General features: G+C 38.9%; 2 protein-coding genes across 2 annotated transcripts; both read left to right on the forward strand.

Annotated features, from left to right (window-relative positions):
• The first annotated feature begins 38,565 nt into the window (after window positions 1-38,565).
• LOC124737634 (piggyBac transposable element-derived protein 4-like) lies at window positions 38,566-113,104 on the forward strand. Its single transcript, XM_047248593.1, has 3 exons — window positions 38,566-40,223; window positions 40,667-40,774; window positions 112,993-113,104. Exons 1-3 carry the CDS (start codon window positions 38,566-38,568, stop codon window positions 113,102-113,104), a joined length of 1,878 nt encoding a protein of 625 aa, XP_047104549.1.
• Window positions 113,105-113,144: 40 nt separating this feature from the next.
• On the forward strand, window positions 113,145-115,359 carry LOC124737636 (piggyBac transposable element-derived protein 4-like; the record flags this gene model as incomplete). The annotated part of the gene is made up of 2 exons (XM_047248594.1): window positions 113,145-114,808; window positions 115,252-115,359. Coding segments are annotated over exons 1-2 (1,772 nt in total), but the record flags the coding sequence as incomplete, so codon positions are not given.
• Window positions 115,360-144,179: the final 28,820 nt, after the last annotated feature.

Raw genomic sequence — 144,179 nt, forward strand, 5'->3', positions numbered from 1 at the left:
TCTTCCTACTGACTATGATTTGAACCATTCCTGTGACACTAGTTATAGATCCGATGCTTCACTCCAGGTTTACTGTATCCCTTGGACCTTGTTATTGACGATCAAACACAGAAATTGCATCGGAATTAAATACAAAATGCACAATGCCGACTTAACGACAAGAAGAATGACTCTTCTTACTGTCTATGTTTGAACCATTCCTGTGACACTAGTTATAGATTCCGATGCTTCACTTCAGGTTTACTGTATCCCTCTGACCTTCTTATTGACGGTGAAGCACAGAAATTGCATCGGAATTAAATACGAAAACCACAATGCCCAATTAAGTACAAGAAGACTGACTCTTCTTTCTGACAATGTTTTGAACCGTTCCTGTGACACTAGTTATAGATTCCGATGCTTCACTTCAGGTTTACTGTATCCCTCTGACCTTCTTATTGACGATGAAACACAGAAATTGCATCGGTATTAAATAGTAAAGGCACAATGCCGACTTAAGTACAAGAAGACTGACTCTTCTTACTGTCTATATTTTGAACCATTACTGTGACTCTAGTTATAGATTCCGATGCTTCACTTAAGGTTTGCTGTATCCCTTGGACCTTCTAATTGACGATGAAACACAGAAATTGCATCGCAATTAAATTCAAAACGCACAATGCCGACTCAAGTACATAAAGACCGACTCTTCCTACTGACTATGATTTGAACCATTCCTGTGACACTAGTTATAGATTCCGATGCTTCACTTTAGGTTTACTGTATCCCTTGGACCTTCTTATTGACGATGAAACACAGAAATTGCATCGGAATTAAATACAAAAGGCACAATGCCGACTTAAGTATAAGAAGACTAACTCTTCCTACTGTCTATGTTTTGATCAATTTCTGTGACACTAGTTATAGAGTCCGATGCTTCACTTCATGTTTACTGTATCCCTTGGACCTTCTTATTGACGATGAATCACAGAAATTGCATCGGAATTAAATACAAAATGCACAATGCCGACTTAAGTACAAGAAGACTGACTCTTCTTACTGTCTATATTTTGAACCATTACTGTGACTCTAGTTATAGATTCCGATGCTTCACTCCAGGTTTACTGTATCCCTTGGACCTTCTTATTGACGATCAAACACAGAAATTGCATCGGTATTAAATTCAAAATGCACAATGCCGACTTAAGGACAAGAAGAATGACTCTTCTTACTGTCTATGTTTGAACCATTCCTGTGACACTAGTTATAGATTCCGATGCTTCACTTCAGGTTTACTGTATCCCTCTGACCTTCTTATTGACGGTGAAGCACAGAAATTGCATCGGAATTAAATACGAAAACCACAATGCCCAATTAAGTACAAGAAGACTGACTCTTCTTTCTGACAATGTTTTGAACCATTCCTGTGACACTAGTTATAGATTCCGATGCTTCACTTCAGGTTTACTCTATCCCTCTGACCTTCTTATTGACGATGAAACACAGAAATTGCATCGGTATTAAATAGAAAAGGCACAATGCCGACTTAAGTACAAGAAGACTGACTCTTCTTACTGTCTATGCTTTGAACCAATCCTGTGACACTAGTTGTAGATTCAGATGCTTCACTTTAGTTTTACTGTATCCCTTGGACCTTCTTATTGACGATGAAACACAGAAATTGCATCGGAATTAAATACAAAAGGCACAATGAGGACTTAAGTACATGAGGACCAACTCTTCTTATTGACAATGATTTGAACCATTCCTGTGACACTAGTTATAGATTCCGATGCTTCACTACAGGTTTACTGTGTCCCTTGGACATTCTTATTGACGATGAAACACAAAATTGCATCGGAATTAAGTGCAAAAGGCACAATGCCGACTTAAGGACAAGAAGACTGACTCTTCTTACTGACGATGTCTTGAACCATTCCTGTGACACTAGTTATAGATTCCGATGCTTTACTTCCGGTTTACTGTATCCCTCTGACCTTCTTATTGACGATGAAACACAGAAATTGCATCGGTTTTAAATAGGAAAGGAAGATTGCCGACTTAAGTACAAGAAGACTGACTCTTCTTACTGTCTATGTTTTGAACCAATCCTGTGACACTAGTTGTAGATTCCGATGCCTCACTTCAGGTTAACTGTATCCCTTGGACCTTCTTATTGACGATGAAACACAGATATTGCATCGGAATTAAACACAAATGGCACAATGCCGACTTAAGTACAAAAACACTGACTCTTCCTACAGTCTATGTTTTGAACCATTCCTGTGACACTAGTTATAGATTCCGATGCTTCACTTCAGGTTTACTGTATCCCTTCTACTTTCTTATTGACGAAGAAACACAGAAATTGCATCGGAATTAAATACAAAAGGCACAAAGCCGACTTAAGTACATGAAGACCGACTCTTGTTATTGACAATGATTTTAACCATTCCTGTGACACTAGTTATAGATTCCGATGCTTCACTTCAGGTTTACTGTATCCCTTGGACATTCTTATTGACGATGAAACACAGAAATTCCATCGGAATTAAATATAAAAGGCACAATGCCGACTTAAGGATAAGAAGACTGACTTCTCTTACTGACTTTGTTTTGAACCATTAGTGTGATACTAGTTATAGATTCCGATGCTTCACTTCCGGTTTACTGTATCGCTTGGACCATCTTATTGACGAAGAAACACAGAAATTGCATCGGAATTAAATACAAAAGGCACAATGCCGACTTAATTACATGAAGACCGACTCTTCTTATTGACAATGATTTGAACCATTCCTGTGACACTAGTTATAGATTCCGATGCCTCACTTCAGGTTTACTATCCTGTGACACTAGTTATAGATTCCGATGCCTCACTTCAGGTTTACTATATCCCTTGTACTTTCGTATTGACGATGAAACACAAAAAATTCCATCGGAATTAAATACAAAAGGCACAATGAGGACTTAAGTACATGAGGACCAACTCTTCTTATTGACAATGATTTGAACCATTCCTGTGACACTAGTTATAGATTCCGATGCTTCACTACAGGTTTACTGTATCCCTTGGACATTCTTATTGACGATGAAACACAAAATTGCATCGGAATTAAGTGCAAAAGGCACAATGCCGACTTAAGGACAAGAAGACTGACTCTTCTTACTGACGATGTCTTGAACCATTCCTGTGACACTAGTTATAGATTCCGATGCTTCACTTCCGGTTTACTGTATCCCTCTGACCTTCTTATTGACGATGAAACACAGAATTTGCATCGGTTTTAAATAGGAAAGGAACATTGCCGACTTAAGTACAAGAAGACTGACTCTTCTTACTGAATTTGATTTGAACCATTAGTGTGACACTATTTATAGATTCCGATGCTTAACTTCCGGTTTACTGTATCGCTTGGACCTTCTAATTGACGATGAAACACAGAAATTGCATCGCATTTAAATTCAAAACGCACAATGCCGACTCAAGTACATGAAGACCGACTCTTCCTACTGTCTATGATTTGAACCATTCCTGTGACACTAGTTATAGATTCCGATGCTTCACTTCAGGTTTACTGTATCCCTCTGACCTTCTTATTGACGGTGAAGCACAGAAATTGCATCGGAATTAAATACGAAAACCACAATGCCCAATTAAGTACAAGAAGACTGACTCTTCTTTCTGACAATGTTTTGAACCGTTCCTGTGACACTAGTTATAGATTCCGATGCTTCACTTCAGGTTTACTGTATCCCTCTGACCTTCTTATTGACGATGAAACACAGAAATTGCATCGGTATTAAATAGTAAAGGCACAATGCCGACTTAAGTACAAGAAGACTGACTCTTCTTACTGTCTATATTTTGAACCATTACTGTGACTCTAGTTATAGATTCCGATGCTTCACTTAAGGTTTGCTGTATCCCTTGGACCTTCTAATTGACGATGAAACACAGAAATTGCATCGCAATTAAATTCAAAACGCACAATGCCGACTCAAGTACATAAAGACCGACTCTTCCTACTGACTATGATTTGAACCATTCCTGTGACACTAGTTATAGATTCCGATGCTTCACTTTAGGTTTACTGTATCCCTTGGACCTTCTTATTGACGATGAAACACAGAAATTGCATCGGAATTAAATACAAAAGGCACAATGCCGACTTAAGTATAAGAAGACTAACTCTTCCTACTGTCTATGTTTTGATCAATTTCTGTGACACTAGTTATAGAGTCCGATGCTTCATTCATGTTTACTGTATCCCTTGGACCTTCTTATTGACGATGAATCACAGAAATTGCATCGGAATTAAATACAAAATGCACAATGCCGACTTAAGTACAAGAAGACTGACTCTTCTTACTGTCTATATTTTGAACCATTACTGTGACTCTAGTTATAGATTCCGATGCTTCACTCCAGGTTTACTGTATCCCTTGGACCTTCTTATTGACGATCAAACACAGAAATTGCATCGGTATTAAATACAAAATGCACAATGCCGACTTAAGGACAAGAAGAATGACTCTTCTTACTGTCTATGTTTGAACCATTCCTGTGACACTAGTTATAGATTCCGATGCTTCACTTCAGGTTTACTGTATCCCTCTGACCTTCTTATTGACGGTGAAGCACAGAAATTGCATCGGAATTAAATACGAAAACCACAATGCCCAATTAAGTACAAGAAGACTGACTCTTCTTTCTGACAATGTTTTGAACCATTCCTGTGACACTAGTTATAGATTCCGATGCTTCACTTCAGGTTTACTGTATCCCTCTGACCTTCTTATTGACGATGAAACACAGAAATTGCATCGGTATTAAATAGAAAAGGCACAATGCCGACTTAAGTACAAGAAGACTGACTCTTCTTACTGTCTATGTTTTGAACCAATCCTGTGACACTAGTTGTAGATTCAGATGCTTCACTTTAGTTTTACTGTATCCCTTGGACCTTCTTATTGACGATGAAACACAGAAATTGCATCGGAATTAAATACAAAAGGCACAATGAGGACTTAAGTACATGAGGACCAACTCTTCTTATTGACAATGATTTGAACCATTCCTGTGACACTAGTTATAGATTCCGATGCTTCACTACAGGTTTACTGTGTCCCTTGGACATTCTTATTGACGATGAAACACAAAATTGCATCGGAATTAAGTGCAAAAGGCACAATGCCGACTTAAGGACAAGAAGACTGACTCTTCTTACTGACGATGTCTTGAACCATTCCTGTGACACTAGTTATAGATTCCGATGCTTCACTTCCGGTTTACTGTATCCCTCTGACCTTCTTATTGACGATGAAACACAGAAATTGCATCGGTTTTAAATAGGAAAGGAAGATTGCCGACTTAAGTACAAGAAGACTGACTCTTCTTACTGTCTATGTTTTGAACCAATCCTGTGACACTAGTTGTAGATTCCGATGCCTCACTTCAGGTTAACTGTATCCCTTGGACCTTCTTATTGACGATGAAACACAGATATTGCATCGGAATTAAACACAAATGGCACAATGCCGACTTAAGTACAAAAACACTGACTCTTCCTACAGTCTATGTTTTGAACCATTCCTGTGACACTAGTTATAGATTCCGATGCTTCACTTCAGGTTTACTGTATCCCTTCTACTTTCTTATTGACGAAGAAACACAGAAATTGCATCGGAATTAAATACAAAAGGCACAAAGCCGACTTAAGTACATGAAGACCGACTCTTGTTATTGACAATGATTTTAACCATTCCTGTGACACTAGTTATAGATTCCGATGCTTCACTTCAGGTTTACTGTATCCCTTGGACATTCTTATTGACGATGAAACACAGAAATTCCATCGGAATTAAATATAAAAGGCACAATGCCGACTTAAGGATAAGAAGACTGACTTCTCTTACTGACTTTGTTTTGAACCATTAGTGTGATACTAGTTATAGATTCCGATGCTTCACTTCCGGTTTACTGTATCGCTTGGACCATCTTATTGACGAAGAAACACAGAAATTGCATCGGAATTAAATACAAAAGGCACAATGCCGACTTAATTACATGAAGACCGACTCTTCTTATTGACAATGATTTGAACCATTCCTGTGACACTAGTTATAGATTCCGATGGTTCACTTCCGGTTTACTGTATCCCTCTGACCATCTTATTGACGATGTCACACAGAAATTGCATCGGGATTAAATACAAAAGGCACAATGCCGACTTAAGTACATGAAGACTGACTCTTCTTACTGTCTATGTTTGAACCAATCCTGTGACACTAGTTAGAGATTCCGATGCTTCACTTCAGGTTTACTGTATCCCCCTGACATTCTTATTGTCGGTGAAACACAGAAATTGAATCGGAATTCAATACGAAAGGCACAATGCCGAATTAAGTACAAGAAGACTGACTCTTCTTCCTGACTATGTTTTGAACAATTTCTGTGACACTAGTTATAGATTCTGATGCTCACTTCAGGTTTACTGTATCGCTTGGACCTTCTTATTGACGATGAAACACAGAAACTGCATCGGAATTAAATACAAAAGGCACAATTCCGACTTAAGTACAAGAAGACTGACTCTTCTTACTGCCTATGTTTTGAACCATTCCTGTGATACTAGTTATAGATTCCGAAGCTTCACTTCAGGTTTACTGTTTCCCTTGTACTTTCTTATTGACGATGAAACACAGATATTGCATCGGAATTAAATACAAAAGGCACAATTCCGACTTAAGTACATGAAGACCGACTCTTCTTATTGACAAGATTTGAACCATTCCTGTGACACTAGTTATAGATTCCGATGCTTCACTTCAGGTATACTGTACATCTTGGACATTCTTATTGACGATGAAACACAGAAATTGCATCGGAATTAAATATAAAAGGCACAATGCCGACTTAAGGATAAGAAGACTAACTCTTCTTACTGACTTTGTTTTGAACCATTAGTGTGACACCAGTTATAGATTCCGATGCTTCACTTCCGCTTTACTGTATCGCTTGGACCTTCTTGTTTACGATGAAACACAGAAATTGCATCGGAATTAAATACAAAAGGCACAATGCCGATTTTAGTACATGAAGACCGACTCTTCTTATTGACAATGATTTGAACCATTCCTGTGACACTGGTTATAGATTCCGACGCTTCACTTCATGTTTACTGAATCCCTTGGACATTCTTATTGACGATGAAACACAAAATTGCATCGGAATTAAATACAAAAGGCACAATGCCGACTTATGGATAAGAAGACTGACTCTTCTTACTGATTATGTTTTGAACCATTCCTGTGACACTAGTTATAGATTCCGATGCTTCACTTCAGGTTTACTGTATCCCTCTGACATTGTTATTGGCGGTGAATCACAGAAATTGCATCGGAATTCAATACGAAAGGCACAATGCCGAATTAAGTACAAGAAGATTGACTCTTCTTCCTGACTATGTTTTGAACCATTCCTGTGACACTAGTTATAGATTCTGATGCTTCACTTCAGGTTTACTGTATCCCTCTGACCTTCTTATTGACGACGAAACACAGAAATTGCATCGGTTTTAAATAGAAAAGGCATAATAACGACTTAAGTTCAAGAAGACTGACTCTTCTTACTGTCTATGTTTTGAACCTATCCTGTGACACTAGTTGTAGATTCCGATGCTTCACTTCAGGTTTACTATATCCCTTGGACCTTCTTATTGACGATGAAACACAGAAATTGCGTCGGAATTAAATACAAAAGGCACAATGCCGACTTAAGTACATGAAGACCGACTCTTCTTATTGACAATGATTTGAACCATTCCTGTGACCCAAGTTACAGATTCCGATGCTTCACTTCAGGTTTACAGTATCTCTTGGACATTCTTATTGACGATGAAACACAGAAATTGCATCGGAATTAAATACAAAAGGCACAATGCCGACTTAAGGACAAGAAGACTGACTCTTCTTACTGAATTTGATTTGAACCATTAGTGTGACACTATTTATAGATTCCGATGCTTCACTTCCGGTTTACTGTATCGCTTGCACCTTCTAATTGACGATGAAACACAGAAATTTCATCGGAATTAAATACAAAATGCACAATGTCGACTTAAGTACATGAGGACCAACTCTTCTTATTGACTATGATTTGAACCATTCCTGTGACACTAGTTATAGATTCCGATGCTTCACTACAGGTTTACTGTATCCCTTGGACATTCTTATTGACGATGAAACACAAAATTGCATCGGAATTAAATGCAAAAGGCACAATGCCGACTTAAGGACAAGAAGACTGACTCTCCTTACTGACTATGTTTTGACCCATTCCTGTGACACTAGTTATAGATTCCGATGCTTCACTTCCGGTTTACTGTATCCCTCTGACCTTCTTATTGACGATGAAACACAGAAATTGCATCGGTTTTAAATAGGAAAGGAACAATGCCGACTTAAGTTCAAGAAGACTGACTCTTCTTACTGTCTATGATTTGAACCTATCCTGTGACACTAGTTGTAGATTCCGATGCTTCACTTCAGGTTTACTGTATCCCTTGGACCTTCTTATTGACGATGAAACACAGAAATTGCATCGGAATTAAATAGAAAAGGCACAATGCCGACTTAAGTACATGATGACCGACTCTTCTTATTGACAATGATTTGAACCGTTCCTGTGACACTAGTTATAGATTCCGATGCTTCACTTCAGGTTTACAGTATCTCTTGGACATTCTTATTGACGATGAAACACAGAAATTGCATCGGATTTAAATACAAAAGGCACAATGCCGACTTAAGTACAAGAAAACTGACTCTTCCTGCTGTCTATGATTTGAACCATTCCTGTGACACTAGTTATAGATTCCGATGTTTCACTTAAGGTTTACTGTATCCCTCAGACCTTCCTATTGACGATGAAACACGGAATTAAGTACAAAATTCACAATGCCAACTTAAGTACAAGAAGACTGACTCTTCTTACTGTCTATATTTTGAACCATTACTGTGACTCTAGTTAGAGATTGCGATGCTTCACTCCAGGTTTACTGTATCCCTTGGACCTTCTTATTGACGATCAAACACAGAAATTGCATCGGAATTAAATACAAAATGCACAATGCCGACTTAAGGACAAGAAGACTGACTCTTCTTACTGTCTATTTTTGAACCGTTCCTGTGACACTAGTTATAGATTCCGATGCTTCACTTCAGGTTCACTGTATCCCTCTGACCTTCGTATTGACGGTGAAGCACAGAAATTGCATCGGAATTAAATACGAAAACCACAATGCCCAATTAAGTACAAGAAGACTGACTCTTCTTTCTGACTATGTTTTGAACCATTCCTGTGACACTAGTTATAGATTCCGATGCTTCACTTCAGGTTTATTGTATCCCTCTGACCTTCTTATTGACGATGAAACACAGAAAATGCATCGGTATTAAATAGAAAAGGCACAATGCCGACTTAAGTACAAGAAGACTGACTCTTCTTACTGTCTATGTTTTGAACCAATCCTGTGACACTAGTTGTAGATTCAGATGCTTCACTTCAGTTTTACTGTATCCCTTGGACCTTCTTATTGACGATGAAACACAGAAATTGCATCGGAATTAAATACAAAAGGCACAATGCCGACTTAAGTACAAGAACACTGACTCTTCCTACTGTCTATGTTTTGAACCATTCCTGTGACGCTAGTTATAGATTCCGATGCTTCACTTCAGGTTTACTGTATCCCTTGTACTTTCGTATTGACGATGAAACACAGAAATTGCATCGGAATTAAATACAAAAGGCACAATGCCGACTTAAGTACAAGAACACTGACTCTTCCTACTGTCTATGTTTTGAAACATTCCTGTGACACTAGTTATATCTTCTGGTAAACCTTGCGGGATGTAAGGTCGTGGTCCATGAAACTCTTCAGCTCCTAACGTTTCGTCCAGTGCTTCGCTTGACATCTTCAGAGGGGTGTTTCTCCTCCGGTGAGTCTTGCCGACTGACGGGTTGGACGTCTGAGAGCGACTTATGTATCGTAGAAAGTGGGCGTGACCAGAGTTACACGTGATATGCAGAGATAACCTTTGTCAGGGATAAAACTTAACTATCGATCGTAATCTTGCCACGGATAAAACTGTCTAGCAATCCTGTAGTGCTACTGTCCAAATATCACATAGCTTCAGTCTTCAATAAAGCTCTTTTTTCTTCTTTTTGAATAGAAGTGGCCGATTTTATCAAATTATTTGTTTTCCGTAGTACGCTGGGTGTAGGATCTTTCTTAAGTTTTTTGTATTCAAAAAGAAGAAAAAAGAGCTTTATTGAAGACTGAAGCTATGTGTCCTAGACTCTATGGCCTACCCAAGGTACATAAGAAGGACCTTCCTCTGAGACCGATTGTTAGTGCTATCAATTCTCCTACGTACGAAATAGCAAGATATCTAACAACTCGCTTACAACCATATTTAGGAAAAACGGACTCATATATAAAGGACTCACGTCATTTTATAGAGAAAATTGAAGGTTTAATTCTGACTCCTGAAGATATTTTAGTAAGTTTCGATGTAGTATCTTTATTTACTATGATTCCAGTTAATGAAGTTATGGATTTTATAACGGATATTTTTCCAGAAGATCTGACTGCTCTTTTCAGACACTGTCTCACTTCCAGTCATTTCCAGTGGAATAATGAATTTTACGAACAACTTAATGGCGTAGCAATGGGTAACCCATTGGGTCCTGCAGTAGCTAATTTCTACATGGAGAAATTCGAACAGTCAGCCTTGGAAAAAGCAGATAAGAAACCATCTCGCTGGTATCGGTATGTAGACGATACATTTGTGGTCTGGCCACATGGTAGAGAAGCCTTAGGCGAATTTTTTGAGTACCTTAATAATATAAATCCAAGAATCCAGTTTACCATGGAGAGAGAAAATGATAACAAAATGCCGTTTTTGGATGTTTTAGTTATGAGACAGACGGATGGAAGCTTGAAACAACAGATTTTTAGAAAAATAACGCACACAGACAGATACTTACATAAAAGCTCTAACCACCATCCAAAACAAAAAAGAGGTGTGATTACAAGTCTCATTGACAGAGCCAGACGGATTTGCACGCCGGAGTATCTAGACGACGAATTAAAACATCTGAAGCACGCTTTTGAGAAAAATGGCTACTCAAAGAAAGAAGTAAGCAGAATTCTGCACCCAAACAACAAAAAGCTTAAGGACAAGTCCGAAAAACGATGGAAGAATACAGTCTCTCTCCCTTTTATAAAGAAAGTAACGGATCAGATTGGAAAGATTTTAAGTAAACATGATATTAGACCTGTTTTTAGACCAACGAAGAAAATTTGTCATGTTCTTCGGTCTGTAAAAGATAAACGCGCTCCTCTATCAGCCAGTGGCGTATATAAAATTCCGTGTACATGTGGAAAAGTTTATGTTGGAACAACAAAAAGAAGCGTAAATACACGGTTAAAAGAACACAGAAGTCTTTGCCGATTAGGAAAAACAGATAAATCGGCTGTAGCAGAACACGCTTTTCAGCCAGGAAATCATCAAGTGAAGTTTTCCGGAACAAAAATTTTATCTACGACGACTAACTATTACCCACGGCTTTGTAGAGAAGCAATTGAAATACACTCCTGGAAATGGAAAAAAGAACACATTGACACCGGTGTGTCAGACCCACCATACTTGCTCCGGACACTGCGAGAGGGCTGTACAAGCAATGATCACACGCACGGCACAGCGGACACACCAGGAACCGCGGTGTTGGCCGTCGAATGGCGCTAGCTGCGCAGCATTTGTGCACCGCCGCCGTCAGTGTCAGCCAGTTGGCCGTGGCATACGGAGCTCCATCGCAGTCTTTAACACTGGTAGCATGCCGCGACAGCGTGGACGTGAACCGTATGTGCAGTTGACGGACTTTGAGCGAGGGCATATAGTGGGCATGCGGGAGGCCGGGTGGACGTACCGCCGAATTGCTCAACACGTGGGGCGTGAGGTCTCCACAGTACATCGATGTTGTCGCCAGTGGTCGGCGGAAGGTGCACGTGCCCGTCGACCTGGTACCGGACCGCAGCGACGCACGGATGCACGCCAAGACCGTAGGATCCTACGCAGTGCCGTAGGGGACCGCACCGCCACTTCCCAGCAAATTAGGGACACTGTTGCTCCTGGGGTATCGGCGAGGACCATTCGCAACCGTCTCCATGAAGCTGGGCTACGGTCCCGCACACCTTTAGGCCGTCTTCCGCTCACGCCCCAACATCGTGCAGCCCGCCTCCAGTGGTGTCGCGACAGGCGTGAATGGAGGGACGAATGGAGACGTGTCGTCTTCAGCGATGAGAGTCGCTTCTGCCTTGGTGCCAATGATGGTCGTATGCGTGTTTGGCGCCGTGCAGGTGAGCGCCACAATCAGGACTACATACGACCGAGGCACACAGGGCCAACACCCGGCATCATGGTGTGGGGAACGATCTCCTACACTGGCCGTACACCACTGGTGATCGTCGAGGGGACACTGAATAGTGCACGGTACATCCAAACCGTCATCGAACCCATCGTTCTACCATTCCTAGACCGGCAAGAAAACTTGCTGTTCCAACAGGACAATGCACGTCCGCATGTATCCCGTGCCACCCAACGTGCTCTAGAAGGTGTAAGTCAACTACCCTGGCCAGCAAGATCTTCGGATCTGTCCCCCATTGAGCATGTTTGGGACTGGATGAAGCGTCGTCTCACGCGGTCTGCACGTCCAGCACGAACGCTGGTCCAACTGAGGCGCCAGGTGGAAATTGCATGGCAAGCCGTTAAACAGGACTACATCCAGCATCTCTACGATCGTCTCCATCGGAGAATAGCAGCCTGCATTGCTGCGAAAGGTGGATATACACTGTACTAGTGCCGACATTGTGCATGCTCTGTTGCCTGTGTCTATGTGACTGTGGTTCTGTCAGTGTGATCGTGTGATGTATCTGACCCCAGGAATGTGTCAATAAAGTTTCCCCTTCCTCGGACAATGAATTCACGGTGTTCTTATTTCAATTTCCAGGAGTGTATATAAACATAGTGATAATTTTAATCGGAAAGAAGAGACCATGATACTTAGTGATATTTGGACAGTAGCACTACAGAATTGCTAGACAGTTTTATCCATGACAAGATTACGATCGATAGTTAAGTTTTATCTCTGACAAAGGTTATCTCTGCATATCACGTGTAACTCTGGTCACGCCCACTTTCTACGATACATAAGCCGCTCTCAGACGTCCGACCCGTCAGTCGGCAAGACTCACCGGAGGAGAAACACCCCTCTGAAGATGTCAAGCGAAGCACTGGACGAAACGTTAGGAGCTGAAGAGTTTCATGGACCACGACCTTACATCCCGCAAGGTTTACCAGAAGATATGTCATCCGGTCGTGAAAGCCTTCATACTATGAACACTAGTTATAGATTCCGATGCTTCACTTCAGGTTTACTGTATCCCTTGTACTTTCTTATTGACGATGAAACACAGAAATTGCATCGGAATGAAATACAAAAGGCACAATGCCGACTTAAGTACATGAAGACCGACTCTTCTTATTGACAATGATGTGAACCATTCCTGTGACACTAGTTATAGATTCCGATGCTTCACTTGAGGTTTACAGTATCCCTTGGACCTTCTTATTGACGATGAAACACAGAAATTGCATCGGAAATAAATACAAAAGGCACAATGCCGACTGAAGTACAAGAATACTGACACACCTTACTGTCTATGTTTTGAACCGTCCCTGTGACACTAGTTATAGATTCCGAGGCTTCACTCCAGGTTTACTGTATCCTTTGGACCATCTTACTGACGATGAAACACAGAAATTGCATCGGAATTAAATACAAAAGGCACAATGCCGACTTAAGTACAAGAAGACTGTCTCTTCTTACTGACTATGTTTTGAACCATTCCTGTGACACTAGTTACAGATTCCGATGCTTCACTTCAGGTTTACTGTATCCCTGTGACCTTCTTATTGACGAAGGAACACAGAAATTGCATCGGAATTAAATACAAAAGGCACAATGGCGACTTAAGTACAAGAAGCCAGACTCTTCCTACTGTCTATGTTTTGAACCATTCCTGTGACACTAGTTTTAGATTCCGATGCTTCACTACAGGTTTACTGTATCCCTCAGACCTTCCTATTGACGATGAAACACAGAAATTGCATCGGAATTAAATACAAAAGGCACAATGCCGACTTAAGGACAAGAAGACTGACTCTTCTTACTGACTATGTTTTGAACCATTCCTGTGACACTAGTTATAGATTCCGATGCTTCACCTCAGGTTTACTGTTTCCCTTGGACCTTCTTATTGACGTTGAAACACAGAAATTGCATCGGAATTAAATACAAAAGGCGCAATGCCGACTTAAGTACACGAAGACTGACTCTTCTACTGACTATGTTTTGAACCACTTCTGTGACACTAGTTATAGATTCCGATGCTTCAGTTCAGGTTTACTGTATCCGTTGGACATTCTTATTGACGATGAAACACAGCAATTGCATCGGAATTAAATACAAAAGGCAAAATGCCGACTTAAGGACAAGAAGACTGACTCTTCTTACTAACTATGAATTGAATAATTCCTGTGACACTAGTTAAATATTCCGATGCTTCAGTTCAGGTTTACTGTATCCGTTGGACATTCTTATTGACGATGAAGCACAGCAATTGCATCGGAATTAAATACAAAAGGCAGAATGCCGACTTAAGGACAAGAAGACTGACTCTTCTTACTGACGTTGTTTTGAACCATTCCTGTGACACTAGTTATAGATTCCGATGCTTCACTCCAGGTTTACTGTATCCCTTGGACCTTCGTATTGACGATGAAACACAGAAATTGCATCGGAATTAAATAGAAAAGGCACAATGCCGACTTAAGTACAAGAAGACTGACTCTTCTTACTGACTATGTATTGAACCATTCCTGTGAAACTAGTTATAGATTCCGATGCTTCACTTCAGGTTTACTGTATACCTTGGACCGTCTTATTGACGATGAAACACAGAAATTGCATCGGAATTAAATACAAAAGGCACAATGCCGACTTACGTACAAGAAGACTGGTTCTTCCTACTGTCTATGTTTTTAACCATTCCTGTGACACTAGTTTTGGATTCCGATGCTTCACTTCAGGTTTACTGTATCCCTCTGACTTTCTTATTGGCGATGAAACTCAGAAATTGCATCGGAATTAAATACAAAAGGCACAATGCCGACTTAAGTACATGAAGACCGACACTTCTTATTGACAATGACTTGAACCATTCCTGTGACACTATTTATAGATTCCGATGCTTCACTTGAGGTTTACAGTGTCCTTAGGACCTTCTTATTGACGATGAAACACAGAAATAGCATCGGAAATAAATACAAAAAGCACAATGCCGACTTAAGTACAAGAATACTGACTCATCTTACTGTCTATGTTTTGAACCGTCCCTGTGACGCTGGTTATAGATTCCGATGCTTCACTCCAGGTTTACTGTATCTCGTGGACCATCTTATTGACGATGAAACACAGAAATTGCATCGGAATTAAATACAAAAGGCAAAATGCCGACTTAAGTCCAAGAAGACTGTCTCTTCTTACTGACTATGTTTTGAACCAATCCTGTGACACTAGTTATGGATTCCGATGCTTCACTTCAGGTTTACTGTATCCCTGTGACCTTCTTATTGACGATGAAACACAGAAATTGCATCGGAATTAAATACAAAAGGCACAATGCCTACTAAAGTACAAGAAGACTTACTCTTCCTACTGTCTATGTTTTGAACCATTTCTGTGACACTAGTTATAAATTCCGATGCTTCACTTCAGGTTTACTGTATCCCTCTGACCTTATTGCCGATGATACACAGAAATTGCATCCGAATTAAATACATAGGGCACAATGCCTACATAAGTACAAGAAGACTGACTCATCCTACTGTCTATGCTTTGAACCATTTCTGTGACACTAGTTATAGATTCCGATGCTTCACTCCAGGTTTATTGTATCCCTTGGACCTTGTTATTGACGATGAAACACAGAAATTGCATCGGAATTAAATAGAAAAGGCAAAATGCTGACTTAAGTACAAGAAGACTGACTCTTCTTACTGACTATGAATTGAACAATTCCTGTGACACTAGTTGTAGATTCCGATGCATCAGTTCAGGTTTACTGTATCCGTTGGACATTCTTATTGACGATGAAACACAGCAATTGCATCAGAATTAAATACAAAAGGCAAAATGCCGACTTAAGGACAAGAAGACTGACTCTTCTTACTGACTTTGTTTTGAAACATTCCTGTGACACTAGTTTTGGATTCCGATGCTTCACTTTAGGTTTACTGTATCCCTCTGACCTTCTTATTGACGATGAATTACAGAAATTGCATCGGAATTAAATACAAAAGGCACAATGCCGACTTAAGTACAAGAAGACTGACTCTTCCTACTGTCTATGTTTTGAACAATTTCTGTGACACTAGTTATAGATTCCGATGCTTCACTTCAGGATTACTGTATCCCTGTGACCTTCGTATTGACGATGAAACACAGAAATTGCATCGGAATTAAATACAAAAGGCACAATGCCTACTTAAGTACAAGAAGACTTACTCTTCTTACTGACTATGATTTAAACCATTCCTGTGACACTAGTTATAGATTGCGATGCTTCACTTCAGGTTTACAGTATCCCTCTGACCTTCTTATTGACGATGAAACACAGAAATTGCATCGGAAATAAATACAATATCCAAAATGCCGACTTATGTACATGAAGACAGACTCTTCGTACTGTCTATGCTTTGAACCATTCCTCTGACACTAGTTATAGATTCCGATGCTTCACTTCTGGTTTATTGTATCCCTCTGACATTCTTATTGACGAAGAAACACAGAAATTGCATTGGAATTAAATACAAAAGGCACAATGTCGACTTAAGTAATGAAGTTTGACTCTTCTTACCGTCTATGTTTTAAACCATTCCTGTGACACTAGTTATAGATTCCGATGCTTCACTCCAGGTTTACTGTATCCCTTGGACCTTCTTATCGACGATGAAACACAGAAATTGCATCGGAAATAAATACAAAAGGCACAACGCCGACTTACGTACAAGATGACTGGTTCTTCCTACTGTCTATGTTTTGAACCATTCCTGTGACACTAGTTTTGGATTCCGATGCATCACTTCAGGTTTACTGTATCCATCTGACCTTCTTATTGACGATGAAACACAGAAATTGCATCGGACTGAAATACAAAAGGCACAATGCCGACTTAAGTACAAGAAGACTGACTCTTCCTACTGTCTATGTTTTGAACCATTGCTGTGACACCAGTTATAGATTCCTATGCTTCACTTCAGGTTTACTGTATCCCTCTGACCTTATTGCCGATGAATCACAGAAATTGCATCGGAATTAAATACAAAAGCACAATGCCGACTTAAGGAATAGAAGACTGACTCCTCTTACTGACTATGTTTTGAACCATTCCTGTGACACTAGTTATAGATTCCGATGCTTCACTTCAGGTTTACAGTACCCCTCTGACCTTCTTATTGACGATGAAACACAGAAATTGCATCGGAATTAAATACAAACGCCACAATGGCGACTTATGTACATGATGACTGACTCTTCGTACTGTCTATGTTTTGAACCATTCCTGTGACACTAGTTATAGATTCCGAAGCTTTACTTCAGGTTTACCGCTTCCGTTGGACCTTCTTATTGACGATGAAACACAGAAATTGCATCGGAATTAAATACAAAAGGCACAATGCCGACTTAAGTATAAGAAGACAGACTCTTCCTACTGTCTATGTTTTGATCCATTTCTGTGACACTAGTTATAGAGTCCGATGCTTCACTTCAGTTTTACTGTATCCCTTGGACCTTCTTATTGACGATGAATCACAGAAATTGCATCGGAATTAAATACAAAAGGCACACTGCCGACTTAAGTACAAGAAGACTGACTCTTCTTACTGTCTATATTTTGAACCATTCCAGTGACACTAGTTATAGATTCCGATGCATCGCTTCAGGTTTACTGCATCCCTGTGAACTTCTTATTGACGGAGAAGCGCAGAAATTGCATCGGAATTAAATACGAAAGGCACAATGCCCAATTAAGTACAAGAAGACTGACTCTTCTTTCTGACTATGTTTTGAACCATTCCTGTGACACTAGTTATAGATTCCGATGCTTCACTTCAGGTTTACTGTATCCCTCTGACCTTCTTATTGACGATGAAACACAGAAATTGCATCAGTATTAAATAGAAAAGGCACAATGCCGACTGAAGTACAAGAAGACTGACTCTTCTTATTGTCTATGCCTTGAACCAATCCTGTGACACTAGTTGTAGATTCAGATGCTTCACTTCAGGTTTACTGTATCCCTTGGACCTTCTTATTGACGATGAAACACTGAAACTGCATCGGAATTAAATACAAAAGGCACAATGCCGACTTAAGTACAAGAAGACTGACTCTTCTTACTGTCTATGTTTTGAACCATTCGTGTCACACTTTTTATAGATTCCGATGCTCACTTCAGGTTTACTGTTTCCCTTGTACTTTCTTATTGACGATGAAACACAGAAATTGCATCGGAATTAAATTCAAAAGGCACAATGCCGACTTAAGTACATGAAGACCGACTATTTTTATTGACAATGATTTGAACCATTCCTGTGACACTAGTTATAGATTCCGATGTTTCACTGGAGGTTTACAGTATCCCTTGGACCTTCTTATTGACGATGAAACACAGAAATTTCATCGAAAATAAATACAAAAAGCACAATGCCGACTGAAGTACAAGAATACTGACTCATCTTATTGTCTATGATTTGAACCGTCCCTGTGACACTAGTTATGGATTCCGATGCTTCACTCCAGGTTTACTGTATCCCTTGGACCATCTTATTGACGATGAAACACAGAAATTGCATCGGAATCAAATACAAAAGGCACAATGCCGACTTAAGTACAAGTAGACTGTCTCTTCTTACTGACTATGCTTTGAACCATTCCTGTGACACTAGTTATGGATTTCGAAGCTTCACATCAGGTTTACTGTATCACTGTGACCCTCTTATTGACGAAGAAACACAGAAATTGCATCGGAATTAAATACAAAAGGCGCAATGGCGACTTAAGTACAAGAAGGCTGACTCTTCCTACTGTCTATGTTTTGAACCATTCCTGTGTCACTAGTTTTAGATTCCGATGCTTTACTTCAGGTTTACTGTATCCCTCTGACCTTCTTATTGACGATGAAACACAGAAATTGCATCGGAATTAAATACGACAGGCACAATGCCCAATTAAGTTCAAGATGACTTACTTTTCTTACTGACTATGCTTTGAATCATTTCTGTGACACTAGTTATAGATTCCGATACTTCACTTCGGGTTTACTGAATCCCTCTAACCTTCTTATTGACGATGAAACACACAAATTGCATCGGAATTAAATATAAAAGGTACAATGCCGATCTAAGGATAAGAAGACTGACTCTTCTTACTGACTTTGTTTTGACTCATTAGTGTGACACTAGTTATAGATTCGGATGCTTCACTTCGAGTTTACTGTATCGCTTGGACCTTCTTATTGACGATGAAACACAGAAATTGCATCGGAATTAAATACAAAAGGCACAATGCCGACTTAAGTACATGAAGACCGACTCTTCTTATTGACAACGATTTCAACCATTCCTGTGACACTAGTTATAGATTCCGATGCTTCACTTCAGGTATACTGTATCCCTTGGACCTTCTTATTGACGATGAAACACAGAAATTGCATCGGAATTTAATACAAAAGGCACAATGCCGATGTAAGTACATGAAGACCGACTCTTCGTACTGACTATGATTTGAACCATTCCTGTGACACTAGTTATAGATTCCAATGCTTCACTTCAGGTTTACTGTATCCCTCTGACATTGTTATTGGCGGTGAATCACAGAAATTGCATCGGAATTCGATACGAAAGGCACAATGCCGAATTAAGTACAAGAAGATTGACTCTTCTTCCTGACTATGTTTTGAACCATTCCTGTGACACTAGTTATAGATTCCGATGCTTCACTTCAGGTTCACTGTATCCCTCTGACCTTCTTATTGACGACGAATCACAGAAATTGCATCGGTATTAAATAGAAAAGGCATAATAACAACTTATGTTCAAGAAGACTGACTCTTCTTACTGTCTATGTTTTGAACCTATCCTGTGACACTAGTTGTAGATTCCGATGCTTTTCTTCAGGTTTACTGTATCCCTTGGACCTTCTTATTGACGATGAAACACAGAAATTGCGTCGGAATTAAATACAAAAGGCACAATGCCGACATAAGTACATGAAGACCGACTCTTCTATTTCACAATGATTTGAACCATTCCTGTGACACTAGTTATAGATTCCGATGCTTCACTTAAGGTTTACTGTATCCCTTGGACCTTCTAATTGACGATGAATCCCAGAAATTGCATTGCAATTAAATACAAAAGGCACAATGCCGACTCAAGTACATGAAGACCGACTCTTCCTACTGACTATGATTTGAACCATTCCTGTGACACTAGTTATAGATTCCGATGCTTCACTTTAGGTTTACTGTATCCCTTGGACCTTCTTATTGACGATGAAACACAGAAATTGCATCGGAATTAAATACAAAAGGCACACAGCCGACTTAAGTATAAGAAGACTGACTCTTTCTACTGTCTATGTTTTGATCCATTTCTGTGACACTAGTTATAGAGTCCGATGCTTCACTTCAGGTTTACTGTATCCCTTGGACCTTCTTATTGACGATGAATCACAGAAATTGCATCGGAATTAAATACAAAATGCACAATGCCGACTTAAGTACAAGAAGACTGACTCTTCTTACTGTCTATATTTTGAACCATTACTGTGACTCTAGTTATAGATTCCGATGCTTCACTCCAGGTTTACTGGATCCCCTGGACCTTCTTATTGACGATGAAACACAGAAATTGCATCGGAATTAAATACAAAAGGCACAATGCCGACTTAAGGACAAGAAGACTGACTCTTCTTACTGTCCATGTTTGAACCATTCCTGTGACACTAGTTATAGATTCCAATGCTTCACTTCAGGTTTACTGTATCCCTGTGACCTTCTTATTGACGGTGAAGAGCAGAAATTGCATCGGAATTAAATACGAAAGGAACAATGCCCAATTAAGTACAAGAAGACTGACTCTTCTTTCTGACTATGTTTTGAACCATTCCTGTGACACTAGTTATAGATTCCGATGCTTCACTTCAGGTTTACTGCATCCCTCTGACCTTCTTATTGACGATGAAACACAGAAATTGCATCAGTATTAAATAGAAAAGGCACAATGCCGACTGAAGTACAAGAAGACTGACTCTTCTTATTGTCTATGCCTTGAACCAATCCTGTGACACTAGTTGTAGATTCAGATGCTTCACTTCAGGTTTACTGTATCCCTTGGACCTTCTTATTGACGATGAAACACTGAAACTGCATCGGAATTAAATACAAAAGGCACAATGCCGACTTAAGTACAAGAAGACTGACTCTTCTTACTGTCTATGTTTTGAACCATTCCTGTGACACTAGTTATAGATTCCGATGCTCACTTCAGGTTTACTGTTTCCCTTGTACTTTCTTATTGACGATGAAACACAGAAATTGCATCGGAATTAAATACCAAAAGCACAATGCCGACTTAAGTACATGAAGACCGACTATTTTTATTGACAATGATTTGAACCATTCCTGTGACACTAGTTATAGATTCCGATGTTTCACTGGAGGTTTACAGTATCCCTTGGACCTTCTTATTGACGATGAAACACAGAAATTGCATCGGAAATAAATACAAAAAGCACAATGCCGACTTAAGTACAAGAATACTGACTCATCTTACTGTCTATGTTTTGAACCGTCCCTGTGACACTACTTATAAATTCCGATGCTTCGCTCCCGGTTTACTGTATCCCTTGGACCATCTTATTGACGATGAAACACAGAAATTGCATCGGAATCAAATACAAAAGGCACAATGCCGACTTAAGTACAAGAAGACTGTCTCTTCTTACTGACTATGTTTTGAACCATTCCTGTGACACTAGTTATGGATTTCGAAGCTTCACATCAGGTTTACTGTATTCCTGTGACCATCTTATTGACGAAGAAACACAGAAATTGCATCGGAATTAAATACAAAAGGCGCAAGTGCGACTTAAGTACAAGAAGGCTGACTCTTCCTACTGTCTATGTTTTGAACCATTCCTGTGACACTAGTTTTAGATTCCGATGCTTCACTTCAGGTTTACTGTATCTCTCTGACCTTCTTATTGACGATGAAACACAGAAATTGCATCGGAATTAAATACGACAGGCACAATGCCCAATTAAGTTCAAGATGACTTACTCTTCTTACTGACTATGCTTTGAATCATTTCTGTGACACTAGTTATAGATTCCGATACTTCACTTCGGGTTTACTGTATCCCTCTAACCTTCTTATTGACGATGAAACACACAAATTGCATCGGAATTAAATATAAAAGGCACAATGCCGATTTAAGGATAAGAAGACTGACTCTTCTTACTGACTTTGCTTTGACCCATTAGTGTGACACTAGTTATAGATTCCGATTCTTCACTTCCGGTTTACTGTATCGCTTGGACCTTCTTATTGACGATGAAACACAGAAATTGCATCGGGATTAAATACAAAAGGCACAATGCCGACTTAAGTACATGAAGACCGACTCTTCTTATTGACAACGATTTCAACCATTCCTGTGACACTAGTTATAGATTCCGATGCTTCACTTCAGGTATACTGTATCCCTTGGACCTTCTTATTGACGATGAAACACAGAAATTGCATCGGAATTTAATACAAAAGGCACAATGCCGATTTAAGTACATGAAGACCGACTCTTCCTACTGACTATGATTTGAACCATTCCTGTGACACTAGTTATAGATTCCGATGCTTCACTTCAGGTTTACTGTATCCCTCTGACATTGTTATTGGCGGTGAATCACAGAAATTGCATCGGAATTCAATACGAAAGGCACAATGACGAATTAAGTACAAGAAGATTGACTCTTCTTCCTGACTATGTTTTGAACCATTCCTGTGACACTAGTTATAGATTCCGAAGCTTCACTTCAGGTTCACTGTATCCCTCTGACCTTCTTATTGACGACGAATCACAGAAATTGCATCGGTATTAAATAGGAAAGGCATAATAACAACTTAAGTTCAAGAAGACTGACTCTTCTTACTGTCTATGTTTTGAACCTATCCTGTGACACTAGTTGTAGATTCCGATGCTTCACTTCAGATTTACTGTATACCATGGACCTTCTTATTGACGATGAAACACAGAAATTGCGTCGGAATTAAATACAAAAGGTACAATGCCGACATAAGTACATGAAGACCGACTCTTCTTATTGACAATGATTTGAACCATTCCTGTGACACTAGTTATAGATTCCGATGCTTCACTTAAGGTTTACAGTATCCCTTGGACATTCTTATTGACGATGAAACACAGAAATTGAATCGGAATTAAATACAAAAGGCACAATGCCGACTTAAGGACAAGAAGACTGACTCTTCTTACTGAATTTGATTTGAACCATTAGTGTGAAACTATTTGTTGATTCCGATGCTTCACTTCCGGTTTACTGTATCGCTTGCACCTTGTAATTGACGATGAAACACAGAAATTGCATCGGAATTAAATACAAAAGGCACAATGACGACTTAAGTACAAGAAGACTGACTCTTCTTACTGACTATGTTTTGAACCATTCCTGTGACACTAGTTATAGATTCCGATGCTTCACTTCAGGTTTACTGTATCCCTTGGACCTTCTTATTGACGATGAAACACAGAAATTGCATCGGAATTAAATACAAAAGGCACAATGCCGACTTAAGTATAAGAAGACTGACTATTCCTACTGTCTATGTTTTGATCCATTTCTTTGACACTAGTTATAGAGTCCGATGCTTCACATCAGGTTTACTGTATCCCTTGGACCTTCTTATTGACGATGAATCACAGAAATTGCATCGGAATTAAATACAAAATGCACAATGCCGACTTAAGTACAAGAAGACTGACTCTTCTTACTGTCTATATTTTGAACCATTACTGTGACTCTAGTTATAGATTCCGATGCTTCACTCCAGGTTTCCTGTATCCCCTGGACCTTCTTTTTGACGATGAAACACAGAAATTGCATCGGAATTAAATACAAAAGGCACAATGCCGACTTAAGGACAAGAAGACTGACTCTTCTTACTGTCTATGTTTGAACCATTCCTGTGACACTAGTTATAGATTCCAATGCTTCACTTCAGGTTTACTGTATCCCTGTGACCTTCTTATTGACGGTGAAGCGCAGAAATTGCATCGGAATTAAATACGAAAGGCACAATGCCCAATTAAGTACAAGAAGACTGACTCTTCTTTCTGACTATGATTTGAACCATTCCTGTGACACTAGTTATAGATTCCGATGCTTCACTTCAGGTTTACTGTATCCCTCTGACCTTCTTATTGACGATGAAACACAGAAATTGCATCAGTATTAAATAGAAAAGGCACAATGCCGACTGAAGAACAAGAAGACTGACTCTTCTTATTGTCTATGCCTGGAACCAATCCTGTGACACTAGTTGTAGACTCAGATGCATCACTTCAGGTTTACTGTATCCCTTGGACCTTCTTATTGACGATGAAACACTGAAACTGCATCGGAATTAAATACAAAAGGCACAATGCCGACTTAAGTACAAGAAGACTGACTCTTCTTACTGTCTATGTTTTGAACCATTCCTGTGACACTAGTTATAGATTCCGATGCTCACTTCAGGTTTACTGTTTCCCTTGTACTTTCTTATTGACGATGAAACACAGAAATTGCATCGGAATCAAATACAAAAGGCACAATGCCGACTTAAGTACAAGAAGACTGTCTCTTCTTACTGACTATGCTTTGAACCATTCCTGTGACACTAGTTATGGATTTCGAAGTTTCACATCAGGTTTACTGTATCCCTGTGACCTTCTTATTGACGAAGAAACACAGAAATTGCATCGGAATTAAATACAAAAGGCGCAATGGCGACTTAAGTACAAGAAGGCTGACTCTTCCTACTGTCTATGTTTGAACCATTCCTGTGACACTAGTTTTAGATTCCGATGCTTCACTTCAGGTTTACTGTATCCCTCTGACCTTCTTATTGACGATGAAACACAGAAATTGCATCGGAATTAAATACGACAGGCACAATGCCCAATTAAGTTCAAGATGACTTACTCTTCTTACTGACTATGCATTGAATCATTTCTGTGACACTAGTTATAGATTCCGATACTTCACTTCGGGTTTACTGTATCCCTCTAACCTTCTTATTGACGATGAAACACACAAATTGCATCGGAATTAAATATAAAAGGCACAATGCCGATTTAAGGATAAGAAGACTGACTCTTCTCACTGACTATGTTTTGACCCATTAGTGTGACACTAGTTATAGATTCCGATGCTTCACTTAAGGTTTACAGTATCCCTTGGACATTCTTATTGACGATGAAACACAGAAATTGCATCGGAATTAAAAACAAAAGGCACAATGCCGACATAAGGACAAGAAGACTGACTCTTCTTACTGAATTTGATTTGAACCATTAGTGTGAAACTATTTGTTGATTCCGATGCTTCACTTCCGGTTTACTGTATCGCTTGCACCTTCTAATTGACGATGAAACACAGAAATCGCATCGGAATTAAATACAATAGGCACAATGACGACTTAAGTACAAGAAGACTGACTCTTCTTACTGACTATGTTTTGAACCATTCCTGTGACACTAGTTACAGATTCCGATGCTTCACTTCAGGTTTACTGTATACCTTGGACTATCTTATTGACGATGAAACAGAGAAATTGCATCGGAATTAAATACAAAAGGCACAATGCTGACTTAAGTACAAGAAAATTGACTCTTCCTGCTGTCTATGATTTGAACCATTCCTGTGACACTAGTTATAGATTCCGATGCTTCACTGAAGGTTTACTGTCTCCCTTGGAACTTCTAATTGACGATGAAACACAGAAATTGCATCGCAATTAAATACAAAAGGCACAATGCCGACTCAAGTACATGAAGACCGACTCTTCCTACTGACTATGATTTGAACCATTCCTGTGACACTAGTTATAGATTCCGATGCTTCACTTCAGGTTTACTGTATCCCTTGGACCATCTTATTGACGATGAATCACAGAAATTGCATCCGAATTAAATACAAAATGCACAATGCCGACTTAAGTACAAGAAGACTGACTCTTCTTACTGTCTATACTTTGAACCATTACTGTGACTCTAGTTATAGATTCCGATGTTTCACTCCAGGTTTACTGTATCCCCTGGACCTTCTTATAGACGATCAAACACAGAAATTGCATCGGAATTAAATACAAAATGCACAATGCCGACTTAAGGACAAGAAGACTGACTTTTCTTACTGTCTATGTTTGAACCATTCCTGTGACACTAGTTATAGATTCCGATGCTTCACTTCAGGTTTACTGTATCCCTCTGACCTTCTTATTGACGGTGAAGCACAGAAATTGCATCGGAATTAAATACGAAAACCACAATGCCCAATTAAGTACAAGAAGACTGACTCTTCTTACTGACTATGCTTTGAATCATTTCTGTGACACTAGTTATAGATTCCGATACTTCACTTCGGGTTTACTGTATCCCTCTAACCTTCTTATTGACGATGAAACACACAAATTGCATCGGAATTAAATATAAAAGGCACAATGCCGATTTAAGGATAAGAAGACTGACTCTTCTTACTGACTTTGTTTTGACCCATTAGTGTGACACTAGTTATAGATTCCGATGCTTCACTTCCGGTTTACTGTTTCGCTTGGACCTTCTTATTGACGATGAAACACAGATATTGCATCGGAATTAAATACAAAAGGCACAATGCCGACTTAAGTACATGAAGACCGACTCTTCTTATTGACAATGATTTGAACCATTCCTGTGACACTACTTATAGATTCCGATGCTTCACTTCAGGTTTACTGTATCCCTCTGACATTGTTATTGGCGGTGAATCACAGAAATTGCATCGGAATTCAATACGAAAGGCACAATGACGAATTAAGTACAAGAAGATTGACTCTTCCTCCTGACTATGTTTTGAACCATTCCTGTGACACTAGTTATAGATTCCGAAGCTTCACTTCAGGTTCACTGTATCCCTCTGACCTTCTTATTGACGACGAATCACAGAAATTGCATCGGTATTAAATAGGAAAGGCATAATAACAACTTAAGTTCAAGAAGACTGACTCTTCTTACTGTCTATGTTTTGAACCTATCCTGTGACACTAGTTGTAGATTCCGATGCTTCACTTCAGGTTTACTGTATACCATGGACCTTCTTATTGACGATGAAACACAGAAATTGCGTCGGAATTAAATACAAATGGTACAATGCCGACATAAGTACATGAAGACCGACTCTTCTTATTGACAATGATTTGAACCATTCCTGTGACACTAGTTATAGATTCCGATGCTTCACTTAAGGTTCACAGTATCCCTTGGACATTCTTATTGACGATGAAACACAGAAATTGAATCGGAATTAAATACAAAAGGCACAATGCCGACTTAAGGACAAGAAGACTGACTCTTCTTACTGAATTTGATTTGAACCATTAGTGTGAAACTATTTGTTGATTCCGATGCTTCACTTCCGGTTTACTGTATCGCTTGCACCTTGTAATTGACGATGAAACATAGAAATTGCATCGGAATTAAATACAAAAGGCACAATGACGACTTAAGTACAAGAAGACTGACTCTTCTTACTGACTATGTTTTGAACCATTCCTGTGACACTAGTTATAGATTCCGATGCTTCACTTCAGGTTTACTGTATCCCTTGGACCTTCTTATTGACGATGAAACACAGAAATTGCATCGGAATTAAATACAAAAGGCACAATGCCGACTTAAGTATAAGAAGACTGACTCTTCCTACTGTCTATGTTTTGATCCATTTCTTTGACACTAGTTATAGAGTCCGATGCTTCACTTCAGGTTTACTGTATCCCTTGGACCTTCTTATTGACGATGAATCACAGAAATTGCATCGGAATTAAATACAAAATGCACAATGCCGACTTAAGTACAAGAAGACTGACTCTTCTTACTGTCTATATTTTGAACCATTACTGTGACTCTAGTTATAGATTCCGATGCTTCACTCCAGGTGTCCTGTATCCCCTGGACCTTCTTTTTGACGATGAAACACAGAAATTGCATCGGAATTAAATACAAAAGGCACAATGCTGACTTAAGGACAAGAAGACTGACTCTTCTTACTGTCTATGTTTGAACCATTCCTGTGACACTAGTTATAGATTCCAATGCTTCACTTCAGGTTTACTGTATCCCTGTGACCTTCTTATTGACGGTGAAGCGCAGAAATTGCATCGGAATTAAATACGAAAGGCACAATGCCCAATTAAGTACAAGAAGACTGACTCTTCTTTCTGACTATGATTTGAACCATTCCTGTGACACTAGTTATAGATTCCGATGCTTCACTTCAGGTTTACTGTATCCCTCTGACCTTCTTATTGACGATGAAACACAGAAATTGCATCAGTATTAAATAGAAAAGGCACAATGCCGACTGAAGTACAAGAAGACTGACTCTTCTTATTGTCTATGCCTGGAACCAATCCTGTGACACTAGTTGTAGACTCAGATGCATCACTTCAGGTTTACTGTATCCCTTGGACCTTCTTATTGACGATGAAACACTGAAACTGCATCGGAATTAAATACAAAAGGCACAATGCCGACTTAAGTACAAGAAGACTGACTCTTCTTACTGTCTATGTTTTGAACCATTCCTGTGACACTAGTTATAGATTCCGATGCTCACTTCAGGTTTACTGTTTCCCTTGTACTTTCTTATTGACGATGAAACACAGAAATTGCATCGGAATCAAATACAAAAGGCACAATGCCGACTTAAGTACAAGAAGACTGTCTCTTCTTACTGACTATGCTTTGAACCATTCCTGTGACACTAGTTATGGATTTCGAAGTTTCACATCAGGTTTACTGTATCCCTGTGACCTTCTTATTGACGAAGAAACACAGAAATTGCATCGGAATTAAATACAAAAGGCGCAATAGCGACTTAAGTACAAGAAGGCTGACTCTTCCTACTGTCTATGTTTGAACCATTCCTGTGACACTAGTTTTTGATTCCGATGCTTCACTTCAGGTTTACTGTATCCCTCTGACCTTCTTATTGACGATGAAACACAGAAATTGCATCGGAATTAAATACGACAGGCACAATGCCCAATTAAGTTCAAGATGACTTACTCTTCTTACTGACTATGCATTGAATCATTTCTGTGACACTAGTTATAGATTCCAATACTTCACTTCGGGTTTACTGTATCCCTCTAACCTTCTTATTGACGATGAAACACACAAATTGCATCGGAATTAAATATAAAAGGCACAATGCCGATTTAAGGATAAGAAGACTGACTCTTCTCACTGACTATGTTTTGACCCATTAGTGTGACACTAGTTATAGATTCCGATGCTTCACTTAAGGTTTACAGTATCCCTTGGACATTCTTATTGACGATGAAACACAGAAATTGCATCGGAATTAAAAACAAAAGGCACAATGCCGACATAAGGACAAGAAGACTGACTCTTCTTACTGAATTTGATTTGAACCATTAGTGTGAAACTATTTGTTGATTCCGATGCTTCACTTCCGGTTTACTGTATCGCTTGCACCTTCTAATTGACGATGAAACACAGAAATCGCATCGGAATTAAATACAATAGGCACAATGACGACTTAAGTACAAGAAGACTGACTCTTCTTACTGACTATGTTTTGAACCATTCCTGTGACACTAGTTACAGATTCCGATGCTTCACTTCAGGTTTACTGTATACCTTGGACTATCTTATTGACGATGAAACAGAGAAATTGCATCGGAATTAAATACAAAAGGCACAATGCTGACTTAAGTACAAGAAAATTGACTCTTCCTGCTGTCTATGATTTGAACCATTCCTGTGACACTAGTTATAGATTCCGATGCTTCACTTAAGGTTTACTGTCTCCCTTGGACCTTCTAATTGACGATGAAACACAGAAATTGCATCGCAATTAAATACAAAAGGCACAATGCCGACTCAAGTACATGAAGACCGACTCTTCCTACTGACTATGATTTGAACCATTCCTGTGACACTAGTTATAGATTCCGATGCTTCACTTCAGGTTTACTGTATCCCTTGGACCTTCTTATTGACGATGAATCACAGAAATTGCATCCGAATTAAATACAAAATGCACAATGCCGACTTAAGTACAAGAAGACTGACTCTTCTTACTGTCTATACTTTGAACCATTACTGTGACTCTAGTTATAGATTCCGATGTTTCACTCCAGGTTTACTGTATCCCCTGGACCTTCTTATAGACGATCAAACACAGAAATTGCATCGGAATTAAATACAAAATGCACAATGCCGACTTAAGGACAAGAAGACTGACTTTTCTTACTGTCTATGTTTGAACCATTCCTGTGACACTAGTTATAGATTCCGATGCTTCACTTCAGGTTTACTGTATCCCTCTGACCTTCTTATTGACGGTGAAGCACAGAAATTGCATCGGAATTAAATACGAAAACCACAATGCCCAATTAAGTACAAGAAGACTGACTCTTCTTACTGACTATGCTTTGAATCATTTCTGTGACACTAGTTATAGATTCCGATACTTCACTTCGGGTTTACTGTATCCCTCTAACCTTCTTATTGACGATGAAACACACAAATTGCATCGGAATTAAATATAAAAGGCACAATGCCGATTTAAGGATAAGAAGACTGACTCTTCTTACTGACTTTGTTTTGACCCATTAGTGTGACACTAGTTATAGATTCCGATGCTTCACTTCCGGTTTACTGTTTCGCTTGGACCTTCATATTGACGATGAAACACAGATATTGCATCGGAATTAAATACAAAAGGCACAATGCCGACTTAAGTACATGAAGACCGACTCTTCTTATTGACAATGGTTTGAACCATTCCTGTGACACTACTTATAGATTCCGATGCTTCACTTCAGGTATACTGTATCCCTTGGACATTCTTATTGACGATGAAACACAGAAATTGCATCGGAATTAAATATAAAAGGCACAATGCCGACTTAAGGATAAGAAGACTAACTCTTCTTACTGACTTTGTTTTGAACCATTAGTGTGACACTAGTTATAGATTCCGATGCTTTACTTCCGGTTTACTGTATCGCTTGGACCTTCTTATTGACGATGAAACACAGAAATTGTATCGGAATTAATTACAAAAGGCACAATGCCGATTTAAGTACATGAAGACCGACTCTTCTTACTGACTATGATTTGAACCATTCCTGTGACACTAGTTATAGATTCCGATGCTTCACTTCAGGTTCACTGTATCCCTCTGACCTTCTTATTGACGACGAATCACAGAAATTGCATCGGTATTAAATAGAAAAGGCATAATAAGAACTTAAGTTCAAGAAGACTGACTCTTCTTAATGTCTATGTTTTGAACCTATGCTGTGACACTAGTTGTAGATTCCGATGCTTCACTTCAGGTTTACTGTATCCCTTGGACCTTCTTATTGACGATGAAACACAGAAATTGCGTCGGAATTAAATACAAAAGGCACAATGCCGACATAAGTACATGAAGACCGACTCTGCTTATTGACAATGATTTGAACCATTCCTGTGACACTAGTTATAGATTCCGATGATTCACTTAAGGTTTACATTATCTCTTGGACATTCTTATAGACGATGAAACACAGAAATTGCATCGGAATTAAATACAAAAGGCACAATGCCGACTTAAGGACAAGAAGACTGACTCTTCTTACTGAATTTGATTTGAACCATTAGTGTGAAACTATTTGTTGATTCCGATGCTTCACTTCCGGTTTACTGTATCTCTTGCACCTTCTAATTGACGATGAAACACAGAAATTGCATCGGAATTAAATACAAAAGGCACAATGACGACATAAGTACAAGAAGACTGACTCTTCTTACTGACTATGTTTTGAACCATTCCTGTGACACTAGTTATATATTCCGATGCTTCACTTCAGGTTTACTGTATACCTTGGACTATCTTATTGACGATGAAACAGAGAAATTGCATCGGAATTAAATACAAAAGGCACAATGCTGACTTAAGTACAAGAAAATTGACTCTTCCTGCTGTCTATGATTTGAACCATTCCTGTGACACTAGTTATAGATTCCGATGCTTCACCTAAGGTTTACTGTCTCCCTTGGACCTTCTAATTGACGATGAAACACAGAAATTGCATCGCAATTAAATACAAAAGGCACAATGCCGACTCAAGTACATGAAGACCGACTCTTCCTACTGACTATGATTTGAACCATTCCTGTGACACTAGTTATAGATTCCGATGCTTCACTTTAGGTTTACTGTATCCCTTGGACCTTATTATTGATGATGAAACACAGAAATTGCATCGGAATTAAATACAAAAGGCACAATGCCGACTTAAGTATAAGAAGACTGACTCTTCCTACTGTCTATGTTTTGATCCATTTCTGTGACACTAGTTATAGAGTCCGATGCTTCACTTCAGGTTTACTGTATCCCTTGGACCTTCTTATTGACGATGAATCACAGAAATTGCATCGGAATTAAATACAAAATGCACAATGCCGACTTAAGTACAAGAAGACTGACTCTTCTTACTGTCTATACTTTGAACCATTACTGTGACTCTAGTTATAGATTCCGATGTTTCACTCCAGGTTTACTGTATCCCCTGGACCTTCTTATAGACGATCAAACACAGAAATTGCATCGGAATTAAATACAAAATGCACAATGCCGACTTAAGGACAAGAAGACTGATTTTTCTTACTGTCTATGTTTGAACCATTCCTGTGACACTAGTTATAGACTCCGATGCTTCATTTCAGGTTTACTGTATCCCTCTGACCTTCTTATTGACGGTGAAGCACAGAAATTGCATCGGAATTAAATACGAAAACCACAATGCCCAATTAAGTACAAGAAGACTGACTCTTCTTACTGACTATGCTTTGAATCATTTCTGTGACACTAGTTATAGATTCCGATACTTCACTTCGGGTTTACTGTATCCCTCTAACCTTCTTATTGACGATGAAACACACAAATTGCATCGGAATTAAATATAAAAGGCACAATGCCGATTTTAGGATAAGAAGACTGACTCTTCTTACTGACTTTGTTTTGACCCATTAGTGTGACAGTAGTTATAGATTCCGATGCTTCACTTCCGGTTTACTGTTTCGCTTTGACCTTCTTATTGACGATGAAACACAGATATTGCATCGGAATTAAATACAAAAGGCACAATGCCGACTTAAGTACATGAAGACCGACTCTTCTTATTGACAATGATTTGAACCATTCCTGTGACACTAGTTATAGATTCTGATGCTTCACTTCAGGTTTACTGTATCCCTCTGGCATTGTTATTGGCGATGAATCACAGAAATTGCATCGGAATTCAATACGAAAGGCACAATGCCGAATTAAGTACAAGAAGATTGACTCTTCTTCCTGACTATGTTTTGAACCATTCCTGTGACACTTGTTATAGATTCCGATGCTTCACTTCAGGTTCACTGTATCCCTCTGACCTTCTTATTGACGACGAATCACAGAAATTGCATCGGTATTAAATAGAAAAGGCATAATAACAACTTAAGTTCAAGAAGACTGACTCTTCTTAATGTCTATGTTTTGAACCTATGCTGTGACACTAGTTGTAGATTCCGATGCTTCACTTCAGGTTTACTGTATCCCTTGGACCTTCTTATTGACGATGAAACACAGAAATTGCGTCGGAATTAAATACAAAAGGCACAATGCCGACATAAGTACATGAAGACCGACTCTGCTTATTGACAATGATTTGAACCATTCCTGTGACACTAGTTATAGATTCCGATGCTTCACTTAAGGTTTACATTATCTCTTGGACATTCTTATAGACGATGAAACACAGAAATTGCATCGGAATTAAATACAAAAGGCACAATGCCGACTCAAGTACATGAAGACCGACTCTTCCTACTGACTATGATTTGAACCTTTCCTGTGACACTAGTTATAGATTCCGATGCTTCACTTTAGGTTTACTGTATCCCTTGGACCTTCTTATTGACGATGAAACACAGAAATTGCATCGGAATTAAATACAAAAGGCACAATGCCGACTTAAGTATAAGAAGACTGACTCTAACTACTGTCTATGTTTTGATCCATTTCTGTGACACTAGTTATAGAGTCCGATGCTACACTTCGGGTTTACTGTATCCCTTGGACCTTCTTATTGACTTTGAATCACAGAAATTGCATCGGAATTAAATACAAAATGCACAATGCCGACTTAAGTACAAGAAGACTGACTCTTCTTACTGTCTATGATTCGTACCATTCCTGTGACACTAGTTATAGATTCCGATGCTTCACTTAAGGTTTACTGTATCCCTTGGACCTTCTAATTGACGATGAAACACAGAAATTGCATCGCAATTAAATACAAAAAGCACAATGCCGACTCAAGTACATGAAGACCGACTCTTCCTACTGACTATGATTTGAACCACTCCTGTGACACTAGTTATAGATTCCGATGCTTCACTTTAGGTTTACTGTATCCCTTGGACCTTCTTATTGACGATGAAACACAGAAATTGCATCGGAATTAAATACAAAAGGCACAATGCCGACTTAAGTATAAGAAGACTGACTCTAACTACTGTCTATGTTTTGATCCATTTCTGTGACACTAGTTATAGAGTCCGATGCTACACTTCGGGTTTACTGTATCCCTTGGACCTTCTTATTGACTTTGAATCACAGAAATTGCATCGGAATTAAATACAAAATGCACAATGCCGACTTAAGTACAAGAAGACTGACTCTTCTTACTGTCTATATTTTGAACCATTACTGTGACTCTAGTTATAGATTCCGATGCTTCACTCCAGGTTTACTGTATCCCCTGGACCTTCTTATAGACGATCAAACACAGAAATTGCATCGGAATTAAATACAAAATGCACAATGCCGACTTAAGGACAAGAAGACTGACTTTTCTTACTGTCTATGTTTGAACCATTCCTGTGACACTAGTTATAGTTTCCGATGCATCGCTTCAGGTTTACTGTATCCCTTGGACCTTCTCATTGACGATGCAACACAGAAAATGCATCGGAATTAAATTCAAAAGGCACAATGCCGACTTAAGTGCAAGAAGACTGACTCTTCTTACTGACTATGTTTTAAACCATTCCTGTGACACTAGTTATAGATTCCGATGCTTCACGTCCGGTTTACTGTATCCCTTGGACCTTCTTATTGACGATGAAACACAGAAATTGCATCGGAATTAAATACAATAGGCACAATGCCGACTTAAGGACAAGAAGACTGACTCTTCTTACTGTCTATGTTTGAACCATTCCTGTGACACTAGTTATAGATTCCAATGCTTCACTTCAGGTTTACTGTATCCCTGTGACCTTCTTATTGACGGTGAAGCGCAGAAATTGCATCGGAATTAAATACGAAAGGCACAATGCCCAATTAAGTACAAGAAGACTGACTCTTCTTTCTGACTATGTTTTTAACCATTCCTGTGACACTAGTTAGAGATTCCGATGCTTCACTTCAGGTTTACTGTATCCCTCTGACCTTCTTATTGACGATGAAACACAGAAATTGCATCAGTATTAAATAGAAAAGGCACAATGCCGACTGAAGTACAAGAAGACTGACTCTTCTTATTGTCTATGCCTTGAACCAATCCAGTGACACTAGTTGTAGATTCAGATGCTTCACTTCAGGTTTACTGTATCCCTTGGACCTTCTTATTGACGATGAAACACTGAAACTGCATCGGAATTAAATACAAAAGGCACAATGCCGACTTAAGAACAAGAACACTGACTCTTCTTACTGTCTATGTTTTGAACCATTCCTGTGACACTAGTTATAGATTCCGATGCTCACTTCAGGTTTACTGTTTCCCTTGTACTTTCTTATTGACGATGAAACACAGAAATTGCATCGGAATTAAATACAAAAGGCACAATGCCGACTTAAGTACATGAAGACCGACTATTTTTATTGACAATGATTTGAACCATTCCTGTGACACTAGTTATAGATTCCGATGTTTCACTGGAGGTTTACAGTATCCCTTGGACCTTCTTATTGACGATGAAACACAGAAATTGCATCGGAAATAAATACAAAAAGCACAATGCCGACTTAAGTACAAGAATACTGACTCATCTTACTGTCTATGTTTTGAACCGTCCCTGTGACACTAGTTATAGATTCCGATGCTTCACTCCAGGTTTACTGTATCCCTTGGACCATCTTATTGACGATGAAACACAGAAATTGCATCGGAATCAAATACAAAAGGCACAATGCCGACTTAAGTACTAGAAGACTGTCTCTTCTTACTGACTATGCTTTGAACCATTCCTGTGACACTAGTTATGGATTTCGAAGCTTCACATCAGGTTCACTGTATCCCTGTGACCTTCTTATTGACGAAGTAACACAGAAATTGCATCGGAATTAAATACAAAAGGCGCAATGGCGACTTAAGTACAAGAAGGCTGACTCTTCCTACTGTCTATGTTTTGAACCATTCCTGTGACACTACTTTTAGATTCCGATGCTTCACTTCAGGTTTACTGTATCCCTCTGACCTTCTTATTGACGATGAAACACAGAAATTGCATCGGAATTAAATACGACAGGCCCAATTCCGAATTAAGTTCAAGATGACTTACTCTTCTTACTGACTATGCTTTGAATCATTTCTGTGACACTAGTTATAGATTCCGATACTTCACTTCGGGTTTACTGTATCCCTCTAACCTTCTTATTGACGATGAAACACACAAATTGCATCGGAATTAAATATAAAAGGCACAATGCCGATTTAAGGATAAGAAGACTGACTCTTCTTACTGACTTTGTTTTGACCCATTAGTGTGACACTAGTTATAGATTCCGATGCTTCACTTCCGGTTTACTGTATCGCTTGGACCTTCTTATTGACGATGAAACACAGAAATTGCATCGGAATTAAATACAAAAGGCACAATGCCGACTTAAGTAGATGAAGACCGACTCTTCTTATTGACAATGATTTGAACCATTCCTGTGACACTAGTTATAGATTCCGATGCTTCACTTCAGGTATACTATATCCCTTGGACATTCTTATTGACGATGAAACACAGAAATTGCATCGGAATTAAATATAAAAGGCACAATGCCGACTTAAGGATAAGAAGACTAACTCTTCTTACTGACTTTGTTTTGAACCATTAGTGTGACACTAGTTATAGATTCCGATGCTTTACTTCCGGTTTACTGTATCGCTTGGACCTTCTTATTGACGATGAAACACAGAAATTGCATCGGAATTAAATACAAAAGCCACAATGCCGACTTAAGTACATGAAGACCGACTCTTCCTACTGACTATGATTTGAACCATTCCTGTGACACTAGTTATATATTCCGATGCTTCACTTCAGGTTTACTGTATCCCTCTGACATTGTTATTGGCGATGAATCACAGAAATTGCATCGGAATTCAATACGAAAGGCACAATGCCGAATTAAGTACAAGAAGATTGACTCTTCTTCCTGACTATGCTTTGAACCATTCCTGTGACACTAGTTATATTTTCCGATGCTTCACTTCAGGTTCACTGTATCCCTCTGACCTTCTTATTGACGACGAATCACTGAAATTGCATCGGTATTAACCCTGCTGTTCTGTTCGGGTCTATATGACCCGAAACGAATATGAACGTTATTTTACATTATGTAAATACCAATATATATTTATGAAACTTTGTGACTTTGTCTGAAAATGGATGAGCAGCATGTGTTTTAAAAGGTTTTAAAAAAGTTTAAGAAGTTTGGGCTTCAACTGTAATAGTTGCATATGTAATGTTCGGGTCATAATGACCCGACACAAATATGTTTAGTGTAACTCGTATTTATTTCTAAAATCTGGAAATGGCGAAAATTATTTTTGTTGTGTTGTGTGGGAATAGTGACTGCATCATTCCAACTTACTCTCAACAATCACCTAAAGCTCCATGCGTTCACAACAATGGGCTTGTTTGTTGCTTTCCCCAGGAAATAATAATTGGCAGTTCTCAATAATTGGAATGCTTTGTTTCTGCCCAGTTTGACTTGTGACACCATGGCGATGAGACCATTGAATGATCGTGAGTTGGAAGAAATAGTAAATGCCTCACCAGATGAAGGATCACTTTCTGAGTTTGAAGATCACATCAGCAATGCATCTGAAAGCGAGTGTTCCGATGACAGTTACGACAGTCCACAGCCCATACAAAATAGTGTAGAGACTTTTCTTTCTAAAAATGGGAATATAGAATGGCAGTTGCATCCACCAGCACAACATGGTCGCCTACCAGCTTCGAACATCATCAAGAGTACCCCAGGAGTTACCAGGTATGCAGTCAGCAGAATATCTGATGTAAAATGTTCATTTGAAGCAGTATTTCACACAGCGCTTCAAAATGAAATAATAGAGATGACAAATATTGAAGGGCAGCGAGTTTATGGTGAACAGTGGACAGATATTGATGGTTCTGTTTTCCATGCATACTTAGGACTCTTACTCCTAGCGGGTGTATATCGATCTCATGGGGAGTCTACAAAAAGTTTGTGGGATAAAGATACTGGGCGAAACATATTTCGAGCAACCATGTCTCATGAAACATTCTGTAAGATATCACGTGTCCTGCGATTTGACAAGAAATCTACTAGAGAGGAAAGACGACGTACTGACAAACTTGCCGCAATTCGTAGTATTTGGGAGAAGTGGGTAGAGGTCCTTCCTAAACTGTATAATCCAGGAGAAAATGTTACTGTTGACGAGCAGTTAGTAGCATTTAGAGGTCGCTGTCCATTCAAGCAGTATATCCCAAGTAAACCGGCAAAATATGGGATCAAAATATGGACCATGTGTGACAGCAAAACTTCATACGTACTGAAAGCCCAAATTTATACAGGAAAGGTGAGTGGAGCGGCACCAGAAAGAAATCAGGGAATGAGGGTGGTATCTGATCTCACTTCTGAGTTACGTGGTCAGAATATCACGTGTGACAACTTTTTTACGTCGTACAATTTGGGGCAGCTGCTTCTGAAAAGGAAATTGACTATGTTGGGAACTATACGGAAAAATAAGCCGGAGCTTCCACACAAAATGACCAACAAGGAGGTACACAGCTCTTCATTTTACTTCACAAATGACACTACTGTGGTTAATTATATTCCTAAGAGACACAAGAATGTTGTACTTATGAGCACTCTCCACCATGATGCGGAAATCAGTGACAGGGCTGATAAGAAGCCAAAAATGATTTTGGACTATAATTCAACCAAAGGTGCTGTAGACACGCTTGATCAGTTATTAGGTACATATACATGCAAACGAAAAAGTAATAGGTGGCCAATGATAGTTTTCTACAATATTCTTGATGTTTCTGCTTATAATGCATACGTTTTGTGGATTTCGGTTGACCCTAATTGGAATGCAAGCAAATTGACTAGAAGGAGAATATTCTTGGAGGAACTTGGAAAGTCACTGATAAAAGAACATATTGCATCAAGAACGCATTTCCCAAGAACAGAAGATTCTTTGAGAATGGTCACAAGCATCCAAAACCCGAATGATGTGGGTGGTGTGTCAGAATCGGTAACAACAAGAAAATCTACAAAACGTGCACGCTGTAAGTTCTGTCCATCAAGTAATGACAATAAAACAAACATGGTGTGTGGAAAATGTAGTAAACATATTTGCAAGAAACATGTAACCTACTTGTGTCCACAGTGCAAGCAGTAAGAAAAGAACTGTAGTATTTTATAAGATGATTGTATTGAAAATTCTGTTGTTTCAAATTTATGTGAATACTTGTGCCTAAACTACAATCAGTAAGAAGAGAGGATTCTAAAGTTGTAGTGCTTTCTATGTTGGAATGTAATAAAAAAACTGTAGTGTGTTCTGTACTGTAGTGTGCTCTAAGATGAATATCTGTAATGACAACTGTCTGTTGTTAGAAAATGTCAATACTTACGTCTAAACTGTCAACAATAAGAATAGAAGTATGGAAAAACTGTAGTGCTTTCTAAGTTGAATGCCTGTAATGGAAACTGTCTGTTGTTTCAAATTTATGTGCATATTTAAATGAAAAATATCCCTCAATAAAGTTGTATGCATTGTTATTATTATTATTATTACCATTATTATTATTATTATTATTATTATTATTATTACTAACAAGGTACTGGAATAGAACAACAATGTCGATAGCTAAAACTGTACCAAAATTTATGTTTCTAAAGCATTTTGATATGTCGGGTCATATTGACCCGAACAGTATATATGTCAAGTAAAAGTGAACAGAACAGCAGGGTTAAATAGAAAAGGCATAATAACAACTTAAGTTCAAGAAGACTGACTCTTCTTACTCTCTATGTTTTGAACCTATCCTGTGACACTAGTTGTAGATTCCGATGCTTCACTTCAGGTTTACTGTATCCCTTGGACCTTCTTATTGACGATGAAACACAGAAATTGCGTCGGAATTAAATACAAAAGGCACAATGCCGACATAAGTACATGAAGAACGACTCTTCTTATTGACAATGATTTGAACCATTCCTGTGACACTAGTTATAGATTCCGATGCTTCACTTAAGGTTTACAGTATCTCTTGGACATTGTTATTGACGATGAAACACAGAAATTGCATCGGAATAAATACAAAAGGCACAATGCCGACTTAAGGACAAGAAGACTGACTCTTCTTACTGAATTTGATTTGAACCATTAGTGTGAAACTATTTGTTGATTCCGATGCTTCACTTCCGGTTTACTGTATCGCTTGGACCTTCTTATTGACGATGAAACACAGAAATTGCATCGGAATTAAATACAAGAGGCACAATGCCGACTTAAGTACATGAAGACCGACTCTTCTTATTGACAATGATTTGAACCATTCCTGTGACACTAGTTATAGATTCCGATGCTTCACTTCAGGTATACTGTATCCCTTGGACATTCTTATTGACGATGAAACACAGAAATTGCATCGGAATTAAATATAAAAGGCACAATGCCGACTTAAGGATAAGAAGACTAACTCTTCTTACTGACTTTGTTTTGAACCATTAGTGTGACACTAGTTATAGATTCCGATGCTTTACTTCCGGTTTACTGTATCGCTTGGACCATCTTATTGACGATGAAACACAGAAATTGCATCGGAATTAAATACAAAAGCCACAATGCCGATTTAAGTACATGAAGACCGACTCTTTCTACTGACTATGATTTGAAGCATTCCTGTGACACTAGTTATAGATTCCGATGCTTCACTTCAGGTTTACTGTATCCCTCTGACATTGTTATTGGCGGTGAATCACAGAAATTGCATCGGAATTCAATACGAAAGGCACAATGCCGAATTAAGTACAAGAAGATTGACTCTTCTTCCTGACTATGCTTTGAACCATTCCTGTGACACTAGTTATATTTTCCGATGCTTCACTTCAGGTTCACTGTATCCCTCTGACCTTCTTATTGACGACGAATCACAGAAATTGCATCGGTATTAAATAGAAAAGGCATAATAACAACTTAAGTTCAAGAAGACTGACTCTTCTTACTGTCTATGTTTTGAACCTATCCTGTGACACTAGTTGTAGATTCCGATGCTTCACTTCAGGTTTACTGTATCCCTTGGACCTTCTTATTGACGATGAAACACAGAAATTGCGTCGGAATTAAATACAAAAGGCACAATGCCGACATAAGTACATGAAGAACGACTCTTCTTATTGACAATGATTTGAACCATTCCTGTGACACTAGTTATAGATTCCGATGCTTCACTTAAGGTTTACAGTATCTCTTGGACATTGTTATTGACGATGAAACACAGAAATTGCATCGGAATTAAATACAAAAGGCACAATGCCGACTTAAGGACAAGAAGACTGACTCTTCTTACTGAATTTGATTTGAACCATTAGTGTGAAACTATTTGTTGATTCCGATGCTTCACTTCCGGTTTACTGTATCGCTTGCACCTTCTAATTGACGATGAAACACATAAATTGCATCGGAATTAAATACAAAAGGCACAATGACGACTTAAATACAAGAAGACTGACTCTTCTTACTGACTATGTTTTGAACCATTCCTGTGACACTAGTTATAGATTCCGATGCTTCACTTCAGGTTTACTGTTTACCTTGGGCTATCTTATTGACGATGAAAAACAGAAATTGCATCGGAATTAAATACAAAAGGCACAATGCTGACTTAAGTACAAGAAAATTGACTCTTCCTGCTGTCTATGATTTGAACCATTCCTGTGACGCTAGTTATAGATTCCGATGCTTCACTTAAGGTTTACTGTATCCCTTGGACCTTCTAATTGACGATGAAACACAGAAATTGCATCGCAATTAAATACAAAAGGCACAATGCCGACTCAAGTACATGAAGACCGACTCTTCCTACTGACAATGATTTGAACCATTCCTGTGACACTAGTTATAGATTCCGATGCTTCACTTTAGGTTTACTGTATCCCTTGGACCTTCTTATTGACGATGAAACACAGAAATTGCATCGGAATTAATTACAAAAGGCACAATGCCGACTTAAGTATAAGAAGACTGACTCTTCCTACTGTCTATGTTTTGATCCATTTCTGTGACACTAGTTATAGAGTCCGATGCTTCACTTCAGGTTTACTGTATCCTTTGGACCTTCTTATTGACGATGAATCACAGAAATTGTATCGGAATTAAATACAAAATGCACAATGCCGACTTAAGTACAAGAAGACTGACTCTTCTTACTGTCTATATTTTGAACCATTACTGTGACTCTAGTTATAGATTCCGATGCTTCACTCCAGGTTTACTGTATCCCCTGGACCTTCTTATAGACGATCAAATACAGAAATTGCATCGGAATTAAATACAAAATGCACAATGCCGACTTAAGTACAAGAAGACTGACTTTTCTTACTGTCTATGTTTGAACCATTCATGTGACACTAGTTATAGATTCCGATGCTTCACTTCAGGTTTAGTGTACCCCTCTGACCTTCTTATTGACGGTGAAGCACAGAAATTGCATCGGAATTAAATACGAAAACCACAATGCACAATTAAGTACAAGAAGACTGACTCTTCTCTCTGACTATGTTTTGAACCATTCCTGTGACACTAGTTATAGATTCCGATGCTTCACTTCAGGTTTACTGTATCCCTCTGACCTTTTTATTGACGATGAAATACAGAAATTGCATCGGTATTAAATAGAAAAGGCACAATGCCGACTTAAGTACAAGAAGACTGACTCTTCTTACTGTCTATGTTTTGAACCAATCCTGTGAAACTAGTTGTAGATTCAGATGCTTCACTTCAGTTTTCCTGTATCCCTTGGACCTTCTTATTGACGATGAAACACAGAAATTGCATCGGAATTCAATACAAAAGGCACAATGCCGACTTAAGTACAAGAACACTGACTCTTCCTACTGTCTATGTTTTGAACCATTCCTGTGACACTAGTTATAGATTCCGATGCTTCACTTCAGGTTTACTGTATCCCTTGTACTTTCGTATTGACGATGAAACACAAAATTGCATCGGAATTAAATGCAAAAGGCACAATGCCGACTTAAGGACAAGAAGACTGACTCTTCTTACTGACTATGCTTTGAACCATTCCTGTGACACTAGTTATAGATTCCGATGCTTCACTTTCGGTTTACTGTATCCCTCTGACCTTCTTATTGACGATGAAACACAGAAATTGCATCGGGATTAAATACAAAAGGCACAATGCCGACTTAAGTACATGAAGACTGACTCTTCTTTCTGTCTATGTTTGAACCATTCCTGTGACACTAGTTATAGATTCCGATGCTTCACTTCAGGTTTACTGTATCCCTCTGACCTTCTTATTGATGATGAAACACAGAAATTGCATCGGGATTAAATAGAAAAGGCACAATGCCGACCTAAGTACAAGAAGACTGACTCTTCTTACTGTCTATGTTTTGAACCAATCCTGTGACACTAGTTGTAGATTCCGATGCTTAACTTGAGGTTTACTGTATCCCTTGGACCTTCTTATTGACGTTGAAACACTAAAATTGCATCGGAATTAAAAACAAAAGGCACAATGCCGACTTAAGTACAAGAACACTGACTCTTCCTACTGTCTGTGTTTTGAACCATTCCTGTGACACTAGTTATATCTTCTGGTAAACCTTGCGGGATGTAAGGTCGTGGTCCATGAAACTCTTCAGCTCCTAACGTTTTGTCCAGTGCTTCGCTTGACATCTTCAGAGGGGTGTTTCCCCTCCGGTGAGTCTTGCCGACTGACGGGTTGGACGTCTGAGAGCGACTTATGTATCGTAGGAAGTGGGCGTGACCAGAGTTACACGTGATATGCAGAGATAACCTTTGTCAGGGATAAAACTTAACTATCGATCGTAATCTTGCCACGGATAAAACTGTCTAGCAATTCTGTAGTGCTACTGTCCAAATATCACTAAGTTTCATGTTCTCTTCTTTCCGATTAAAATTATCCCTATGTTTATATATTTCAATTGCTTCTCTACAAAGCCGTGGGTAATAGTTCGTCGTCGTAGATAAAATTTTTGTTTCGGAAAACTTCACTTGATGATTTCCTGGCTGAAAAGCGTGTTCTGCTACAGCCGATTTATCTGTTTTTCCTAATCGGCAAAGACTTCTGTGTTCTTTTAACCGTGTATTTACGCTTCTTTTTGTTGTTCCAACATAAACTTTTCCACATGTACACGGAATTTTATATACGCCACTGGCTGATAGAGGAGCGCGTTTATCTTTTACAGACCGAAGAACATGACAAATTTTCTTCGTTGGTCTAAAAACAGGTCTAATATCATGTTTACTTAAAATCTTTCCAATCTGATCCGTTACTTTCTTTATAAAAGGGAGAGAGACTGTATTCTTCCATCGTTTTTCGGACTTGTCCTTAAGCTTTTTGTTGTTTGGGTGCAGAATTCTGCTTACTTCTTTCTTTGAGTAGCCATTTTTCTCAAAAGCGTGCTTCAGATGTTTTAATTCGTCGTCTAGATACTCCGGCGTGCAAATCCGTCTGGCTCTGTCAACGAGACTTGTAATCACACCTCTTTTTTGTTTTGGATGGTGGTTAGAGTTTTTATGTAAGTATCTGTCTGTGTGCGTTATTTTTCTAAAAATCTGTTGTTTCAAGCTTCCATCCGTCTGTCTCATAACTAAAACATCCAAAAACGGCATTTTGTTATCATTTTCTCTCTCCATGGTAAACTGGATTCTTGGATTTATATTATTAAGGTACTCAAAAAATTCGCCTAAGGCTTCTCTGCCATGTGGCCAGACCACAAATGTATCGTCTACATACCGATACCAGCGAGATGGTTTCTTATCTGCTTTTTCCAAGGCTGACTGTTCGAATTTCTCCATGTAGAAATTAGCTACTGCAGGACCCAATGGGTTACCCATTGCTACGCCATTAAGTTGTTCGTAAAATTCATTATTCCACTGGAAATGACTGGAAGTGAGACAGTGTCTGAAAAGAGCAGTCAGATCTTCTGGAAAAATATCCGTTTTAAATCCATAACTTCATTAACTGGAATCATAGTAATAAAGATACTACATCGAAACTTACTAAAATATCTTCAGGAGTCAGAATTAAACCTTCAATTTTCTCTATAAAATGACGTGAGTCCTTTATATGTGAGTCCGTTTTTCCTAAATATGGTTGTAAGCGAGTTGTTAGATATCTTGCTATTTCGTACGTAGGAGAATTGATAGCACTAACAATCGGTCTCAGAGGAAGGTCCTTCTTATGTACCTTGGGTAGGCCATAGAGTCTAGGACACATAGCTTCAGTCTTCAATAAAGCTCTTTTTTCTTCTTTTTGAATAGAAGTGGCCGATTTTATCAAATTATTTGTTTTCCGTAGTATGCTGGCTGTAGGATCTTTCTTAAGTTTTTTGTATTCAAAAAGAAGAAAAAAGAGCTTTATTGAAGACTGAAGCTATGTGTCCTAGACTCTATGGCCCACCCAAGGTACATAAGAAGGACCTTCCTCTGAGACCGATTGTTAGTGCTATCAATTCTCCTACGTACGAAATAGCAAGATATCTAACAACTCGCTTACAACCATATTTAGGAAAAACGGACTCATATATAAAGGACTCACATCATTTTATAGAGAAAATTGAAGGTTTAATTCTGACTCCTGAAGATATTTTAGTAAGTTTCGATGTAGTATCTTTATTTACTATGATTCCAGTTAATGAAGTTATGGATTTTATAACGGATATTTTTCCAGAAGATCTGACTGCTCTTTTCAGACACTGTCTCACGTCCAGTCATTTCCAGTGGAATAATGAATTTTACGAACAACTTAATGGCGTAGCAATGGGTAACCCATTGGGTCCTGCAGTAGCTAATTTCTACATGGAGAAATTCGAACAGTCAGCCTTGGAAAAAGCAGATAAGAAACCATCTCGCTGGTATCGGTATGTAGACGATACATTTGTGGTCTGGCCACATGGTTGAGAAGCCTTAGGCGAATTTTTTGAGTACCTTAATAATATAAATCCAAGAATCCAGTTTACCATGGAGAGGGAAAATGATAACAAAATGCCGTTTTTGGATGTTTTAGTTATGAGACAGACGGATGGAAGCTTGAAACAACAGATTTTTAGAAAAATAACGCACACAGACAGATACTTACATAAAAACTCTAACCACCATCCAAAACAAAAGAGAGGTGTGATTACAAGTCTCGTTGACAGAGCCAGACGGATTTGCACGCCGGAGTATCTAGACGACGAATTAAAACATCTGAAGCACGCTTTTGAGAAAAATGGCTACTCAAAGAAAGAAGTAAGCAGAATTCTGCACCCAAACAACAAAAAGCTTAAGGACAAGTCCGAAAAACGATTGAAGAATACAGTCTCTCTCCCTTTTATAAAGAAAGTAACGGATCAGATTGGAAAGATTTTAAGTAAACATGATATTAGACCTGTTTTTAGACCAACGAAGAAAATTTGTCATGTTCTTCGGTCTGTAAAAGATAAACGCGCTCCTCTATCAGCCAGTGGCGTATATAAAATTCCGTGTACATGTGGAAAAGTTTATGTTGGAACAACAAAAAGAAGCGTAAATACACGGTTAAAAGAACACAGAAGTCTTTGCCGATTAGGAAAAACAGATAAATCGGCTGTAGCAGAACACGCTTTTCAGCCAGGAAATCATCAAGTGAAGTTTTCCGAAACAAAAATTTTATCTACGACGACGAACTATTACCCACGGCTTTGTAGAGAAGCAATTGAAATATATAAACATAGTGATAATTTTAATCGGAAAGAAGAGACCATGATACTTAGTGATATTTGGACGGTAGCACTACAGAATTGCTAGACAGTTTTATCAACGACAAGATTACGATCGATAGTTAAGTTTTATCTCTGACAAAGGTTATCTCTGCATATCACGTGTAACTAGGGTCACGCCCACTTTCTACGATACATAAGTGGCTCTCAGACGTCCGACCCATCAGTCGGCAAGACTCACCGGAGGAGAAACACCCCTCTGAAGATGTCAAGCGAAGCACTGGACGAAACGTTAGGAGCTGAAGAGATTCATGGACCACGACCTTACATCCCGCAAGGTTTACCAGAAGATATGTCATCCGGTCGTAAAAGCCTTCATACTATGAACACTAGTTATATATTCCGATGTTTCACTTCAGGTTTACTGTATCCCTTGTACTTTCTTATTGACGATGAAACACAGAAATTGCATCGGAATGAAATACAAAAGGCACAATGCCGACTTAAGTATATGAAGACCGACTCTTCTTATTGACAATGATTTGAACCATTCCTGCGACACTAGTTATAGATTCCGATGCTTCACTTGAGGTTTACAGTATCCCTTGGACCTTCTTATTGACGATGAAACACAGAAATTGCATCGGAAGTAAATACTAAAAGCACAATGCCGACTGAAGTACAAGAATACTGACACATCTTACTGTCTATGTTTTGAACCGCCCTGTGACACTAGTTATAGATTCCGAGGCTTCACTCCAGGTTTACTGTATCCCTTGGACCATCTTACTGACGATGAAACACAGAAATTGCATCGGAATTAATTACAACAGGCACAATGCCGACTTAAGTACAAGAAGACTGTCTCTTCTTACTGACTATGTTTTGACCCATTCCTGTGACACTAGTTACAGATTCTGATGCTTCACTTCAGGTTTACTGTATCCCTGTGACCTTCTTATTGACGATGAAACACAGAAATTGCATCGGAATTAAATACAAAAGGCACAATGGCGACTTAAGTACAAGAAGCCTGGCTCTTCCTACTGTTTAAGTTTTGAACCATTCCTTTGACACTAGTTTTAGATTCCGATGCTTCACTTCAGGTTTACTGTATCCCTCTGACTTTCCTATTGACGATGAAACACAGAAATTGCATCGGAATTAAATACAAAAGGCACAATGCCTACTTAACTACAAGAAGACTGACTCTTCCTACTGTCTATGTTTTGAACCATTCCTTTGACACTAGTTATAGATACCGATGCTTCACTTCAGGTTTACTGTATCCCTCTGACCTCATTGCCGATGAAACACAGAAATTGCATCGGAATTAAATACAAAAGGCGCAATGCCGACTTAAGTACACAAAGACTGACTCTTCTACTGTCTATGTTTTGAACCACTTCTGTGACACTAGTTATAGAGTCCGATGCTTCACTTCAGGTTTACTGTATCCCTTGGGCCTTCTTATTGACGATGAATCACAGAAATTGCATCGGAATTAAATACAAAGGGCACAATGCCGACTTAAGTACAAGAAGACTGACTCTTCTTACTGTCTATATTTTGAACCACTCCAGTGACACTAGTTATAGATTCCGATGCTTCAGTTCAGGTTTACTGTATCCGTTGGACATTCTTATTGACGATGAAACACAGCAATTGCATCGGAATTAAATACAAAAGGCAAAATGCCGACTTAAGGACAAGAAGACTGACTCTTCTTACTGACTATGAATTGAACAATTCCTGTGAAACTAGTTATATATTCCGATGCTTCAGTTCAGGTTTACTGTATCCGTTGGACATTCTTATTGACGATGAAGCACAGCAATTGCATCGGAATTAAATACAAAAGGCAAAATGCCGACTTAAGGACAAGTAGACTGACTCTTCTTACTGACGTTGTTTTGAACCATTCCTGTGACACTAGTTATAGATTCCGCTGCTGCACTCCAGGTTCATTGTATCCCTTGGACCTTGTTATTGACGATGAAACACAGAAATTGCATCGGAATTAAATAGAAAAGGCAAAATGCCGACTTAAGTACAAGAAGACTGACTCTTCTTACTGACTATGTTTTGAACCATTCCTGTGAAACTAGTTATAGATTCCGATGCTTCACTTCAGATTTACTGTATAACTTGGACCTTCTTACTGACGATGAAACACAGAAATTGCATCGGAATTAAATACAAAAGGCACAATGCCGACTTAAGTACAAGAGGACTGGTTCTTCCAACTGTCTATGTTTTGAACCATTCCTGTGACACTAGTTTTGGATTCCGATGCTGCACTTTAGGTTTACTGTATCCCTCTGACCTTCTTATTGACGATGAAACTCAGAAATTGCATCGGAATTAAATACAAAAGGCACAATGCCGACTTAAGTACAAGAAGACTGACTCTTCCTACTGTCTATGTTTTGCACAATTGCTGTGACACTAGGTATAGATTCCGATCCTTCACTTCAGGATTACTGTATCCCTGTGACCTTCCTATTGACGATGAAACACAGAAATTGCATCGGAAATAAATACAATATCCACAATGCCGACTTATGTACATGAAGACAGACTCTTCGTACTGTCTATGCTTCGAACCATTCCTCTGACACTAGTTATAGATTCCGATGCTTCAGTCCATGTATACTGTATCCCTTGCAACTTCTTATTGACGATGAAACACAGAAATTGCATCGGAATTAAATACAAAAGGCACAATGCCGACTTAAGGACAAGAAGACTGACTCTTCTTACTGACTTTGCTTTGAACCATTCCTGTGACACTAGTTATAGATTCCGATGCTTCACTTCAGGTTTACTGTACCCCTCCGACCTTCTTATTGCGATGAAACACAGAAATTGCATCGGAAATAAATACAAAAGCCACAATGCCGACTTATGTACATGAAGACTGACTCTTCGTACTATGCTTTGAACCATTCCTGTGACACTAGTTATAGATTCCGAAGCTTTACTTCAGGTTTACTGCTCCCCTTGGACCTTCTTATTGACGAAGAAACACTGAAAATGCATTGGAATTAAATTCAAAAGGCACAATGCCGACTTAAGGGCAAGAAGACTGACTCTTCTTACTGACTATGTTTTAAACCATTCCTGTGACACTAGTTATAGATTCCGATGCTTCACTTCCGGTTTACTGTATGCGTCTGACCTTCTTATTGACGATGAAACACAGAAATTGCATCGCAATTAAATACAAAGGGCACAATGCCGACTTAAGTACAAGAAGACTGACTCTTCTTACTGTCTATGTTTGAACCATTCCTGTGACACTAGTTATAGATTCCGATGCTTCACTTCAGGTATACTGTATCCCTCTGACCTTCTAATTGACGGTGAAGCACAGAAATTGCATCGGAATTAAATACGAAAGTCACAATGCCCAATTAAGTTCAAGAAGACTATCTCTTCTTACTGACTATGTTTTGAACCATTTCAGTGACACTAGTTATTGATTTCTATACTTCACTTCGGGTTTACTGTATCCCTCTGACCTTCTTGTTGACGATGAAACACAGAAATTGCATCGCAATTACATACAAAAGGCAAAATGCCGACTTAAGTACAAGAACACACACTTCCTATTGTCTATGTTTTGAACCATTCCTGGGACACCAGTTATAGATTCCGATGCTTCACTTCAGGTTTACTGTATCCCTTCTACTTTCTTATGGACGATGAAACACAGAAATTGCATCGGAATTAAATACAAAAGGCACAATGCCGACTTAAGTACATGAAGACCGACTCTACTTATTGACAATGATTTGAACCATTCCTATGACACTAGTTATTGATTCCGGTGCTTCACTTGAGGTTTACTGTATCCCTTGGACCTTCTTATTGACGATGAAACACAGAAAATGCATCGGAATTAAATTCAAAAGGCACAATGATGACTTAAGGGCAAGAAGACTGACTCTTCTAACTCTCTATGTTTTGAACCATTCCTGTGACACTAGTTATATATTCCGATGCTTTACTCCACGTTTACTGTATCCCTTGGACATTCTTATTGACGATGAAACACAGAAATTGCATCGGAATTAAATACAAAAAGCACAATGCCGACTTAAGGGCAAGATGACTGACTCTTCTTACTGACTATGATTTGAACCATTCCTGTGACACTAGCTATAGATTCCGATGCTTCACTTCAGGTTTACTGTATCCCTGTGACTTTCTTATAGACGATGAAACACAGAAATTGCATAGGAGTTAAATACAAACGGCACAATGCCGACTTAAGTACACGAAGACTGACTCTATTTACTGTCTATGCTTTGAACCATTCCTGTGACACTAGTTATAGATTCCGATGCTTCACTCCAGGTATACTGTATCTCTTGGAGCTTCTTATTGACGATGAAACACGGAAATTGCATGGGAATTAAATACAAAAGGCACAATGCCGAATTAATGACAAGAAGAATGAATCTTCTTACTGACTTTGTTTTGAACCATTCCTGTGACACTAGTTATAGATTCCGATGCTTCACTTCAGGTTTACTGTATCCCTCTGACCATATTGCCGACGAAACACAGAAATTGCATCGGAATTAAATACAAAAGGCACAATGCCGATTTAAGGACAAGAAGAATGACTCTTCTTACTGAGTTTGCTTTGAACCATTCCTGTGAAACTAGTTACAGATTCCGATGCTTTACTTCAGGTTTACTGTATACCTTGGACCTTCTTATTGACGATGAAACACAGAAATTACATCGGAATTAAATACAAAAGGCACAATGCCGACTTAAGGACAAGGGGACTGACTCTTCTTACTGACTATGGTTTGAACCATTCACGTGACACTAGTTATAGATTCCGATGCTTCACTTCAGGTTCACTGTATCCCTCTGACCTTCTTATTGACGATATAACAAAGAAATTGCATCGGAATTAAATACAAAAGCCACAATGCCGACTTATGTACATGAGGACTGACTCTTCGTACTGTCTATGCTTTGGACCATTCCTGTGACACTAGTTATAGATTCCGATGCTTCACTCCACGTATACTGTATCCCTTGGAGCTTCTTATTGACGATGAAACACAGAAATTGCATCGGAATTAAATACAAAAGGCACAATGCCGACTTAAGTACAAGAAGACTGACTCTTCTTACTGACTTTGTTTTGAAATATTCCTGTGACACTAGTTATAGATTCCGAAGCTTCACTTCAGGTTTATTGTATCCCACTGACCTTCTTATTGACGAGGAATCACAGAAATTGCATCGGAATTAAATACAAACGGCACAATGACGACTTAAGTACAAGAAGACTGATTCTTCTTACTGTCTATATTTTGAACCATTCCAGTGACACTACTTAAAGATTCCGATGCTTCACTTCAGGTTTACTGTATCCCTTGGACCTTCTAATTGACGTTGAAACACAGAAATTGCATCGGAATTAAATGCAAAAGTCACAATGCCGACTTAAGGACAAGAAGACTGACTCTTCTTGCTGACTATGATTTGAACCATTCCTGTGACACTAGTTATAGATTCCGGTGCCTCACATCCGGTTTACTGTATCCCTCTGACCTACTTATTGACGATGAAACACAGAAATTACATCGGAATTAAATAGAAAAGGCACAATGCCGACTTAAGTACAAGAAGACTGACTCTTCTTACTGACTATGGTTTGAACCATTCACGTGACACTAGTTATAGATTCCGATGCTTCACTTCAGGTTCACTGTATCCCTCTGACCTTCTTATTGACGATATAACACAGACATTGCATCGGAATTAAATACAAAAGCCACAATGCCGGCTTATGTACATGAAGACTGACTCTTCGTACTGTCTATGCTTTGGACCATTCCTGTGACACTAGTTATAGATTCAGATGCTTCACTCCACGTATACTGTATCCCTTGGAGCTTCTTATTGACAATGAATCACAGAAATTGCATCGGAATTAAATACAAAAGGCACAATGCCGACTTAAGTACAAGAAAACTGACTCTTCTTACTGACTTTGTTTTGAAATATTCCTGTGACACTAGTTATAGATTCCGATGGTTCACGTCAGGTTTATTGTATCCCACTGACCTTCTTATTGACGATGAATCACAGAAATTGCATCGGAATTAAATACAAAAGGCACAATGCCGACTTAAGTACAAGAAGACTGACTCTTCTTACTGTCTATATTTTGAACCATTCCAGTGACACTAGTTATAGATTCCGATGCTTCACTTCAGGTTTACTGTATCCCTTGGACCTTCTAATTGACGATGAAACACAGAAATTGCATGGGAATTAAATACAAAAGGCACAATGCCGATTTAAGGACAAGAAGAATGACTCTTCTTACTGAGTAGGCTTTGAACCATTCCTGTGACACTAGTTATAGATTCCGATGCTACACTTCAGGTTTACTGTATACCTTGGACCTTCTTATTGACGATGAAACACAGAAATGGCATCGGAATTAAAAACAAAATTCACAATGCCAGCTTACGTACAAGAAGCCTGGTTCTTACTACTGTCTATGTTTTGAACCATTCCTGTGACACTAGTTTTGAATTCCGATGCTTCACTTCGGGTTTACTGTATCCCTCTGACCTTCTTATGGACGATGAAACACAGAAATTGCATCGGAATTAGATACAAAAGGCAAAATGCCGACTTAAGGACAAGAGAACTGACTCTTCTTACTGACTATGGTTTGAACCATTCACGTGACACTAGATATAGATTCCGATGCTTCACTTCAGGTTTACTGCATCCCTCTGACTTTCATATTGACGATGAAACACAGAAATTGCATCTAAATTAAATACAAAAGCCACAATGCCGGCTTATGTACATGAAGACTGACTCTATGCTTTGGACCATTCCTGTGACACTAGTTATAGATTCCGATGCTTCACTCCACGTATACTGTATCCCTTGGAGCTTCTTATTGACGATGAAACACAGAAATTGCATCGGAATTAAATACAAAAGGCCCAATGCCGACTTAAGGACAAGAAGACAGACTCTTCTTACTGACTTTGTTTGAAATATTCCTGTGACACTAGTTATAGATTCCGATGCTTGACTTCAGGTTTATTGTATCCCACTGACCTTCTTATTGACGATGAAACACAGAAATTGCATTGGAATTAAATACAAAAGGCACAATGTCGACTTAAGTACAAGAATTCTGACTCTTCCTACTGTCTATGGTTTGATCCATTTCTGTGACACTAGTTATAGAGTCCGATGCTTCACTTCAGGTTTTCTGTATCCTTTGGACCTTCTTATTGACGATGAATCACAGAAATTGCATTAGAATCAAATACAAAAGGCACAATGCCAACTTAAGGACAAGAAGACTGACTCTTCTTACTGACTATGATTTGAACCAGTCCTGTGACACTTGTTATAGATTCCGATGCTTCACATCCGGTTTACTGTATCCCTCTGACCTTCTTATTGACGATGAAACACAGAAATTGCATCGGAATTAAATAGAAAAGGCACAATGCCGACTTAAGTACAAGAAGACTGACTCTTCTTACTGTCTATGTTTTGAACCATTCCTTTGACACTAGTTTTGGATTCCGATGCTTCACTTCAGGTTTACTGTATCCCTCTGACCTTCTTATTGACGATGAAACACAGAAATTCCATCGGAATTAAATACAAAAGGCACAATGCCGACTTAAGTACAAGAAGACTGACTCTTCCTACTGTCTATGTTTTGAACCATTGCTGTGACACTAGTTATAGATTCCGATGCTTCACTTCAGGTTTACTGTATCCCTCTGACCAAATTGCACACGAAACCCACAAATTGCATTGGAATGAAGTACAAAAGGCACAATGCCGACTTAAGGACAAGAGGACTGAATCTTCTTACTGACTATGGTTTGAACCATTCACGTGACACTAGTTATAGATTCCAATGCTTCACTTCAGGTTTTCTGTATCTATCTAACCTTCGTATTGACGATGAAACACAGAAATTGCATTGGAATTAAATACAAAAAGCACAATGTCGACTTAAGTACAATAAGCCTAACTCTTCTTACCGTCTATGTTTGAACCATCCCTGTGACACTAGTTATAGATTCCGATGCTTCACTCCAGGTTTACTGTATCCCTTGGAACTTCTTATTGACGATGAAACACAGAAATTGCATCGGAATTAAATACAAAACGCACAATGCCGACTTAAGGACAAGAAGACTGACTCTTCTTACTGTCTATGCTTTGAACCATTCCTGTGACACTAGTTATAGATTCCGATGCTTCACTTCAGGTTTACTGTATCCCCCTGACCTTCTGATTGCCAATGAAATACAGAAATTGCATCAGAATTAAATACAAAAGCCACAATGCCGACTTATGTACATGAATACTGACTCTTCGTACTGTGTATGTTTTGAACCATTCCTGTGACACTAGTTATAGATTCCGATGCTTCATTACAGGTTTACTGATTCCCTTGGACCTTCTTATTGACGATGAAACATAGAAATTGCATCGAAATTAAATACAAAAGGCACAATGCCGACTTAAGCACAAGAAGACTGACTCTTCTTACTGACTATGTTTTGAACCATTCCTGTAACACTAGTTATAGATTCCGATGCTTCACATCCGGTTTACTGTATCCCTCTGACCTTCTTATTGACTATGAAACACAGAAATTGCATCGCAATTAAATACAAAAGGCACAATGCCGACTTGAGTACAAGAAGACTGACTCTTCTTACAGTCTATGTTTGAACCATTCCTGTGACACTAGTTATAGATTCCGATGCTTCACTTGAGGTTTACTGTATCCCTTGGACCTTCGTATTGACGATGAAACACAGAAATTGCATCGGAATTAAATACTAAAGGCACAATGCCGACTTAAGTACATGAAGACCGACTCTTCTTACTGTCTATGTTTTGAACCATTCCTGTGACACTAGTTATAGATTCCGATGCTTTAATCCAGGTTTACTGTATCCCTTGGACCATCTTATTGACGATGAAACACAGAAATTGCATCGGAATTAAATACAAAAGGCACAATGCCGACTAACGTACAAGAAGACTGGTTCTTCCTACTGTCTATGTTTTGAACCATTCCTGTGACACTAGTTTTGGATTCCGAAGCTTCACTTCAGGTTTACTGTATCCCTCTGACCTTATTATTGACGATGAGACACAGAAATTGCATCGGAATTAAATACAAAAGGCACAATGCCGACTTAAGTACAAGAACACTGACTCTTCCTACTGTCCATGTTTTGAACCACTCCTGTGACACCAGTCATAAATTCCGATGCTTCACTTCAGGTTTACTGTATCCCTTGTACTTTTTTATTGACGATGAAACACAGAAATTGCATCGGAATTAAATACAAAAGGCACAACGCCGACTTATGTACATGAAGACCGACTCTTCTTATTGACAATGATTTGAACCATTCCTGTGTCACTAGTTATTGATTCCGATGCTTCACTTCAGGTTTACTGAATCCCTTGGACCATCTTATTGACGATGAAACACAAAATTGTATCGGAACTAAATACAAAAGGCACATTGCCGACTTAAGGACAAGAAGACTGACTCTTCTTACTGACTTTGTTTTGAACCATTAGTGTGACACAAGTTATAGATTCCGATGCTTCACTTCTGGTTTACTGTGTCGCTTGTACTTTCTTATTGACGATGAAACACAGAAATTGCACCGCAATTAAATACAAAAGGCACAGTGCCGACATAAGTACATGAAGACCGACTCTTCTTATTGACAATGATATGAACCATTCCTGTGACACTAGTTATTGATTCCGTTGCTTCACTTCAGGTTTACTGTATCCCTTGAACATTCTTATTGACGATGAAACACAAAATTGTATCGGAACTAAATACAAAAGGCACAATGCCGAATTAAGGACAAGAAGACTGACTCTTCTTACTAACTTTGTTTTGAACCATTAGTGTGACACAAGTTATAGTTTCCGATGCTTCACTTCGGGTTAAATGTATCGCTTGGACCTTCTTATTGACGATGAAACACAAATATTGCATCGGAACTAAATACAAAAGGCACAATGCCGACTTAAGTAAATGAAGACCGACTTTTCCTACTGACTAGGATTTGAACCATTCCTGTGACACTAGTTATAGATTCCGATGCTTCACTTGAGGTTTACTGCATCCCTCTGACCTTCATCTTGACGAAGAAACACAGAAATTGCATCGGAATGAAATACAAAAGCCACAATGCCGACTTATGTACATGAAGACTGACTCTTCGTACTGTCTATGCTTTGAACCATTCCTGTGACACTAGTTATAGATTCCGATGTTTCACTCCAGGTATACTGTATCCCTTGGAACTTCTTATTCACGATGAAACATAAATTACATCGGAATTAGATACAAAAGGCACAATGCCGACTTAAGGACAAGAAGACTGACTCTTCTTACTGACTTTGTTTTGAAATATTCCTGTGACACTAGTTATAGATTCCGATGCTTCATTTCAATTTTATTGTATCCCTCTGAACTTCTGATTGACGATGAAACACAGAAATTGCATTGGAATTAAATACAAAAGGCACAATGTCGACTTAAGTACAATAAGTCTGACTCTTCCTACTGTCTATGGTTTGATCCATTTCTGTGACACTAGTTATAGAGTCCGATGCTTCACTTCAGGTTTACTGTATCCTTTGGAGCTTTTTATTGACGATGAATCACAGAAATTTCATCGGAATTAAATACAAAAGGCACAATGCCGACTTAAGTACAAGAAGACTGACTCTTCTTACAGTCTATACTTTGAACCATTCCAGTGACACAAGATAAAGATTCCGATGCTTCACTTCAGGTTTACTGTATCCCTTGGACCATCTAATTGACGATGAAACACAGAAATTGCATCGGAATTAAGTACAAAAGGCACAATGCCGACATAAGGACAAGAAGAGTGACTCTTCTTTCTGACTATGATTTGAACGATTCCTGTGTCAATAGTTATAGATTCCGATGCTTCACATCCGGTTTACTGTATCCCTCTGACCTTCTTATTGACGATGAAACACAGAAATTGCATCGAAATTAAATAGAAAAGCACAATGCCGACTTAAGTACAAGAAGACTGACTCTTCTTACTGACTATGTTTTGACCCTTTCCTGTGAAACTAGTTATAGATTCCGATGCTTTAGATCAGGTTTACTGTATACCTTGGACCATCTAATTGACGATGAAACACAGAAATTGCATCGGAATTAAATACAAAAGGCACAATGCCGACATAAGGACAAGAAGAGTGACTCTTCTTTCTGACTATGATTTGAACGATTCCTGTGTCAATAGTTATAGATTCCGATGCTTCACATCCGGTTTACTGTATCCCTCTGACCTTCTTATTGACGATGAAACACAAAAATTGCATCGAAATTAAATAGAAAAGCACAATGCCGACTTAAGTACAAGAAGACCGACTCTTCTTACTGTCTATATTTTGAATTATTCCAGTGACACTAGTTAAAGATTCCGATGCTTCACTTGAGGTTTACTGTATCCTTTGGACCTTCTAATTGACGGTGAAACACAGAAATTGCATCGAAATTAAATACAAAAGTCACAATGACGACTTAAGGACAAGAAGACTGACTCTTCTTACTGACTATGATTTGAACCATTCCTGTGACACTAGTTATAGATTCCGATGCTTCACATCCGGTTTACTGTATCCCTCTGACCTTCTTATTGACGATGAAACACAGAAATTGCATCGGAATTAAGTAGAAAAGGCACAATGCCTACTTAAGTACAAGAAGACTGACTCGTCTTACTGACTATGTTTTGAACCATTCCTGTGAAACTAGTTATAGATTCCGATGCTTTACTTCAGGTTTACTGTATACCTTGGACCTTCTTATTGACGATGAAACACAGAAATTGCTTCGGAATTAAATACAACAGGCACAATGCCGACTAACGTACAAGAAGACTGGTTCCTCCCACTGTCTATGTTTGAACCATTCCTTTGACACTAGTTTTGGATTCCGATGCTTCACTTCAGGTTTACTGTATCCCTCTGATCTTCTAATTGACGATGAAACACAGAAATTGCATCGGAATTAAATACAAATGGCACAATGCCGACTTAAGTACAAGAAGACTGACTCTTCCTACTGTCTATGTTTTGAACCATTGCTGTGACACTAGTTGTAGATTCCGATGCTTCACTTCAGGTTTACAGTATCCCGTGGACCTTCTTATTGTCGATGAAACACTGAATTTGCATCGGAATTAAATACAAAAGGCACAATGCCGACTTAAGGACAAGAGGACTGACTCTTCTTACTATCTATGGTTTGAATAATTCACGTGACATTAGTTATAGATTCCGATGCTTCACTTCAGGTTCACTGTATCCCTCTGACACTCTTATTGACGATGAAACACAGAAATTGCATTGGAATTAAATACAAAAGGCACAATGTCGACTTAAGTACAATAAGTCTGACTCTTCTTCCCGTTTATGTTTTGAACCATTCCTGTGACACTAGTTATAGATTCCGATGCTTCACTCCAGGTTTACTGTATCCCTCTGACCTACTGATTGACGATGAAACACAGAAATTGCATCGGAATTAAATACAAAATCCACAATGCCGACTTATGTACATGAATACTGACTCTTCGTACTGTGTATGTTTTGAACCATTCCTGTGACACTAGTTATAGATTCCGATGCTTTACTCCAAGTTTACTGTATCCCTTGGACCATCTTATTGACGATGAAACACACAAATTGCATCGGAATTAAATACAAAAGGCACAATGCCGACTAACGTACAAGAAGACTGGTTCTTCCTACTGTCTATGTTTTGAACCTTTCCTGTGACACTAGTTTTGGATTCCGAAGCTTCACTTCAGGTTTACTGTATCCCTCTGACCTTCTTATTGACGATGAAACACAGAAATTGCATCGGAATTAAAAAAAAAATCACAACGCCGACATAAGTACAAGAAGACTGACTCTTCCTACTGTCTATGTTTTGAATCATTGCTGTGACACTAGTTATAGATTCCAATGATTCACTTCAGGTTCACTGTATCCCTCTGACCATATTGCCGACAAAACACAGAAATTGCATCGGAATTAAATACAAAAGGCACAATGCCGACTTAAGGACAAGAGGACTGACTCTTCTTACTGACTATGGTTTGAACCATTCACGTGACACTAGTTATAGATTCCGATGCTTCACTCCACGTATACTGCATCCCTTGGAGCTTCTTATTGACGATGAAACACGGAAAGTGCATCGGAATTAAATACAAAAGGCACAATGCCGACTTAAGGACAAGAAGACTGACTCTTCTTACCGTCTATGTTTTGAACCATTCCTGCGACACTAGTTATAGATTCCGATGCTTCACTCCAGGTTTACTGTATCCCTCCGACCTACTGATTGACGATGAAACACAGAAATTGCATCATAATTAAATACAAAATCCACAATGCCGACTTATGTACATGAATACTGACTCTTCGTACTGTGTATGTTTTGAACCATTCCTGTAACACTAGTTACAGATTCCGATGCTTCACTTCAGCTTTACTGTTTCCCTTGGACTTTCTTATTGACGATGAAACACAGAAATTGCATCGGAATTAAATACAAAAGGCACAATGCCGACATAAGTATAAGAAGACTGACTCTTCCTACTATCTATGGTTTGATCCATTTCTGTGACACTAGTTATAGAGTCCGATCCTTCACTTCAGGTATACTGTATCCTTTGGACCTTCTTATTGACGATGAATCACAGAAATTGCATCGGAATTAAATACAAAAGGCACATTGCCGACTTAAGTACAAGAAGACTGACTCTTCTTACTGTCTATATTTTGAACCATTCCAGTGACACTAGTTATAGATTCCGATGCTTCACTTCAGGTTTATTGTATCCCTCTGACCTTCTGATTGACGATGAAACACAGAAATTGCGTTGGAATTAAATACAAAAGGCACAATGTCGACTTAAGTACAAGAAGTCTGACTCTTCCTACTGTCTATGGTTTGATCCATTTCTGTGACACTAGTTATAGAGGCCGATGCTTCACTTCAGGTTTACTGTATCTTTTGGACCTTCTTATAGACGATGAATCACAGAAATTGCATCGGAATTCAATACAAAATACACAATGCCGACTTAAGTACAAGAAGACCGACTCTTCTTACTGTCTATATTTTGAATTATTCCAGTGACACTAGTTAAAGATTCCGATGCTTCACTTCAGGTTTACTGTCTCCCTTGGACCTTCTAATTGACGATGAAACACAGAAATTGCATCGGAATTAAATACAAAAGGCACAATGCCGACTTAAGGACAAGAAGACTGGTTCTTCCTACTGTCTATGTTTTGAACCATTCCTTTGACACTAGTTTTGGATTCCGATGCTTCACTTCAGGTTTACTGTATCCCTCTGACCTTCTTATTGACGATGAAACACAGAAATTGCATCGGAATTAAATACAAAAGGCATAATGCCGACTTAAGTACAAGAAGACTGACTCTTCCTACTGTCTATGTTTTGAACCATTGCTGTGACACTAGTTATAGTTTCCGATGCTTCACCTCAGGTTTACTGTATCCCTCTGACCAAATTGCCGACGAAACACAGAAATTGCATTGGAATTAAATACAAAAGGCACAATGCCGACTTAAGGACAAGACGACTGACTCTACTTACTGACTATGGTTTGAACCATTCACGTGACACTAGTTATAGATTCCGATGCTTCACTTCAGGTTTACTGTATCCCTCTGACCTTCGTATTGACGATGAAGCACAGCAATTGCATCGGAATTAAATACAAAAGGCAAAATGCCGACTTAAGGACAAGAAGACTGACTCTTCTTACTGACGTTGTTTTGAACCATTCCTGTGACACTAGTTATAGATTCCGATGCTTCACTCCAGGTTTACTGTAACCCTTGGACCTTCTTATTGACGATGAAACACAGAAATTGCATCGGAATTAAATAAAAAATGCACAATGCCGACTTACGTACAAGAAGACTGGTTCTTCCTACTGTCTATGTTTTGAACCATTCCTGTGACACTAGTTTTGGAGTCCGATGCTTCACTTCAGGTTTACTGTATCCCTCTGACCTTCTTATTGACGTTGAAACACAGAAATTGCATCGGAATTAAATACAAAAGGCACAATGCCGACTTAAGTACAAGAAGACTGACTCTTCATACTGTCTATGTTTTGAACCATTGCTGTGACACTATTTATAGATTCCGATGCTTCACTTCAGGTTTACTGTATCCCACTGACCTTATTGCCGATGAAACACAGAAACTGCATCGGAATTAAATACAAAAGGCACGATGCCGACTTAAGGACAAGAAGACTGACTCTTCTTACTGACTATGTTTGAACCATTCCTGTGACACTAGTTATAGATTCCGATGCTTCACTTCAGGTTTACTGTATCCCTCTGACCTTCTGATTGACGATGAAACACAGAAATTGCATCGGAATTAAATACAAACGCCACAATGCCGACTTATGTACAAGAATACTGACACTTCGTACTGTGTATGTTTTGAACCATTCCTGTGACACTAGTTATAGATTCCGATGCTTCATTTTCAGGTTTACTGTTTCCCTTGGACCTTCCTATTGACGGATGAAACACAGAAATTGCATCGGAATTAAACACAAAAGGCACAATGCCGACTTAAGGACAAGAAGACTGACTCTTCTTACTGACTATGTTTGAACCATTCCTGTGACACTAGTTATAGATTCCGATGCTTCACTTCAGGTTTACTGTATCCCACTGACCTTCTAATTGACGGTGAAGCACAGAAATTGCATCGGAATTAAATACGAAAGGCACAATGCCCAATTAAGTTCAAAATGACTGACTCTTCTTACTGACTATGCTTTGAACCATTTCTGTGACACTAGTTATAGATTGCGATACTTCACTTCAGGTTTACTGAATCCCTCTGACCTTCGTATTGACGATGATACACAGAAATTGCATCGGTATTAAATAGAAAAGGCACAATGCCGACTTAAGTACTAGAAGACTGACTCTTCTTACCGTCTATGATTTGAACCAATCCTGTGACACTAGTTGTAGATTCCGATGCTTCAGTTCAGGTTTACTGTATCCCTTGGACCTTCTTATTGACGATGAAACGCAGAAATTGCATCGGAATTAAATACACAAGGCACAATGCCGACATAAGTACAAGAAACACTGACTCTTCCTACTGTCTATGTTTTGAACCATTCCTGTGACACCAGTCATAGATTCCGATGCTTCACTTCAGGTTTACTGTATCCCTTGTACTTTTTTATTGACGAAGAAACACAGAAATTTCATCGGAATTAAATACAAAAGGCACAATGCCGACTTAAGTACATGAAGACCGACTCTTCTTATTGACAATGATTTGAACCATTCCTGTGACACTAGTTATTGATTCCGTTGCTTCACTTCAGGTTTACTGTATCCCTTGAACATTCTTATTGACGATGAAACACAAAATTGTATCGGAACTAAATACAAAAGGCACAATGCCGACTTAAGGACGAGAAGAATGACTCTTCTTACTGACTTTGTTTTGAACCATTAGTGTGACACAAGTTATAGAATCCGATGCTTCACTTCTGGTTTACTGTATCGCTTGGACCTTCTTATTGACGATGAAACACAGAAAATACATCGGAATTAAATACAAAAGGCACAATGCCGACTTAAGTACAAGAAGACTAACTCTTCTTACTGTCTATGATTTGAACCATTCCTGTGACACTAGTGATGGATTCCGATGCTTTACTCCAGGTTTACTGTATCCCTTGCACCATCTTATTGACGATGAAACACAGAAATTGCATCGCGAATTAAATACAGAAGGCACAATGCCGACTTAAGGACAAGAAGACTGACTCTTCTTACTGACTATGTTTTGAACCATTCCTGGGACACTAGCTATAGATTCCGATGCTTCACTTCAGGTTTACTGTATCCCTCTGACTTTCTTGTAGACGATGAAACACAGAAATGGCAAAGGAATTAAATACAAAATTCACAATGCCGACTTAAGTACAAGAACACTGACTCTTCTTACTGACTATGTTTTGAACCATTCCTGTGACACAAGTTATAGATTCCGATGCTTCACTTCAGGTTTACTGTATCCCTCCGACTTTCTGATTGACGATGAAACACAGAAATTGCATCAGAATGAAATACAAAAGCCACAATGCCGACTTATGTACATGAAGACTGACTCTTCGTACTGTCTATGGTTTGATCCACTTCTGTGACACTAGTTATAGAGTCCGATGCTTCACTTCAGGTTTACTGTATCTTTGGACCTTCTTATTGACGATGAATCACAGAAATTGCATTGGAATTAAATACAAAAGGCACAATGCCAACTTAAGTACAAGAAGGCTGACTCTTCTTACTGTCTATATTTTGAACCATTCCAGTGACACTAGTTATAGATTCAGATGCTTCACTTCAGGTTTACTGTATCCCTTGGACACTCTAATTGACGATGAAACACAGAAATTGCATCGGAATTAAACACAAAAGGCACAATGCCGACTTAAGGACAAGAAGACTGACTCTTCTTACTGACTATGTTTTGCATCATTCCTGTGACACTAGTTATAGATTCCGATGCTTCACATCCGGTTTACTGTATCCCTCTGACCTTCTTATTGACGATGAAACACAGAAATTGCATCGGAATTAAATAGAAAAGGCACAATGCCAACTTAAGTACATGAAGACTGACTCTTGTTACTGATTATGTTTTGAACCATTCCTGTGAAACTAGTTATAGATTCCGATGCTTCACTTCAGGTTTACTGTATACCTTGGACCTTCTTATTGACGATGAATCACAGAAATTGCATCGGAATTAAATACAAAAGGCACAATGCCAACTTAAGTACAAGAAGGCTGACTCTTCTTACTGTCTATATTTTGAACCATTCCAGTGACACTAGTTATAGATTCCGATGCTTCACTTCTGGTTTACTGTGTCGCTTGTACTTTCTTATTGACGATGAAACACAGAAATTGCATCGGAATTAAATACAAATGGCACAATGCCGACTTAAGTACATGAAGACCGACTCTTCTTATTGACAATGATTTGAACCATTCCTGTGACACTAGTTATTGATTCCGTTGCTTCACTTCAGGTTTAGTGTATCCCTTGGACATTCTTATTGACGATGAAACACAAAATTGTATCGGAACTAAATACAAAAGGCACAATGCCGACTTAAGGACAAGAAGACTGACTCTTCTTTCTGTCTATGGTTTGAACCATTCCTGTGACACTAGTTATAGATTCCGATGCTTTACTCCAGGTTTACTGTATCCTCTTGGACCTTCTTATTGACGATGAAACACAGAAATTGCATCGGAATTAAATACAAAAGGCACAATGCCAATTTAAGGACAAGAAGACTGACTCTTCTTACTGACTATGATTTGAACCATTCCTGTGACACTAGCTATAGATTCCGATGCTTCACTTCAGGTTTAATGTATCCCTCTGACTTTCTTATAGACGATGAAACACAGAAATGGCAAAGGAATGATATACAAAATGCACAATGCCGAATTACGTACAAGGAGACTGACTCTTCTTACTGTCTATGTTTTGAACCATTCCTGTGACACTAGTTATGGATGCCGATGCTTCACTTGAGGTTTACTGTATCCCTTGGACCTTGTTATTCACGATGAAACACATAAATGGCATCGGAATTAATTAGAAAAGGCACAATGTCGACTTAAGTACAAGAAGACTTACTCTTCTTACTGTCTATGTTTTGAACCATTCCTGTGACACTAGTTATAGATTCCGATGCTTCACTCCAGCTTTACTGTATCCTCTTGGACCTTCTTATTGACGATGAAACACAGAAATTGCATCGGAATTAAATACAAAAGGCACAATGCCGACTTAAGTACAAGAAGACCGAATCTTCTTGCTGACTATGTTTTAAACCATTCCTGTGAAACTATTTATAGATTCCGATGCTTCACTTCAGGTTTACTGTATACCTTGGACCTTCTTATTGACGATGAAACACAGAAATTGCATCAGAATTAAATACAAAAGGCACAATTCCGACTTACGAACAAGAAGACTGGTTCGTCCTACTGTCTATGTTTTGAACCATTCCTGTGACACTAATTTTGGAGTCCGATGCTTCACTTCAGGTTTACTGTATCCCTCTGACCTTCTTATTGACGATGAAACACAAAAATTGCATCGGAATTAAATACAAAATCCACAATGCCGACTTAAGTACAAGAAGACTGACGCTTCATACTGTCTTTGTTTTGAACCATTGCTGTCACACGAGTTATAGATTCCGATGCTTCACTTTCGGTTTACTGTATCCCTCCGACTTTCAGATAGACGAAGAAACACAGAAATTGCATCAGAATTAAATACAAAAGCCACAATGCCGACTTATGTACATGAAGACTGACTCTTTGTACTGTCTTTGTTTTGAACCATTCCTGTGACACTAGTTATAGATTCCGATGCTTCACTTCAGGTTTACTGTTTCCCTTGGACCTTCTTATTGACGATGAAACACAGAAATTGCATCGGAATTAAATACAAAAGGCACAAAGCCGACTTAAGTATAAGAAGACTGACTCTTCCTACTGTCTATGGTTTAATCCACTTCTGTGACACTAGTTATAGAGTCCGATGCTTCACTTCAGGTTTACTGTATCCTTTGGACCTTCTTATTGACGATGAATCACAGAAATTGCATCGGAATTAAAAACAAAAGGCACAATGCCAACTTAAGTAAAAGAAGACTGACTCTTCTTACTGTCTATATTTTGTACCATCCCAGTGACACTAGTTATAGATTCCGATGCTTCACTTCAGATTTACTGTGTCCCTTGGACCTTCTAATAGACGATGAAACACAGAAATTGCATCGGAATTAAATGCAAAACGCACAATGCCGACTTAAGGACAAGAAGACTGACTCTTCTTACTGACTATGTTTTGAACCATTCCTGTGACACTAGTAATAGATTCCGATGCTTCACTCCAGGTTTACTGTATTCCTTGGACCTTCTTATTGACAATGAAACACAGAAATTGCATCGGAATTAAATACAAAAGGCACAATGCCGACTTACGTACAAGAAGACTGGTTCTTCCTACTGTCTATGTTTCGAACCATTACTGTGACACTAGTTTTGGAGTCCGATGCTTCACTTCAGGTTTACTCTATCCCTCTGACCTTCTTATTGACGATGAAGCACAGAAATTGCATCGGAATTAAATAGAAAAGGCACAATGCCCAATTAAGTTCAAGATGACTGACTCTTCTTACTGACTATGTTTTGAACCATTTCTGTGACACTAGTTATAGATTCCGATACCTCACTTCAACTTTACTGAATCCCTCTGATCTTCTTATTGACGATGATACACAGAAATTGCATCGGTATTAAGTAGAAAAGGCACAATGCCGACTTAAGAACAAGAAGACTGACTCTTCTTACTGACTATGTTTGAACCATTCCTGTGACACCAGTTATAGATTCCGATGCATCACTTCAGGTTTACTGTATCCCTTGTACTTTCTTATTGACGATGAAACACAGAAATTTCATCGGAATTAAATACAAAAGGCACAATGCCGACGTAAGTACATGAAGACCGACTCTTCTTATTGACAATGACTTGAACCATTCCCGTGACACTAGTTATTGATTCCGATGCTTCACTTCAGGTTTACTGTATCGCTTGGACATTCTTATTGACGATGAAACACAAAATTGTATCGGAACTAAATACAAAAGGCACAATGCCGACTTCAGGACAAGAAGACTGACTCTTCTTACTGACTTTGCTTTGAACCATTAGTGTGACACAAGTTATAGATTCCGATGCTTCACTCCTGGTTTACTGTATCCCTTGGACCTTCTTATTGACGATGAAACACAGAAATTGCATCGGAATTAAATACAAAAGGCACAAAGCCTACTTAAGTACAAGGAGAGTGTCTCTTCGTACTGTCTATGTTTTCAACCATTCATGTGACACTAGTTAAAGATTCCGATGCTTCACTTCAGGTTTACTGTTTCCCTTGGACCTTCTTATTGACGATGAAACACAGAAATTGCATCGGATTTAAATACAAAGGGCACAATGCCGACTTAAGGATAAGAAGACTGACTCTTCCTACTGTCTATGTTTTGAGCCATTTCTGTGACACTAGATATAGAGTCCGATGCTTCACTTCATGTTTACTGTATCCCTTGGACCTTCTTATTGATGATGAATCGGGGAAATTGCATCGGAATTAAATACAAAAGGCACAATGCCGACTTAAGTACAAGAAGACTCACTCTTCTTACTGTCTATATTCTGAACCATTCCAGTGACACTAGTTATAGATTCCGATGCTTCACTTCAGGTTTACTGTATCCCTTGGACCTTCCTATTGACGATGAAACACAGAAATTGCATCGGAACTACATACAAAAGGCACAATGCCGACTTAAGTACAGGAAGACTGACCCATCTTAGTGACTATGTTTTGAACCATTCCTGTGACACTAGTTATAGATTGCGATGCTTCACTTCTGGTTTACTGTATCATTTTGACGTTCTTATGAACGATGAAACACAGAAATTGCATCGGAATTAAATACAAAAGGCACAATGCCGACTTAAGTACAAGAAGACTGACTCTTCTTACTGTCTATGTTTGAACCATTCCTGTGACACTAGTTATAGATTCCGATGCTTCACTTCAGGTTTACCGTATCCCTCTGACCATCTTATTGACGGTGAAGCACAGAAATTGCGTCGGAATTTAATACGAAAGGCACAATGCGAAATTAAGTACAAGACGACTGACTCTTCTTACTGACTATGTTTTGAACCATTCCTGTGACACTAGTTATTGACTCCGATGCTTCACTTCAGGTTTACTGTATCTCTTGGACCTTCTTATTGACGATGAAACACAGAAATTGCATCGGAATTAAATACAAAAGGCACAATGCCGACTTAAGGACAAGAAGAGTGACTCCTCTTACTGACTATGATTTGAACCATTCCTGTGACACTAGTTATAGATTCCGATGCTTCACATCCGGTTTACTGTATCCCTCTGATCTTCTTATTGACGATGAAACACAGAAATTGCGTCGCAATTAAATACAAAAGGCACGATGACGACTTAAGTACAAGAAGACTGACTTTTCTTACTGTCTATGTTTGAACCATGCCTGTGGCACTAGTTATGGATTCCGATGCTTCACTTCAAGTTTACTGTATCCCTCTGACCTTCTAATTGACGGTGAAGCACAGTAATTGCATCGGAATTAAATACGAAAGGCACAATGCCCAATTAAGTTCAAAATGACTGACTCTTCTTACTGACTATGCTTTGAACCATTTCTGTGACACTAGTTATAAATTGCGATACTTCACTTTAGGTTTACTGAATCCCTCTGACCTTCGTATTGACGATGATACACAGAAATTGCATCGGTAATAAATAGAAATGGCACAATGCCGACTTAAGTACTAGAAGACTGACTCTTCTTACCGTCTATGATTTGAACCAATCCTGTGACACTAGTTGTAGATTCCGATGCTTCAGTTCAGGTTTACTGTATCCCTTGGACCTTCTTATTGACGATGAAACGCAGAAATTGCATCGGAATTAAATACAAAAGGCACAATGCCGACTTAAGTACAAGAACACTGACTCTTCCTACAGTCTATGTTTTGAACCATTCCTGTGACACCAGTCATAGATTCCGATGCTTCACTTCAGGTTTACTGTATCCCTTGTACTTTTTTATTGACGAAGAAACACAGAAATTTCATCGGAATTAAATACAAAAGGCACAATGCCGACTTAAGTACATGAAGACCGACTCTTCTTATTGACTATGTTTTGAACCATTCCTGTGACTCTAGCTATAGATTCCGATGCTTCACTTCAGGTTTACTGTATCCCTCTGACTTTCTTGTAGACGATGAAACACAGAAATGGCAAAGGAATTAAATACAAAATTCACAATGCCGACTTAAGTACAAGAACACTGACTCTTCTTACTGACTATGTTTTGAACCATTGCTGTGACACAAGTTATAGATTCCGATGCTTCACTTCAGGTTTACTGTATCCCTCCGACTTTCTGATTGACGATGAAACACAGAAATTGCTTCAGAATGAAATACAAAAGCCACAATGCCGACTTATGTACATGAAGACTGACTCTTCGTACTGTCTATGGTTTGATCCACTTCTGTGACACTAGTTATAGAGTCCGATGCTTCACTTCAGGTTTACTGTATCTTTGGACCTTCTTATTGACGATGAATCACAGAAATTGCATCGGAATTAAATACAAAAGGCACAATGCCAACTTAAGTACAAGAAGGCTGACTCTTCTTACTGTCTATATTTTGAACCATTCCAGTGACACTAGTTATAGATTTAGATGCTTCACTTCAGGTTTACTGTATCCCTTGGACACTCTAATTGACGATGAAACACAGAAATTGCATCGGAATTAAACACAAAAGGCACAATGCCGACTTAAGGACAAGAAGACTGACTCTTCTTACTGACTATGTTTTGCATCATTCCTGTGACACTAGTTATAGATTCCGATGCTTCACATCCGGTTTACTGTATCCCTCTGACCTTCTTATTGACGATGAAACACAGAAATTGCATCGGAATTAAATAGAAAAGGCACAATGCCAACTTAAGTACAAGAAGACTGACTCTTGTTACTGACTATGTTTTGAACCATTCCTGTGAAACTAGTTATAGATTCCGATGCTTCACTTCAGGTTTACTGTATACCTTGGACCTTCTTATTGACGATGAATCACAGAAATTGCATCGGAATTAAATACAAAAGGCACAATGCCAACTTAAGTACAAGAAGGCTGACTCTTCTTACTGTCTATATTTTGAACCATTCCAGTGACACTAGTTATAGATTCCGATGCTTCACTTCTGGTTTACTGTGTCGCTTGTACTTTCTTATTGACGATGAAACACAGAAATTGCATCGGAATTAAATACAAATGGCACAATGCCGACTTAAGTACATGAAGACCGACTCTTCTTATTGACAATGATTTGAACCATTCCTGTGACACTAGTTATTGATTCCGTTGCTTCACTTCAGGTTTAGTGTATCCCTTGGACATTCTTATTGACGATGAAACACAAAATTGTATCGGAACTAAATACAAAAGGCACAATGCCGACTTAAGGACAAGAAGACTGACTCTTCTTACTGACTATGATTTGAACCATTCCTGTGACACTAGTTATAGATTCCGATGCTTTACTCCAGGTTTACTGTATCCTCTTGGACCTTCTTATTGACGATGAAACACAGAAATTGCATCGGAATTAAATACAAAAGGCACAATGCCAACTTAAGGACAAGAAGACTGACTCTTCTTACTGACTATGATTTGAACCATTCCTGTGACACTAGCTATAAATTCCGATGCTTCACTTCAGGTTTACTGTATCCCTCTGACTTTCTTATAGACGATGAAACACAGAAATGGCAAAGGAATGATATACAAAATGCACAATGCCGAATTACGTACAAGGAGACTGACTCTTCTTACTGTCTATGTTTTGAACCATTCCTGTGACACTAGTTATGGATGCCGATGCTTCACTTGAGGTTTACTGTATCCCTTGGACCTTGTTATTCACGATGAAACACATAAATGGCATCGCAATTAATTAGAAAAGGCACAATGTCGACTTAAGTACAAGAAGACTTACTCTTCTTACTGTCTATGTTTTGAACCATTCCTGTGACACTAGTTATAGATTCCGATGCTTCACTCCAGCTTTACTGTATCCTCTTGGACCTTCTTATTGACGATGAAACACAGAAATTTCATCGGAATTAAATACAAAAGGCACAATGCCGACTTAAGTACAAGAAGACCGAATCTTCTTACTGACTATGTTTTAAACCATTCCTGTGAAACTATTTATAGATTCCGATGCTTCACTTCAGGTTTACTGTATACCTTGGACCTTCTTATTGACGATGAAACACAGAAATTGCATCAGAATTAAATACAAAAGGCACAATGCCGACTTACGAACAAGAAGACTGGTTCGTCCTACTGTCTATGTTTTGAACCATTCCTGTGACACTAATTTTGGAGTCCGATGCTTCACTTCAGGTTTACTGTATCCCTCTGACCTTCTTATTGACGATGAAACACAGAAATTGCGTCGGAATTAAATACAAAATCCACAATGCCGACTTAAGTACAAGAAGAATGACGCTTCATACTGTCTTTGTTTTGAACCATTGCTGTCACATGAGTTATAGATTCCGATGCTTCACTTTCGGTTTACTGTATCCCTCCGACTTTCAGATAGACGAAGAAACACAGAAATTGCATCAGAAATAAATACAAAAGCCACAATGCCGACTTATGTACATGAAGACTGACTCTTTGTACTGTCTTTGTTTTGAACCATTCCTGTGACACTAGTTATAGATTCCGATGCTTCACTTCAGGTTTACTGTTTCCCTTGGACCTTCTTATTGACGATGAAACACAGAAATTGCATCGGAATTAAATACAAAAGGCACAAAGCTGACTTAAGTATAAGAAGACTGACTCTTCCTACTGTCTATGGTTTAATCCACTTCTGTGACACTAGTTATAGAGTCCGATGCTTCACTTCAGGTTTACTGCATCCTTTGGACCTTCTTATTGACGATGAATCACAGAAATTGCATCGGAATTAAAAACAAAAGGCACAATGCCAACTTAAGTAAAAGAAGACTGACTCTTCTAATTGTCTATATTTTGAACCATCCCAGTGACACTAGTTATAGATTCCGATGCTTCACTTCAGATTTACTGTATCCCTTGGACCTTCTAATAGACGATGAAACACAGAAATTGCATCGGAATTAAATACAAAACGCACAATGCCGACTTAAGGACAAGAAGACTGACTCTTCTTACTGACTATGTTTTGAACCATTCCTGTGACACTAGTTATAGATTCCGATGCTTCACTCCAGGTTTACTGTATTCCTTGGACCTTCTTATTGACAATGAAACACAGAAATAGCATCGGAATTAAATACAAAAGGCACAATGCCGACTTACGTACAAGAAGACTGGTTCTTCCTACTGTCTATGTTTCGAACCATTACTGTGACACTAGTTTTGGAGTCCGATGCTTCACTTCAGGTTTACTCTATCCCTCTGACCTTCTTATTGACGATGAAGCACAGAAATTGCATCGGAATTAAATAGAAAAGGCACAATGCCCAATTAAGTTCAAGATGACTGACTCTTCTTACTGACTATGTTTTGAACCATTTCTGTGACACTAGTTATAGATTCCGATACCTCACTTCAACTTTACTGAATCCCTCTGATCTTCTTATTGACGATGATACACAGAAATTGCATCGGTATTAAGTAGAAAAGGCACAATGCCGACTTAAGAACAAGAAGACTGACTCTTCTTACTGACTATGTTTTGAACCATTCCTGTGACACTAGTTATAGATTCCGATGCTTCACTCCAGGTTTACTGTATTCCTTGGACCTTCTTATTGACGATGAAACACAGAAATTGCATCGGAATTAAATACAAAAGGCACAATGCCGACTTAAGTACAAGAACACTGACTCTTCCTACAGTCTATGTTTTGAACCATTCCTGTGACACCAGTTATAGATTCCGATGCATCACTTCAGGTTTACTGTATCCCTTGTACTTTCTTATTGACGATGAAACACAGAAATTTCTTCGGAATTAAATACAAAAGGCACAATGCCGACTTAAGTACATGAAGACCGACTCTTCTTATTGACAATGACTTGAACCATTCCCGTGACACTAGTTATTGATTCCGATGCTTCACTTCAGGTTTACTGTATCGCTTGGACATTCTTATTGACGATGAAACACAAAATTGTATCGGAACTAAATACAAAAGGCACAATGCCGACTTCAGGACAAGAAGACTGACTCTTCTTACTGACTTTGCTTTGAACCATTAGTGTGACACAAGTTATAGATTCCGATGCTTCACTCCAGGTTTACTGTATCCCTTGGACCTTCTTATTGACGATGAAACACAGAAATTGCATCGGAATTAAATACAAATGGCACAAAGCCTACTTAAGTACAAGGAGAGTGTCTCTTCGTACTGTCTATGTTTTCAACCATTCATGTGACACTAGTTAAAGATTCCGATGCTTCATTTCAGGTTTACTGTTTCCCTTGGACCTTCTTATTGACGATGAAACACAGAAATTGCATCGGATTTAAATACAAAGGGCACAATGCCGACTTAAGGATAAGAAGACTGACTCTTCCTACTGTCTATGTTTTGAGCCATTTCTGTGACACTAGTTATAGAGTCCGATGCTTCACTTCATGTTTACTGTATCCCTTGGACCTTCTTATTGATGATGAATCGGGGAAATTGCATCGGAATTAAATACAAAAGGCACAATGCCGACTTAAGTACAAGAAGACTCACTCTTCTTACTGTCTATATTCTGAACCATTCCAGTGACACTAGTTATAGAATCCGATGCTTCACTTCATGTTTACTGTATCCCTTGGACCTTCCTATTGACGATGAAACACAGAAATTGCATCGGAACTACATACAAAAGGCACAATGCCGACTTAAGTACAGGAAGACTGACCCTTCTTAGTGACTATGTTTTGAACCATTCCTGTGACACTAGTTATAGATTGCGATGCTTCACTTCTGGTTTACTGTATCATTTTGACCTTCTTATGAACGATGAAACACAGAAATTGCATCGGAATTAAATACAAAAGGCACAATGTCGACTTAAGTACAAGAAGACTGACTCTTCTTACTGTCTATGTTTGAACCATTCCTGTGACACTAGTTATAGATTCCGATGCTTCACTTCAGGTTTACCGTATCCCTCTGACCATCTTATTGACGATGAAGCACAGAAATTGCGTCGGAATTTAATACGAAAGGCACAATGCGAAATTAAGTACAAGACGACTGACTCTTCTTACTGACTATGTTTTGAACCATTCCTGTGACACTAGTTATTGACTCCGATGCTTCACTTCAGGTTTACTGTATCTCTTGGACCTTGTTATTGACGATGAAACACAGACATTGCATCGGAATTAAATACAAAAGGCACAATGCCGACTTAAGGACAAGAAGAGTGACTCCTCTTACTGACTATGATTTGAACCATTCCTGTGACACTAGTTATAGATTCCGATGCTTCACTTCCGGTTTACTGTATCCCTCTGACCTTCTTATTGACGATGAAACACAGAAATTGCGTCGCAATTAAATACAAAAGGCACGATGACGACTTCAGTACAAGAAGACTGACTTTTCTTACTCTCTATGTTTGAACCATTCCTGTGGCACTAGTTATGGATTCCGATGCTTCACTTCAAGTTTACTGTATCCCTCTGACCTTCTAATTGACGGTGAAGCACAGAAATTGCATCGGAATTAAATACGAAAGGCACAATGCCAAATTAAGATCAAGAAGACTGACTCTTCTTACTGACTATGTTTTGAACCATTTCTGTGACACTAGTTATAGATTCCGATACTTCACTTCAGGTTTACTGTATCCCTCTGACCTTCTTATTGACGATGAAACACAGAAATTCCATCGGCATTTAATACAAAAGGCACAATGCCGACTTACGTACAAGAAGACTGTCTCTTCCTACTGTCTCTGTTTTGAACCATTGCTGTGACACTAGTTATAGATTCCGATGCTTCACTTCAGGTTTACTGTATCCCTCTGACCTTCTTATTGACGATGAAACACAGAAATTGCATCGGTATTAAATAGAAAAGGCACAATGCCGACTTAAGTACAAGAAGACTGACTCTTCTTACTGTCTATGTTTGAACCAATCCTGTGACACTAGTTGTAGATTCCGATGCTTCACTTCAGGTTTACTGTATCGCTTGGACCTTCTTATTGACGATGAAACACAGAAATTGCATCGGAATTAAATACAAAAGGCACAATGCCGACTTAAGTACATGAAGACCGACTCTTCCTACTGACTAAGATTTGAACCATTCCTGTCACACTAGTTATAGATTCCGATGCTTCACTTGAGGTTTACTGTATCCCTTGGACCTTCTTATTGACGATGAAACACAGAAATTGCATCGGAATTAAATACAAAAGGCACAATGCCGACTTAAGTACAAGAAGACTGACTCTTCTTACTGTCTATGTTTTGAACCATTCCTGTGACACTAGTTATAGATTCCGATGCTTTACTCCAGGTTTACTGTATCCCTTGGACCACCTTATTGACGATGAAGCACATAAATTGCATCGGAATTAAATACAAAAGGCACAATGCCGACTAAAGGACAAGAAGACTGACTCTTCTTACTGACTATGTTTTTAACCATTCCTGTGACACTAGCTATAGATTCCGATGCTTCACTTCAGGTTTACTGTATCCCTCTGACTTTCTTATAGACGATGAAACACAGAAATGGCAAAGGAATTAAATACAAAATGCACAATGCCGACTTAAGTGCAAAAAGACTGACTCTTCTTACTGTCTATGCTTTTGAATTATTCCTGTGACACTAGTTATAGATTCCGATGCTTCACTTGAGGTTTACTGTATCCCTTGGACCTTGTTATTCACGATGAAACACAGAAATGGCATCGGAATTAAATAGAAAAGGCACAATGCCGACCTAAGTACAAAAAGACTTACTCTTCTTACTGTCTATGTTATGAACCATTCCTGTGTCACTAGTTATAGATTCCGATGCTTCACTCCAGGTTTACTGTATCCCTTGGAACTTCTTATTGACGATGAAACACAGAAATTGCATCGGAATTAAATACAAATGGCACAAAGCCTACTTAAGTACAAGGAGAGTGTCTCTTCGTACTTTCTATGTTTTGAACCATTCATGTGACACTAGTTATTGATTCCGATGCTTCACTTCAGGTTTACTGTTCCCCTAGGACCTTCTTATTGACGATGAAACACAGAAATTGCATCGGATTTAAATACAAAGAGCACAATGCCGACTTAAGAATAAGAAGACTGACTCTTCCTACTGTCTATGATTTGAACCATTTCTGTGGCACTAGTTATAGAGTCCGATGCTTCACTTCAGGTTTACTGTATCCCTTGGACCTTCTTATTTATGATGAATCACAGAAATTGCATCGGAATTAAATACAAAAGGCACAAAGCCGACTCAAGTACAAGAAGACTCACTCTTCTTACTGTCTATATTTTGAACCATTCCAGTGACACTAGTTATAGATTCCGATGCTTCACTTCAGGTTTACTGTATACCTTGGACCTTCCTATTGACGATGAAAAACAGAAAGTGCATCGGAACTACATACAAAAGGCACAATGCCGACTTAAGTACAAGAAGATTGACTCTTCTTAGTGACTATGTTTTGAACCATTCCTGTGACACTAGTTATAGATTCCGATGCTTCACTTCTGGTTTACTGTATCACTTTGACCTTCTTATGAACGATGAAACACAAAATTGTATCGGAACTAAATACAAAAAGCACATTGCCGACTTCAGGACAAGAAGACTGATTCTTCTTACTGACTTTGCTTTGAACCATTAGTGTGACACAAATTATAGATTCCGATGCTTCACTTCTGGTTTAATCTATCGCTTGGACCTTCTTATTGACGATGAAACACAGAAATTGCATCTGAATTAAATACAAAAGGCACAATGCCGACTTAAGTACAAGAAGACTGACTCTTCTTACTGTCTACATTTTGAACCATTCCTGTGACACTAGTTATAGATTCCGATGCTTAACTCCAGGTTTACTGTATCCCTTGGACCATCTTATTGACGATGAAGCACAGAAATTGAAACGGAATTAAATGCAAAAGGCACAATGCCGACTTAAGTACAAGAAGACTGACTCTTCTTACTGACTATGTTTTTAACCATTCCTGTGACACTAGCTATAGATTCCGATGCTTCACTTCAGGTTTACTGTATCCCTCTGACTTTCTTATAGACGATGAAACACAGAAATGGCAAAGGAATTAAATACAAAATGCACAATGCCGACTTAAGTGCAAGAAGACTGACTCTTCTTACTGTCTATGTTTTGCACCATTCCTGTGACACTAGTTATAGATTCCGATGCTTCACCTGAGGTTTACTGTATCCCTTGGACCATGTTATTCACGATGAATCACAGAAATGGCATCGGAATTAAATAGAAAAGGCACAATGTCGACTTAAGTACAAAAAGACTGACTCCTCTTACTGTCTATGTTATGAACCATTCCTGTGACACTAGTTATAGATTCCGATGCTTCACTCCAGGTTTACTGTATCCCTTGGAACTTCTTATTGACGATGAAACACAGATATTGCATCGGAATTAAATACAAAAGGCACAAAGCCTACTTAAGTACAAGGAGAGTGTCTCTTCGTACTGTCTGTGTTTTGAACCATTCATGTGACACTAGTTATTGATTCCGATGCTTCACTTCAGGCTTACTGTTTCCTTTGGACCTTCTTATTGACGATGAAACACAGAAATTGCATCGGAATTAAATACAAAAGGCATAATGCCGACTTAAGTACAAAAAGACTGACTCTTCTTACTGTCTATGTTTGAACCATTCCTGTTTCACTAGTTATAGATTCCGATGTTTCACTTCAAGTTTACTGTATCCCTCTGACCTTCTAATTGACGGTGAAGCACAGAAATTGCAATCGGAATTAAATACGAAAGGCACAATGCCCAATTAAGTTCAAGAAGACTGACTCTTCTTACTGACTATGTTTTGAACCATTTCTGTGACACTAGTTATAGATTCCGATACTTCACTTCAGGTTTACTGTATCCCTCTGACCTTCTTATTGACGATGATACACAGAGATTGCATCGGTATAAAATAGAAAAGGCACAATGCCGACTTAAGTACAAGAAGACAGACTCTTCTTACTGTCTATGCTTTGAACCAATCCTGTGACACTAGTTTTGTATTCCGATGCTTCACTTCATGTTTACTGTATCCCTTGGACCTTGTTATTGATGATGAATCGGGGAAATTGCATCGGAATTAAATACAAAAGGCACAATGCCGACTTAAGTACAAGAAGACTCACTCTTCTTACTGTCTATATTTTGAACCATTCCTGTGACACTAGTTATAGATTCCGATGCTTTACTCCTGGTTTACTGTATCCCTTGGACCATCTTATTGACGATGAAGCACAGAAATTGAATCGGAATTAAATGCAAAAGGCAGAATGCCGACTTAAGTACAAGAAAACTGACCCTTCTTAGTGACTATGTTTTGAACCATTCCTGTGACACTAGTAACAGATTGCGATGCTTCACTTCTGGTTTACTGTATCATTTTGACATTCTTATGAACGATGAAACACAGAAATTGCATCGGAATTAAATACAAAAGGCAAAATGCCGACTTAAGTACAAGAAGACTGACTCTTCTTACTGTCTATGTTTGAACCATTCCTGTGACACCAGTTATAGTTTCAGATGCTTCACTTCAGGTTTACCGTATCCCTCTGACCATCTTATTGACGGTGAAGCACAGAAATTGCATCGGAATGTAATACAAAAGGCACAATGCCGAATTAAGTACAAGACGACTGACTCTTCTTACTGACTATGTTTTGAACCATTCCTGTGACACTAGTTATTGACTCCGATGCTTCACTTCAGGTTTACTGTATCTCTTTGACCTTCTTATTGACGATGAAACTCAGAAATTGCATCGGAATTAAATACTAAAGGCACAATGCCGACTTCAGGACAAGAAGACTGACTCCTCTTACTGACTATGATTTGAACCATTCCTGTGACACTAGTTATAGATTCCGATGCTTCACTTCCGGTTTACTGTATCCCTCTGACCTTCTTATTGACGATGAAACACAGAAATTGCGTCGCAATTAAATACAAAAGGCACGATGACGACTTAAGTACAAGAAGACTGACTCTTCTTACTGTCTATGTTTGAACCATTCCTGTGGCACTAGTTATAGATTCCGATGCTTCACTTCAAGTTCACTGTATCCCTCTGACCTTCTAATTGACGGTGAAGCACAGAAATTGCACCGGAATTAAATACGAAAGGCACGATGCCCAATTAAGTTCAAGAAGACTGACTCTTCTTACTGACTATGTTTTGAACCATTTCTGTGACACTAGTTATAGATTCCGATACTTCACTTCAGGTTTACTGTATCCCTCTGACCTTCTTATTGACGATGATACACAGAGATTGCATCGGTATAAAATAGAAAAGGCACAATGCCGACTAACGTACAAGAAGACAGACTCTTCTTACTGTCTATGTTTGAACCATTCCTGTGGCACTAGTTATAGATTCCGATGCTTCACTTCAAGTTTACTGTATCCCTCTGACCTTCTAATTGACGGTGAAGCACAGAAATTGCATCGGAAATAAATACGAAAGGCACAATGCCCAATTAAGTTCAAGAAGACTGACTCTTCTTACTGACTATGCTTTGAACCATTTCTGTGACACTAGTTATAGATTCCGATGCTTCACTTCAGGTTTACTGTATCCCTCTGACCTTCTTATTGAAGATGAAACACAGAAATTGCATCGGAATTTAATACAAAAGGCACAATGCCGACTTAAGTACAAGAAGACTGTCTCTTCCTACTGTCTCTGTTTTGAACCATTGCTGTGACACTAGTTATAGATTCCGATGCTTCACTTCAGGTTTACTGTATCCCTCCACCATATTGCCGATGAAACACAGAAATTGATTTGGAATTAAATACAAAAGGCACAATGCCGGCTTAAGGACAAGAGGACTCACTCTTCTTACTGACTATGGTTTGAACCATTCACGTGACACTAGTTATAGATTCCGATGCTTCACTTCAGGTTTACTGTCTCCCTCTGACCTTCTTATTGACGATGAAACACAGAAATTGCATCGGAAACAAATACAAAAGCCACAATGGCGACTTATGTACATGAAGACTGACTCTTCGTACTGTCTATGCTTTGAACCATTCCTGTGACACTAGTTATAGATTCCGATGCTTCACTCCAGGTATACTGTATCCCTTGGAACTTCTTTTTGACGATGAAACACAGAAATTGCATCGGAATTAAATACAAAAAGCACAATGCCAACTTAAGTACAAGAAGACTGGCTCTTCTTACTGTCTATATTTTGAACCATTCCAGTGACACTAGTTATAGATTCCGATGCTTCACTTCAGGTTTTCTGTATCCCTTGGACCTTCTAATTGACGATGAAACACAAAAATTGCATCGGAATTAAATACAAAAGGCACAATGCCGACTTAAGGACAAGAAGACTGACTCTTCTTACTGTCTATGTTTGAACCAATCCTGTGACACTAGTTGTAGATTCCGATGCTTCACTTCAGGTTTACTGTATCCCTTGGACCTTCTTATTGACGATGAAACACAGAAATTGCATCGGAATTAAATACATAAGGCACAATGCCGACTTAAGTACAAGAACACTGACTCTTCCTACTGTCTATGCTTTGAACCATTCCTGTGACACCAGTTATAGATTCCGATGCTTCACTTCAGGTTTACTGTATCCCTTGTACTTTCTTATTGACGATGAAACACAGAAATGTCATCGGAATTAAATACAAGAGGCACAATGCCGACTTAAGTACATGAAGACCGACTCTTCTTATTGACAATGATTTGAACCATTCCTGTGTCACTAGTTATTGATTCCGATGCTTCACTTCAGTTTTACTGTATCGCTTGGACATTCTTATTGACGATGAAACACAAAATTGTATCGGAACTAAATACAAAAAGCACATTGCCGACTTCAGGACAAGAAGACTGACTCTTCTTACTGACTTTGCTTTGAACCATTAGTGTGACACAAATTATAGATTCCGATGCTTCACTTCTGGTTTACTGTATCGCTTGGACCTTCTTATTGACGATGAAACACAGAAATTGCATCGGAATTAAATACAAAAGGCACAATGCCGACTTAAGTACAAAAAGACTGACTCTTCTTACTGTCTATGTTTGAACCATTCCTGTTTCACTAGTTATAGATTCCGATGCTTCACTTCAAGTTTACTGTATCCCTCTGACCTTCTAATTGACGGTGAAGCACAGAAATTGCAATCGGAATTAAAGACGAAAGGCACAATGCCCAATTAAGTTCAAGAAGACTGACTCTTCTTACTGACTATGTTTTGAACCATTTCTGTGACACTAGTTATAGATTCCGATACTTCACTTCAGGTTTACTGTATCCCTCTGACCTTGTTATTGACGATGATACACAGAGATTGCATCGGTATAAAATAGAAAAGGCACAATGCCGACTTAAGTACAAGAAGACAGACTCTTCTTACTGTCTATGCTTTGAACCAATCCTGTGACACTAGTTTTGGATTCCAATGCTTCACTTCATGTTTACTGTATCCCTTGGACCTTCTTATTGATGATGAATCGGGGAAATTGCATCGGAATTAAATACAAAAGGCACAATGCCGACTTAAGTACAAGAAGACTCACTCTTCTTACTGTCTATATATTGAACCATTCCTGTGACACTAGTTATAGATTCCGATGCTTTACTCCAGGTTCACTGTATCCCTTGGACCATCTTATTGACGATGAAGCACAGAAATTGAATCGGAATTAAATGCAAAAAGCAGAATGCCGACATAAGTACAAGAAGACTGACCCTTCTTAGTGACTATGTTTTGAACCATTCCTGTGACACTAGTAATAGATTGCGATGCTTCACTTCTGGTTTACTGTATCATTTTGACATTCTTATGAACGATGAAACACAGAAATTGCATCGGAATTAAATACAAAAGGCAAAATGCCGACTTAAGTACAAGAAGACTGACTCTTCTTACTGTCTATGTTTGAACCATTCCTGTGACACCAGTTATAGTTTCAGATGCTTCACTTCAGGTTTACCGTATCCCTCTGACCATCTTATTGACGGTGAAGCACAGAAATTGCATCGGAATTTAATACAAAAGGCACAATGCCGAATTAAGTACAAGACGACTGACTCTTCTTACTGACTATGTTTTGAACCATTCCTGTGACACTAGTTATTGACTCCGATGCTTCACTTCAGGTTTACTGTATCTCTTTGACCTTCTTATTGACGATGAAACACAGAAATTGCATCGGAATTAAATACAAAAGGCACAATGCCGACTTCAGGACAAGAAGACTGACTCCTCTTACTGACTATGATTTGAACCATTCCTGTGACACTAGTTATAGATTCCGATGCTTCACTTCCGATTTACTGTATCCCTCTGACCTTCTAATTGACGGTGAAGCACAGAAATTGCATCGGAATTAAATACGAAAGGCACAATGCCCAATTAAGTTCAAGAAGACTGACTCTTCTTACTGACTATGTTTTGAACCATTTCTGTGACACTAGTTATAGATTCCGATGCTTCACTTCAGGTTTACTGTATCCCTCTGACCTTCTTATTGACGATGAAACACAGAAATTGCATCGGAATTTAATACAAAAGGCACAATGCCGACTTAAGTACAAGAAGACTGTCTCTTCCTACTGTCTCTGTTTTGAACCATTGCTGTGACACTAGTTATAGATTCCGATGCTTCACTTCAGGTTTACTATCCCTCTCACCATATTGCCGATGAAACACAGAAATTGATTTGGAATTAAATACAAAAGGCACAATGCCGACTTAAGGACAAGAGGACTCACTCTTCTTACTGACTATGGTTTGAACCATTCACGTGACACTAGTTATAGATTCCGATGCTTCACTTCAGGTTTACTGCCTCCCTCTGACCTTCTTATTGACGATGAAACACAGAAATTGCATCGGAAACAAATACAAAAGCCACAATGGCGACTTATGTACATGAAGACTGACTCTTCGTACTGTCTATGCTTTGAACCGTTCCTGTGACACTAGTTATAGATTCCGATGCTTCACTCCAGGTATACTGTATCAATTGGAACTTCTTATTGACGATGAAACACAGAAATTGCATTGGAATTAAATACAAAAAGCACAATGCCAACTTAAGTACAAGAAGACTGGCTCTTCTTACTGTCTATATTTTGAACCATTCCAGTGACACTAGTTATAGATTTCGATGCTTCACTTCAGGTTTACTGTATCCCTTGGACCTTCTAATTGACGATGAAACACAAAAATTGCATCGGAATTAAATACAAAAGGCACAATGCCGACTTAAGGACAAGAAGACTGACTCTTCTTACTGTCTATGTTTGAACCAATCCTGTGACACTAGTTGTAGATTCCGATGCTTCACTTCAGGTTTACTGTATCCCTTGGACCTTCTTATTGACGATGAAACACAGAAATTGCATCGGAATTAAATACATAGGGCACAATGCCGACTTAAGTACAAGAACACTGACTCTTCCTACTGTCTATGCTTTGAACCATTCCTGTGACACCAGTTATAGATTCCGATGCTTCACTTCAGGTTTACTGTATCCCTTGTACTTTCTTATTGACGATGAAACACAGAAATGTCATCGGAATTAAATACAAAAGGCACAATGCCGACTTAAGTACATGAAGACCGACTCTTCTTATTGACAATGATTTGAACCATTCCTGTGTCACTAGTTATTGATTCCGATGCTTCACTTCAGGTTTACTGTATCGCTTGGACATTCTTATTGACGATGAAACACAAAATTGTATCGGAACTAAATACAAAAAGCACATTGCCGACTTCAGGACAAGAAGACTGACTCTTCTTACTGACTTTGCTTTGAACCAATAGTGTGACACAAATTATAGATTCCGATGCTTCACTTCTGGTTTACTGTATCGCTTGGACCTTCTTATTGACAATGAAACACAGAAATAGCATCGGAATTAAATACAAAAGGCACAATGCCGACGTAAGTACATGAAGACCGACTCTTCCTACTGACTAAGATTTGAACCATTCCTGTCACACTAGTTATAGATTCCGATGCTTCACTTGAGGTTTACTGTATCCCTTGGACCTTCTTATTGACGATGAAACACAGAAATTGCATCGGAATTAAATACAAAAGGCACAATGCCGACTTAAGTACAAGAAGACTGCCTCTTCTTACTGTCTATGTTTTGAACCATTCCTGTGACACTAGTTATAGATTCCGATGCTTTACTCCAGGTTTACTGTATCCCTTGGACCATCTTATTGACGATGAGGCACAGAAATTGCCTCGGAATTAAATACAAAAGGCACAATGCCGACTTACGTACAAGAAGACTGGTTCTTCCTACTGTCTATGTTTTGAACCATTACTGTGACACTAGTTTTGGAGTCCGATGCTTCACTTCAGGTTTACTGTATCCCTCTGAGCTTCTTATTGACGATGAAACACAGAAATTGCGTCGCAATTAAATACAAAAGGCACGATGACGACTTAAGTACAAGAAGACTGACTCTTCTTACTGTCTATGTTTGAACCATTCCTGTGGCACTAGTTATAGATTCCGATGCTTCACTTCAAGTTTACTGTATCCCTCTGACCTTCTAATTGACGGTGAAGCACAGAAATTGCATCGGAATTAAATACGAAAGGCACAATGCCCAATTAAGTTCAAGAAGACTGACTCTTCTTACTGACAATGTTTTGAACCATTTCTGTGACACTAGTTATAGATTCCGATACTTCACTTCAGGTTTACTGTATCCCTCTGACCTTCTTATTGACGATGATACACAGAGATTGCATCGGTATAAAATAGAAAAGGCACAATGCCGACTTACGTACAAGAAGACAGACTCTTCTTACTGTCTATGTTTGAACCATTCCTGTGGCACTAGTTATAGATTCTGATGCTTCACTTCAAGTTTACTGTATCCCTCTGACCTTCTAATTGACGGTGAAGCACAGAAATTGCATCGGAATTAAATACGAAAGGCACAATGCCCAATTAAGTTCAAGAAGACTGACTCTTCTTACTGACTATGTTTTGAACCATTTCTGTGACACTAGTTATAAATTCCGATGCTTCACTTCAGGTTTACTGTATCCCTCTGACCTTCTTATTGACGATGAAACACAGAAATTGCATCGGAATTTAATACAAAAGGCACAATGCCGACTTAAGTACAAGAAGACTGTCTCTTCCTACTGTCTCTGTTTTGAACCATTGCTGTGACACTAGTTATAGATTCCGATGCTTCACTTCAGGTTTACTGTATCCCTCTCACCATATTGCCGATGAAACACAGAAATTGATTTGGAATTAAATACAAAAGGCACAATGCCGACTTAAGGACAAGAGGACTCACTCTTCTTACTGACTATGGTTTGAACCATTCACGTGACACTAGTTATAGATTCCGATGCTTCACTTCGGGTTTACTGTCTCCCTCTCACCTTCTTATTGACGATGAAACACAGAAATTGCATCGGAAACAAATACAAAAGCCACAATGGCGACTTATGTACATGAAGACTGACTCTTCGTACTGTCTATGCTTTGAACCATTCCTGTGACACTAGTTATAGATTCCGATGCTTTACTCCAGGTATACCGTATCCCTTGGACCTTCTTATTGACGATGAAACACAGAAATTGCATCGGAATTAAATACAAAAAGCACAATGCCAACTTAAGTACAAGAAGACTGGCTCTTCTTACTGTCTATACTTTGAACCATTCCAGTGACACTAGTTATAGATTCCGATGCTTCACTTCAGGTTTACTGTATCCCTTGGACCTTCTAATTGACGATGAAACACAAAAATTGCATCGGAATTAAATACAAAAGGCACAATGCCGACTTAAGTACAAGAAGACTCACTCTTCTTACTGTCTATATATTGAACCATTCCTGTGACACTAGTTATAGATTCCGATGCTTTACTCCAGGTTTACTGTATCCCTTGGACCATCTTATTGACGATGAAGCACAGAAATTGAATCGGAATTAAATGCAAAAAGCAGAATGCCGACATAAGTACAAGAAGACTGACCCTTCTTAGTGACTATGTTTTGAACCATTCCTGTGACACTAGTAATAGATTGCGATGCTTCACTTCTGGTTTACTGTATCATTTTGACATTCTTATGAACGATGAAACACAGAAATTGCATCGGAATTAAATACAAAAGGCAAAATGCCGACTTAAGTACAAGAAGACTGACTCTTCTTACTGTCTATGTTTGAACCATTCCTGTGACACCAGTTATAGTTTCAGATGCTTCACTTCAGGTTTACCGTATCCCTCTGACCATCTTATTGACGGTGAAGCACAGAAATTGCATCGGAATTTAATACAAAAGGCACAATGCCGAATTAAGTACAAGACGACTGACTCTTCTTACTGACTATGTTTTGAACCATTCCTGTGACACTAGTTATTGACTCCGATGCTTCACTTCAGGTTTACTGTATCTCTTTGACCTTCTTATTGACGATGAAACACAGAAATTGCATCGGAATTAAATACAAAAGGCACAAAGCCGACTTCAGGACAAGAAGACTGACTCCTCTTACTGACTATGATTTGAACCATTCCTGTGACACTAGTTATAGATTCCGATGCTTCACTTCCGATTTACTGTATCCCTCTGACCTTCTAATTGACGGTGAAGCACAGAAATTGCATCGGAATTAAATACGAAAGGCACAATGCCCAATTAAGTTCAAGAAGACTGACTCTTCTTACTGACTATGTTTTGAACCATTTCTGTGACACTAGTTATAGATTCCGATGCTTCACTTCAGGTTTACTGTATCCCTCTGACCTTCTTATTGACGATGAAACACAGAAATTGCATCGGAATTTAATACAAAAGGCACAATGCCGACTTAAGTACAAGAAGACTGTCTCTTCCTACTGTCTCTGTTTTGAACCATTGCTGTGACACTAGTTATAGATTCCGATGCTTCACTTCAGGTTTACTATCCCTCTCACCATATTGCCGATGAAACACAGAAATTGATTTGGAATTAAATACAAAAGGCACAATGCCGACTTAAGGACAAGAGGACTCACTCTTCTTACTGACTATGGTTTGAACCATTCACGTGACACTAGTTATAGATTCCGATGCTTCACTTCAGGTTTACTGTCTCCCTCTGACCTTCTTATTGACGATGAAACACAGAAATTGCATCGGAAACAAATACAAAAGCCACAATGGCGACTTATGTACATGAAGACTGACTCTTCGTACTGTCTATGCTTTGAACCATTCCTGTGACACTAGTTATAGATTCCGATGCTTCACTCCAGGTATACTGTATCAATTGGAACTTCTTATTGACGATGAAACACAGAAATTGCATTGGAATTAAATACAAAAAGCACAATGCCAACTTAAGTACAAGAAGACTGGCTCTTCTTACTGTCTATATTTTGAACCATTCCAGTGACACTAGTTATAGATTTCGATGCTTCACTTCAGGTTTACTGTATCCCTTGGACCTTCTAATTGACGATGAAACACAAAAATTGCATCGGAATTAAATACAAAAGGCACAATGCCGACTTAAGGACAAGAAGACTGACTCTTCTTACTGTCTATGTTTGAACCAATCCTGTGACACTAGTTGTAGATTCCGATGCTTCACTTCAGGTTTACTGTATCCCTTGGACCTTCTTATTGACGATGAAACACAGAAATTGCATCGGAATTAAATACATAAGGCACAATGCCGACTTAAGTACAAGAACACTGACTCTTCCTACTGTCTATGCTTTGAACCATTCCTGTGACACCAGTTATAGATTCCGATGCTTCACTTCAGGTTTACTGTATCCCTTGTACTTTCTTATTGACGATGAAACACAGAAATGTCATCGGAATTAAATACAAAAGGCACAATGCCGACTTAAGTACATGAAGACCGACTCTTCTTATTGACAATGATTTGAACCATTCCTGTGTCACTAGTTATTGATTCCGATGCTTCACTTCAGGTTTACTGTATCGCTTGGACATTCTTATTGACGATGAAACACAAAATTGTATCGGAACTAAGTACAAAAAGCACATTGCCGACTTCAGGACAAGAAGACTGACTCTTCTTACTGACTTTGCTTTGAACCAATAGTGTGACACAAATTATAGATTCCGATGCTTCACTTCTGGTTTACTGTATCGCTTGGACCTTCTTATTGACAATGAAACACAGAAATAGCATCGGAATTAAATACAAAAGGCACAATGCCGACTTAAGTACATGAAGACCGACTCTTCCTACTGACTAAGATTTGAACCATTCCTGTCACACTAGTTATAGATTCCGAAGCTTCACTTGAGGTTTACTGTATCCCTTGGACCTTCTTATTGACGATGAAACACAGAAATTGCATCGGAATTAAATACAAAAGGCACAATGCCGACTTAAGTACAAGAAGACTGACTCTTCTTACTGTCTATGTTTTGAACCATTCCTGTGACACTAGTTATAGATTCCGATGCTTTACTCCAGGTTTACTGTATCCCTTGGACCATCTTATTGACGATGAGGCACAGAAATTGCCTCGGAAATAAATACAAAAGGCACAATGCCGACTTACGTACAAGAAGACTGGTTCTTCCTACTGTCTATGTTTTGAACCATTACTGTGACACTAGTTTTGGAGTCCGATGCTTCACTTCAGGTTTACTGTATCCCTCTGACCTTCTTATTGACGATGAAACACAGAAATTGCGTCGCAATTAAATACAAAAGGCACGATGACGACTTAAGTACAAGAAGACTGACTCTTCTTACTGTCTATGTTTGAACCATTCCTGTGGCACTAGTTATAGATTCCGATGCTTCACTTCAAGTTTACTGTATCGCTCTGACCTTCTAATTGACGGTGAAGCACAGAAATTGCATCGGAATTAAATACGAAAGGCACAATGCCCAATTAAGTTCAAGAAGACTGACTCTTCTTACTGACTATGTTTTGAACCATTTCTGTGACACTAGTTATAAATTCCGATGCTTCACTTCAGGTTTACTGTATCCCTCTGACCTTCTTATTGACGATGAAACACAGAAATTGCATCGGAATTTAATACAAAAGGCACAATGCCGACTTAAGTACAAGAAGACTGTCTCTTCCTACTGTCTCTGTTTTGAACCATTGCTGTGACACTAGTTATAGATTCCGATGCTTCACTTCAGGTTTACTGTATCCCTCTCACCATATTGCCGATGAAACACAGAAATTGATTTGGAATTAAATACAAAAGGCACAATGCCAACTTAAGGACAAGAGGACTCACTCTTCTTACTGACTATGGTTTGAACCATTCACGTGACACTAGTTATAGATTCCGATGCTTCACTTCGGGTTTACTGTCTCCCTCTGACCTTCTTATTGACGATGAAACACAGAAATTGCATCGGAAACAAATACAAAAGCCACAATGGCGACTTATGTACATGAAGACTGACTCTTCGTACTGTCTATGCTTTGAACCATTCCTGTGACACTAGTTATAGATTCCGATGCTTTACTCCAGGTATACTGTATCCCTTGGACCTTCTTATTGACGATGAAACACAGAAATTGCATCGGAATTAAATGCAAAAAGCAGAATGCCGACATAAGTACAAGAAGACTGACCCTTCTTAGTGACTATGTTTTGAACCATTCCTGTGACACTAGTAATAGATTGCGATGCTTCACTTCTGGTTTACTGTATCATTTTGACATTCTTATGAACGATGAAACACAGAAATTGCATCGGAATTAAATACAAAAGGCAAAATGCCGACTTAAGTACAAGAAGACTGACTCTTCTTACTGTCTATGTTTGAACCATTCCTGTGACACCAGTTATAGTTTCAGATGCTTCACTTCAGGTTTACCGTATCCCTCTGACCATCTTATTGACGGTGAAGCACAGAAATTGCATCGGAATTAAATACAAAAGGCACAATGCCGACTTCAGGACAAGAAGACTGACTCCTCTTACTGACTATGATTTGAACCATTCCTGTGACACTAGTTATAGATTCCGATGCTTCACTTCCGATTTACTGTATCCCTCTGACCTTCTAATTGACGGTGAAGCACAGAAATTGCATCGGAATTAAATACGAAAGGCACAATGCCCAATTAAGTTCAAGAAGACTGACTCTTCTTACTGACTATGTTTTGAACCATTTCTGTGACACTAGTTATAGATTCCGATGCTTCACTTCAGGTTTACTGTATCCCTCTGACCTTCTTATTGACGATGAAACACAGAAATTGCATCGGAATTTAATACAAAAGGCACAATGCCGACTTAAGTACAAGAAGACTGTCTCTTCCTACTGTCTCTGTTTTGAACCATTGCTGTGACACTAGTTATAGATTCCGATGCTTCACTTCAGGTTTACTATCCCTCTCACCATATTGCCGATGAAACACAGAAATTGATTTGGAATTAAATACAAAAGGCACAATGCCGACTTAAGGACAAGAGGACTCACTCTTCTTACTGACTATGGTTTGAACCATTCACGTGACACTAGTTATAGATTCCGATGCTTCACTTCAGGTTTACTGCCTCCCTCTGACCTTCTTATTGACGATGAAACACAGAAATTGCATCGGAAACAAATACAAAAGCCACAATGGCGACTTATGTACATGAAGACTGACTCTTCGTACGGTCTATGCTTTGAACCATTCCTGTGACACTAGTTATAGATTCCGATGCTTCACTCCAGGTATACTGTATCAATTGGAACTTCTTATTGACGATGAAACACAGAAATTGCATTGGAATTAAATACAAAAAGCACAATGCCAACTTAAGTACAAGAAGACTGGCTCTTCTTACTGTCTATATTTTGAACCATTCCAGTGACACTAGTTATAGATTTCGATGCTTCACTTCAGGTTTACTGTATCCCTTGGACCTTCTAATTGACGATGAAACACAAAAATTGCATCGGAATTAAATACAAAAGGCACAATGCCGACTTAAGGACAAGAAGACTGACTCTTCTTACTGTCTATGTTTGAACCAATCCTGTGACACTAGTTGTAGATTCCGATGCTTCACTTCAGGTTTACTGTATCCCTTGGACCTTCTTATTGACGATGAAACACAGAAATTGCATCGGAATTAAATACATAGGGCACAATGCCGACTTAAGTACAAGAACACTGACTCTTCCTACTGTCTATGCTTTGAACCATTCCTGTGACACCAGTTATAGATTCCGATGCTTCACTTCAGGTTTACTGTATCCCTTGTACTTTCTTATTGACGATGAAACACAGAAATGTCATCGGAATTAAATACAAAAGGCACAATGCCGACTTAAGTACATGAAGACGGACTCTTCTTATTGACAATGATTTGAACCATTCCTGTGTCACTAGTTATTGATTCCGATGCTTCACTTCAGGTTTACTGTATCGCTTGGACATTCTTATTGACGATGAAACACAAAATTGTATCGGAACTAAATACAAAAAGCACATTGCCGACTTCAGGACAAGAAGACTGACTCTTCTTACTGACTTTGCTTTGAACCAATAGTGTGACACAAATTATAGATTCCGATGCTTCACTTCTGGTTTACTGTATCGCTTGGACCTTCTTATTGACAATGAAACACAGAAATAGCATCGGAATTAAATACAAAAGGCACAATGCCGACTTAAGTACATGAAGACCGACTCTTCCTACTGACTAAGATTTGAACCATTCCTGTCACACTAGTTATAGATTCCGATGCTTCACTTGAGGTTTACTGTATCCCTTGGACCTTCTTATTGACGATGAAACACAGAAATTGCATCGGAATTAAATACAAAAGGCACAATGCCGACTTAAGTACAAGAAGACTGACTCTTCTTACTGTCTATGTTTTGAAGCATTCCTGTGACACTAGTTATAGATTCCGATGCTTTACTCCAGGTTTACTGTATCCCTTGGACCATCTTATTGACGATGAGGCACAGAAATTGCCTCGGAATTAAATACAAAAGGCACAATGCCGACTTACGTACAAGAAGACTGGTTCTTCCTACTGTCTATGTTTTGAACCATTACTGTGACACTAGTTTTGGAGTCCGATGCTTCACTTCAGGTTTACTGTATCCCTCTGAGCTTCTTATTGACGATGAAACACAGAAATTGCGTCGCAATTAAATACAAAAGGCACGATGACGACTTAAGTACAAGAAGACTGACTCTTCTTACTGTCTATGTTTGAACCATTCCTGTGGCACTAGTTATAGATTCCGATGCTTCACTTCAAGTTTACTGTATCCCTCTGACCTTCTTATTGACGGTGAAGCACAGAAATTGCATCGGAATTAAATACGAAAGGCACAATGCCCAATTAAGTTCAAGAAGACTGACTCTTCTTACTGACTATGTTTTGAACCATTTCTGTGACACTAGTTATAAATTCCGATGCTTCACTTCAGGTTTACTGTATCCCTCTGACCTTCTTATTGACGATGAAACACAGAAATTGCATCGGAATTTAATACAAAAGGCACAATGCCGACTTAAGTATAAGAAGACTGTCTCTTCCTACTGTCTCTGTTTTGAACCATTGCTGTGACACTAGTTATAGATTCCGATGCTTCACTTCAGGTTTACTGTATCCCTCTCACCATATTGCCGATGAAACACAGAAATTGATTTGGAATTAAATACAAAAGGCACAATGCCGACTTAAGGACAAGAGGACTCACTCTTCTTACTGACTATGGTTTGAACCATTCACGTGACACTAGTTATAGATTCCGATGCTTCACTTCGGGTTTACTGTCTCCCTCTCACCTTCTTATTGACGATGAAACACAGAAATTGCATCGGAAACAAAAACAAAAGCCACAATGGCGACTTATGTACATGAAGACTGACTCTTCGTACTGTCTATGCTTTGAACCATTCCTGTGACACTAGTTATGGATTCCGATGCTTTACTCCAGGTATACTGTATCCCTTGGACCTTCTTATTGACGATGAAACACAGAAATTGCATCGGAATTAAATACAAAAAGCACAATGCCAACTTAAGTACAAGAAGAATGGCTCTTCTTACTGTCTATATTTTGAACCATTCCAGTGACACTAGTTATAGATTCCGATGCTTCACTTCAGGTTTACTGTATCCCTTGGACCTTCTAATTGACGATGAAACACAAAAATTGCATCGGAATTAAATACAAAAGGCACAATGCCGACTTAAGTACAAGAAGACTCACTCTTCTTACTGTCTATATATTGAACCATTCCTGTGACACTAGTTATAGATTCCGATGCTTTACTCCAGGTTTACTGTATCCCTTGGACCATCTTATTGACGATGAAGCACAGAAATTGAATCGGAATTAAATGCAAAAAGCAGAATGCCGACATAAGTACAAGAAGACTGACCCTTCTTAGTGACTATGTTTTGAACCATTCCTGTGACACTAGTAATAGATTGCGATGCTTCACTTCTGGTTTACTGTATCATTTTGACATTCTTATGAACGATGAAACACAGAAATTGCATCGGAATTAAATACAAAAGGCAAAATGCCGACTTAAGTACAAGAAGACTGACTCTTCTTACTGTCTATGTTTGAACCATTCCTGTGACACCAGTTATAGTTTCAGATGCTTCACTTCAGGTTTACCGTATCCCTCTGACCATCTTATTGACGGTGAAGCACAGAAATTGCATCGGAATTTAATACAAAAGGCACAATGCCGAATTAAGTACAAGACGACTGACTCTTCTTACTGACTATGATTTGAACCATTCCTGTGACACTAGTTATTGACTCCGATGCTTCACTTCAGGTTTACTGTATCTCTTTGACCTTCTTATTGACGATGAAACACAGAAATTGCATCGGAATTAAATACAAAAGGCACAAAGCCGACTTCAGGACAAGAAGACTGACTCCTCTTACTGACTATGATTTGAACCATTCCTGTGACACTAGTTATAGATTCCGATGCTTCACTTCCGATTTACTGTATCCCTCTGACCTTCTAATTGACGGTGAAGCACAGAAATTGCATCGGAATTAAATACGAAAGGCACAATGCCCAATTAAGTTCAAGAAGACTGACTCTTCTTACTGACTATGTTTTGAACCATTTCTGTGACACTAGTTATAGATTCCGATGCTTCACTTCAGGTTTACTGTATCCCTCTGACCTTCTTATTGACGATGAAACACAGAAATTGCATCGGAATTTAATACAAAAGGCACAATGCCGACTTAAGTACAAGAAGACTGTCTCTTCCTACTGTCTCTGTTTTGAACCATTGCTGTGACACTAGTTATAGATTCCGATGCTTCACTTCAGGTTTACTATCCCTCTCACCATATTGCCGATGAAACACAGAAATTGATTTGGAATTAAATACAAAAGGCACAATGCCGACTTAAGGACAAGAGGACTCACTCTTCTTACTGACTATGGTTTGAACCATTCACGTGACACTAGTTATAGATTCCGATGCTTCACTTCAGGTTTACTGTCTCCCTCTGACCTTCTTATTGACGATGAAACACAGAAATTGCATCGGAAACAAATACAAAAGCCACAATGGCGACTTATGTACATGAAGACTGACTCTTCGTACTGTCTATGCTTTGAACCATTCCTGTGACACTAGTTATAGATTCCGATGCTTCACTCCAGGTATACTGTATCAATTGGAACTTCTTATTGACGATGAAACACAGAAATTGCATTGGAATTAAATACAAAAAGCACAATGCCAACTTAAGTACAAGAAGACTGGCTCTTCTTACTGTCTATATTTTGAACCATTCCAGTGACACTAGTTATAGATTTCGATGCTTCACTTCAGGTTTACTGTATCCCTTGGACCTTATAATTGACGATGAAACACAAAAATTGCATCGGAATTAAATACAAAAGGCACAATGCCGACTTAAGGACAAGAAGACTGACTCTTCTTACTGTCTATGTTTGAACCAATCCTGTGACACTAGTTGTAGATTCCGATGCTTCACTTCAGGTTTACTGTATCCCTTGGACCTTCTTATTGACGATGAAACACAGAAATTGCATCGGAATTAAATACATAAGGCACAATGCCGACTTAAGTACAAGAACACTGACTCTTCCTACTGTCTATGCTTTGAACCATTCCTGTGACACCAGTTATAGATTCCGATGCTTCACTTCAGGTTTACTGTATCCCTTGTACTTTCTTATTGACGATGAAACACAGAAATGTCATCGGAATTAAATACAAAAGGCACAATGCCGACTTAAGTACATGAAGACCGACTCTTCTTATTGACAATGATTTGAACCATTCCTGTGTCACTAGTTATTGATTCCGATGCTTCACTTCAGGTTTACTGTATCGCTTGGACATTCTTATTGACGATGAAACACAAAATTGTATCGGAACTAAGTACAAAAAGCACATTGCCGACTTCAGGACAAGAAGACTGACTCTTCTTACTGACTTTGCTTTGAACCAATAGTGTGACACAAATTATAGATTCCGATGCTTCACTTCTGGTTTACTGTATCGCTTGGACCTTCTTATTGACAATGAAACACAGAAATAGCATCGGAATTAAATACAAAAGGCACAATGCCGACTTAAGTACACGAAGACCGACTCTTCCTACTGACTAAGATTTGAACCATTCCTGTCACACTAGTTATAGATTCCGATGCTTCACTTGAGGTTTACTGTATCCCTTGGACCTTCTTATTGACGATGAAACACAGAAATTGCATCGGAATTAAATACAAAAGGCACAATGCCGACTTAAGTACAAGAAGACTGACTCTTCTTACTGTCTATGTTTTGAACCATTCCTGTGACACTAGTTATAGATTCCGATGCTTTACTCCAGGTTTACTGTATCCCTTGGACCATCTTATTGACGATGAGGCACAGAAATTGCCTCGGAATTAAATACAAAAGGCACAATGCCGACTTACGTACAAGAAGACTGGTTCTTCCTACTGTCTATGTTTTGAACCATTGCTGTGACACTAGTTATAGATTCCGATGCTTCACTTCAGGTTTACTGTATCCCTCTCACCATATTGCCGATGAAACACAGAAATTGATTTGGAATTAAATACAAAAGGCACAATGCCAACTTAAGGACAAGAGGACTCACTCTTCTTACTGACTATGGTTTGAACCATTCACGTGACACTAGTTATAGATTCCGATGCTTCACTTCGGGTTTACTGTCTCCCTCTGACCTTCTTATTGACGATGAAACACAGAAATTGCATCGGAAACAAATACAAAAGCCACAATGGCGACTTATGTACATGAAGACTGACTCTTCGTACTGTCTATGCTTTGAACCATTCCTGTGACACTAGTTATAGATTCCGATGCTTTACTCCAGGTATACTGTATCCCTTGGACCTTCTTATTGACGATGAAACACAGAAATTGCATCGGAATTAAATACAAAAAGCACAATGCCAACTTAAGTACAAGAAGACTGGCTCTTCTTACTGTCTATATTTTGAACCATTCCAGTGACACTAGTTATAGATTCCGATGCTTCACTTCAGGTTTACTGTATCCCTTGGACCTTCTAATTGACGATGAAACACAAAAATTGCATCGGAATTAAATACAAAAGGCACAATGCCGACTTAAGGACAAGAAGACTGACTCTTCTTACTGTCTATGTTTGAACCAATCCTGTGACACTAGTTGTAGATTCCGATGCTTCACTTCAGGTTTACTGTATCCCTTGGACCTTCTTATTGACGATGAAACACAGAAATTGCATCGGAATTAAATACATAAGGCACAATGCCGACTTAAGTACAAGAACACTGACTCTTCCTACTGTCTATGCTTTGAACCATTCCTGTGACACCAGTTATAGATTCCGATGCTTCACTTCAGGTTTACTGTATCCCTTGTACTTTCTTATTGACGATGAAACACAGAAATGTCATCGGAATTAAATACAAAAGGCACAATGCCGACTTACGTACAAGAAGACTGGTTCTTCCTACTGTCTATGTTTTGAACCATTACTGTGACACTAGTTTTGGAGTCCGATGCTTCACTTCAGGTTTACTGTATCCCTCTGACCTTCTTATTGACGATGAAACACAGAAATTGCATCGGAATTAAATACAAAAGGCAAAATGCCCAATTAAGTTCAAGATGACTGACTCTTCTTACTGACTATGTTTTGAACCATTTCTGTGACACTAGTTATAGATTCCGATACTTCACTTAAGGTTTACTGAATCCCTCTGATCTTCTTATTGACGATGATACACAGAAATTGCACCGGTTTTAAATAGAAAAGGCACAATGCCGACTTAAGTACAAGAAGACTGACTCTTCTTACTGTCTATGTTTGAACCAATCCGGTGACACTAGTTGTAGATTCCGATGCTTCACTTCAGGTTTACTGTATCCCTTGGATCTTCTTATTGACGATGAAACACAGAAATTGCGTCGGAATTAAATACATAAGGCACAATGCCGACTTATGTACATGAAGACTGACTCTTCGTACTGTCTATGCTTTGAACCATTCCTGTGACACTAGTTATAGATTCCGATGCTTTACTCCAGGTATACTGTATCCCTTGGACCTTCTTATTGACGATGAAACACAGAAATTGCATCGGAATTAAATACAAAAAGCACAATGCCAACTTAAGTACAAGAAGACTGGCTCTTCTTACTGTCTATATTTTGAACCATTCCAGTGACACTAGTTATAGATTCCGATGCTTCACTTCAGGTTTACTGTATCCCTTGGACCTTCTAATTGACGATGAAACACAAAAATTGCATCGGAATTAAATACAAAAGGCACAATGCCGACTTAAGGACAAGAAGACTGACTCTTCTTACTGTCTATGTTTGAACCAATCCTGTGACACTAGTTGTAGATTCCGATGCTTCACTTCAGGTTTACTGTATCCCTTGGACCTTCTTATTGACGATGAAACACAGAAATTGCATCGGAATTAAATACATAAGGCACAATGCCGACTTAAGTACAAGAACACTGACTCTTCCTACTGTCTATGCTTTGAACCATTCCTGTGACACCAGTTATAGATTCCTATGCTTCACTTCAGGTTTACTGTATCCCTTGTACTTTCTTATTGACGATGAAACACAGAAATGTCATCGGAATTAAATACAAAAGGCACAATGCCGACTTACGTACAAGAAGACTGGTTCTTCCTACTGTCTATGTTTTGAACCATTACTGTGACACTAGTTTTGGAGTCCGATGCTTCACTTCAGGTTTACTGTATCCCTCTGACCTTCTTATTGACGATGAAACACAGAAATTGCATCGGAATTAAATACAAAAGGCAAAATGCCCAATTAAGTTCAAGATGACTGACTCTTCTTACTGACTATGTTTTGAACCATTTCTGTGACACTAGTTATAGATTCCGATACTTCACTTAAGGTTTACTGAATCCCTCTGATCTTCTTATTGACGATGATACACAGAAATTGCATCGGTTTTAAATAGAAAAGGCACAATGCCGACTTAAGTACAAGAAGACTGACTCTTCTTACTGTCTATGTTTGAACCAATCCGGTGACACTAGTTGTAGATTCCGATGCTTCACTTCAGGTTTACTGTATCCCTTGGATCTTCTTATTGACGATGAAACACAGAAATTGCATCGGAATTAAATACATAAGGCACAATGCCGACTTAAGTACAAGAAGACTGACTCTTCTTACTGTCTATGTTTGAACCAATCCGGTGACACTAGTTGTAGATTCCGATGCTTCACTTCAGGTTTACTGTATCCCTTGGATCTTCTTATTGACGATGAAACACAGAAATTGCATCGGAATTAAATACAAAAGGCACAATGCCGACTTAAGTACATGAAGACCGACTCTTCCTACTGACTAAGATTTTAACCATTCCTGTCACACTAGTTATAGTTTCCGATGCTTCACTTGAGGTTTACTGTATCCCTTGGACCTTCTTACTGACGATGAAACACAGAAATTGTATCGGAATTAAATACAAAAAGCACAATGCCGACTTAAGTACAAGAAGACTGACTCTTCTTTCTGTCTATGTTTTGAACCATTCCTGTGACACTAGTTATAGATTCCGATGCTTTACTCCAGGTTTACTGTATCCCTTGGACCATCTTATTGACGATGAAGCACAGAAATTGCATCGGAATTAAATACAAAAGGCACAATGCCGGCTTACGTACAAGAAGACTGGTTCTTCCTACTGTCTATGTTTTGAACCATTACTGTGACACTAGTTTTGGAGTCCGATGCTTCACTTCAGGTTTACTGTATCCCTCTGACCTTCTTATTGACGATGAAACACAGAAATTGCATCGGAATTAAATACAAAAGGCAAAATGCCCAATTAAGTTCAAGATGACTGACTCTTCTTACTGACTATGTTTTGAACCATTTCTGTGACACTAGTTATAGATTCCGATACTTCACTTAAGGTTTACTGAATCCCTCTGATCTTCTTATTGACGATGATACACAGAAATTGCATCGGTATTAAATAGAAAAGGCACAATGCCGACTTAAGTACAAGAAGACTGACTCTTCTTACTGTCTATGTTTGAACCAATCCTGTGACACTAGTTGTAGATTCCGATGCTTCACTTCAGGTTTACTGTATCCCTTGGACCTTCTTATTGACGATGAAACACAGAAATTGCATCGGAATTAAATACATAAGGCACAATGCCGACTTAAGTACAAGAACACTGACTCTTCCTACTGTCTATGCTTTGAACCATTCCTGTGACACCAGTTATAGATTCCGATGCTTCACTTCAGGTTTACTGTATCCCTTGTACTTTCTTATTGACGATGAAACACAGAAATGTCATCGGAATTAAATACAAAAGGCACAATGCCGACTTAAGTACATGAAGACCGACTCTTCTTATTGACAATGATTTGAACCATTCCTGCGTCACTAGTTATTGATTCCGATGCTTCACTTCAGGTTTACTGTATCGCTTGGACATTCTTATTGACGATGAAACACAAAATTGTATCGGAACTAAATACAAAAAGCACATTGCCGACTTCAGGACAAGAAGACTGACTCTTCTTACTGACTTTGCTTTGAACCATTAGTGTGTCACAAATTATAGATTCCGATGCTTCACTTCTGGTTTACTGTATCGCTTGGACCTTCTTATTGACGATGAAACACAGAAATTGCATCGGATTTAAATACAAAAGGCACAATGCCGACTTACGTACATGAAGACCGACTCTTCCTACTGACTAAGATTTGAACCATTCCTGTCACACTAGTTATAGATTCCGATGCTTCACTTCAGGTTTACTGTATCCCTCTGACTTTCTTATAGACGATGAAACACAGAAATGGCAAAGGAATTAAATACAAAATGCACAATGCCGACTTAAGTGCAAAAAGACTGACTCTTCTTACTGTCTATGCTTTTGAATTATTCCTGTGACACTAGTTATAGATTCCGATGCTTCACTTGAGGTTTACTGTATCCCTTGGACCTTGTAATTCACGATGAAACACAGAAATGGCATCGGAATTAAATAGAAAAGGCACAATGCCGACCTAAGTACAAAAAGACTGACTCTTCTTACTGTCTATGTTATGATCCATTCCTGTGACACTAGTTATAGGTACCGATGCTTCACTCCAGGTTTACTGTATCCCTTGGAACTTCTTATTGACGATGAAACACAGAAATTGCATCGGAATTAAATACAAATGGCACAAAGCCTACTTAAGTACAAGGAGTGTGTCTCTTCATACTTTCTGTGTTTTGAACCATTCATGTGACACTAGTTATTGATTCCGATGCTTCACTTCAGGTTTACAGTTTCCCTTGGACCTTCTTATTGACGATGAAACACAGAAATTGCATCGGATTTAAATACAAAGATCACAATGCCGACTTAAGAATAAGAAGACTGACTCTTCCTACTGTCTATGATTTGAAGCATTTCTGTGGCACTAGTTATAGAGTCCGATGCTTCACTTCAGGTTTACTGTATCCCTTGGACCTTCTTATTGATGATGAATCACAGAAATTGCATCGGAATTAAATACAAAAGGCACAATGCCGACTCAAGTACAAGAAGACTCACTCTTCTTACTGTCTATATTTTGAACCATTCCAGTGACACTAGTTATAGATTCCGATGCTTCACTTCAGGTTTACTGTATACCTTGGACCTTCCTATTGACGATGAAACACAGAAATTGCATCGGAACTACATACAAAAGGCACAATGCCGACTTAAGTACAAGAAGACTGACTCTTCTTAGTGACTATGTTTGAACCATTCCTGTGACACTAGTTATAGATTCCGATGCTTCACTTCTGGTTTACTGTATCACTTTGACCTTCTTATGAACGATGAAACACAGAAATTGCATCGGAATTAAATACAAAAGGCACAATGCCGACTTAAGTACAAGAAGACTGACTCTGTTTACTGTCTATGTTTGAACCATTCCTGTGACACTAGTTATAGATTCCGATGCTTCACTTCAGGTGTACCGTATCCCTCTGACCATCTTATTGACGTCGAAGCACAGAAATTGCATCGGAATTTAATACGAAAGGCACAATGCCGAATTAAGTACAAGACGACTGACTCTTCTTACTGACTATGTTTTGAACCATTTCTGTGACACTAGTTATAGATTCCAATACTTCACTTCAGGTTTACTGTATCCCTCTGACCTTCTTATTGACGATGATACACAGAGATTGCATCGGTATAAAATAGAAAAGGCACAATGCCGACTTAAGTACAAGAAGACAGACTCTTCTTACTGTCTATGCTTTGAACCAATCCTGTGACACTAGTTTTGGATTCCGATGCTTTACTCCAGGTTTACTGTATCCCTTGGACCATCTTATTGACGATGAAGCACAGAAATTGCATCGGAATTAAATACAAAAGGCACAATGCCGACTTACGTACAAGAAGACTGGTTCTTCCTACTGTCTATGTTTTGAACCATTACTGTGACACTACTTTTGGAGTCCGATGCTTCACTTCAGGTTTACTGTATCCCTCTGACCTTCTTATTGACGATGAAACACAGAAATTGCATCGGAATTAAATACAAAAGGCAAAATGCCCAATTAAGTTCAAGATGACTGACTCTTCTTACTGACTATGTTTTGAACCATTTCTGTGACACTAGTTATAGATTCCGATACTTCACTTAAGGTTTACTGAATCCCTCTGATCTTCTTATTGACGATGATACACAGAAATTGCATCGGTATTAAATAGAAAAGGCACAATGCCGACTTAAGTACAAGAAGACTGACTCTTCTTACTGTCTATGTTTGAACCAATCCGGTGACACTAGTTGTAGATTCCGATGCTTCACTTTAGGTTTACTGTATCCCTTGCACCTTCTTATTGACGATAAAACACAGAAATTGCATCGGAATTAAATACATAAGGCACAATGCCGACTTAAGTACAAGAACACTGACTCTTCCTACTGTCTATGCTTTAAACCATTCCTGTGACACCAGTTATTGATTCCGTTGCTTCACTTCAGGTTTACTGTATCCCATGTACTTTCTTATTAACGATGAAACACAGAAATGTCATCGGAATTAAATACAAAAGGCACAATGCCGACTTAAGTACATGAAGACCGACTCATCTTATTGACAACGATTTGAACCATTCCTGTGTCACTAGTTATTGATTCCGATGCTTCACGTCAGGTTTACTGTATCGCTTGGACATTCTTGTTGACGATGAAACACAAAATTGTATCGGAACTAAATACAAAAAGCACATTGCCGACCTCAGGACAAGAAGACTGACTCTTCTTACTGACTTTGCTTTGAACCATTAGTGTGACACAAATTATAGATTCCGATGCTTCACTTCTGGTTTACTGTATCGCTTGGACCCTCTTATTGACGATGAAACACAGAAATTGCATCGGAATTAAATACAAAAGGCACAATGCCGACTTAAGTACATGAAGACCGACTCTTCCTACTGACTAAGATTTTAACCATTCCTGTCACACTAGTTATAGATTCCGATGCTTCACTTGAGGTTTACTGTATCCCTTGGACCTTCTTATTGACGATGAAACACAGAAATTGTATCGGAATTAAATACAAAAGGCACAATGCCGACTTAAGTACAAGAAGACTGACTCTTCTTTCTGTCTATGTTTTGAACCATTCCTGTGACACTAGTTATAGATTCCGATGCTTTACTCCAGGTTTACTGTATCCCTTGGACCATCTTATTGACGATGAAGCACAGAAATTGCATCGGAATTAAATACAAAAGGCACATTGCCGACTTACGTACAAGAAGACTGGTTCTTCCTACTGTCTATGTTTTGAACCATTACTGTGAAACTAGTTTGGGAGTCCGATGCTTCACTTCAGGTTTACTGTATCCCTCTGACCGTCTTATTGACGATGAAAAACAGAAATTGCATCGGAATTAAATACAAAAGGCAAAATGCCCAATTAAGTTCAAGATGACTGACTCTTCTTACTGACTATGTTTTGAACCATTTCTGTGACACTAGTTATAGATTCCGATACTTCACTTAAGGTTTACTGAATCCCTCTGATCTTCTTATTGACGATGATACACAGAAATTGCATCGGTATTAAATAGAAAAGACACAATGCCGACTTAAGTACAAGAAGACTGACTCTTCTTACTGTCTATGTTTGAACCAATCCTGTGACACTAGTTGTAGATTCCGATGCTTCACTTCAGGTTTACTGTATCCCTTGGACCTTCTTATTGACGATGAAACACAGAAACTGCACCGGAATTAAATACATAAGGCACAATGCCGACTTAAGTACAAGAACACTGACTCTTCCTACTGTCTATGCTTTGAACCATTCCTGTGACACCAGTTATAGATTCCGATGCTTCACTTCAGGTTTACTGTATCCCTTGTACTTTCTTATTGACGATGAAACACAGAAATGTCATCGGAATTAAATACAAAAGGCACAATGCCGACTTAAGTACATGAAGACCGACTCTTCTTATTGACAATGATTTGAACCATTCCTGCGTCACTAGTTATTGATTCCGATGCTTCACTTCAGGTTTACTGTATCGCTTAAGCATTCTTATTGACGATGAAACACAAAATTGTATCGGAACTAAATACAAAAAGCACATTGCCGACTTCAGGACAAGAAGACTGACTCTTCTTACTGACTTTGCTTTGAAAAATTAGTGTGTCACAAATTATAGATTCCGATGCTTCACTTCTGGTTTACTGTATCGCTTGGACCTTCTTATTGACGATGAAACACAGAAATTGCATCGGAATTAAATACAAAAGGCACAATGCCGACTTAAGTACATGAAGACCGACTCTTCCTACTGACTAAGATTCGAACCATTCCTGTCACACTAGTTATAGATTCCGATGCTTCACTTCAGGTTTACTGTATCCCTCTGACTTTCTTATAGACGATGAAACACAGAAATGGCAAAGGAATTAAATACAAAATGCACAATGCCGACTTAAGTGCAAAAAGACTGACTCTTCTTACTGTCTATGCTTTTGAATTATTCCTGTGACACTAGTTATAGATTCCGATGCTTCACTTGAGGTTTACTGTATCCCTTGGACCTTGTAATTCACGATGAAACTCAGAAATGGCATCGGAATTAAATAGAAAAGGCACAATGCCGACCTAAGTACAAAAAGACTGACTCTTCTTACTGTCTATGTTATGATCCATTCCTGTGACACTAGTTATAGGTTCCGATGCTTCACTCCAGGTTTACTGTATCCCTTGGAACTTCTTATTGACGATGAAACACAGAAATTGCATCGGAATAAAATACAAATGGCACATAGCCTACTTAAGTACAAGGAGAGTGTCTCTTCATACTTTCTGTGTTTTGAACCATTCATGTGACACTAGTTATTGATTCCGATGCTTCACTTCAGGTTTACTGTTTCCCTTGGACCTTCTTATTGACGATGAAACACAGAAATTGCATCGGATTTAAATACAAAGAGCACAATGCCGACTTAAGAATAAGAAGACTGACTCTTCCTACTGTCTATGATTTGAAGCATTTCTGTGGCACTAGTTATAGAGTCCGATGCTTCACTTCAGGTTTACTGTATCCCTTGGACCTTCTTATTGATGATGAATCACAGAAATTGCATCGGAATTAAATACAAAAGGCACAATGCCGACTCAAGTACAAGAAGACTCACTCTTCTTACTGTCTATATTTCGAACCATTCCAGTGACACTAGTTATAGATTCCGATGCTTCACTTCAGGTTTACTGTATACCTTGGACCTTCCTATTGACGATGAAACACAGAAATTGCATCGGAACTACATACAAAAGGCACAATGCCGACTTAAGTACAAGAAGACTGACTCTTCTTAGTGACTATGTTTTGAACCATTCCTGTGACACTAGTTATAGATTCCGATGCTTCACTTCTGGTTTACTGTATCACTTTGACCTTCTTATGAACGATGAAACACAGAAATTGCCTCGGAATTAAATACAAAAGGCACAATGCCGACTTAAGTACAAGAAGACTTACTCTGTTTACTGTCTATGTTTGAACCATTCCTGTGACACTAGTTATAGATTCCGATGCTTCACTTCAGGTGTACCGTATCCCTCTGACCATCTTATTGACGGTGAAGCACAGAAATTGCATCGGAATTTAATACGAAAGGCACAATGCCGAATTAAGTACAAGACGACTGACTCTTCTTACTGACTATGTTTTGAACCATTTCTGTGACACTAGTTATAGATTCCAATACTTAACTTCAGGTTTACTGTATCCCTCTGACCTTCTTATTGACGATGATACACAGAGATTGCATCGGTATAAAATAGAAAAGGCACAATGTCGACTTAAGTACAAGAAGACAGACTCTTCTTACTGTCTATGCTTTGAACCAATCCTGTGACACTAGTTTTGGATTCCGATGCTTCACTTCAGGTTTACTGTATCCCTCTGACCTTCTTACTGACGATGAAACACAGAAATTGCATCGGAATTTAATACAAAGGGCACAATGCCGACTTAAGTACAAGAAGACTGTCTCTTCCTACTGTCTCTGTTTTGAACCATTGCTGTGACACTAGTTATAGATTCCGATGCTTCACTTCAGGTTTACTGTATCCCTCTCACCATATTGCCGATGAAACACAGAAATTGCTTTGGAATTAAATACAAAAGGCACAATGCCGACTTATGTACATGAAGACTGACTCTTCGTACTGTCTATGTTTTGAACCATTCCTGTGACACTAGTTATAGATTCCGATGCTTCACTCCAGGTATACTGTATCCCTTGGAACTTCTTATTGACGATGAAACACAGAAATTGCATCGGAATTAAATACAAAAAGCACAATGCCAACTTAAGTACAAGAAGACTGACTCTTCTTACTGTCTATTTTTTGAACCATTCCAGTGACACTAGTTATAGATTAGGATGCTTCACGTCAGGTTTACTGTATCCCTTGGACCTTCTAATTGACGATGAAACACAGAAATTGCATCGGAAATAAATACAAAAGGCACAAAGCCGACTTAAGGACAAGAAGACTGACTCTTCCTACTGTCTATGTTTTGAACCATTACTGTGACACTAGTTTTGCAGTCCGATGCTTCACTTCAGGTTTACTGTATCCCTCTGACCTTCTTATTGACGATGAAACACAGACATTGCATCGGAATGAAATACAAAAGGCACAATGCCCAATTAAGATCAAGAAGACTGAACCTTCTTACTGACTATGTTTTGAACCATTTCTGTGACACTAGTTATAGATTCCGATAATTCACTTCAGGTGTACTGAATCCCTCTGATCTTCTTATTGACGATGATACACAGAAATTGCATCGGTATTAAATAGAAAAGGCACAATGCCGACTTAAGTACAAGAAGACTGACTCTTCTTACTGTCTATGTTTGAACCAATCCTGTGACACTAGTTGTAGATTCCGATGCTTCACTTCAGGTTTACTGTATCCCTTGGACCTTCTTATTGACGATGAAACACAGAAATTGCATCGGAATTAAATACAAAAGGCACAATGCCGACTTAAGTACAAGAACACTGACTCTTCCTACTGTCTATGCTTTGAACCATTCCTGTGACACCAGTTATAGATTCCGATGCTTCACTTCAGGTTTACTGTATCCCTTGTACTTTCTTATTGACGATGAAACACAGAAATTTCATCGGAATTAAATACAAAAGGCACAATGCCGACTTAAGTACATGAAGACCGACTCTTCTTATTGACAATGATTTGAACCATTCCTGTGTCACTAGTTATTGATTCCGAAGCTTCACTTCAGGTGTACTGTATCGCTTGGACACTCTTATTGACGATGAAACACAAAATTGTATCGGAACTAAATACAAAAAGCACATTGCCGACTTCAGGACAAGAAGACTGACTCTTCTACATCTACATCTACATTGATACTCCGCAAGCCACCCAACGGTGTGTGGCGGAGGGCACTTTACGTGCCACTGACATTACCTCCCTTTCCTGTTCCAGTCGCGTATGGTTCGCGGGAAGAACGACTGTCTGAAAGCCTCCGTGCGCGCTCTAATCTCTCTAATTTTACATTCGTGATCTCCTCGGGAAGTATAAGTAGGGGGAAGCAATATATTCGATACCTCATCCAGAAACGCACCCTCTCGAAACCTGGCGAGCAAGCTACACCGCGATGCAGAGCGCCTCTCTTGCAGAGTCTGCCACTTGAGTTTATTAAACATCTCCGTAACGCTATCACGGTTACCAAATAACCCAGTGACGAAACGCGCCGCTCTTCTTTGGATCTTCTCTATCTCCTCCGTCAACCCGACCTGGTACGGATCCCACACTGATGAGCAATACTCAAGTATAGGTCGAACGAGTGTTTTGTAAGCCACCTCCTTTGTTGATGGACTACATTTTCTAAGCACTCTCCCAATGAATCTCAACCTGGTACCCGCCTTACCAACAATTAGTTTTATATGATCATTCCACTTCAAATCGTTCCGTACGCATACTCCCAGATATTTTACAGAAGTAACTGCTACCAGTGTTTGTTCCGCTATCATATAATCATACAATAAAGGATCCTTCTTTCTATGTATTCGCAATACATTACATTTGTCTATGTTAAGGGTCAGTTGCCACCCCCTGCACCAAGTGCCTATCCGCTGCAGATCTTCCTGTATTTCGCTACAATTTTCTAATGCAGCAACTTCTCTGTATACTACAGCATCATCCGCGAAAAGCCGCATGGAACTTCCGACACTATCTACTAAGTCATTTATATATATTGTGAAAAGCAATGGTCCCATAACACTCCCCTGTGGGACGCCAGAGGTTACTTTAACGTCTGTAGACGTCTCTCCATTGATAACAACGTGCTGTGTTCTGTTTGCTAAAAACTCTTCAATCCAGCCACACAGCTGGTCTGATATTCCGTAGGCTCTTACTTTGTTTATCAGGCGACAGTGCGGAACTGTGTCGAACGCCTTCCGGAAGTCAAGAAAAATAGCATCTACCTGGGAGCCTATATCTAATATTTTCTGAGTCTCATGAACAAATAAGGCGAGTTGGGTCTCACACGATCGCTGTTTCCGGAATCCATGTTGATTCCTACATAGCAGATTCTGGGTTTCCAGAAATGACATGATACGCGAGCAAAAAACATGTTCTAAAATTCTACAAGAGATCGACGTAAGAGATATCGGTCTATAGTTTTGCGCATCTGCTCGACGACCCTTCTTGAAGACTGGGACTATCTGTGCTCTTTTCCAATCATTTGGAACCCTCCGTTCCTCTAGAGACTTGCGGTACACGGCTGTTAGAAGGGGGGCAAGTTCTTTCGCGTACTCTGTGTAGAATCGAATTGGTATCCTGTCAGGTCCAGTGGACTTTCCTCTATTGAGTGATTCCAGTTGCTTTTCTATTCCTCGGACACTTATTTCGATGTCAGCCATTTTTTCGTTTGTGCGAGGATTTAGAGAAGCAACTGCAGTGCGGTCTTCCTCTGTGAAACAGCTTTGGAAAAAGGTGTTTAGTATTTCAGCTTTACGCGTGTCATCCTCTGTTTCAATGCCATCATCATCCCGAAGTGTCTGGATATGCTGTTTCGAGCCACTTTCTGATTTAACGTAAGACCAGAACTTCCTAGGATTTTCTGTCAAGTCGGTACATAGAATTTTACTTTCGAATTCAATGAACGCTTCACGCATAGCCCTCCTTACGCTAACTTTGACATCGTTTAGCTTCAGTTTGTCTGAGAGGTTTTGGCTGCGTTTAAACTTGGAGTGGAGCTCTCTTTGCTTTCGCAGTAGTTTCCTAACTTTGTTGTTGTACCACGGTGGGTTTTTCCCGTCCCTCACAGTTTTACTCGGCACGTACCTGTCTAAAACGCATTTTACGATTGCCTTGAACTTTTTCCATAAACACTCAACATTGTCAGTGTCGGAACAGAAATTTTCGTTTTGATCTGTTAGGTAGTCTGAAATCTGCCTTCTATTACTCTTGCTAACCAGATAAACCCTCCTCCCTTTTTTTATATTCCTATTAACTTCCATATTCAGGGATGCTGCAACGGCCTTATGATCACTGATTCCCTGTTCTGTACATACAGATTCGAAAAGTTCGGGTCTGTTTGTTATCAGTAGGTCCAAGATGTTATCTCCACGAGTCGGTTCTCTGTTTAATTGCTCGAGGTAATTTTCGGATAGTCCACTCAGTATAATGTCACTCGATGCTCTGTCCCTACCACCCGTCCTAAACATCTGAGTGTCCCAGTCTACATCTGGTAAATTGAAATCTCCACCTAAGACTATAACATGCTGAGAAAATTTATGTGAAATGTATTCCAAATTTTCTCTCAGTTGTTCTGCCACTAATGCTGCTGAATCTTACTGACTTTGCTTTGAACCATTAGTGTGACACAAATTATAGATTCCGATGCTTCACTTCTGGTTTACTGTATCGCATGGACCTTCTTATTGACGATGAAACACAGAAATTGCATCGGAATTAAATACAAAAGGCACAATGCCGTCTTAAGTACATGAAGACCGACTCTTCTTACTGACTAAGATTTGAACCATTCCTGTCACACTAGTTATAGATTCCGACGCTTCACTTGAGGTTTACTGTATTCCTTGGACCTTCTTATTGACGATGAAACACAGAAATTGCATCGGAATAAAATACAAAAGGCACAATGCCGACTTAAGTACAAGAAGACTGACTCTTCTTACTGTCTATGATTTGAACCATTCCTGTGACACTAGTTATAGATTCCGATGCTTTACTCCAGGTTTACTGTATCCCTTGGACCATCCTATTGACGATGAAGCACAGAAAATGCATCGGAATTAAATACAAAAGGCACAATGCCGACTTAAGTACAAGAAGACAGACTCTTCTTACTGTCTATGTTTTGAACCATTCCATGGACACTAGTTATAGATTCCGATGCACCACTCCAGGTTTACTGTATCCCTTGGACCTTGTTATTCACGATGAAACACAGAAATTGCATCGGAATTAAATAGAAAAGGCACAATGCCGACTTAAGTTCAAGAAGACTGACTCTTCTTACTGACTATGTTTTGAACCATTCCTGTGACACTAGTTATAGATTCCGATGCTTCACTTCAGGTTTCCTGTAACCCTTGGACCTTCTTATTGACGATGAAACAGAGAAATTGCATCGGCATTAACCCTGCTGTTCTGTTCGGGTCTATATGACCCGAAACGAATATGAACGTTATTTTACATTATGTAAATACCAATATATATTTATGAAACTTTGTGACTTTGTCTGAAAATGGATGAGCAGCATGTGTTTTAAAAGGTTTTAAAAAAGTTTAAGAAGTTTGGGCTTCAACTGTAATAGTTGCATATGTAATGTTCGGGTCATAATGACCCGACACAAATATGTTTAGTGTAACTCGTATTTATTTCTAAAATCTGGAAATGGCGAAAATTATTTTTGTTGTGTTGTGTGGGAATAGTGACTGCATCATTCCAACTTACTCTCAACAATCACCTAAAGCTCCATGCGTTCACAACAATGGGCTTGTTTGTTGCTTTCCCCAGGAAATAATAATTGGCAGTTCTCAATAATTGGAATGCTTTGTTTCTGCCCAGTTTGACTTGTGACACCATGGCGATGAGACCATTGAATGATCGTGAGTTGGAAGAAATAGTAAATGCCTCACCAGATGAAGGATCACTTTCTGAGTTTGAAGATCACATCAGCAATGCATCTGAAAGCGAGTGTTCCGATGACAGTTACGACAGTCCACAGCCCATACAAAATAGTGTAGAGACTTTTCTTTCTAAAAATGGGAATATAGAATGGCAGTTGCATCCACCAGCACAACATGGTCGCCTACCAGCTTCGAACATCATCAAGAGTACCCCAGGAGTTACCAGGTATGCAGTCAGCAGAATATCTGATGTAAAATGTTCATTTGAAGCAGTATTTCACACAGCGCTTCAAAATGAAATAATAGAGATGACAAATATTGAAGGGCAGCGAGTTTATGGTGAACAGTGGACAGATATTGATGGTTCTGTTTTCCATGCATACTTAGGACTCTTACTCCTAGCGGGTGTATATCGATCTCATGGGGAGTCTACAAAAAGTTTGTGGGATAAAGATACTGGGCGAAACATATTTCGAGCAACCATGTCTCATGAAACATTCTGTAAGATATCACGTGTCCTGCGATTTGACAAGAAATCTACTAGAGAGGAAAGACGACGTACTGACAAACTTGCCGCAATTCGTAGTATTTGGGAGAAGTGGGTAGAGGTCCTTCCTAAACTGTATAATCCAGGAGAAAATGTTACTGTTGACGAGCAGTTAGTAGCATTTAGAGGTCGCTGTCCATTCAAGCAGTATATCCCAAGTAAACCGGCAAAATATGGGATCAAAATATGGACCATGTGTGACAGCAAAACTTCATACGTACTGAAAGCCCAAATTTATACAGGAAAGGTGAGTGGAGCGGCACCAGAAAGAAATCAGGGAATGAGGGTGGTATCTGATCTCACTTCTGAGTTACGTGGTCAGAATATCACGTGTGACAACTTTTTTACGTCGTACAATTTGGGGCAGCTGCTTCTGAAAAGGAAATTGACTATGTTGGGAACTATACGGAAAAATAAGCCGGAGCTTCCACACAAAATGACCAACAAGGAGGTACACAGCTCTTCATTTTACTTCACAAATGACACTACTGTGGTTAATTATATTCCTAAGAGACACAAGAATGTTGTACTTATGAGCACTCTCCACCATGATGCGGAAATCAGTGACAGGGCTGATAAGAAGCCAAAAATGATTTTGGACTATAATTCAACCAAAGGTGCTGTAGACACGCTTGATCAGTTATTAGGTACATATACATGCAAACGAAAAAGTAATAGGTGGCCAATGATAGTTTTCTACAATATTCTTGATGTTTCTGCTTATAATGCATACGTTTTGTGGATTTCGGTTGACCCTAATTGGAATGCAAGCAAATTGACTAGAAGGAGAATATTCTTGGAGGAACTTGGAAAGTCACTGATAAAAGAACATATTGCATCAAGAACGCATTTCCCAAGAACAGAAGATTCTTTGAGAATGGTCACAAGCATCCAAAACCCGAATGATGTGGGTGGTGTGTCAGAATCGGTAACAACAAGAAAATCTACAAAACGTGCACGCTGTAAGTTCTGTCCATCAAGTAATGACAATAAAACAAACATGGTGTGTGGAAAATGTAGTAAACATATTTGCAAGAAACATGTAACCTACTTGTGTCCACAGTGCAAGCAGTAAGAAAAGAACTGTAGTATTTTATAAGATGATTGTATTGAAAATTCTGTTGTTTCAAATTTATGTGAATACTTGTGCCTAAACTACAATCAGTAAGAAGAGAGGATTCTAAAGTTGTAGTGCTTTCTATGTTGGAATGTAATAAAAAAACTGTAGTGTGTTCTGTACTGTAGTGTGCTCTAAGATGAATATCTGTAATGACAACTGTCTGTTGTTAGAAAATGTCAATACTTACGTCTAAACTGTCAACAATAAGAATAGAAGTATGGAAAAACTGTAGTGCTTTCTAAGTTGAATGCCTGTAATGGAAACTGTCTGTTGTTTCAAATTTATGTGCATATTTAAATGAAAAATATCCCTCAATAAAGTTGTATGCATTGTTATTATTATTATTATTACCATTATTATTATTATTATTATTATTATTATTATTACTAACAAGGTACTGGAATAGAACAACAATGTCGATAGCTAAAACTGTACCAAAATTTATGTTTCTAAAGCATTTTGATATGTCGGGTCATATTGACCCGAACAGTATATATGTCAAGTAAAAGTGAACAGAACAGCAGGGTTAAATACTAAAGGCAAAATGCCGACTTAAGTACTCGAAGACTGACTCATCTTACTGTCTATGAATTGAACCATTCCTGTGACACTAGTTACAGATTCTGATGCATCACTCCAGGTTTACTGTGTCTCTTGGACCTTCTTATTGACGATGAGACACAGAAATTGCATCGTATTTAAATACAAAGGGCACAATGCCGACTTAAGGAAAAGAATGCTCACTCTTCCGAGTGTCTATGTTTTGAACCATTTCTGTGACACTAGTTATAGAGTCCGATGCTTCACTTCAGGTTTACTGTATCCCTTGGACATTCTTATTGACGATGAATCACAGAAATTGCATCGGAATTAAATACAAAAGGCACAATGCCGACTTAAGTACAAGAAGACTCACACTTCTAACTGTCTATATTTTGAACCATTCCAGTGACACTAGTTATAGATTCGGATGCTTCACTTCAGGTTTACTGTTTCCCTCTGACCTTCTTATTGACGATAAAACACAGAAATTGCATCGGAATTAAATAGAAACGGCACAATGCCGACTTATGTACAAGAAGACTGACTCTTCTTACTGACTGTGTTTTGAACCATTCATGTGACACTAGTTATAGATTCCGATGCTTCACCTAAGGTTTACTGTATCCCTCTGACCTTCTTATTGACGATGAGACACAGAAATTGCATCGCAATTAAATACAAAAGGCACGATGCCGACTTATGTACAAGAAGACTGACTCTTCTTACTGTCTATGTTTGAACCATTCCTGTGACACTAGTTATAGATTCCGATGCTTCACTTCAAGTTTACTGTATCCCTCTGACCTTCTAATTGACGGTGAAGCACAGAAATTGCATCGGAATTAAATACGAAAGGCACAATGCACAATTAAGGTCAAGAAGACTGACTCTTCTTACAGACTATGCTTTGAACCATTTCTGTGACACTAGTTATAGATTCCGATACTTCACTTCAGGTTTACTGTATCCCTCTGACCTTCTTATTGACGATGATACACAGAGATTGCATCGGTATAAAATAGACAAGGCACAATGCCGACTTAAGTACAAGAAGACAGACTCTTCTTACTGTCTATGTTTGAACCAATCCTGTGACACTAGTTGTAGATTCCGATGCTTCACTTCAGGTTTACTGTATCCCTTGGACATTCTTATTGACGATGAAACACAAAATTGTATCGGAATTAAATACAAAAGGCACAATGCCGACTTAAGGACAAGAAGACTGACTCTTCTTACTGACTTTGTTTTGAATCATTAGTGTGACACTAGTTATAGATTCCGATGCTTCACTTCAGGTTTACTGTATCGCTTGGACCTTCTTATTGACGATGAAACACAGAAATTGCATCGGAATTAAATACAAAAGGCACAATGCCGACTTAAGTACAAGAAGACTGACTCTTCTTACCGTCTATGTTTTGAACCATTCCTGTGTCACTAGTTATAGATTCCGATGCTTTACTCCAGGTTTACTGTATCCCTTGGACCATCTTATTGACGATGAAACACAGAAATTGCATCGAAATTAAATACAAAAGGCACAATGCCGACTTAAGTACAAGAAGACTGACTCTTCTTACTGACTATGTTTTGAACCATTCCTGTGACACTAGGTATAAAGTTCGCTTGCTTCACTTCAGGTTTACTGTATCCCTCTGACTTTCTTATAGACGATGAAACACAGAAAAGGCATCGGAGTTTAATACAAAAGGCACAATGCCGACTTCAGTACAAGAAGACCGACTCTTCTTACTGTCTATGTTTTGAACCATTCCATGGACACTAGTTATAGATTCCGATGCACCACTCCAGGTTTACTGTATCCCTTGGACCTTGTTATTCACGATGAAACACAGAAATTGCATCGGAATTAAATAGAAAAGGCACAATGCCGACTTAAGTTCAAGAAGACTGACTCTTCTTACTGACTATGTTTTGAACCATTCCTGTGACACTAGTTATAGATTCCGATGCTTCACTTCAGGTTTCCTGTATCCCTTGGACCTTCTTATTGACGATGAAACAGAGAAATTGCATCGGCATTAAATACTAAAGGCAAAATGCCGACTTAAGTACACGAAGACTGACTCATCTTACTGTCTATGAATTGAACCATTCCTGTGACACTAGTTATAGATTCCGATGCATCACTCCAGGTTTACTGTGTCTCTTGGACCTTCTTATTGACGATGAAACACAGAAATTGCATCGGAATTAAATACAAAAGGCACAATGCCGACTTAAGTACAAGAAGACTCACACTTCTAACTGTCTATATTTTGAACCATTCCAGTGACACTAATTATAGATTCCGATGCTTCACTTCAGGTTTACTGTATCCCTCTGACCTTCTTATTGACGATGAAACACAGAAATCGCATCGGAATTAAATACAAACGGCACAATGCCGACTTATGTACAAGAAGACTGACTCTTCTTACTGTCTATGTTTTGAACCAATCCTGTGACACTAGTTGTAGATTCCGATGCTTCACTTCATGTTTACTGTATCCCTTGGACCTTCTTATTGACGATGAAACACAGAAATTGCATCGGAATTAAATACAAAAGGCACAATGCCGAGTTAAGTACAAGAACACTGACTCTTCTTACTGTCTACGGTTTGAACCATTCCTGTGACATTAGTTATAGGTTCCGATGCTTCACTTCATGTTTACTGTATCCCTTGTACCTTCTTATTGACGATGAAACACAGAAATTGTATCCGAATGAAATACAAATGGCACGAAGCCGACTCAAGTACATGAAGACTGACTCTTCTTATTGACAATGATTTCAACCATTCCTGTGACACTAGTTATAGATTCCGATGCTTCACTTCAGGTTTACTGTATCCCTTGGACATTCTTATTGACGATGAAACAAAGAAATTGCATCGGAATTAAATACAAATGCACAATGCCGACTTAAGTACAAGAAGACTGACTCTTCTTACTGACTATGTTTTGAACCATTCCTGTGACACTAGTTAAGGACTCCGATGCTTCACTTCAGGTTTACTGTATCCCTTGGACCTCCTTATTGACGATGAAACACAGAAATTGCATCGGAATTAAATACAAAAGGCAAAATGCCGACTTATGTACAAGAACACTGACTCTTCTTACTTTCTATGTATCGAACCATTCCTGTAACACTAGCTATAGATTCCGATGCTCCACTCCAGGTTTACTGTATCCGTTGGACCTTCTTATTGACGATGAAACACAGAAATTGCATCGTATTTAAATACTAAGGGCACAATGCCGACTTAAGGAAAAGAAGACTCACTCTTCCGACTGTCTATCTTTTGAACCATTTCTGTGACACTAGTTATAGAGTCCGATGCATCACTTCAGGTTTACTGTATCCCTTGGAAATTCTAATTGACGATGAATCACAGAAATTGCATCGGAATTAAATACAAAAGGCACAATGCCGACTTAAGTACAAGAAGACTCACACTTCTAACTGTCTATATTTTGAACCATTCCAGTGACACTAGTTATAGATTCCGATGCTTCACTTCAGGTTTACTGTATCCCTCTGACCTTCTTATTGACGATGAAACACAGAAATTGCATCGGAATTAAATAGAAAAGGCACAATGCCGACTTATGTACAAGAAGACTGACTCTTCTTACTGACTTTGTTTTGAACCATTAGTGTGACACTAGTTATAGATTCCGATGCTTCACTTCAGGTTTACTGTATCGCTTGGACCTTCTTATTGACGATGAAACACAGAAATTGCATCGGAATTAAATACAAAAGGCACAATGCCGACTTACGTACAAGAAGACTGACTCTTCTTACTGTCTATGTTTTGAACCATTCCTGCGACACTAGTTATAGATTCCGATGCTTTACTCCAGGTTTACTGTGTCCCTTGGACCATCTTATTGACGATGAAACACAGAAATTGCATCGAAATTAAATACAAAAGGCACAATGCCGACTTAAGGCCAAGAAGACTGACTCTTCTTACTGACTATGTTTTGAACCATTCCTGTGACACTAGGTATAAATTTCAATGCTTCACTTCAGGTTTACTGTATCCCTCTGACTTTCTTATAGACGATGAAACACAGAAAAGGCATCGGAGATAAATACAAAAGGCACAATGCCGACTTAAGTACAAGAAGATTGACTCTTCTTACTGTCTATGTTTTGAACCATTCCTGTGACACTAGTTATAGATTCCGATGCTTCACTTCAGGTTTCCTGTATCCCTTGGACCTTCTCATTGACGATGAAACAGAGAAATTGCATCGGCATTAAATACTAAAGGCAAAATGCCGACTTAAGTACATGAAGACTGACTCATCTTACTGTCTATGACTTGAACCATTCCTGTGACACTAGTTATAGATTCCGATGCATCACTCCAGGTTTACTGTGTCTCTTGGACCTTATTATTGACGATGAAACACAGAAATTGCATCGGAATTAAATACAAATGGCCCAATGCCGATTTAAGTACATGAAGACTGTCTCTTCGTACTGTCTATGTTTTGAAACATTCCGGCGACACTAGTTATAGATTCCGATGCTTCACTTCAGGTTTACTGTTTCCCTTGGACCTTCTTATTGACGATGAGACACAGAAATTGCATCGTATTTAAATACAAAGGGCACAATGCCGACTTAAGGAAAAGAAGACTCACTCTTCCGACTGTCTATGTTTTGAACCATTTCTGTGACACTAGTTATAGAGTCCGATGCTTCACTTCAGGTTTACTGTATCCCTTGGACCTTCTTATTGACGATGAAACACAGAAATTGCATCGGAATTAAATACAAAAGGCACAATGCCGAGTTAAGTACAAGAACACTGACTCTTCTTACTGTCTATGGTTTGAACCATTCCTGTGACATTAGTTATAGGTTCCGATGCTTCACTTCATGTTTACTGTATCCCTTGTACCTTCATATTGACGATGAAACACAGAAATTGCATCCGAATTAAATACAAATAGCACGAAGCCGACTCAAGTACATGAAGACCGACTCTTCTTATTGACAATGATTTCAACCATTCCTGTGACAGTAGTTATAGATTCCGATGCTTCACTTCAGGTTTACTGTATCCCTTGGACATTCTTATTGACGATGAAACAAAGAAATTGCATCGGAATTAAATACAAATGCACAATGCCGACATAAGTACAAGATGGCAGACTCTTCTTACTGACTATGATTTGAACCATTCCTGTGACACTAGTTAAGGACTCCGATGCTTCACTTCAGGTTTACTGTATCCTTTGGACCTCCTTATTGACGATGAAACACAGAAATTGCATCGGAATTAAATACAAAAGGCAAAATGCCGACTTCTGTACACGAACACTGACTCTTCTTACTTTCTATGTTTCGAACCATTCCTGTGACACTAGCTATAGATTCCGATGCTCCACTCCAGGTTTACTGTATCCCTTGGACATTCTTATTGACGATGAATCACAGAAATTGCATCGGAATTAAATACAAAAGGCACAATGCCGACTTAAGTACAAGAAGACTCACACTTCTAACTGTCTATATTTTGAACCATTCCAGTGACACTAGTTATAGATTCCGATGCTTCACTTCATTTTTACTGTATCCCTCTGACCTTCTTATTGACGATGAAACACAGAAATTGCATCGGAATTAAATAGAAAAGGCACAATGCCGACTTATGTACAAGAAGACTGACTCTTCTTATGACTTTGTTTTGAACCATTAGTGTGACACTAGTTATAAATTCCGATGCTTCACTTCAGGTTTACTGTATCGCTTGGACATTCTTATTGACGATGAAACACAAAATTGTATCGGAACTAAATACAAAAAGCACATTGCCGACTTCAGGACAAGAAGACTGACTCTTCTTACTGACTTTGCTTTGAACCATTAGTGTGTCACAAATTATAGATTCCGATGCTTCACTTCTGGTTTACTGTATCGCTTGGACCTTCTTATTGACGATGAAACACAGAAATTGCATTGGATTTAAATACAAAAGGCACAATGCCGACTTAAGTACATGAAGACCGACTCTTCCTACTGACTAAGATTTGAACCATTCCTGTCACACTAGTTATAGATTCCGATGCTTCACTTCAGGTTTACTGTGTCCCTCTGACTTTCTTATAGACGATGAAACACAGAAATGGCAAAGGAATTAAATACAAAATGCACAATGCCGACTTAAGTGCAAAAAGACTGACTCTTCTTACTGTCTATGCTTTTGAATTATTCCTGTGACACTAGTTATAGATTCCGATGCTTCACTTGAGGTTTACTGTATCCCTTGGACCTTGTAATTCACGATGAAACACAGAAATGGCATCGGAATTAAATAGAAAAGGCACAATGCCGACCTAAGTACAAAAAGACTGACTCTTCTTACTGTCTATGTTATGATCCATTCCTGTGACACTAGTTATAGGTACCGATGCTTCACTCCAGGTTTACTGTATCCCTTGGAACTTCTTATTGACGATGAAACACAGAAATTGCATCGGAATTAAATACAAATGGCACAAAGCCTACTTATGTACAAGGAGAGTGTCTCTTCATACTTTCTGTGTTTTGAACCATTCATGTGACACTAGTTATTGATTCCGATGCTTCACTTCAGGTTTACAGTTTCCCTTGGACCTTCTTATTGACGATGAAACACAGAAATTGCATCGGATTTAAATACAAAGATCACAATGCCGACTTAAGAATAAGAAGACTGACTCTTCCTACTGTCTATGATTTGAAGCATTTCTGTGGCACTAGTTATAGAGTCCGATGCTTCACTTCAGGTTTACTGTATCCCTTGGACCTTCTTATTGATGATGAATCACAGAAATTGCATCGGAATTAAATACAAAAGGCACAATGCCGACTCAAGTACAAGAAGACTCACTCTTCTTACTGTCTATATTTTGAACCATTCCAGTGACACTAGTTATAGATTCCGATGCTTCACTTCAGGTTTACTGTATACCTTGGACCTTCCTATTGACGATGAAACACAGAAATTGCATCGGAACTGCATACAAAAGGCACAATGCCGACTTAAGTACAAGAAGACTGACTCTTCTTAGTGACTATGTTTGAACCATTCCTGTGACACTAGTTATAGATTCCGATGCTTCACTTCTGGTTTACTGTATCACTTTGACCTTCTTATGAACGATGAAACACAGAAATTGCATCGGAATTAAATACAAAAGGCACAATGCCGACTTAAGTACAAGAAGACTGACTCTGTTTACTGTCTATGTTTGAACCATTCCTGTGACACTAGTTATAGATTCCGATGCTTCACTTCAGGTGTACCGTATCCCTCTGACCATCTTATTGACGTCGAAGCACAGAAATTGCATCGGAATTTAATACGAAAGGCACAATGCCGAATTAAGTACAAGACGACTGACTCTTCTTACTGACTATGTTTTGAACCATTTCTGTGACACTAGTTATAGATTCCAATACTTCACTTCAGGTTTACTGTATCCCTCTGACCTTCTTATTGACGATGATACACAGAGATTGCATCGGTATAAAATAGAAAAGGCACAATGCCGACTTAAGTACAAGAAGACAGACTCTTCTTACTGTCTATGCTTTGAACCAATCCTGTGACACTAGTTTTGGATTCCGATGCTTTACTCCAGGTTTACTGTATCCCTTGGACCATCTTATTGACGATGAAGCACAGAAATTGCATCGGAATTAAATACAAAAGGCACAATGCCGACTTACGTACAAGAAGACTGGTTCTTCCTACTGTCTATGTTTTGAACCATTACTGTGACACTACTTTTGGAGTCCGATGCTTCACTTCAGGTTTACTGTATCCCTCTGACCTTCTTATTGACGATGAAACACAGAAATTGCATCGGAATTAAATACAAAAGGCAAAATGCCCAATTAAGTTCAAGATGACTGACTCTTCTTACTGACTATGTTTTGAACCATTTCTGTGACACTAGTTATAGATTCCGATACTTCACTTAAGGTTTACTGAATCCCTCTGATCTTCTTATTGACGATGATACACAGAAATTGCATCGGTATTAAATAGAAAAGGCACAATGCCGACTTAAGTACAAGAAGACTGACTCTTCTTACTGTCTATGTTTGAACCAATCCGGTGACACTAGTTGTAGATTCCGATGCTTCACTTTAGGTTTACTGTATCCCTTGCACCTTCTTATTGACGATAAAACACAGAAATTGCATCGGAATTAAATACATAAGGCACAATGCCGACTTAAGTACAAGAACACTGACTCTTCCTACTGTCTATGCTTTAAACCATTCCTGTGACACCAGTTATAGATTCCGATGCTTCACTTCAGGTTTACTGTATCCCATGTACTTTCTTATTAACGATGAAACACAGAAATGTCATCGGAATTAAATACAAAAGGCACAATGCCGACTTAAGTACATGAAGACCGACTCATCTTATTGACAATGATTTGAACCATTCCTGTGTCACTAGTTATTGATTCCGATGCTTCACGTCAGGTTTACTGTATCGCTTGGACATTCTTGTTGACGATGAAACACAAAATTGTATCGGAACTAAATACAAAAAGCACATTGCCGACCTCAGGACAAGAAGACTGACTCTTCTAACTGACTTTGCTTTGAACCATTAGTGTGACACAAATTATAGATTCCGATGCTTCACTTCTGGTTTACTGTATCGCTTGGACCCTCTTATTGACGATGAAACACAGAAATTGCATCGGAATTAAATACAAAAGGCACAATGCCGACTTAAGTACATGAAGACCGACTCTTCCTACTGACTAAGATTTTAACCATTCCTGTCACACTAGTTATAGATTCCGATGCTTCACTTGAGGTTTACTGTATCCCTTGGAGCTTCTTATTGACGATGAAACACAGAAATTGTATCGGAATTAAATACAAAAGGCACAATGCCGACTTAAGTACAAGAAGACTGACTCTTCTTTCTGTCTATGTTTTGAACCATTCCTGTGACACTAGTTATAGATTCCGATGCTTTACTCCAGGTTTACTGTATCCCTTGGACCATCGTATTGACGATGAAGCACAGAAATTGCATCGGAATTAAATACAAAAGGCACAATGCCGACTTACGTACAAGAAGACTGGTTCTTCCTACTGTCTATGTTTTGAACCATTACTGTGAAACTAGTTTGGGAGTCCGATGCTTCACTTCAGGTTTACTGTATCCCTCTGACCTTCTTATTGACGATGAAAAACAGAAATTGCATCGGAATTAAATACAAAAGGCAAAATGCCCAATTAAGTTCAAGATGACTGACTCTTCTTACTGACTATGTTTTGAACCATTTCTGTGACACTAGTTATAGATTCCGATACTTCACTTAAGGTTTACTGAATCCCTCTGATCTTCTTATTGACGATGATACACAGAAATTGCATCGGTATTAAATAGAAAAGACACAATGCCGACTTAAGTACAAGAAGACTGACTCTTCTTACTGTCTATGTTTGAACCAATCCTGTGACACTAGTTGTAGATTCCGATGCTTCACTTCAGGTTTACTGTATCCCTTGGACCTTCTTATTGACGATGAAACACAGAAACTGCACCGGAATTAAATACATAAGGCACAATGCCGACTTAAGTACAAGAACACTGACTCTTCCTACTGTCTATGCTTTGAACCATTCCTGTGACACCAGTTATAGATTCCGATGCTTCACTTCAGGTTTACTGTATCCCTTGTACTTTCTTATTGACGATGAAACACAGAAATGTCATCGGAATTAAATACAAAAGGCACAATGCCGACTTAAGTACATGAAGACCGACTCTTCTTATTGACAATGATTTGAACCATTCCTGCGTCACTAGTTATTGATTACGATGCTTCACTTCAGGTTTACTGTATCGCTTGGACATTCTTATTGACGATGAAACACAAAATTGTATCGGAACTAAATACAAAAAGCACATTGCCGACTTCAGGACAAGAAGACTGACTCTTCTTACTGACTTTGCTTTGAAAAATTAGTGTGTCACAAATTATAGATTCCGATGCTTCACTTCTGGTTTACTGTATCGCTTGGACCTTCTTATTGACGATGAAACACAGAAATTGCATCGGAATTAAATACAAAAGGCACAATGCCGACTTAAGTACATGAAGACCGACTCTTCCTACTGACTAAGATTCGAACCATTCCTGTCACACTAGTTATAGATTCCGATGCTTCACTTCAGGTTTACTGTATCCCTCTGACTTTCTTATAGACGATGAAACACAGAAATGGCAAAGGAATTAAATACAAAATGCACAATGCCGACTTAAGTGCAAAAAGACTGACTCTTCTTACTGTCTATGCTTTTGAATTATTCCTGTGACACTAGTTATAGATTCCGATGCTTCACTTGAGGTTTACTGTATCCCTTGGACCTTGTAATTCACGATGAAACTCAGAAATGGCATCGGAATTAAATAGAAAAGGCACAATGCCGACCTAAGTACAAAAAGACTGACTCTTCTTACTGTCTATGTTATGATCCATTCCTGTGACACTAGTTATAGGTTCCGATGCTTCACTCCAGGTTTACTGTATCCCTTGGAACTTCTTATTGACGATGAAACACAGAAATTGCATCGGAATAAAATACAAATGGCACATAGCCTACTTAAGTACAAGGAGAGTGTCTCTTCATACTTTCTGTGTTTTGAACCATTCATGTGACACTAGTTATTGATTCCGATGCTTCACTTCAGGTTTACTGTTTCCCTTGGACCTTCTTATTGACGATGAAACACAGAAATTGCATCGGATTTAAATACAAAGAGCACAATGCCGACTTAAGAATAAGAAGACTGACTCTTCCTACTGTCTATGATTTGAAGCATTTCTGTGGCACTAGTTATAGAGTCCGATGCTTCACTTCAGGTTTACTGTATCCCTTGGACCTTCTTATTGATGATGAATCACAGAAATTGCATCGGAATTAAATACAAAAGGCACAATGCCGACTCAAGTACAAGAAGACTCACTCTTCTTACTGTCTATATTTTGAACCATTCCAGTGACACTAGTTATAGATTCCGATGCTTCACTTCAGGTTTACTGTATACCTTGGACCTTCCTATTGACGATGAAACACAGAAATTGCATCGGAACTACATACAAAAGGCACAATGCCGACTTAAGTACAAGAAGACTGACTCTTCTTAGTGACTATGTTTTGAACCATTCCTGTGACACTAGTTATAGATTCCGATGCTTCACTTCTGGTTTACTGTATCACTTTGACCTTCTTATGAACGATGAAACACAGAAATTGCCTCGGAATTAAATACAAAAGGCACAATGCCGACTTAAGTACAAGAAGACTTACTCTGTTTACTGTCTATGTTTGAACCATTCCTGTGACACTAGTTATAGATTCCGATGCTTCACTTCAGGTGTACCGTATCCCTCTGACCATCTTATTGACGGTGAAGCACAGAAATTGCATCGGAATTTAATACGAAAGGCACAATGCCGAATTAAGTACAAGACGACTGACTCTTCTTACTGACTATGTTTTGAACCATTTCTGTGACACTAGTTATAGATTCCAATACTTAACTTCAGGTTTACTGTATCCCTCTGACCTTCTTATTGACGATGATACACAGAGATTGCATCGGTATAAAATAGAAAAGGCACAATGTCGACTTAAGTACAAGAAGACAGACTCTTCTTACTGTCTATGCTTTGAACCAATCCTGTGACACTAGTTTTGGATTCCGATGCTTCACTTCAGGTTTACTGTATCCCTCTGACCTTCTTACTGACGATGAAACACAGAAATTGCATCGGAATTTAATACAAAAGGCACAATGCCGACTTAAGTACAAGAAGACTGTCTCTTCCTACTGTCTCTGTTTTGAACCATTGCTGTGACACTAGTTATAGATTCCGATGCTTCACTTCAGGTTTACTGTATCCCTCTCACCTTATTGCCGATGAAACACAGAAATTGCTTTGGAATTAAATACAAAAGGCACAATGCCGACTTAAGGACAAGAGGACTCACTCTTCTTACTGACTATGGTTTGAACCATTCACGTGACACTAGTTATAGATTCCGATGCTTCACTTCAGGTTTACTGCCTCCCTCTGACCTTCTTATTGACGATGAAACACTGAAATTGCATCGGAAACAAATACAAAAGCCACAATGGCGACTTATGTACATGAAGACTGACTCTTCGTACTGTCTATGTTTTGAACCATTCCTGTGACACTAGTTATAGATTCCGATGCTTCACTCCAGGTATACTGTATCCCTTGGAACTTCTTATTGACGATGAAACACAGAAATTGCATCGGAATTAAATACAAAAAGCACAATGCCAACTTAAGTACAAGAAGACTGACTCTTCTTACTGTCTATTTTTTGAACCATTCCAGTGACACTAGTTATAGATTAGGATGCTTCACGTCAGGTTTACTGTATCCCTTGGACCTTCTAATTGACGATGAAACACAGAAATTGCATCGGAAATAAATACAAAAGGCACAAAGCCGACTTAAGGACAAGAAGACTGACTCTTCCTACTGTCTATGTTTTGAACCATTACTGTGACACTAGTTTTGCAGTCCGATGCTTCACTTCAGGTTTACTGTATCCCTCTGACCTTCTTATTGACGATGAAACACAGACATTGCATCGGAATGAAATACAAAAGGCACAATGCCCAATTAAGATCAAGAAGACTGAACCTTCTTACTGACTATGTTTTGAACCATTTCTGTGACACTAGTTATAGATTCCGATACTTCACTTCAGGTTTACTGAATCCCTCTGATCTTCTTATTGACGATGATACACAGAAATTGCATCGGTATTAAATAGAAAAGGCACAATGCCGACTTAAGTACAAGAAGACTGACTCTTCTTACTGTCTATGTTTGAACCAATCCTGTGACACTAGTTGTAGATTCCGATGCTTCACTTCAGGTTTACTGTATCCCTTGGACCTTCTTATTGACGATGAAACACAGAAATTGCATCGGAATTAAATACAAAAGGCACAATGCCGACTTAAGTACAAGAACACTGACTCTTCCTACTGTCTATGCTTTGAACCATTCCTGTGACACCAGTTATAGATTCCGATGCTTCACTTCAGGTTTACTGTATCCCTTGTACTTTCTTATTGACGATGAAACACAGAAATTTCATCGGAATTAAATACAAAAGGCACAATGCCGACTTAAGTACATGAAGACCGACTCTTCTTATTGACAATGATTTGAACCATTCCTGTGTCACTAGTTATTGATTCCGAAGCTTCACTTCAGGTGTACTGTATCGCTTGGACACTCTTATTGACGATGAAACACAAAATTGTATCGGAACTAAATACAAAAAGCACATTGCCGACTTCAGGACAAGAAGACTGACTCTTCTACATCTACATCTACATTGATACTCCGCAAGCCACCCAACGGTGTGTGGCGGAGGGCACTTTACGTGCCACTGACATTACCTCCCTTTCCTGTTCCAGTCGCGTATGGTTCGCGGGAAGAACGACTGTCTGAAAGCCTCCGTGCGCGCTCTAATCTCTCTAATTTTACATTCGTGATCTCCTCGGGAAGTATAAGTAGGGGGAAGCAATATATTCGATACCTCATCCAGAAACGCACCCTCTCGAAACCTGGCGAGCAAGCTACACCGCGATGCAGAGCGCCTCTCTTGCAGAGTCTGCCACTTGAGTTTATTAAACATCTCCGTAACGCTATCACGGTTACCAAATAACCCAGTGACGAAACGCGCCGCTCTTCTTTGGATCTTCTCTATCTCCTCCGTCAACCCGACCTGGTACGGATCCCACACTGATGAGCAATACTCAAGTATAGGTCGAACGAGTGTTTTGTAAGCCACCTCCTTTGTTGATGGACTACATTTTCTAAGCACTCTCCCAATGAATCTCAACCTGGTACCCGCCTTACCAACAATTAGTTTTATATGATCATTCCACTTCAAATCGTTCCGTACGCATACTCCCAGATATTTTACAGAAGTAACTGCTACCAGTGTTTGTTCCGCTATCATATAATCATACAATAAAGGATCCTTCTTTCTATGTATTCGCAATACATTACATTTGTCTATGTTAAGGGTCAGTTGCCACTCCCTGCACCAAGTGCCTATCCGCTGCAGATCTTCCTGTATTTCGCTACAATTTTCTAATGCAGCAACTTCTCTGTATACTACAGCATCATCCGCGAAAAGCCGCATGGAACTTCCGACACTATCTACTAAGTCATTTATATATATTGTGAAAAGCAATGGTCCCATAACACTCCCCTGTGGGACGCCAGAGGTTACTTTAACGTCTGTAGACGTCTCTCCATTGATAACAACGTGCTGTGTTCTGTTTGCTAAAAACTCTTCAATCCAGCCACACAGCTGGTCTGATATTCCGTAGGCTCTTACTTTGTTTATCAGGCGACAGTGCGGAACTGTGTCGAACGCCTTCCGGAAGTCAAGAAAAATAGCATCTACCTGGGAGCCTATATCTAATATTTTCTGAGTCTCATGAACAAATAAGGCGAGTTGGGTCTCACACGATCGCTGTTTCCGGAATCCATGTTGATTCCTACATAGCAGATTCTGGGTTTCCAGAAATGACATGATACGCGAGCAAAAAACATGTTCTAAAATTCTACAAGAGATCGACGTAAGAGATATAGGTCTATAGTTTTGCGCATCTGCTCGACGACCCTTCTTGAAGACTGGGACTATCTGTGCTCTTTTCCAATCATTTGGAACCCTCCGTTCCTCTAGAGACTTGCGGTACACGGCTGTTAGAAGGGGGGCAAGTTCTTTCGCGTACTCTGTGTAGAATCGAATTGGTATCCTGTCAGGTCCAGTGGACTTTCCTCTATTGAGTGATTCCAGTTGCTTTTCTATTCCTCGGACACTTATTTCGATGTCAGCCATTTTTTCGTTTGTGCGAGGATTTAGAGAAGCAACTGCAGTGCGGTCTTCCTCTGTGAAACAGCTTTGGAAAAAGGTGTTTAGTATTTCAGCTTTACGCGTGTCATCCTCTGTTTCAATGCCATCATCATCCCGAAGTGTCTGGATATGCTGTTTCGAGCCACTTTCTGATTTAACGTAAGACCAGAACTTCCTAGGATTTTCTGTCAAGTCGGTACATAGAATTTTACTTTCGAATTCAATGAACGCTTCACGCATAGCCCTCCTTACGCTAACTTTGACATCGTTTAGCTTCAGTTTGTCTGAGAGGTTTTGGCTGCGTTTAAACTTGGAGTGGAGCTCTCTTTGCTTTCGCAGTAGTTTCCTAACTTTGTTGTTGTACCACGGTGGGTTTTTCCCGTCCCTCACAGTTTTACTCGGCACGTACCTGTCTAAAACGCATTTTACGATTGCCTTGAACTTTTTCCATAAACACTCAACATTGTCAGTGTCGGAACAGAAATTTTCGTTTTGATCTGTTAGGTAGTCTGAAATCTGCCTTCTATTACTCTTGCTAACCAGATAAACCCTCCTCCCTTTTTTTATATTCCTATTAACTTCCATATTCAGGGATGCTGCAACGGCCTTATGATCACTGATTCCCTGTTCTGTACATACAGATTCGAAAAGTTCGGGTCTGTTTGTTATCAGTAGGTCCAAGATGTTATCTCCACGAGTCGGTTCTCTGTTTAATTGCTCGAGGTAATTTTCGGATAGTCCACTCAGTATAATGTCACTCGATGCTCTGTCCCTACCACCCGTCCTAAACATCTGAGTGTCCCAGTCTATATCTGGTAAATTGAAATCTCCACCTAAGACTATAACATGCTGAGAAAATTTATGTGAAATGTATTCCAAATTTTCTCTCAGTTGTTCTGCCACTAATGCTGCTGAATCTTCCTGACTTTGCTTTGAACCATTAGTGTGACACAAATTATAGATTCCGATGCTTCACTTCTGGTTTACTGTATCGCATGGACCTTCTTATTGACGATGAAACACAGAAATTGCATCGGAATTAAATACAAAAGGCACAATGCCGTCTTAAGTACATGAAGACCGACTCTTCTTACTGACTAAGATTTGAACCATTCCTGTCACACTAGTTATAGATTCCGACGCTTCACTTGAGGTTTACTGTATTCCTTGGACCTTCTTATTGACGATGAAACACAGAAATGGCATCGGAATAAAATACAAAAGGCACAATGCCGACTTAAGTACAAGAAGACTGACTCTTCTTACTGTCTATGTTTTGAACCATTCCTGTGACACTAGTTATAGATTCCGATGCTTTACTCCAGGTTTACTGTATCCCTTGGACCATCCTATTGACGATGAAGCACAGAAAATGCATCGGAATTAAATACAAAAGGCACAATGCCGACTTAAGTACAAGAAGACAGACTCTTCTTACTGTCTATGTTTTGAACCATTCCATGGACACTAGTAATAGATTCCGATGCACCACTCCAGGTTTACTGTATCCCTTGGACCTTGTTATTCACGATGAAACACAGAAATTGCATCGGAACTAAATAGAAAAGGCACAATGCCGACTTAAGTTCAAGAAGACTGACTCTTCTTACTGACTATGTTTTGAACCATTCCTGTGACACTAGTTATAGATTCCGATGCTTCACTTCAGGTTTCCTGTAACCCTTGGACCTTCTTATTGACGATGAAACAGAGAAATTGCATCGGCATTAAATACTAAAGGCAAAATGCCGACTTAAGTACTCGAAGACTGACTCATCTTACTGTCTATGAATTGAACCGTTCCTGTGACACTAGTTACAGATTCTGATGCATCACTCCAGGTTTACTGTGTCTCTTGGACCTTCTTATTGACGATGAGACACAGAAATTGCATCGTATTTAAATACAAAGGGCACAATGCCGACTTAAGGAAAAGAATGCTCACTCTTCCGAGTGTCTATGTTTTGAACCATTTCTGTGACACTAGTTATAGAGTCCGATGCTTCACTTCAGGTTTACTGTATCCCTTGGACATTCTTATTGACGATGAATCACAGAAATTGCATCGGAATTAAATACAAAAGGCACAATGCCGACTTAAGTACAAGAAGACTCACACTTCTAACTGTCTATATTTTGAACCATTCCAGTGACACTAGTTATAGATTCCGATGCTTCACTTCAGGTTTACTGTTTCCCTCTGACCTTCTTATTGACGATAAAACACAGAAATTGCATCGGAATTAAATAGAAACGGCACAATGCCGACTTATGTACAAGAAGACTGACTCTTCTTACTGACTGTGTTTTGAACCATTCATGTGACACTAGTTATAGATTCCGATGCTTCACCTAAGGTTTACTGTATCCCTCTGACCTTCTTATTGACGATGAGACACAGAAATTGCATCGCAATTAAATACAAAAGGCACGATGCCGACTTATGTACAAGAAGACTGACTCTTCTTACTGTCTATGTTTGAACCATTCCTGTGACACTAGTTATAGATTCCGATGCTTCACTTCAAGTTTACTGTATCCCTCTGACCTTCTAATTGACGGTGAAGCACAGAAATTGCATCGGAATTAAATACGAAAGGCACAATGCACAATTAAGGTCAAGAAGACTGACTCTTCTTACTGACTATGCTTTGAACCATTTCTGTGACACTAGTTATAGATTCCGATACTTCACTTCAGGTTTACTGTATCCCTCTGACCTTCTTATTGACGATGATACTCAGAGATTGCATCGGTATAAAATAGAAAAGGCACAATGCCGACTTAAGTACAAGAAGACAGACTCTTCTTACTGTCTATGTTTTGAACCAATCCTGTGACACTAGTTGTAGATTCCGATGCTTCACTTCAGGTTTACTGTATCCCTTGGACATTCTTATTGACGATGAAACACAAAATTGTATCGGAATTAAATACAAAAGGCACAATGCCGACTTAAGGACAAGAAGACTGACTCTTCTTACTGACTTTGTTTTGAATCATTAGTGTGACACTAGTTATAGATTCCGATGCTTCACTTCAGGTTTACTGTATCGCTTGGACCTTCTTATTGACGATGAAACACAGAAATTGCATCGGAATTAAATACAAAAGGCACAATGCCGACTTACGTACAAGAAGACTGACTCTTCTTACCGTCTATGTTTTGAACCATTCCTGTGTCACTAGTTATAGATTCCGATGCTTTACTCCAGGTTTACTGTATCCCTTGGACCATCTTATTGACGATGAAACACAGAAATTGCATCGAAATTAAATACAAAAGGCACAATGCCGACTTAAGTACAAGAAGACTGACTCTTCTTACTGACTATGTTTTGAACCATTCCTGTGACACTAGGTATAAAGTTCGCTTGCTTCACTTCAGGTTTACTGTATCCCTCTGACTTTCTTATAGACGATGAAACACAGAAAAGGCATCGGAGTTTAATACAAAAGGCACAATGCCGACTTCAGTACAAGAAGACCGACTCTTCTTACTGTCTATGTTTTGAACCATTTCATGGACACTAGTTATAGATTCCGATGCACCACTCCAGGTTTACTGTATCCCTTGGACCTTGTTATTCACGATGAAACACAGAAATTGCATCGGAATTAAATAGAAAAGGCACAATGCCGACTTAAGTTCAAGAAGACTGACTCTTCTTACTGACTATGTTTTGAACCATTCCTGTGACACTAGTTATAGATTCCGATGCTTCACTTCAGGTTTCCTGTATCCCTTGGACCTTCTTATTGACGATGAAACAGAGAAATTGCATCGGCATTAAATACTAAAGGCAAAATGCCGACTTAAGTACACGAAGACTGACTCATCTTACTGTCTATGAATTGAACCATTCCTGTGACACTAGTTATAGATTCCGATGCATCACTCCAGGTTTACTGTGTCTCTTGGACCTTCTTATTGACGATGAAACACAGAAATTGCATCGGAATTAAATACAAAAGGCACAATGCCGACTTAAGTACAAGAAGACTCACACTTCTAACTGTCTATATTTTGAACCATTCCAGAGACACTAATTATAGATTCCGATGCTTCACTTCAGGTTTACTGTATCCCTCTGACCTTCTTATTGACGATGAAACACAGAAATTGCATCGGAATTAAATACAAACGGCACAATGCCGACTTATGTACAAGAAGACTGACTCTTCTTACTGTCTATGTTTTGAACCAATCCTGTGACACTAGTTGTAGATTCCGATGCTTCACTTCATGTTTACTGTATCCCTTGGACCTTCTTATTGACGATGAAACACAGAAATTGCATCGGAATTAAATACAAAAGGCACAATGCCGAGTTAAGTACAAGAACACTGACTCTTCTTACTGTCTACGGTTTGAACCATTCCTGTGACATTAGTTATAGGTTCCGATGCTTCACTTCATGTTTACTGTATCCCTTGTACCTTCTTATTGACGATGAAACACAGAAATTGTATCCGAATGAAATACAAATGGCACGAAGCCGACTCAAGTACATGAAGACTGACTCTTCTTATTGACAATGATTTCAACCATTCCTGTGACACTAGTTATAGATTCCGATGCTTCACTTCAGGTTTACTGTATCCCTTGGACATTCTTATTGACGATGAAACAAAGAAATTGCATCGGAATTAAATACAAATGCACAATGCCGACTTAAGTACAAGAAGACTGACTCTTCTTACTGACTATGTTTTGAACCATTCCTGTGACACTAGTTAAGGACTCCGATGCTTCACTTCAGGTTTACTGTATCCCTTGGACCTCCTTATTGACGATGAAACACAGAAATTGCATCGGAATTAAATACAAAAGGCAAAATGCCGACTTATGTACAAGAACACTGACTCTTCTTACTTTCTATGTATCGAACCATTCCTGTAACACTAGCTATAGATTCCGATGCTCCACTCCAGGTTTACTGTATCCGTTGGACCTTCTTATTGACGATGAAACACAGAAATTGCATCGTATTTAAATACTAAGGGCACAATGCCGACTTAAGGAAAAGAAGACTCACTCTTCCGACTGTCTATCTTTTGAACCATTCCTGTGACACTAGTTAAGGACTCCGATGCTTCACTTCAGGTTTACTGTATCGCTTGGACCTTCTTATTGACGATGAAACACAGAAATTGCATCGGAATTAAATACAAAAGGCACAATGCCGACTTACGTACAAGAAGACTGACTCTTCTTACTGTCTATGTTTTGAACCATTCCTGCGACACTAGTTATAGATTCCGATGCTTTACTCCAGGTTTACTGTGTCCCTTGGACCATCTTATTGACGATGAAACACTGAAATTGCATCGAAATTAAATACAAAAGGCACAATGCCGACTTAAGGCCAAGAAGACTGACTCTTCTTACTGACTATGTTTTGAACCATTCCTGTGACACTAGGTATAAATTTCGATGCTTCACTTCAGGTTTACTGTATCCCTCTGACTTTCTTATAGACGATGAAACACAGAAAAGGCATCGGAGATAAGTACAAAAGGCACAATGCCGACTTAAGTACAAGAAGATTGACTCTTCTTACTGTCTATGTTTTGAACCATTCCTGTGACACTAGTTATAGATTCCGATGCTTCACTTCAGGTTTCCTGTATCCCTTGGACCTTCTCATTGACGATGAAACAGAGAAATTGCATCGGCATTAAATACTAAAGGCAAAATGCCGACTTAAGTACATGAAGACTGACTCATCTTACTGTCTATGACTTGAACCATTCCTGTGACACTAGTTATAGATTCCGATGCATCACTCCAGGTTTACTGTGTCTCTTGGACCTTCTTATTGACGATGAAACACAGAAATTGCATCGGAAATAAATACAAATGGCCCAATGCCGATTTAAGTACATGAAGACTGTCTCTTCGTACTGTCTATGTTTTGAAACATTCCGGCGACACTAGTTATAGATTCCGATGCTTCACTTCAGGTTTACTGTTTCCCTTGGACCTTCTTATTGACGATGAGACACAGAAATTGCATCGTATTTAAATACAAAGGGCACAATGCCGACTTAAGGAAAAGAAGACTCACTCTTCCGACTGTCTATGTTTTGAACCATTTCTGTGACACTAGTTATAGAGTCCGATGCTTCACTTCAGGTTTACTGTATCCCATGGACCTTCTTATTGACGATGAAACACAGAAATTGCATCGGAATTAAATACAAAAGGCACAATGCCGAGTTAAGTACAAGAACACTGACTCTTCTTACTGTCTATGGTTTGAACCATTCCTGTGACATTAGTTATAGGTTCCGATGCTTCACTTCATGTTTACTGTATCCCTCTGACCTTCTTATTGACGATGAAACACAGAAATTGCATCGGAATTAAATAGAAAAGGCACAATGCCGACTTATGTACAAGAAGACTGACTCTTCTTATGACTTTGTTTTGAACCATTAGTGTGACACTAGTTATAAATTCCGATGCTTCACTTCAGGTTTACTGTATCGCTTGGACCTTCTTATTGACGATGAAACACAGAAATTGCATCGGAATTAAATTCAAAAGGCACAATGCCGACTTACGTACAAGAAGACTGACTCTTCTTACTGTCTATGTTTTGAACCATTCCTGTGACACTAGTTATAGATTCCGATGCTTTACTCCAGGTTTACTGTATCCCTTGGACCATCTTATTGACGATGAAACACAGAAATTGCATCGAAATTAAATATAAAAGGCACAATGCCGACTTAAGGACAAGAAGACTGACTCTTCTTACTGACTATGTTTTGAACCATTCCTGTGACACTAGGTATAAATTTCGATGCTTCACTTCACGTTTACTGTATCCCTCTGACTTTCTTATAGACGATGAAACACAGAAAAGGCATCGGAGTTAAATACAAAAGGCACAATGCCGACATAAGTACAAGAAGACTGACTCTTCTTACTGTCTATGTTTTGAACCATTCCATGGACACTAGTTATAGATTCCGATGCACCACTCCAGGTTTACTGTATCCCTTGGACCTTGTTATTCACGATGAAACACAGAAATTGCATCGGAATTAAATAGAAAAGGCACAATGCCGACTTAAGTTCAAGAAGACTGACTCTTCTTACTGACTATGTTTTGAACCATTGCTGTGACACTAGTTATAGATTCCGATGCTTCACTTCAGGTTCCCTGTATGCCTTGGACCTTCTTATTGACGATGAAACAGAGAGATTGCATCGGCATTAAATACTAAAGGCAAAATGCCGACTTAAGTACACGAAGACTGACTCATCTTACTGTCTATGAATTGAACCATTCCTGTGACACTAGTTATAGATTCCGATGCATCACTCCAGGTTTACTGTGTCTCTTGGACCTTCTTATTGACGATGAAACACAGAAATTGCATCGGAATTAAATACAAATGGCCCAATGCCGACTTAAGTACAAGAAGACTGTCTCTTCGTACTGTCTATGTTTTGAAACATTCCGGCGACACTAGTTATAGATTCCGATGCTACACTTCAGGTTTACTGTTTCCCTTGGACCTTCTTATTGACGATGAGACACAGATATTGCATCGTATTTAAATACAAAGGGCACAATGCCGACTTAAGGAAAAGAAGACTCACTCTTCCGACTGTCTATGTTTTGAACCATTTCTGTGACACTAGTTATAGAGTCCGATGCTTCACTTCAGGTTTACTGTATCCCTTGGAGATTCTTATTGACGATGAATCACAGAAATTGCATCGGGATTAAATACAAAAGGCACAATGCCGACTTAAGTACAAGAAGACTCACACTTCTAACTGTCTATATTTTGAACCATTCCAGTGACACTAGTTATAGATTCCGATGCTTCACTTCAGGTTTACTGTATCCCTCTGACCTTCTTATTGACGATGAAACACAGAAATTGCATCGGAATTAAATAGAAACGGCACAATGCCGACTTATGTACAAGAAGACTGACTCTTCTTACTGTCTATGTTTTGAACCAATCCTGTGACACTAGTTGTAGATTCCGATGCTTCACTTCAGGTTTACTGTATCCCTTGGACCTTCTTATTGACGATGAAACACAGAAATTGCATCGGAATTAAATACTAAAGGCACAATGCCGAGTTAAGTACAAGAACACTGACTCTTCCTACTGTCTATGGTTTGAACCATTCCTGTGACATTAGTTATAGGTTCCGATGCTCCACTCCATGTTTACTGTATCCGTTGTACCTTCTTATTGACGATGAAACACAGAAATTGCATCCGAATTAAATACAAATGGCACGAAGCCGACTCAAGTACATGAAGACCGACTCTTCTTATTGACAATGATTTCAACCATTCCTGTGACACTAGTTATAGTTTCCGATGCTTCACTTCAGGTTTACTGTATCCCTTGGACACTCTTATTGACGATGAAACAAAGAAATTGCATCGGAATTAAATACAAATGCACAATGCCGACTTAAGTACAAGAAGACTGACTCTTCTTACTGACTATGATTTGAACCATTCCTGTGACACTAGTTAAGGACTCCGATGCTTCACATCAGGTTTACTGTATTCCTTGGACCTCCTTATTGACGATGAAACACAGAAATTGCATCGGAATTAAATACAAAAGGCATAATGCCGACTTCTGTACACGAACACTGACTCTTCTTACTTTCTATGATTCGAACCATTCCTGTGACACTAGCTATAGATTCCGATGCTCCACTCCAGGTTTACTGTATCCGTTGGACCTTCTTATTGATGATGAAACACAGAAATTGCATCGTATTTAAATACAAAGGGCAAAATGCCGACTTAAGGAAAAGAAGACTCACACTTCTAACTGTCTATATTTTGAACCATTCCAGTGACACTAGTTATAGATTCCGATGCGTCACTTCAGGTTTGCTGTATCCCTCTGACCTTCTTATTGACGATGAAACACAGAAATTGCATCGGAATTAAATAGAAAAGGCACAATGCTGACTTATGTACAAGAACACTGACTCTTCTTACTGACTTTGTTTTGAACCATTAGTGTGACACTAGTTATAGATTCCGTTGCTTCACTTCAGGCTTACTGTATCGCTTGGACCTTCTTATTGACGATGAAACACAGAAATTGCATCGGAATTAAATACAAAAGGCACAATGCCGACTTAAGTACAAGAACACTGACTCTTCTTACTGTCTATGTTTTGAACCATTCCTGTGACACTAGTTATAGATTCCGATGCTTCACTCCAGGTTTACTGTATCCCTTGGACCTACTTATTGACGATGAAACACAGAAATTGCATCGGAATTAAATACAAAAGGCACAATGCCGACTAAAGGACAAGAAGGCTGACTCTCCTTACAGACTATGTTTGAACCAGTCCTGTGACACTAGCTATAGATTCCGATGCTTCACTTCAGGTTTACTGTATCCCTCTGACTTTCCTATTGACGATGAAACACAGAAATGGCATCGGAGTAAAATACAAAAGGCACAATGCCGACTTAAGTTCAAGAAGACTGACTCTTGTTACTGTCTATGATTTGAACCATTCCATTGACACTAGTTATAGATTCTGGAGCTTCACTCCAGGTTTACTGTATCAATTGGACCTTGTTATTGACGATAAAACACAGATATTCCATTGGAATTAAATAGAAAAGGCACAATGCCGACTTAAGTACAAGAAGACTGACTCTTCTTACTGACTATAATTTGAACCATTCCTGTGACACTAGTTATAGATTCCGATGCTTCACTCCAGGTTTACTGTATCCCTTGGACCTTCTTATTGACAATGAAACACAGAAATTGCACCGGAATTAAATACAACAGTCACAATGCCGACATAAGGAGAAGAAGACTGACTCTTCTTACTGACTATGTTTTGAACCATTCCTGTGACACTAGTTATAGATTCCGATGCTTCACTTCGGGTTTACTGTATCCCTGGGGCCTTCTTATTGACGATGAATCACAGAAATTGCATCGGAATTAAATACAAAAGGCACAATGCCGACATAAGTACAAGAACACTGATTCTTCCTACTGTCTATGTTTTGAACTATTCCTGAGACACTAGTTATAGATTCCGACGCTACACTCCAGGTTTACCGTATCATTTGGACCTTCTTATTGACGATGAAACACAGAAATTGCATCTGAATTAAATACAAAAGGCACAATGCCGACTTAAGTACAAGAAGACTGACTCTTCTTACTGTCTATCTTTTGAACCAATCCAGTGACACTAGTTATAGATTCCGATGCTTCACTTCAGGTTTACTGAACCCCATGGACCTTCTTATTGACGATGAAACACAGAAATTGCATCGGAATTAAATACAAAAGGCACTATGCCGACTTCAGTACAAGAAGACTGACTTTTCTCACTGCCTATGTTTTGAACCATTACTGTGACTCTAGTTATAGATTCCGATGCTTCACTCCAGGTTTACTGTATCCCTTGGACCTTCTTATTGACGATGAAACACAGAAATTGCATCGGAATTAAATACAAAAGGCACATTGCCGAATTAAGTACAAGTAGACTGACTCTTCTTACTGACTATGTTTGAACCATTCCTGTGACATTAGTTATAGATTCCGATGCTTCACTTCAGGTTTACTGTATCCCTCTGACCTTCTTATTGACGATGAAACACAGAAATTGCATCGGATATAAATAGAAAAGGCACAATGGCGATTTACGTACAAGAAGATTGACTCTTCTTACTGTCTATGTTTTGAACCAATCCTATGACACTAGTTGTAGATTCCGATGCTTCACTTCAGGTTTACTGTATCCCTTGGACCTTCTTATTGACGATGAAACACAGAAATTGCATCTGAATTAAATACAAAAGGCACAATGCCGACTTAAGGACAAGAAGACTGACTCTTCTTACTGACTTTGTTTTGAACCATTAGTGTGACACTAGTTATAGATTCCGATGCTTCACTTCAGGTGTACTTTATCCCTCTGACCTTATTGCCGATGAAACACAGAAATTGCATCGGAATTAAATACAACAGTCACAATGCCGACTTAAGGACAAGAAGACTGACTCATCTTACTGACTATGTTTTGAACCACTCCTGTGACACTAGTTATAGATTCCGATGCTTCACTTCAGGTTTACTGTATCCCTGGGACCTTCGTATTGACGATGAATCACAGAAATTGCATCGGAATTAAATACATAAGGCACGATGCCGACTTAAGTACAAGAAGACTGACTCTTCTTACTGACTATGTTTTGAACCATTCCTGTGACACTAGGTATAAATTTCGATGCTTCACTTCACGTTTACTGTATCCCTCTGACTTTCTTATAGACGATGAAACACAGAAAAGGCATCGGAGTTAAATACAAAAGGCACAATGCCGACTTATGTACAAGAAGACTGACTCTTCATATGACTTTGTTTTGAACCATTAGTGTGACACTAGTTATAGATTCCGATGCTTCACTTCAGGTTTACTGTATCGCTTGGACCTTCTTATTGACGATGAAACACAGAAATTGCATCGGAATTAAATACAAAAGGCACAATGCCGACTTACGTACAAGAAGACTGACTCTTCTTACTGTCTATGTTTTGAACCATTCCTGTGACACTAGTTATAGATTCCGATGCTTTACTCCAGGTTTACTGTATCCCTTGGACCATCTTATTGACGATGAAACACAGAAACTGCATCGAAATTAAATATAAAAGGCACAATGCCGACTTAAGGACAAGAAGACTGACTCTTCTTACTGACTATGTCTTGAACCATTCCTGTGACACTAGGTATAAATTTCGATGCTTCACTTCACGTTTACTGTATCCCTCTGACTTTCTTATAGACGATGAAACACAGAAAAGGCATCGGAGTTAAATACAAAAGGCACAATGCCGGCATAAGTACAAGAAGACTGACTCTTCTTACTGTCTAAGTTTTGAACCATTCCATGGACACTAGTTACAGATTCCGATGCACCACTCCAGGTTTACTGTATCCCTTGGACCTTGTTATTCACGATGAAACACAGAAATTGCATCGGAATTAAATAGAAAAGGCACAATGCCGACTTAAGTTCAAGAAGACTGACTCTTCTTACTGACTATGTTTTGAACCATTGCTGTGACACTAGTTATAGATTCCGATGCTTCACTTCAGGTTTCCTGTATCCCTTGGACCTTCTTATTGACGATGAAACAGAGAAATTGCATCGGCATTAAATACTAAAGGCAAAATGCCGACTTAAGTACACGAAGACTGACTCATCTTACTGTCTATGAATTGAACCATTCCTGTGACACTAGTTATAGATTCCGATGCATCACTCCAGGTTTACTGTGTCTCAAGGACCTTCTTATTGACGATGAAACACAGATATTGCATCGGAATTAAATACAAATGGCCCAATGCCGACTTAAGTACAAGAAGACTGTCTCTTCGTACTGTCTATGTTTTGAAACATTCCGGCGACACTAGTTATAGATTCCGATGCTTCACTTCAGGTTTACTGTATCCCTCTGACCTTCTTATTGACGATGAAACACAGAAATTGCATCGGAATTAAATACAAAAGGCAAAATGCCGACTTCTGTACACGAACACTGACTCTTCTTACTTTCTATGTTTCGAACCATTCCTGTGACACTAGCTATAGATTCCGATGCTCCACTTCTGGTTTACTGTATCCGTTGGACCTTCTTATTGATGATGAAACACAGAAATTGCATCGTATTTAAATACAACGGGCACAATGCCGACTTAAGGAAAAGAAGACTCACTCTTCCGACTGTCTATGTTTTGAACCATTTCTGTGACACTAGTTATAGAGTCCGATGCATCACTTCAGGTTTACTGTATCCCTTGGACATTCTCATTGACGATGAATCACAGAAATTGCATCGGAATTAAATACAAAAGGCACAATGCCGACTTAAGTACAAGAGGACTCACACTTCTAACTGTCTATATTTTGAACCATTCCAGTGACACTAGTTATAGATTCCGATGCTTCACTTCAGGTGTACTGTATCCCTCTGACCTTCTTATTGACGATGAAACACAGAAATTGCATCGGAATTAAATAGAAAAGGCACAATGCCGACTTATGTACAAGAAGACTGACTCTTCTTACTGACTTTGTTTTGAACCATTAGTGTGACACTAGTTATAGATTCCGTTGCTTCACTTCAGGTTTACTGTATCGCTTGGACCTTCTTATTGACGATGAAACACAGAAATTACATCGGAATTAAATACAAAAGGCACAATGCCGACTTAAGTACAAGAACACTGACTCTTCTTACTGACTATAATTTTAACCATTCCTGTGACACTAGTTATAGATTCCGATGCTTCACTCCAGGTTTACTGTATCCCTTGGACCTTCTTATTGACAATGAAACACAGAAATTGCACCGGAATTAAATACAACAGTCACAATGCCGGCATGAGGAGAAGAAGACTGACTCTTCTTACTGACTACGTTTTGAACCATTCCTGTGACACTAGTTATAGATTCCGATGCTTCACTTCGGGTTTACTGTATCCCTGGGGCCTTCTTATTGACGATGAATCACAGAAATTGCTTCGGGATTAAATACATATGGCACAATGCCGACTTAAGTCAAGAAGACTGACTCTTCTTACTGTCTATATTTTGAACCAATCCAGTGGCACCAGTTATAGATTCCGATGCATCACTTCAGGTTTACTGAACCCCATGGACCTTCTTATTGACGATGAAACACAGAAATTGCATCGGAATTAAATACAAAAGGCACAATGCCGACATAAGTACAAA

This window comes from Schistocerca piceifrons, unplaced genomic scaffold (assembly GCF_021461385.2).
Source record: "Schistocerca piceifrons isolate TAMUIC-IGC-003096 unplaced genomic scaffold, iqSchPice1.1 HiC_scaffold_1747, whole genome shotgun sequence".
Lineage (NCBI taxonomy): Eukaryota > Metazoa > Arthropoda > Insecta > Orthoptera > Acrididae > Schistocerca > Schistocerca piceifrons.

Coding starts and splice junctions, on each gene's coding strand:
- LOC124737634 (XM_047248593.1), top strand. CDS start 38,566: ATGAGACCATTGAATGATCGTGAGTTGGAAGAAATAGTAAATGCCTCA. Junction 40,224..40,666: donor TTGTGTCCACAGTGCAAGCA/GTAAGAAAAGAA, acceptor ATTACTAACAAG/GTACTGGAATAGAACAACAA. Junction 40,775..112,992: donor CCGAACAGTATATATGTCAA/GTAAAAGTGAAC, acceptor GTGTGGGAATAG/TGACTGCATCATTCCAACTT.